We start from the raw sequence: 144,179 nt of genomic DNA, 5'->3' as shown, positions 1-144,179 counted from the left end.
GCCCTGGTGTTTGGATGCAGGAATTGCGATTTGCGACCTATTAGTGTCAAGTTCAGAACGAGGTGGGCAGCGTGTAAATTTGGTGCACCTATTTCATCTGCTTGATTGTAGTGTGTGTGGCTGAATGGTTCCCACACTGCTTCCTTCTTCTGCCCTTTGCTGGCTGACTCTGGACAGGAGACCGAGCAGCATTGTGCAGATACCATGTGGTTCAACCAGCCTTTTTTTTTAAAGATAGATGGCCCCTCTGAAACAGAAGCTGCACTGATTAATTTTAGACCTAGACTTAGAAAACTTTCTGTGTCTGGAGGCACATGAAGCAGACAAAACACCTGCTTATACCTGTTTTCCTTGGAACAGGTCACTAGCCTGTTGCTTCAGAGGCACCACTCCACATTAAGCATGGCTGCCCAGAGACTCTCCCACTTATGCTACATGCTATAGGTTTGTTGGAAGGATTTGCAAGTTGACAATCAACCTGTTTGGCTGTGTTCCAAATGCACCTTCCGTGGCCATCAGGCCCTGGAGCTGGACTCAAACCCGGAGCTTCTGGCTCAGTAGTAGGGATGCTGTGCTACAAGACCTTCCCCTGAATAATTTTTGTGCAATTTATTTCATGCAACTTCTAGACCATCCTCATCTAGCCACCTGGCATGATGAACAAGCTGCAGGTGATGTTGTCATGGACCTCTTGCTTTCCCCAGACTCTCTCTTCTCTCGCACATTCTCCTTCTGATTTCCTGGGTTCAGATGCCCATGAAATGCCACCTGTACAGCCAATCCAGCCCATGGAGGAAGAGACACTTATTTTCAGCCACCAGATCAGATACTGGCACTGCACCTACTTCCGATGCTCGTATAGAGTTGCTTTCAGTATGTGGTGAGTCACCTGGGAATAACTGGGCTGCAGCCACACCTGGGTAAAGGATAGTTCAGTTACATAGGAACACAGGACTTAGGAACAGGAGTAGGCCATTTGGCTCTTTGAACCTGCTCTGCCATTCGACAAGACCATAGTTGATCTGGTTGTAGTCTCGACTCCACTTTCCTGTCAGCCCCCCATAACCCTTGACTCCCTTGACTAAAATCTCTCTAACTCAGCCTTGAATACATTTAATGACCCAGCCTCCACTGCTTTCTGGGGAAGATAATTCCACACAACAGCAACCCTTTGGGAGAAAAAAAAACTCCTCATCTCCGTCTTAAAAGGGAGACCTTTAATTCTTAAACTGTGTCCCCTAGTTCTAGTCTCCTACACAAGAGGAAACACCCTTTGGTATTGACTCTATCAAGTCCCCTCAGGACCTCATATGTTTCAATAATATCACCTGTCATTCTTCTAAACTCCAGTTGGTTTTGGCCTGATCTATTCAACCTTTCTTCATAAGATGAGCCCTTCATCAGGAATGAGCAATGTGAGCCTTCTCTGAACTGCTTCTAATGCAAATATATCCTTTTTCAAATAAGGAGACCAATGCTGTACACAGTACTCCAGATGCTATCTCACCAAGGCCCTATATAGTTGCAGTAAAACTTCCCTACGTTTGGAACTATAGAACCATAGAAAAGTTGCAGCACAGAAACAGGCCATTCAGCCCATCATGTCTGCGCTGGCCAAAAAATAAAAAATAAAAGACTAGCTGCAATCTAATCCCACCTTCCAGCACCAGGTCTGTAACAAAACTATGCTGACTTTCCCTGATGAATCTGTTCCGTTCTAAGTGACAGTTTATCCTGTCTCTCAGAATTAATTCTAATAATTGTCCCATCACTGAAGTCAGACTGACCGGCCTTTAATTATTTGGCCTATCCCTCACACCCTTTATAAATAATGGTACAATGTTCTCAGACCTCCAGCCCCCTGGTACCTTGCCTGAATCTAGTGATGATTGGAAAATGGTCCCCAGAGCATCCATTATTTCCTCCCTGGCTTCCTTTAACAGCCTGGGATACAATCCATCCAGCCCTGGTGATTTATCCACTTTCAAAGATGCCAGTGCCTCCAGTACATCCTCTCTCACTATGCTTAAATGTCTAATATTTCACACTCCTCCTCTTTAACTAGAATATCTGCATCATCTCTCTCCTTAGTTTTATGACGTGGCAGATGATGTATGCAAGGCGAACTAAATCCACAAGGGAAGCTTGGGTGGTCTATCACAATGGTTTTGCAATCTGTATTTATTACGAGATGTGTGCATTGAATTCAGAAGTAATAAGTCCATCAAGACCTTTAGACGTTTTAAAAATTAAATTAAAATATTTATTAACAAAATATAAAAGATTTCAAGCACATGCATAAGACTACAATTACCTACTAATATAATAACTCCTAAAATTCTTAATTAACCTGACCCCCAGTTACACTCCATTTAAGGCAACAGTCCAGAATAGATTTTAGATTTAAAACAGAACCAGCAAGTTAACACAATACCCACTTGACAGTGGAATTCCAAATGGCTTTTCCTCAACTCCAGTTTCATTACATAGCAGACTTATGCACATATGCTGGAGGCTTCATTAAGGCAATTTCACACACTCCTGTTAGGTCTTACATGACTTTCTGACACATAGCCTTTCACTCTCCTTCATGTATGCTTCTCTTTTTAATATGTAAATTCTATTGTTCCATTTCTCTTTGAAACTGTGGGATTAATTTTATGTCCCATGGGCAGGCACGCGCCCAACCTGGTCAGGCATAAAATCGCGCAAGGTGACATCGGGTGAGCGTCCCAAAGTCATCCCATGCTCGCTTGATATTTTGCTTGGCAGGCACACGCAAAAGTCAGAAACGCGCCCTTCAACAACTTAGAGGGCAATTAAGACCATTAACGGAGCAGTTGTCTCCAATTTTCCGTGGCCTGTCCAACCTTACAGTTGGCAGATGGGCAAATCGGCCAGGTGGGTTTTGCATTTTTCATCAAACTTCATCCAAGAGCGGGATGAGGTTTCTGTTATTAAATAAAATGAAAAAATCTGTGGATAGCTTTTTTATCATCTATATGCTCAAGTGCCTGATTGTGATGCTTGGACAAATTTTTCCTGATTTTAAAAACTTTATTTCATGGTTTTTCGGGTCTGCAGCTCCCTGAGGCAGCTGTTTGCCTTCAGGGAGTTTTCTCTCAGCAGCCACCCACACCCATGGAAATGTCATCGCCCACCCTCCTCCCGCCCCCAACCCAGCAGTGCTGAGCATTTCAATGCACATTTCATGCTGGCTGGCTGTTAATTGGCCAGCCAGTGTGAAATCATGGTCAGGGCCTGAGCGCGGTGAATTGTCCATTTCCTGACCGTTCTTGGGCCCACCGATTGCGCCCGCCTGCCGCGCTAAAAATTCAGGCCTGTATCTTCCTCATGATATAAAAAATTTCATGTTGCCAATATTGTCAGTAAACTTTGGGAAAAATAAATACATTCCTTAGCCTTGCTCATCTAGCTAGTTATAAACAGACTAAGATCCCTTTGAAATCCAAATCCCTTCATTTAACTATAAATGCAAATTCACTTCACACCTTCCATGCTAAGCCAGCAACCATGTTTATTCATTAGCATTCCAAGCACCTAGCTTCATTTGATGATTTCAAACTTGCAGTCTGCTTGACTTCAAGTATAATTAAATCATACACAGACCCCCATAAATATACTTCACAATAAATCCGAAAAATATTATGAAAGTTATTACACTTTCATCACACCTCCATCTTATTTCTTTGTATCAACTGAGGTCATTTCAGTCCAGTGTCCTGGTTTTAAATGCCCAATTTCCCTTTCAGCTTTAAACTCTCGACAATGCACCTGTAATTAGATTTTCTCATCCAGCCACATGTATAATCGCTAAATTAAGTGGTTGCAATAATAAACTCCAACTGAATAGCCTTGCACTTTGGCCATGAAATCTGTCCAGAATTTTTTTTAAATTGTGGTCTGTATAAACAGTTGTTTCTGACAAATTGTTTGCAACATAAACCTCGAAATGCTGCAATGCTAACACCAGACCCAGAGTCTCCTTTTCGACTGTTGAATATTTTCTCTGTTGTACATTCAGCTTTCTTGAAAAATACCCTGTCGGTTTCTCAATTCGAGTTTCATCTTCTTGCAACAGTACAGCAACAATGCCTATATCACTTGTGTCAATGGCCAACTTTAATTGCTTGGCATAATTAGGTACTGCCAAAATTGGTGTCATAGTCAATACAGTTTTTAAACTGTCACCTGCCTTCTGACACTCCTGTGTCCATTGAAACTTCTTGTTATTTTTATTAGTTCAGTCAATGGAGCAATCACACTGCTAAAATTTGGTACAAATTTCCAGTAAAACCCACTCATGCCCAGAAATCTCAAAACTTCTCATTTTGTCATAGGCACAGGAAAATCCACAATGGCTTTGACTTTCGCATCTCTCAGAGCTACCTTACCATGTCCAATGGCATGGTCTAGATATGTAACTTATGCTTTTGCAAATTCACTTTTAACCTCATGTTCATCATCAAATTAGCTTCTTGCAATCGATTAAATAATTCTTTCAGATGGTGTAAATGCTCCTCCCACATTTGACTGAAAACTACCAAGTCATCAATATAAACAGCACAATTGCTCAGTCCTGCAATTACATTGTTTGCCAGTCTTTGAAATGTTGCTGGTGCATTTTTCATACCAAATAGCATGACTTTAAACTGATATAGTCCATCTGGCACCATAAAAGCTGATGTCTCCTTTGGTCTCTCCGATAACCGTACTTGCCATTATCCTTTCAGCAAGTCAATCTTTGTGATAAACTTTGATTGTCCCACTTTCTCGATGCAATCTTCCAATCGTGGTATAGGATGAGAATCCACTTTTGTCACTGCATTCACCTTTCAATAGTTCACACAGAGACTTTGTGTTCTATCTAGTTTTGTTGCCATCACAATAGTCGAACTCCAGTTACTACAACTAGACTCAATGATGTCATTTTGAAGCATGAATTCAATTTTTTTCTGTACTTGTGATAACTTTGCTGTGCTTAATCTACAAGAATGTTACCTTATCGAAGATGAATCCCCTACATTTACATCATGTGTAGCTAAATTTGTTCCCCTCAGCTTATTCCCACAAATAACTTTATGTGACTGCAATAGCCTCTTCAAATCACTTTGACACTTGTCTGGAAGTTAACTCAATATTATATTTAAATTTTTAAGTGCCCTCTCATTATCCAATTTGATTGGAGGAAAATCAATTTCAGAATCCTTCATTTCTACCTCTTTCTCCTTATCTACCACCACTAATACCTCCAGTAGCGCCTAGAGGACAATGCGAGAGGAGGACCTTGGGACAGACAGTCAGCAGCACCTAGGGGAGAGTGTGAGAGGGGGATCCCAAGCCAGGCAATCAGTGGCACCAAGAGGAGAGTGCAAGAGGAAGACATTGACCCAGGCAGTCAGCAGCACCTAGAGAGCAGCAGAGGAGCTATAATAAAAACATGAGAAGCAGCATGAGTTTGAGAGCAGAGGTAACTGAGGAAGTTGGGTGAAGAGGGAGGAGGTGCTCCTTTCCTTTTCTACTTTTCCTCAGAAAGAAGAGCAGCGGCCTTGGTAAGTAGGACATGGTGAGTAAATTAGAAAAGTGTAATATTTTTAAACAAGTAGCTATATTTGGAATTAACTGAGAAGCACCAGGAATAAGGGAAATTTAGGGCCAATATAATAAAGTAATATAAATAATCCAAAGTAGAAAAAAGTTAATGTAAGGGAAGTAGTGTTAAGACACGGCAGGGCAGCTCAGTCGAGTGGAATGCTGATCCTATAATATGTGTGAAGTCATGGATGCTTCCGGTGTCCTGGATGACCATATGTGCAGGAAGTGCTGCTCGATGCAGAAACTTGAGCTCCAGGTTTCAGAGCTCGAGCGGAGGCTGGAGTCACTGTGGTGCATCTGCGAGGCTGAGAGCTACATGGTAGAGCCATGACTCGCTGGGGATAGTGCACTGTAAAATCAAGCCCCACTGTTCCCCGAGCCATGACAAATGTGAAAAGTTTGATCAAATCACCAGATTGCCCCAATTCTACATAACTGTTTAATTTAGGCTAACAGAATACAAGCACCAGGTTTGTAAACTTAGTAAGTAAATAACTGTTATTAAACAAACTGTCATCAACCAGTGGCTAAAGAAAGAAATATGAGCTGCTAATTTCTAATTCTATAACATAAACTCCACCCCTTCTTAAATCCATATTTTTGCACGCACACACACACACACACACACACATACACACACACACACAGACACACGCGCACACACACATACACGACACATAAGACACACAATAACATGCATTTTAAGCTTGGGATAAAACAGTTCAATAGCACCAATTCCGGAGTACGGGATTTGATGGGTTGATTTTGATCGATGTCTTCCAAATTCCTTTCAGTTCTTGTTGATGACATGAAGTAGTCTTCCAGCACTTTCAGCACTTAGTTCATTGGTTGAGCACTTGCCTTTCAATGTCTCTAACAATGATTCTCCCATTTTCCTCTTCACAGAGATTTACAGAGAGAGGAGAAAAAAAACAGCTAGCTATTACTGTGGTATTAATGGAATCTTCCACACACACAGGAAAAAGAGGTTTTAGGTCTTGTTCCTTCTAGGTTAGGAGCTATTCCTGTTGCACTGCTCTCACACAAAATCTGGTCGCCTGGTCAGGAACCAATTAAAACGTTGTTGCCAGGACTCCTTTCCAGCACCATACTATCTTTCATGGCACACTCTGTTCCAGGACTGCAACATTGTATATATCTCTCATCCTGTTTCAGTGGGCACGTCTTTCAAACTGCAGCCATTGTATTTTAATCCACAGAAAATAAAAAGAAATGTTCTTTACAACAGATCAACGGAAATAAAAAATATGTTCTTTACAACAGTCCAATGGAAATAAAATGATATGTTTCTTACAGTGGATAGTATATTCAGAGAGGTGGTCACACCACAGCTTAAGGACCTGGAGACAGAGAAGGAATGGGTAACCACCAGGCAGTCCAAAAGAAGTATGAAGGTAGTGCAGGAGTCCCCTGGGGTCCTGCTCACAAACTGGCTTTCCAATTTGGAAGCTGGTAAGGGCACTAGTTCTTTAGAAGTGCAGTCAGAGCCAAGTTTGTGGCACCACAAGTGGCTCAACTGTACAGGAAGGGGGGAAGAAGAAAGGAAGAGCAATATGATAGGGGATTCATTGGTTAGGAGAGCAGACAGGCATTTCTGTAGACAGGACTCCAGGATGGTATGTTGCCTCCCTGATGCCAGGGTCAAGGATATCATAGAGCGGCTGTAAGACATTCTTCTGGGGCAGGGTGAACAGCCAGAGGTCGTGGTCCACATTGGTACCAATGATTTGGGTAGGAAGGGAAATGTGGTCCTGCAATCAGTATTTAGGAAGCTAGGTAGAAAATTAGCAAGCAGGCCTCAAATGTTGTAATGTCCAGATTACTCCCAGTACCATGTGCCAGTGAGTACAGAAATAGGAGGATAAGGCAGATGAATGCATGGCTGGAAAGATGGTGCAGGAGGGAGGGCTTTCGTTTCCTGGGACACTGGGACTGGTTCTGGAAAGATGGCAGTGGTACATGCCAGACAGGTTGCACCTGAACAGAGACCGGGTTGAGTTTCTTTCGGGTCGTTTTGCTAGTGCTGTTGTGAGGGCTTTAAACTACCTTAGCAGGGTTGTGGGAACCAGGAAAGAATATTAGAGAGGAATACCAGGCTGCACAAAATACTGGGAAAGACAAGTAACACTAGAATATAGAACAGAAGTTAATAGGTGGGGTCAGGGTGAGGGAGAAAGTAACAAAATATAAATCAGGGTTACTATGCATGTATGCGAATGCATGGAGTATAGTAAATAAGATTGGGGAGTTGATAATGCCATGTGGAAATATGATGTTGTGGCAATAACAGAGACCTGGCTCAAGGAAGGGCAGAACTGGGTATTAAATATTCATGGGCACAAGGTGTTCAGAAGAGTTAGGAAAGGAGGAGGGGTGGCAGTATTGATTAAGGAGAGCATTGCAGTGCTGGAGAAAGAGGATGTCCCATAGGGCTCAAGGGCAGAATCAATTTGGCTAGAGCTAAGGAACAAAAAGGAAGCATTTCTCAGTATAGCCTATAAACAGCCAACTATTCAGAAGGACGTAGAAGAACAAATCTGCAGGGAAATTGCAGAGAGATGCAAGCACTATAGAGTAGTTATAATGGGGGGCTTTAATTACCTAAATGTAGACTGGGACAGTGGTAGTTTAAAGGGTGGAGAGGGGTATAAATTCCTAGATTGTGTTCAGGAAAATTTTCCACAGCAGTATGTGTCCAGTCCGAGAAGTAAAGATGCACTGTTTGACCTGCTCCTTGAAAATGAGGTGGGACAAGTAGATCAAGTGTCAATGGGGGAACATTGAGGAGACGGTGATCATTGTATTGTACGTTTTAGGATTATGATAGAAAAGGACAATAGGCAATCCAGAGTAAAAATAATTAACTGGCGAGAGCCGACTTCAATGGGTCAAGAACGGAGCTGGGCCAGATAGATTGAAGCAAAAGGTTGGCGGGAAAAACTGTAGATAAACAATGGGCAACCTTCAAAAAAAGAATTGGTTCGGGCAAAGATAAAGTGCATTCTATTGAAGGGGAAAAGTAGGGCAAACAAGTCCAGAGCTCCCTGGGTGAAAAAGGAGATAGAAATTAAGTTAAAGAAGAAAAAGTGTGCTTATGACAGGTGTCAGGTAGAAAATACATTTGAGAACCAAGAGGAATACAGAAGGTTCAGAGGGGAGATGAAAAAGCGTATTAGAGAAGGTTGGGACTGTTCTCCTTGGAGGGAAGAAGGCTAAGAGGAGATTTTATAGAGATGTTCAAAATCATGGGAAGGCTAGACAGAGTAGTTAGGGAGAAGCTGTCCCTGCTCATAAAAGGATCAAGAACAAGTGGGCACAGATTTAGTGATTCGCAAAGGAAACGAATGTGACATCAGAAAAAACTTTTTCACAGAATGAATGGTTTGGGTCTTGATTGCACTGGCAGGTTCAATCAAGGCATTCAAAGGGCATTAGGTGATTGTTTCTATTCAAACAATGTGCAGGGGTACAGGGAAATGGCAAGGCAATGGCACTAGGTCATAATTCTCATTTGGAGAGCCAGTGCAGACATGATGGGCCAAATGGCCTCCTTCTGTGCCGTTAAAACTCTGGGAGTCTGTGGCCCTCTTCCTTGCCAAAGCACTTTTTAAGCATATTTACATGACAAACCCTCTGCTTCTTTCTTCTATCTAGAGTGTTTATTAAATAATTTACTTCACTCAGTTTCTTTTCAATCCTTTAAGGCCCACTAAACCTTGCCTTTAACGATTCACCCAGGACTGGTAACAAAACTAACACTCTTTTCCCAGTAACAAAACCACAAGCTATGGCTCTCCTATCTGCCTTCACTTTCATCACTTGCTGTGATATCTTTAAATGTTCCCTAGCCAACTCACTCTCACTTGCTCTGTTCAATCTTTCTCTGAAGTTTGATACATAATCCAGGAGAGCAGCTTTCCAATTTTTTACCCACCAATTTCTCATGAATTAACTTTAGTGGTCCCCTTACCTCATGACCATAGGTTAATTCAAAAGGACTAAATCCGGTTAATGCATTAGGAGCTTCCCTAATAGCAAATAATGAGAATGGAATTCCCCTAACCTAATCCTGTGGATAGACTTGACTATAGACCCTCATCATGGTTTTTAAAGTTCGATGCCATCTTTCTAAAGCCCCTCATGATTCAGGATGGTAAGCTATTGACTTAAGCTGTTTTATTCCCAAACTGTGTATTACTTCCTTAGATACTTGTGACATGAAAGTTGAACCTTGATCTGATTGTATTTCTTTTGGCAAACCATATCTTGTAAAAAAAATTAGTCAACTCTTCCACAATTCTCTTTGCTATAATATTTCGCAAAGGCATCACTTCCGGAAATCTTGTAGACATACCCATGATTGTCAGCAAGTACTGATTTCCACTTTTAGTCTCAGGGAGGGGTCCTACAGAATCATTCATGACCCTGGTAAAAGGTCCCTCAAATGCTTCAATTGGAATTAAAGGTACTGGCTTAATCATTGTTTGTGGTTTCCCTATCACCTGACGTGTGACACATTCTACAGAATTTGACTACATCTCTATACTATTCAAGCCAATAAAAATGTTTTCGTGTTTTCACCTGTGTATTTCTAAATCCTAAATGTCCCCCTATTGGAATTTCATGAACTACTCTTAGTACCTAATTTCCATATCCAGATGGTATAACAATCTGATGCACTTCCATTCATTTTTAATATGTTGAAACTTGATACAGTTGCCACTTCCTCATGAACACATTACCCTTAAGGTAGTAACATTCTGGGATACATTCTGCCTCTATTTCTGAGTAAGTTGTCTGATATAACTGCTTTATTCATTGATCCTTTTCTACCAACTCTACCAACTGCCTTGAGCTAAACACTTCAGCTACATTCTCTCCTCCTGAACAAGCTTACTAAAGACAGTATCAGCTAATTGAACTTCAATACCTTTTCTCTGTCTTTTAACTTCCTCTTCATCCTATTTCAATCTGTGAGCTTGTGGTCTCTTTATTACACAACCTGGAAACAATCCAGGATGCTCTTTCTGCAACACCTCTGTTGAATGCATTTCTACAGGCTACTCACCTACCATAGGCATCGCCCACATCTGTGACCCAGCTATATCATTACCTAAAATAAATTGAACCTCTACAATGGGCAATTTTTCCACTACTCCAACACTCACCTCACCTGTTTTCAACTTATTTTTTTTTTAATTTACCATCCACAATGGAATAGGTTTAGCATCTCCATGAGCCCCACTAATTATCACTTGTTCCTGCAATATTCCCTCTAAACAATGAATATCACTATCCCATAAGATTAAGGAATTACTAGCCCCTGTGTCTCTTAAAATTTTAATGTTTTTACCTGCTCCACCGGGTACATATGGAAATACTTCACCTTCACATACAAAATCTTTAACCATTTCTGCAAACTGCTCCTCAGAACTCCCTTGGGTGAATTGTGAACACATTCCCACTTCTTTATCTATCACTGATTCTTTCTGATTTACCTGTACACAAGCCAATGGTTTGTCCTGTGCCTGGACCTCAGAACCCACAGTTCCAGAACTTTCCTGTATTCTAATTACTGTAACAGATTTTCCCTGTAACTTCCAGCACATTGATTTTGTATGTCCAACCTTATTTCAATAAAAACTGCTCAATTTTTGAGTGTCACTTCTTCCCTCAGTACCTTCCTTTTTAGTCTGAGAATAAACTTGCTGGGAATTTCCACCTACTCCACCTCTTCCCTGACCACCTACCTTCCTTTCACATTCCCACTTTCTATCCTCTTCTGATTTAAAAGGGTGACAAAAAAGTTTTAGATCTATGAACTAACTCATAATCATCAGCTAATCTGCTGCTTGTCTTACCATTTTAACTCTCTGTTCCTCCACATGAGTTCTCACTACCGAAGAAATTGAATCTTTGAATTCTTCCAAAATAATTATTTCTCTAAGATCTGCATATGTTATCTCTACCTTTAATGCCCATATCCACCAGTCAAAATTACTTTGGTTTACTATCTCAAACTGAATATAAGTTTGCCCAGGCTGTTTCCTTATATTTCTAAATTTCTGCCTGTATCCCTCAGGAACCAAGTCATATGCACTCAAAATAGCCTTTTTTACTGCATCATAAACCACCGACGCTTCTTCTGACAGTGAAGCATAAACCTCATGAGCTCTACCCACTAACCTAGATTGTAAAAGCAATGTCCATATTTCTTCTGGCCATTTCATCTGCTTAGCTATCTTTTCAACTGAAGTGAGGAACGCTTGTACATCCCTTTCTTCAAACTTTAGAAGTGCTTGCACAAATTTAAACATATCCCCACTGGGTTTTAGGTTGAATGTTTTTTCATCATCAGAACCTTCCTCAGCATCCGAGGTCTCATTTTGAAAGTCCAGCTTTTTAAGCCAGTACTCTCTTTCTCTTTCCTTCTTTCTCTCCTCCATTGCTAACTTTTCCCTCTGAAGGTTGAGTTTTCACATTTCCATTTCTCTTTGAAATACTCTCTCTTTTTCTCCTTCTTTCTCTTTCGCTGCCCCTTTTCTGCTGCCTCTGGTTCAAGTTTATTTTAATTTCCACTGCTTGTTCAAATTCAAGCTTCTTCGTTTGTGACTGAAGTCTCACTATCTCCAGCTGTGACTCACTAGTGTCAGGTATCACTTCCAACTTCAAAAGCTATGGTTTCGTTTCAACTATGCTTTCTTTGCTCCTACAGGTAACTTCAACTGCAACTTATCTGCCAATTCTGTTAACTTAGATTTTTTTTGTAACCCAATCAGAGTTACGTCTTCTACTTCCAAAATGTTTTAGCCATGGATACAGCCATTTTTGCAGTCTCACCACTTTAAAATCCCTCACACCAATTCCTGAATTGGATGTGCTTCTTGTACTCATAGCCTTAAGATTCATTAACTCCAAACCAATCAAGGAATTTCAAATATCCCACAGAGAGCCCCCAATTTGTTATGATGTGGCAGATGATGTGTGCCAGGCAGACCAAATCCATGTGGGGAGCTTGGTCACGCTCTCACAACAGTTTTGCAATTTGTATTTATTATAATATGTGTGCACTGAATTCAGAAGTAATAAGTCCACCAAGACCTTTAAAGATTTTAAAAAATAAATTAAAATATTTATTATTTTTTAAAAATCTGTGACCCTCGCTGGAACTCTCACTCTGTCCTCAGGCCAGTTATTTTTTAATTCCCCAACTCTCACTGGAACTCTCGCTCTGCCCTCATGCTGGTTTATTTCAAATCCCTGATAGCAAATTCTAATTTGCTGTCCATGGCCTTTTTTTCTTGTATTTACCACTTTAAATGTGTTGCCGCTTTAAGGCAGTAACCTTTTATTTAACTCAGACCACAGTTGCTAGGGTACAGTTGACTTCCCTCTTTTTTTGAGTTCTTGTTACTGGGCAGATCTTTGAAAAAACTTCGCAGGTGTTGTATTTTGCAACAAATGTATCAATGCAGGTACAGAGTGTTTTTGTACTGACCTGCACTGCAGTGGGCTTGGAACTTGGTTATGCTTTGGTTTTAGTTTAGGAGAGGATCTGCTCTCCTTATTTTAAAATGAGAGTGTTTGAAGCTATTTCCCATTCAGTTTTCAGTGCTTATAAAACTCAGATTTCAGCATTTCCCAAATGCTTAGCAGGGTTACACTCACAGCCTGTGTTGCATTTTACTGGTACTGCTGTTTGTTAGTCTCTGGTCCTAAAGCTTCCTTTTTAAAAAACCTTTAAAACTGCAGCAATTTCTCCAGCAGTCTTGCAATGGAATTCTACTCATTCTGCTGGATTCCTCAACTTCCAAGTCTGTTTTGAAGCTTCTTCAACTTATGTTTCAAGTTTTCTTCTTAGTGCACATCCCTCTAGTTAGGCTTCAGTTCCTTTTAGTTTTTCATACCTAGGGATGCTGATTTAAGGCTTCTTCACAAAGCAGTTTTACAGAGTTTCCTGTCTCTCCACAGTCTCTATGTGACCTGCAGAGGCTTTTGCCTATAATTCTTCTGCCATTAAGAGAGGACACTATCCTGAGGTTGTTCCTGTCAGAAGAACACAATTATGTAAGGCCACTGGTCTGAAATCAGGTACATCCCACACACACACAGAGATCAGCACGAGAGCCCAGAACATCCCAATCACAGGAGCTAATCCTGAGAACTACTTGTGGATCCATTAGCTCCCTCTATATTCCATTCCGCTTGGAAAAGGTGCCAACATTCCATTTGCCTTCCTAGTCATTTGCTGTACCTGCATACTAATTTTTTGTGATTCATGTTCCAGGCTTTTCTATTCTTCCTGTCAAAGTAGACTAGTTTACATTTTCCCACATTATACTCCATCTGCCAAATTTTTGCCTGCTCATTTAACCTGTCTACATCCCTTTGCAGACTCTCCACCTCCTCTTGACAACTTACTTTCCTACCTATCTTGGTGTCATCGTGAAATTTAGTTACCATACGTTCAGTCCCTTCATCCAAGTCATTGATGTAGGTTGTAAATAGTTGAGGCCCCAGCACTGATTCCTGTGGCACTATATAAGTTACAGCTTGCCAACTCAAAAGAGACCCATTTATTCTTACTCTCTGCTTCCTGTTAGCTAACCAGTCATTTATCCAGGCTGTTGGTTACCCCGGACCATTTTGCCAGCTTACTGAAGGGTAAGGTTGCTGATGAGCTCTGCTGCAGAAGATTCAGATGAGGACCTCAAAGGGGCAGCATATAGGAAAATACTGATGGACATGCATACCGAGATGCTGAGTACTACCCAAGCAATCTCCTGAGACAACCTCCAAGAAGCATAGAGGAATCTGTACTCCAGATTGGCAGAGGGCATTGTGCAGAGCTTCCCCACTCCGCAACCTCTGCTCAATCTCCCTGTCGTGCAGCACACCCAGAGTCACCATCACTGCTGCCCCCATGACTCTTGCAGCCTTTGAGTGGACAGGTCACCTACTCCTCTGCCATTCCAGTGAGGGTTCAGCAATGTTCCCTTTTGAATCCAGGAGTCCACCTCAGCATCTCCAGAAACATACCAGAGCATTTCCGGGCTGTTTGCAGTAGCATAAATCCCCCAAAATGCCCTTATCTGCAATTTGTGTGCTTGCAGCCCTTTAAGGAAAACTAGTGCAGAGCTTCTCTGGCAGCTTCACACTAGCTGGTTGAAGAGTGACACGTACATTTGTGTGGACCTGTGGATTGCAAATTAGGTACTCTGGCATTAAATTAACTGATTGGACTTTGTGATGTCAGGATAGCCGCAGTCATGACCTTACCCCTACGTGCTGGGGATGTCCCTGGGTCCACCCTTCTCCTGAGGGATAGCCAAATGGAAAACATGAGCCAAGCACGGAGCACCTTGAGATGCCTTGCACCTCAACAAAATGGCAGTAGGCCAAGTGGCACAGTGACAATAAACTTCATGTACTCAATGTTCAAAATGATACATCAAAGCACAACATAAACTATCAAACAAAATTAGATTACAGGTGTGCCAAATGAGTACCACTTCTGTCTTGTATTTTACTCAGTGATAGGAACTGCATGGCCATTAATATTAATAGAGATCAGAACTTGCAAAACACAGTAATCATTTTTGTTTTGCGCTAGGGAGTCCAATTGATTAACGCCCATCGAGGGCAAATCACTTTGTACAAATGCAGTTACTATACACAATGAGAATGATACCTAAAATTAGCAAGCTGAATCCAACAAGCATGACTCTAAATGGATTATCAAGCAATTTAAAAGTAAAATAAAGAGGAAAAGTGACCTTTACAAATCTTACAGGAAGGAATGAGAAGGGGATGAATATAAGAAAATGCAGAAACAAGTTATAAAGGCTGATCAGAGTGGCAAAGAAAGACCTAGAAGAATGCATAATTACAAGGACATATCATTCCAGTAAAACATTAATTCAGTGCTACAATAGTGGGAGGGCTATAAAGTAAAGGGAAAGAAGGTTTAGGAAGGGAGATAACCAGACCCAAGATGGGATGGATTGTAGGGTAGAACACAGTCAGCAGGTGGGCACTTGTACATTAATCATGGGAGGCATACATGGAGTATCTGCACTGAAATTTCCTGGGGCCAAAGCTACTCACTGCATTTTCAGATTGCAATTATGCCAGATTTTACACCACTCCATATGAAAACAATATTAGCCAGAAAATATGTGTGCACTCCCTCTGCTGGTCAACAACATAACCTGCCAGCATAACAATGGGGCAATTGACAACAAGGGAGTCCAGGGCCATAGTTGCAATGGTGAGGTGTCCCCTAAATTGGCATTTAATGTTCTCCTCTTGCTTGTGGGTAGGGCTTAATATCATTCTGACGTTTAATTGGAGAGGCCAACTGAGTCAAATGTGACAAGAGAATGTTATAGCCCATTGAGTTACTAATACAGATAGGATTCATGCAATCTTCCAAGCTGCACAGAATTAGAAATAGCTCAGTAGCAGTTTCACTCCTCACAGAATCACAGAATTGTTAAGGCACAGAAGGAGGCCATTCAGCCCATCGTGTCTGCACCGGCTCTCCAAATGAGCATCATGACTTAGTGCCATTCTCCTGCTTTTATCCCATACCCTTGCACATTGTTTCTATTCAAGTAATCATCTATTGCCCTCTTTAATGCCTCAATTGAACCTGTCTTCACCACGCTTCCAGGCTGTGTATTCCAGACTCGAACCATTTGCTGTGTGAAAAAAGTTTTTTCTCACATCACATTTGCTTCTTTTGATAATCATTTTAAATCTGTGCCCTCTTGTTTTCACTCCCTTGACGAGTGGGAACAGTTTCTCCCTATCTACTCTAAATAGTCCTCTCATGCTTTTGAACACCTCCATCAAATATCCTCTTAGCCTTCTCCTCTCTAAGGAGAACAGTCCCAACTTCTCCATTTATCTTCATAATTCAAGTTTCTCATCCTTGGAACCATCCTTATAAACCTCTTCCGTACTCTCTCCCATGTGTTCACATCCTTCCTATAGTGTGGCACCCAGAACTTCACACAATATTTCACCTGAGGTCCAACCAGTGTCTTATATAAGCTCAGCATAACCTCCCTGCTCTTGTACTCTATGCCCTTATTAATAAAACCTAGGATACTGTGTGCTTTATTAACTGCTCTCTCCACCTGTCCTGCCACCTTCAATGATCTATGCACGTATACATCCAGGTCTCTCTGCTCCTGCATCCACTTATGAATTGTACCCCTTATTTTATATTGTCGCTCCATATTCTTCCTACCAAAATGAATCACCTTACACTTCTCCGCATTGAACTTCATCTGCCACCTATCTGCCCACTCCTGTGTTAGAAGGCTGTAGATTCAAGTGTTACTTCAGTGTATAGCCTAAACTGACACTTCAGTTCAATGCTGCATTGTTGGTGATGCCATCTTTTGGATGAGACATTAAACTAAGGCCTTGGATCTTGCATTGTGAAGTCTCTTATTAATTCTTGAGTTGATACATTTTACCATTATTGTGCCTCCAGGGGATCTACTAGCACCCGCTGTTGCAGAGTAGCTTCCCTATAGTTGCTGGAATAATGGTGATAATGCCTTGTTCAAGCCACCAATTAATTTGTTAGCCCATCAGCAACAGGAATTCTAGTATTCATTAATATAGAATTTATAAAGTGCTCATAATGACTGCACTAGTCCTCTGTAATGATTAATAACATTTTGCACATGGGGTTTACATCTAATGGAATGTTCACTATTACGCTGGCTCTACTCACATCAACGTTCACCACTGATTAGACAGCATTTCCAATCACATATAAAGTGTAGTTGAAAAATCCTCTAATAAACTATCCTAATTAAGTATAGATTCATTCACTGAAATCAATGCAAAACTCTTAGCATGACACTCAGAAAGCACAAGGATTAAAAGTACTGCATTTAAAATTTTAGATTTGAACAATATCCAAAGTTTCATTGAATATGGTTTTAGACAATGAAAAAGCTACATGCATAAGGATAAAAGAAAAAATGAAAAGACTAATTCTGGAGTCAGGATTCACAACCCCACTGCTCATAATGCACCCGTGCTATTTGAGCGGAAACTATAGGATCAAATTATTTGTAAATTATTCCAAATTATTTAGATCCTCCCTTTTCTCCCCAAAGCCCTTGGACATGTTGTCACCTCCCTAATTAATGCCCACCTTTCCCGCAATTCCATGTTTAAATTCCTCCAATGGTTTCCACCCATGCCACAACTCTGAAACCTCTCTTATCAAAGTCACAACTAACTTCATATAGGCCGAACTTTACTCTAAGAGACCCATATACATCGGGGAGGCCGGTAGTGGTTCAGGAAATGGTTTAGTTCAATAGCAGGCTTTGCCATGGCTCTGTAACTCAGCCAGGGCATTAGCATTTTACTTCTGGGTTTCCTGACAAATCAGCGAGGGCAGGCAGGATGATATGCTGAATTTGTCAAAGGAAGGATTTCCAGTGAAAGGGACCCCCAGCAAGTATCAGAATGACTGAGCTATACATTGGCCAGAATATTGCCATCGGTGTGCGGGGGCAAGCCCAACACGCCGACACACAAAACTGATGTGTGATGACGTTGGGCGTGCACCCCGACGTCATCGCACGTCATTTAGGCATTTCGCTCGGTGGGCATGTGCCGAGGCAGCTGCCCGCCCGCCAAACTGTCAAAGGCCTATTAAGGCCATTAGGAAAGTAATTTAGATAATTACAGCGCTGCCCGTCCAACCTTAAGGTTGGCGAGCAGGCCAAGAGCCCAAGCATCCTTTACATTTTTCAGGAAACCTCGTCTACGAGCTGGACGAGGTTTCCTGAAGGTTTAATAAAATCAATAAATTAATTTTGCTAAATTGATAAACATGTCCCAGCTCATGTGACACTGTCACATGAGGGGACATATCTAAATATTTTTTTTCTTTATTAAAAAATTTCAATATGCACTTAATGCAGCTCTGTGCCTCAGGCAGATTGCTGTGCATTTTTCGCCTACATGTGCAAAAGAGTGCAGGACCTGACCCTCCCTCCTCCCCCTGCCCGCACAGGTAGCACTGAGCGCTACAGAATGTGCTTTATGCTGGGCGGGCCTTAATTAGTCCACCCACATTAAATGGCGGCACGCAGCTGATCACAGGAGGCAATCGGCTCCGCCCGCGCCCGCCCGGCCCGCCCAACATAGCTAAGTTTCTGGCCATTAATTTCTGAGGGTTTAGCAGCCACAGAAATGGAAAGGAGGCCTGCGCATGCTGCCCCCCAGCTCACTGACTCTTACCAGGAGGTCATGCGGTGGGATCTGAGGTATATAGCAGTGAGGTGATGTTTCCAAAAGACAGGAGGAAGAACAAAATAGACATGATGCTCCATCACAAATGAGCCAGAGGGTCCTCATTGAGAAGCAGCAATGAAAAAAACCACAAATGTAGTGATGATCATGAGGGGATTTGACCCAGCTTGTTGGTATGGCACAGTGGAGTAAAAAGAAACATGTAGAGCTGTTCATTTTCAAACTGCAGGCCTGCTTTTAGTTGAAAGTCTTGTCAATCAGTTCTTGCTGACCAGTCTGACTGAAAATTCACCAGCAGAGGAGGGAGGCATTGGAGGAAGCCAAGCAGGCACCCATTAGGGAGGGGCAGTACTCATGGTCCAGATGGACTTCCCCATCATCCATACATAGGTATGCATAGCCTCTGATAACTCTGTCAAATGTTGCCTCACCTCCTGCAGGAACTGCAGCAAATGCTGTGTTACAGCCAACTCCAGAGGGACGCCATCAGCTTAGGGCTTTGCATGGGCCTGACCTCCCACAGTTGGAGAGTTGTCAGTGGCCTCGGCTGTCACAGCCTCCATTAGCTGCTCGGGTGTGTCCATCAGGTGCGCACCAGATTGTGACCCTGAATCTACTCATGGATGCATAGCCACTGATATGAGTGTATGCAATGGTGGAGGTTGTGGGGAATAATGCAACATTGCTCTTCAGAAGTAGGCAGCTAGCCCCAAGTCTCTCCACATCTTTTTGGCTTGGCTTGAGCCTGACCTGCAGAAGAAAACATAAACATGTAAGGGTTAACTGCTTCCAGGAACAGGCTCAAGGGGCCAAATGGCCTACTTCTGTTCCTATTTTGTATTTTGTTGTATTTCTGCATGCAAGCCATGCTTGCTGTAGAACTGCACATGGACACTCTGCCTTCTGTGGGTCACATGTACCCTTGAGCACCTGCACTTGTCAACTCACCTTCTTGACTTAACACCCCCTCTGGCTATCAGCAATAGCACATCTGCCCTGGTGGCCTCCCAAATCCAAGCCTCTTTTTCCAAGGAAATGAAGATCTGGAGGGACCTCCAGGACCATTCAGCTCCTGACCTCATTACAGTCTTGGTTTAAACATGGACAAAAGAGTTGAACTCCAGAGATGGGGTGAGAATGGCTTCCTTTGACATCAAGACAGCATTTAACCGAGTGTGGCATCACATTGCCCGAGCAAAACTTGAGTCAATGGGAATCAGTGGGAAAACTCTCCAATGGTTGGAGTCATACCTAGCACAAAGGAAGATGGTTGTCGTTGTTGAAGGTCAATCATCTCAGTTCCAGGACATCACTGCAGGAGTTCCTCAGGGTAGTGTCCTAGGCCGAACAACTTCAGCTACTTCATCAATGACCTTCCTTCCATCATAAGGTCAGAAGTGGGGATGTTCGCTGAGGATTGCACAATGTTCAGCATGATTTGTGACCCCTCCAACACTGAATCAGTCCATGTCCAAATGCAGCAAGACCTGGACAATGTCCAGGCTTGGGCTGACAAGTGGCAAGTAACATTCACACCACACAAGTACCAGGCAATGGCCTTCTCCAACAAGAGAGAATCTAACCATTATCTCTTAATGTTCAATAGCATTACTATCGCTGAACCCCCCACTATCAACATCCTGGGCATTACCATTGACTAGAAACTGAACTGGACTAGCCATATAAATACAGTGGCTACAAAAGCAGATCAGAGGCCAAGATTCCTGTGATGAGTAACTCATCCCCTGACTCCCAAAGCCTGTCCACCATCTATAAGGCACAAGTCAGGGCTGTGATGGAATATTCTCCACTTGCCTGGATAAGTGCATCTCCAACAACATTCAAGAAGCATGACAACATCCAGGACAAAGCAGCCCACTTGATTGGCACCGCATCCACAAACATTCAGTTCCTCCACCACCAACGAACAGTGGCAGCAGTGTGTACCATCTATAAGATGCACTGCAGGAACTCAACAAGGCTCCTCAGGTAGCATCTTCCAAACCCATGGCCACTACCATTTAGAAGGACAAGGGCAGCGGACTCATGGGAGCACCACCACCTGGACGTTCCCCTCCAAGCCACTCACCATCCTGACTTGGAAATATATCACCATTCCTTCACTGTCACTGGGTCAAAATCCTGGAACTCCCTCCCTAACATCACTGTGTGCGTACCTACACCACATGGGCTGTAGCGGTTCAAGAAGGCAGCTCACCATCACCTTCTCAAGGGCAATTAGGGATGGGCAATAAATGCTGGTCTAGCCAGCGATACCCACATCCCGTAAATGAATAAAAAAAATACTGTAACACACCACCATGACTCTTTTAATCACCATATTGAATGGGGAAGCCAGGTTAGCTGCTAAGTGAGGATTGTGGGAAGATGTGTTACGGCCCGAAGGGGCTCAAAAACGTAAAATTTTAAACCTTTTAAAATTTTACTTATGAGACTAGAGCCTTCCTGCACCCTTGGGGTGCGCAAAGGAAGTTTGACCTCCCTTGTCCCCAGAACCTTCTCCCTGCCACCACACCCTCCACCACCCCCCACCCTCTCCCCCCGCTTCACTTCTCTATTGTCTCAGCCGCTGCTCAAAATGACTGTTTTCAGAGATTTCTAAGAAGTTTACAAAGCACTCTACCAGGCCTGGAATATTTGACTTCCACCCAGTGCTGTCAGACCCATGCCCTCTCCTTCTGATCACTATAACAGACACCAGAAATCTATCAGGGACCTGAACCAACATTCCACTCCCAGTCTGACAATTCGCAGGTTTATTCTTTATTTAGATGTCTGACCAAACAATCACCCCCACTCACCCCTCCCCTACCCATGCTGTTAAGCTCAGAAGCCTCACTAGAGTGCTGACTATCATGCCCCAATATATTATGAGCTTTCAGTCAATACTTTAAAAACTGGGCGCAGAATATTAAAATGGCTGCTGCAAATCATGTAACCTTTCACATTTAAGCTACAGAGAGTCCTAAATCTCAAGTGAATACTAATTAAATATGGACATTCACAGTAATCCATCAACTACCCTGCTGGAATTCACACCTCTCTTTCTTTAAGGATAGACCAACAAACACAAGTGAATGGATCCTACCAACATCCCATTGTATTACGATGGTTTGTTTTGTAATTACAAAGATATTTATCTCATGACATTTTGCAATATTTACACAGGTCATGAAATTACAAATTCAGTCTTTCAGGTGGTTTCTTGATCCGTGTGGAATGTCATAGCACCACAGCTTCTGATTCTTTTGCAGGAAACACATTCACCGGAACCGCATTAACATCAGGTACTTCATTAGGCACATGCAGTTCAGTGTCTTCCACTTCGACAGAGACATCGGGTATGTCTATCCTTGGTTGAGCAACTTCAACAGGAACCACAAGTTCAGTAATGGTTACAGGTGGGACATTATTTTGTTGAGGTATCTCCCTTCTTCTTAAATGATCCACATGCTTACAGGTGAACCAGCCTTCCAATTTCACGTGGTATGACAATGGTCCAGTCACAGAGGTTACTTTATCAGGTAACCACTTCGGTCCTCCCCCAAAATTCCTTACGTATACCACTTCTCCAACAGTAAATTGTCACTCACGACTATGCAAATCATGGGTCGCTTTTTTGTTCCCTTGACTTTTCTCCACCTTCCCCTCCAAATTGGGAAGTATTAGGTTTAGTCTTGTTCAAAGACAGTGCCTCATCAGTAATTCTGCAGGGTTTGCACTTGTCATAGTGTTTTCTTTTGTGCTTTTAGCAGCTATTTGGCAAAGTCCAGATTAAGAATTACCTCTTCATATTTGCCTTCAGCATCCAGAATCCTTTCCAGATAAGGCCTTAGAAGTAACTTTTACCTCTTTGATTTTATCTTCAACATCATTATCCAGCAAGCCATTGTGAGGGACTGGAATTCTATCAAAGTAGGCACAGTTCAATAATTTGCTTATTGCCTCCTTCAAGTGTTTATAGGTGTTGCCAGCCACCATTTTATCAGCTCCTTCTAGCAGGTCCCACATTTGATTTGGCGCCAATTCTATTTGATCTTCAAGGGGCATCCTTTCATCCCTTTCAGGGCAAACAAGTTTGCAGAAGTCCTTGAGGTGGCTGATTTCATTCTGAGAAATAATAAATGCATCATTAATGCCATCTCTGAAGTTATTCTGAACATGCTCTTGTTTGAAGTTCTCCAGTACATATTTAATATGTAACACTGTACGAAGACATTGTTTGTCCATTTCTGTCCTCATAAGCTGTTCACATCATAGCATGGGGGGTTGTTCTGTAGTGAAATAGGAAACAAGCAAAGTTAGTTTCCTACGATTCACCTGTTAACTTTATCGTTTCCACCTTTTATTGTCTTTTCCGAACCTTCTTCTTTGTCTTCATCTTTCTACCAGAGTTTAGTCGCGGCCTTCTTTTTGACTTCACTGTCAGCCAGGCTTCTCTCAGATGCAATCTCAACTTGTCTTAGTTCAGTAGTTGAACTACCCATGACTTCATTATCTACTCGCATCTTGGAAAGTTCTATGACTTTTGTTTTCAAAGCCTCTTTAGCTTCATTCAGCTGATTCTTCAGCTCTTCTATCTCCTTGTATTTGTTGGCTTCCTCCTGGAACCTTGAACATTGCTACATCTTCTCTGCCAGCTAGTTCTTCAGTTTGTTCAGAGTGACATTGTGTTAATTATGGTTTTATGTAATGTGTAGTATACCTTTAAGAAGAATGCTATAAAGGGAGACCACATGATCTTGCGTAACCAATAGAGGAGTTTTGCGGGCTACCTCTGTAATCAGTAGTCTGTAGTTAGTTGTCAAAATTATGGAGATAGGATTTGAGTCGAAAGCACACTAGTTGTAGCTGCTGAGTACCTTTGTAAACAGAATGTGTTCCACGTAAGAAGTATCTGCTGATCAACTCTGTCTATTGTACCAACTCAGCCATCCCACAAGCATGCAACCAGGATCCATAAGTCCCAACAAACTGGTGACTCAGATCCAACAGACATTAAATTCTTCCTGTTTCTCTTTGTAATTTTCCAATGGTACAAAGTTTGACCTGAGGGATCCTTGTAGTGTGTGAAGGTCTTTCAACAGATTTTTCTTTTCTTTGTGAAGCTCACTCACTTCATCTTGAATTCTGTCACTCAGCAGAGCCTCCTTGAGTTTCTTCTGCTGTTTTTCCATGTCGTTGTTTAAACAGTCTTCATTTCTTCAGGTTGCTGAGTGTTAACATACTCCTTTTTCATCCAGTTGCGATCCTTCGACTCTCCAGGCTCTTTCTGAAGTACCTTACCTTGTTCCTTTTCCAACTCAGGAACTCTTCCTGCTTCCTTTTGAAATCTCACTGGCCAATCAAGGTTCATTTCCCTCAACCAATTTCGACCTAGAAGACTTGATCCTCTACCTTCCAATACCATCGCTGGTAGTTGTGCTGTTTGGTGTCTACAATGGACAGTTACTCTGGTGATACCTTTCATCTGGATTTATTTGCCTGTGTACGTTTTAAATTTGGCAGATGTTTGTTCCAAATTTAATTGTCAATCATCTTTATTTAAATACCTGAAAGTGTGTTCTCCTATTATAGTGGTAGAAGCACTTGTGTCTACTTTCATTTTTAAGGGTTTATCATTCACTTGCAATGTGACAGTAACTGGCTCTGTCTTCCCAACTTTCATGTTGAATAATGAATACACGTCAGAATTGGTTGTTTCTGGCTCTTCTACATTATATACTTAATTGGTTTCAATTGTTGCCTGGAAGCCTGTTTAAATCCCGCTTTGCAAAGTTTCATGATGTCCAATTCTGTGACAAAAATAACACTCCACCTTTTTAAATTGCCAATTATTAGGAGAATGATTGTTTCCACATTGATAAAAGTTAGTTTTCGATTTAGTTACTAAGCTGCGTCTTCTCATTTTTCGGTTAGCGGGGGCTGTTTCCCACTTCACAGCAGAGTCCCAGCTTTTCGCATCACTTCCGGTTGACTGTTCCTGCCCAACTAGGAGTACGGTGCCATTTTGTGCCCCTTGCATTGCTTGCGAATCCCTTCCAGTGCTTTCCATCACAAGTGCTATTTCTAACACTTTCTTAAAATCAAGATCTACTTCAGCCAGCAATCTTTGCTGAATAGAATCCTCCTGTACACCATACACCAAACGATCCCTGAGCATGGCATTCAGGGTTTCATCGAAATCACAACATTCTGTAGTTGCTTTAATTTTGCCACGTAGGTAGCAATGGTCTCTCCTGAGGCTCTATTCTGTGAATTGAACCTGAACCTCTGCTTTGTGACCGAGGACTTGGGTTGAAAATGTCCCTTAATGAGGTCTTTTAATTCACTAAAAGTCTTTAAATCTGTGGCATTGGGGAGGCCATCAAGCTTCAAAGTAAACTGTAGGTCTTGCTCCCATAAATACTCAGGAGAATTGCTCTCAATTTTTCCTCGCCTGTGATTTTGTTGGCTTGAAAGAAGAATGTAAGATGTTCTACATATTGAGACCAGTCATCTGTGGCTGGCTCAAAGGGATCGATTCTGCCAAACTGTGGCATCTCAGATGAGTATATCTTCTCTTCTTTTTAATGAACGTAGGTACTCATAATCGCTGGGCGAGGTACGGCAATGTATCTGATTTATCCTCATCACCAGTTTGTTATTGAGTTGATTTTCCAGGCAACTTTTTTAGTTGGACACTTTTAACTTTATTTATAAGACAGTAGCAGTAACTACATGTGTGCATCAAACTCTATAGCTAAAGAAGAACTCTTCCCTAGAGGTTCCCCACGCTGCTAACTCATTGGTTTACACAGAAAATGTGATCTTACAGCACAGAATTATTTTCAAAGCTACAGTCCTACGTTTATTAAAATTATAATTACTACCATTTGCCCCATCCAAACTAGACTAGATGAATCTCAAAGGTGTAAACAACAACACAGGGTGTTGAAATCAACATGCACATCACCTCTTTTTTGGAAAAGGACTTTGAACTTGTGAAAGTCACATGATGAGGGAGCCATGTTATTGTCTGCTTTAAAATCAGTTAGAAGCTGTTTGAGGACAGTCCCACCAATGCCATCAAACTAGCTACAAGTCATTCAAGCAGCCAAGGCAATTAGCAGTATCATCTTTTATGTCTGAATTACCAACAGAGAGAAGGACTCCCCCAACCTGTTCCAACTTCTAGTTCACCTGAGAAGCAATCTCCTGAAAATTTGACTAAAGGAAACCCCACAACCTGTTAAGAATTATTTGCTTTACAAGACCACACATCCCAAATTTAAATGCAACATCTCACACACTCTCACACACACAAAGATTAGATACTGGTGAAGATAATGTACTGTTACAGTTTATAATTATCTGTCTATGTTCTCCAGCTTCTGTGTGGCAGGCATGTAGTTTATTGGATGGTTTTAATGCCTTAAAGTTGAAATGTGTGAGCATAAATAACCTTTTTTATTTTAATACTCACTAAAGCTTGCTGCTGGAATTATTTAATTTGGGATACACACTCCAAGGGTAAAAAAAGACACACCTCTTACATACGACACAAACTGATCACGGGCAGTAAAGTGAACACATACATTCTGCCCATGTCATGACATACTCCAAGACTCCCTTCCCTGTATCTCCCAAAGCCCATGGCCATCCTCCAGTGCTATGGTAGCCTGGAACTATAGTTAGTGCTACCAAAACGTCCGCAGTGCTCTCAAAGCAGCTGAACACCATTCTTTCAAATCAGAACTGTTAAATACCAAGTTCCAAATATTTGTGATCCTGTTGAACCACTGTAACATTGACAGATGAGGACTCTCCAATCATTGACCAATGACACCCCTCGCCCTTTGGGAATTTCACAGGTCAGGCATTTCTATAAATTTGGTGGGTGCCTAGAAAGGATGGAGGGTGACAATGGCAGGCTGGGTGCAGTTTGAAATTGCAATATTATCCAGCCTGCACATTTATGGTTTTCACAGAATGATGATGTCCTGTGCAAAAATCCCAGAATGAGTACCATACAAAATAGAAGTGAAGTTATTAGATCTTACCTGGCAGTCAACCACCAGTCAATTCTCTTTCCATGAAATGTCTGGTGATTCCAAAATGCTACCAAATTAATTAGCACACATAACAATGACTTTCATAATGTCATGTTCCACCTCTAAATTGTTAGATTGGAAGCTTGTTCTGGGTGTGACACTCATGACAGATGCTTCTGAACATGTATGTGCAGCACATAATAGCCAGTGCATTAGGAACTGCTACAGTAACAATGAAGGTTTACCAATGTCAAGAGTGCTCTAAACATTGCAGTTACTTTCATTGGAATTTATATAAGCATAATCCTCCACATTTTCTTAATTCCTCACACATGTCATAAATTATTTACTTTTCAGATTTAAGGGCGGAGTCATCCCAGATTTGCACTAAGTGCGGTAGCGGGTGTGAAAATAACGTTTTACCCGCCTGCCGCAATGGCAGGTTTTTGCGCTGTATTGTTTGCTTCCCACCTCATTATGCAGCCACAGGAAACATTCATCTCGCTGGCGGGCAGCCTCTGAATCGCCCGCCACACCGTTACCTCATCATTTCCTCACTCCGGGTGCCATGTCTAAACTGTAGCTGCACGCACAATTCTCAATGCTTGCAGCCCAGGTCTGCTCCAGTGAAGACATGGTCCTGAAAGACAAGGAGAGTTCAGTGACTCATCACGGGCCCTTTGGAGGCCTGGCGTGATGTCCTCCACCCCCACCCTGGCTGCAGGAGCTCCACCAATCTCACTACTCAGGCTTGGGAGGTGGTGTCAGTGGCAATGCTGCACAGAAAAGGTTGACCATCCGGTGCAGAAAGAGAATGAACAATGGCGCCAGAGTAAGGCAACCATCTCATCACACTAATCTCACAAACTCACACATTCACTGGCATCTCACTCACTGCCAGCTCAAGGGACATCACCACTCACCCTCTCACACACGCCCTTACATGTCCATCTGGCCTCGTCTCTTCTTGAGACTGCCTTCTCAGCCTTCACCATCTTGAGGCCACTTGCACAGATCAACATGTGCGCCCACACACACCCTGGGAACCTCCCTTCTCCAGTACAGCCTTCACCCTGCAGCCCCTTCCCTCGCCTGAGGCCATTTCTTCCCCTTCCCCAAGCAAACCCTAGCCCTGCAACAGTTGAAAAGTAATCCCGCCCCCCCACCTCACAGCTGGTCTGGTAGGTAGAGACCTGCCTGTGGACCCTCCTAAAAGTGATGTGGTGCTGTCTGCAAAGCCTGGCGCTGATGACCACGATTACTGCCTGAAGCAAATAAACCTCGAAGTCCCGAGCAAAGTGCAGATCACCAGGCGGACGTCGCTTATGTGCAGTTGTGAAACACATCGGCGTGCCCAGGTAATCTAGTGTGGGGGGATGATTCTGGCAAGCAGGGCTTACAATGAAATGTTAAGAGTATTGGAACGATATGCGGCAGCAGGAAATGCAACCCACAAGTTGACAGGCGGAGCAGACGATTGCAAACTGGTTTCACGGCAGCATAAAACTGACTTTTGGCCTTCTCGCCATATTGTCCGCTCATGCCCGCCATGACGCCCACTGCAAACACGAGTGGAAAATTACAGCCTATATCTGTGATTTCAATGTATGTTTGCAAGCCCCAGGAATCCTGTCTTTCACACCAAGAGGGTTTAAGCACCTCCAATGTGAGATGAACAAAATCATTCTAGTATTGCCTTAAACTCCGTATAGTTATTTAAATAATTTGGAAACATTACATACAATTGTGTAGAAAGGGCAGGTTTCAAAACCAAGTCATTGGAAGCAGAATAATCACTCACTGTGCTGTGTGACAAAGAAGATCTTTTATATTCGGGCAAGTTGCTGTGTAATTCCTTCAAAAAGCAGCTGGCTAAACCTTTGATTAGGAATGCAGGTTGAAGGTTTTAAAAGTAAGTAAAGACAGTGATGATCAAATACAAGAGGTCTGGTGTTGCTTCAGCAGAAATGTCCCCAGAGCAAAGCACTGGGCTGGTTTCAACAATGAGGTCATAGATTTAGATATCATTGGGTTTTTCTCAATTCCCTTTGAGAATTTGAGGAAAAGTTTGCTGAATTTTTCCTCAGGTGATCACGTTTAGTTTGTAAACTTCATGAAAGGGAAAATTGTACCTGGTCAGTTAGAAACCAGTCTTGTAACAAATGCCTATTTCTGTTTCATTTATTTAAACATGGAAACACAAAGAAATTACTGTGTGCCATCCACACGTGATATATAGAATGTGGCGTACATCATAAGCTGGTGTGTGTCATAATCTGCATTTAAGTATGGCACAGAATGTACATTGTGCCAATATATTTGGATATAAATTTTAGCATCACTGTAACCTTAGGTCAACTGCATCAGAAGCCAAGAGCAGGCAATGAGGAGACTGCCACAGCGACCTTAATACCCTTTGCAAGAGAAAATAAAAGCAGCCTAACTTGGCTTATCAACGCGAGCTTTATTTTTTTCTTCTCCCATCTCCTTCAGCAATCTTTTTCCATACTCTTGTTTCTTGAAGGTGTTAACTCCTTGCAGAGCTAAAGTTCAATCAGTGGCAGTTGCCTCTGATATTAGCCCCAAGTGGCTGATGTTCATACATTAGTCCTGACAGTAATGTGTTAGCAGGTTGTCCAAGCATGAAGGTGAATTCTGCTCTCGCCCAGTACCCAACTTACATGGCTCCATCACAGGCCACTGAATAGCAATCAAGAGTAATTCAGGAGAAACTCATCAGATAAATTTGCTCAGGCAGGGGTAAACCCAACACTAGATTTTTAACCTATCTGGTGCCTCTTCTCTGGACAGGAATAAAATGACAGTGAAGAAATATAGCAAAGAATGAATGAGAAAAGAATAAACTAACACGGGTGAAATCCACCTGAGCAAATGAACTGAATGTGCATAGTAAAGTGTCAGTCTATAACAATAAAACCCAGCAGTAAAGCAGGGGCTGCAAAAATGGGCCTAGGCCCAGTTCCACACACCCTGACCATTTCCTACCTTTGCCTACCTCAGTTCAACCCAAAACTCAAACCTTTAGGACCCATTTTAACTCATGCTATAATTGGGTGGATGGTGGGGTGAAGGGGGAAGGAAATCTCCCACCCACCCCATAACATTACTGTCATGAGGTCAGGGCCATTTTAACTCCCGAGTCTCGTTAATATTTGAAGGTGGACTTCCATCCCAATTTTCCAGAGCTGGGAAGCCCATTCACACGGACTGGCCAATTCCTGGTATGTTTCCCAACTGAATTGAAAGCAGGATAGATACCTTCCTTCAGCTTGCTCAAAGTGATAGGTTTTAAGATGCATCTTAAAGGGAGAAAGTGGATTAGAGAAGTGAAGAGGTTTAGTGAGAGAATTCCCGAGCTTAGGGGCCAGGCACCTGAAGGCAATAGTGGAGCAGTTAAAACTGAAGATGCTTAAGAGGCTAGAATTGGATGAGTGCAGATAGCTCAGAGGGTTGTGGGGCCTCAGGACATTTCAGAGATAGGGAGAGATGAGACCATGGAGGGATTTGAAAACCAGGATGAGGATTTTAAAATCAAGATGTTGCTTGACCAGGACACACATTCACTAACTTTCACCTTTTCTTTCTGTGAGGAAAGAGTGTGTATAATGGCAGGAATACAATCAAGACAAGTGCAAAAGTCCCCACCAGCATCGTCACCACACAGCAGAATAAAAACCCTAGCCAAGTCATGAACATCAGGGAGGAAAGCTGGGTGGCATACCCAAGCCAAGAACATGGATTTAACTTCTAACCTGGCACTGATGCAGCAAGCTTAGCAATTTGTATTCTCAACACTGTCACGTGTTCTTGTGCAACTTCTCTCTATTGTCCTAACTCTTGTTCCATTTCCCTTCCAGGCCCTCCTGAAGAATAAGTCTCCTGGATGGGTGCTTATAACCAGGTCTGCTAGGGATTTCCTCATCCCCTAGCAGCGATCTGATCACGTTCCTCCTAGGGGCAAATAGAATGAGGATGGTAAAATGTCCGATAAAGATAGTATGGAAGTATCATCTCAGTTCCATCGGTACCCTCCATAGACCAGCATGTAGGTGATTGTACCTCTCTCTTAAGATCAAGAGTTACAACTGGCAGGATGCCACACTAAACCCAACACCTTTATTGAGAATTTTAAGCAAAACAGTTTCAATTAAATCATACAATTACCCCACAGATGGTCAAACTGAGAGGACTGTAGGTCACTTATAGTGATGTTTGACTGAGACCTTCCTGCTTTGTTCACCAGGACTTTTCCCGCTGATACATATACAGTTTAAAATTAAATCATACAGTTACCCCTCAGATGGTCAATCTGCGATGGCTGTAGGTCACTTAGGAGTAGTCTTTGACTGAGATCTTGCTGCTTGGTGTACTGGGATGCTTCCCATCGATAGGTATTTTCAGTCTTCTTTCTGCAGCCCCTCCATGTGGGCCTTTTTCAGGGGTTTATATAATACAATTTTTGAAAAACTAAGGCACAATCTCCTCTGTATTTGATTGGTTAGTTGGACACAAGCTATGCTGTTGGTTGGTTAGCATATTCCTAAATTCTTCTTCCACACTGATAGCCTGACAGTTGTGACTATACTTTAGTTTTTAATCTGCAGAATGTTTCAGTGAGTCTCTCCATCTTGAGGTGCGCTTTCAGTCCCCTACATGGATCCACAGCATCAACCTCTCTCTCGGTGGAGCTATCAGCAATCCTCAGTTTCAAGCCCTCTGATTGGACCTCCTGCCTTAGGAATCTGTCCGCCATCCTGAATTGATTGGCCACCTCCTTTGAAATTGTGTCACCGTGCGGCCATAGATGTCATCATTGGGGCTGGGATCCACTTTGGTCCTGACGGCAGGAAACTTTCAGAGATGTTAAGATTCTGCCCTCTGTATGCTGAGTGTGGCTTCCTGTGCACAACCCAATTCACCTGTTTTATTCTGAGAGGCTCGGGTGCTGGTGCTGTTGGTTGTCAGGGCTGCTGCTCTTCCTCAAAGTCTTGCTTCACCAGATACCCATAGTAAGCAGTGAAAGCTGTATAAAGTTGTATGGTAGCAAAAGTGAGTGAGTGCACAAAAGTGTAGAGGTGGAAACACTCCTGGCAATCCAGACAGTGAAGAATCCTGTGATCCAGTGAACTGCAACTGAGGACCCGCTTGATTCTGCTTCAGAAGCTCTCAAACACCAATGGTATTAAAAACATAAGAACATAAGAAATAGGAGCAGGAGTAGGCCATTCAGTCCCTCGAGCCTGCTCCGCCATTCAATGAGATCATGGCTGATCCCCTATTTCAACACCATTTTTCTCCACTGCCCCTGTATCCCTTGATGTTTTTAATATGTAGAAACCTATCAAGCTCAGTTTTGAACATACTCAATGACTCAACTCCACAGCCTTCAGGGGCAAAGAATTCCAAAGATTCACCACCGTCTGAGTGAAGAAATTCTTCCTCATCTCATTTCTAAATGGCCTGCCTCTTATTCTGTGTTTACAATTTTCTAGCTGGTCCAAAAGTGAGTGGGGGACAGCCATGATTTTGCATCAAAACAGACACGACTATGATTTCATTGGAGCGTGACTTTGATCTCTGAATTAGGGTCCTGCTTGACTGGTGTGGGCACCTGACATATAGCCAGAAACTGGTGGGTTAAAATGATGGGAAAGGCAGGATGCACTGAGGGGGGGAGGGCGTGGGGAGTACACAGGCACAATTTTAACTTTCTGCCCACCCTGTCTGCGCAGGATGGGCTTGGTTAAAATCATTGCTTAAATTTCTGCTACTGCATATCATGACCCACATTACCCTTGGATTTATTAGTCAGCCTGAACAGCTAGGCCTGAATTTTCAGCTCGGCAGGCGGGCGCGATCGGAGGGCCTGAGATTGGACAGGAAACGGACCGCTGACCGCGATTGGTCCCCGACCACGATTTCACACTGGCTGGCCAATTAACCACCAGCCAGCGTGAAGCGTACGCTAAAATGCTCAGCACTGCTGGGGTTGGGGCTGGAAGAGGGCACGTGATGACATCAACGCGGGCACAGACGAGTGCTCAGAGAAAGCTCCCTGAAGGCAGAGAGCTGCCTCAGGGAGCTGCAGACCCAAAAACCATGAAATAGAGTTTTGAAAATCAGGAAAAAAATGTCCAAGCATCACAATCAGGCACCTAAACACATAGATGATAAAAATGCTGTCCATAGATTTTTATTTAATAATGGAAACCTCATCGTGCCCTTGGATGAGGTTTGATGAAAAGTGCGAAGTCCGCTCGGCCGATTCGCCCGTCCGTCAAATGTAAGGTTGGACGGACCATGGGAAATGGTGACAATTGCGCCGTTAATGGGTTAATTGCCCTCTCAATTGTCGGCAGGCTCGTTTCCAACTTCTGCGCACGCCCACCGAGCGAAATATTGTGACAGCGCTGGATGACACCGAGACGCTAGCCCGACCTCTTCTTGTGCTATTTAACGCCTGATAGGGTCAGGCGCCCGCCCACCCGTGAGGTGTAAAATTCTGCCCCAAGATTCCCAAAAGAATTATTTTTGCTATCTTGTGGTTAATGGTATGATTATGACATATTTAGTGGATATGTCAGGGCAACAGTGAAATGTGATAAATATCTCCATAACTATATCAAACTGGATAATTCATGAGCAACAAAGCTTTGAGTGTTTGAATTATGGCCAACCTCGTATGCCAAGGTGCTTGTCATATCTCACTGCCAGACTGACATTTTCCATTTGTATCATGATTTAAATTGTGCTCTTAAATAATTTGTTTTTACATTATCTCACATCTATCTCCACAATTATCAGACAATTGTGATTTACATTAACAAAAGGGTCATAGTTTATTACTACTCCTTAAAAAAGATGAACAATTCTCATGTATGTGATTTAATTCTTCAGTTTAATAAAACATTATTTTTTTTTACTTATTTTATATTCAGACAAGTCTCACGTAATATTACTGACATATTAAAAGATCTAACTGAATGCACAAATAATGTACACTAATTGTGTGCCTATGTTAGATCTTAAATTAAATCTATGCAAATTAATTAGTTATTGTCACATAAAGAAAGTGTGCTACTCATACAACACACTTATGCATATAAATGAATTTGAGTTTTGTGGCACTTCTGTTAATGACCTGAAGTTGTTGAACTCAATGTTAAGTCCGGAAGGCTGTAAAGTGTCTAATCGGAAGATGAAGTGCTCCAGTTTGCGTTGAGCTTCACTGGAACATTGCAGCAGGCCAAGAACGGACTTGTGGGCATGAGAGCAGGGTGGTGTGTTGAAATGGCAAGCGACAGGAAGATCTGGGTCATGCTTGCGGACAGACTGAAGATGTTCTGTAAAGCGGTCACCCAGTCTGCGTTTGTTCTCTCCTATGTAAGGTAAGCATGCTAAGGATAAACAAGTAGGTGCAGCAGGCGATAAAGAAGGCAAATGGTATGTTGGCCTTCATAGCGAGAGGATTCGAGTGATAGGAGCAAGGATGTCTTGCTGCAGTTATACAGGGCCTTGGTGAGACCACATCTGGAATATTGTGTGCAGTTTTGGTCTCCTTATCTGAGAAAGGATGTACTTGCTATAGAGGGAGTGCAGCGAAGGTTTACCAGACTGATTGCTGGGATGGTGGGACGGACATATGAGGAGAGATTGAATTGGTTAGGATTATATTCGCTGGAGTTCAGAAGAATGAGGGGGGATCTCATAGAAACCTATACAATTCTAACAGGACTAGACAGTGTAGATGCAGGGAGGATGTCCCTGATGGTGGGGGAGTCCAGAACCAGGGATCACAGTCTGAGGACACGGGGTAGACAATTTAGGACTGAGATGAGGAGAAATTTCTTCACCCAGAGAGTGGTGAGCCTGTGGAATTCGTTACCACAGAAAGTAGTTGAGGACAAAACATTGTCAGTTTTCAAGAAGGAGTTAGATATAGCTCTTGGGGCAAAAGGGATCAAAGGATATAGGGAGAAAGCAGGAGCAGGCTATTGAGTTGGATGATCAGCCATGATCATAATGAATGATGGAGCAGGCTCGAAGGGCTGAATGGCCTACTCGTGCTCCTATTTTCTATGTTTCTATCTCTTTGCTTTCGCAGGCACATCTGGGAAGCAGCCGACGGGGTCCACGAGCCAGGCCCTCAACTCAAGCCCCGAAGGCACCTTGGAAGACCTGTCACAGCACTCAGCTACACCCTCCACCAGTGCAGAGACACACACCTCGGTGGGACCTAGTTCTAGAGTAGCCTCGGGATCACAGTCTGGTGAGCACATCGCACTGCCTGATCCACAGCAGGCGGTGGCAGGGACTTCCCAGGTTTCTGGCACTCAGAGGGCTGTTGAAGGCCAGATATTTGCTGAGTCCAAGTCAGATGAGGAGCCTCTGGACTCGGTGATTTCACAGTTGCTGGACTTGCAAAGGCAAGCCCGGGAACATCAGGAAGGGATGTCCACTGCACTCCTCAGATTGCAAGGCCCGATGGAGGAGTCCGTCCACCTTCAGGCTGAGGTAATAGTGCCAGCATGCCAATGCACCAAGGTCAACACTGGTAGGATGGCCGCCGCCATGGAGACCTTGGTCCAGGACATTGGTCCTGCACTGCTGCACGAGCTGAACTCCATTGCTGGCCTCCAACAGTGTTAATGCGAGGGGGTGCCGGGCAGCTCGATCTCACTCCAGCTTCCCCTTCTCCACAAGGAATCAGCCAAGGGCCCTTGGGCACCCATAGGGAGTAGGATTAGCAGGTGCACACCCCATAGCCATCCATCCAGGTGACTCTGTGCATGTCCGGCCCATCCAAATCTCCTCTTCTTGTGACACCAGCAGCTTCAGCTCCACAGGCCGAACAGGGTGCCACTGGCACACAGCAGGACACTGAAATCAGGCCAGGGCCCTCTAGGTCTCAGTCCTCCAGAGGACACCCGCCAAGGCCATCGCAGACAGGGCATAGCATCAGCAGGCTGCCTCCACCTCCACTGTGGACATCGGGGAGCACCAAGATGCAGCAGCAGAGTTGGGAAAGCTAAGAAGGTGTACTTGCACAAACTGGGCATGGGTGTTAATCACGTGTACATAATTTTCACTATTGTAAATAAACTCCCAAGAATGTCTTCCTGCATATGGGTCCTTGTTATGATGAGCTGTGCTCATGTCACTCAGATGTTAAACCTTGGTTCCTGCACAAGATAAAGGCAGGTGTCTCAATCCAGGGCCTCTTCCATGTGCCTTATGCAGTTCCAGACCAAAGTGATGATCCGGCCTCACACTCCCTGGACACATTACTGATGCCTGCACCTCAATGGTGCTGGTCATTGCTGCCAGAATGTCGTGGGCAGGCACCATAAAGTTCTGTCATTCTCTCTGTGTGCTCTCAGCACCTTTAAGTTGGGGCTGGCCCCCATCTCTTCAGCATCTGTGACCGGTGATGCTGTGCTCCTGAAGGGGTCAGGTGTTGAAGGCAGACAAAGGATCAGGTGCATTTAAAGTTTCATGGCTGCGTCTCCATGCTATGACCCTGATCACAGAGCGCAAGTGAGCTGCCCTCAGCCAGACAGGAGTCAGACATTCACAGAGGCTATGTGAAGATCTATGGCGTGTCCTCACTGCATGTTGTCATCATCCTCTTGGAATCTTGTGGCTATTCGGGCCTCCACTGCATCTCCATGACATGAACCTGAGCACTGAGGGTATGTGTGCTGCCATCAGCCACATGGGAGTCAAACATTCACAGATGCAAGGTGAGGATGTCAGGACTATACTTACTGCCTCTCCTCATCATTCTCCACGACTCCTGCAGCTATGAGGACCTCCCAAGTGCGCCTGCCTCATCTGGCCAGTGAGATGGCCTCATCGCTGGCATTCTCGCCTTAGAGGATCTCATCATCATCATCCCCTTTGACAACCTCCTCATCAGACGAGATGTGCAGCTCTTTCATCTCCCCCTCAGCCATTCCTTCCCTTGTTGCAGCACCAGCTTGTGGAGTACGCAACTAGTAACGATGATGCACAACACCCTCGGTGCCTTGCATTGCAATGCTCCACCAGACCTGTTGAGCCACCGGAACCTCATTTTCAATATGCCTATCATTTGCTCCACCAAAGTTTGGGTCGCGGCATGAGCCTCGTTATACTGTCGTTCTGCTGCAATCTGGGGTCGTCGCACAGGCATCATCAGCCAGATCCTCTGCAGGTAGCGCTTGTCCCCGAGGAGCCGACCCTGCAGCGTCTGTGGACCCTGGAAGATGTCAGTGATCTAAGACCTGCTAAGGATGTAGAAGTAGTGAACGCTCCCTGGGAATCGTGTGCAGACCTGTAGGATGGGTTTGTGGTGGTTGCACACCAGCTAGACATTCAGCGAGTGGAAGCCCTAGTTGACTGCTTGTTGCCACGGAGATCTAAGTGCCATGTGAGTGCAGCTGATGACACCCTGCACCTGTGGAAAACCTGAGATCTACGCAAATCCCAGCACTCTTGCTTCCTGGCTTTCCTGATCCCAGGCGAAATGCACAAAATTATGTGCCTTCGCAAAGATGGCGTTTGTGGCCTCCTGGATACACTTGTGCATAGAGGTTTGCGAGATCCTGCACAGGTCACCTGTGGAGCCCTGGAAGAGCCACTGGAGTAAACATTGAACGCCGCATTCACTTTCACGGCCACTGGCAGTGGATGCCCTCCATCTCCCTGTGGCGCCAAATCCTACAGCAGGTGGTATATGTGACCAACCAGTTCCCTAGAAAGGCACAGCCTTCAGTGTCACTAGCTCTTAGTCATCTCCAGGAATAACGGGCGCCATCTATAGATCCTGGGTCTAGTGAGGCGCCTACGAGCAATGGCTCTCTGTGGATCTTCAGCTGCGCGCGCAGCAGGCCCTGCTGCCCCTTCATCTTGAGGGAGATGCTCCTCCCTTTGCTGAGCCAGGTACCTATGCCGCACTCTTACCCTTCTCTACTCCCCGTAAGCCACGAGGCATACCATTAAATCACCAGGCTCCGTGATCCTGATGTACTCCTCCTGCAGGATCAAAGAGAGACATGTGGGGTAGCATATGTGTCCTAAGGACGTCTCTTGGTTAAGTCTGAAGGCCCCTTCACGCATGCAAGAGAGTGCTGGCCACCAGTTGAATGGCCAGTGTGTAGTACACTCATTGGCTGTCTGAAACCCCACCCACCTCCGTCCCACTCCACCCGACCGATTGACGGCAGCTTCACCCACTGGACTGCATGCTGTGCTCTCACCTCAGACACAGGCATTCTCCTAACCCACACTGCAAGGCTGCACTGTTAGCTTGAGCCATAATGGGCACTGGTCTAAACCTTAATAAAGATGTTGCAAGAGGCTGTGAGCTCCTCCACCAGTGACTGCACCATCGCCACCTTTTGCAAGGGTGTTGTATAACTTGCCCAGTCGACCAATTGTTCTGTTGCCCCCTAAAACACGCATTAATTTGCAGTCTGCACCTGAGGGGTGAAAAGTTCTGGAGCATTTGATGGCACTTTTATGCATTTGTGTTGCTTGAGTGGGCAGAAAAGCATCAGAGGCCCAATTCCAAACCTGTCAATGGAGACCATAAGATATAGGAGCAGAAATTAGGCCATTCGGCCCATTGAGTCTGCTCCACCATTCAATCATGGCTGATAAGTTTCTCAACCCCATTCTCCCGCCTTCTCCCCATAACCTTTGATCCCCTTACCAATCAATAACCTATCTATCTCGGTCTTAAATACACTCAATGACCTGGCCTCCACAGCCTTCTGTGGCAATGAATTCCATAGATTCACCACTCTCTGGCTAAAGAAGTTTCTCCTCATCTCTGTTCTAAAAGGTCTTCCCTTTACTCTGAGGCTGTGCCCTCGGGTCCTAGTCTCTCCTACTAATGGAAACATCTTCCCCACGTCCACTCTATCCAGGCCTTTCAGTTCTCTGTACATTTCAATCAGATCCTCCCTCATCCTTCTAAATTCCATCGGGTATAGACCCAGAGTCCTCAAACGTTCCTCATATATTAAGCCTTTCATTCCTGGGATCGTTCTCGTGAACCTCCTCGGGACCCTCTCCAGGGCCAGCACATCCTTCCTGAGATACGGGGCCCAAAATTGCTCACAATATTCTAAATGTGGTCTGACCAGAGCTTTATAAAGCCTCAGCAGTACATCCCTGCTTTTATATTCTAGTCCTCTTGAAATAAATGCCAACATTGCATTTGCCTTCCTAACTACCGACTCAACCTGCAAGCTAACCTTAAGAAAATCCTGGACTAGGACTCCCAAGTCCCTTTGCACTCCAGATTTCTGAATTCTCTCCCCATTTAGAAAATAGTCTATGCCTCTATTCTTCCTACCAAAGTGCATGACCTCACACTTGCCCACATTGTATTCCATCTGCCACTTCTTTGCCCATTCTCCTAACCTGTCCAAATCCTTCTGCAGCCTCCCCGCCTCCTCAATACTACCTGTCCCTCCACCTATCTTTGTATCATCTGCAAACTTAGCCAGGATGCCCTCAGTTCCTTCATCTAGATCATTAATGTATAAAGTGAAAAGTTGTGGTCCCAACACTGACCCGTGCGAAACTCCACTAGTCACCGGCCGCCATCCTGAGAAGGACCCCCTTATCCCCACTCTCTGCCTCCTGCCAGACAGCCAATCTTCTATCCATGCTAGTTCCTTGCCTCTAACACCATGGGCTCTTATCTTACTGAGCAGCCTCCTGTGCGGCACCTTGTCAAAGGCCTTTTGGAAGTCCAAGTAGAGCTGCAGCTGAACAGTCTCAGCTGCGGAAGAATGCTCATTTTTGACAAGCTTTTCCAAGTGCCTGGCCGCTTCCCTCACCCCCCCTCCCCCCTCCCTCCACTGCCCCGGTATGTGCTTGTGTACTTCCTTGCACCCCACCTGCACACCCTCCCAGTCTGACCCACACTGAAATCCTTGCCCCGGCACCGCACTGAAAGCCAGCTGGGAAAATCTGACTTGCCTGTGCCCCCTGCGAATGCACGGTGCCTCTTCCCTGATGCCCTATGGGCGATACCTGCGAGCGTGCGCAAGAATGTGTGCACTTACCCCTGAGCTCCTCTCGAAGTTCAGCTCACTGGGTGCACGCCTTTTAAAGGCAGTTGTGAAGCACACTCGTTCTGAAGTCACACCAACATGGGCGGTAAGTTTGACATGGGGGGATGATTCCAGCGAGCGGGGCTTGTAACGAGATGTTAGGTTCCCGAAGCGCAGTGACAGCAAATGTGACCCGCCAGTGACGGGTGGAGCGAGCGATCGCAAACTCGTTTCACAACGACGTAAAACTGATTTTTGGCCTTTTTGCCATATTGTCGTCCAATCGCACCCCCCCACCACCACCCCCACCACCACCCCCACCTGCCATGATGACCGACGCCAATGGGAGCAGAAAATTCCGGCCTAAGTCTGATGGCAGGTAGGAAAGTCAGTGAGGTTACTGTTGGGTGGCAGAGCAGCTGAACACGTGCAATCTTCCACTTCTAAGTTCATTAATCATGCATTCCCGAGGAGCTCGGTGAATCTGGTGGGAGGTCAGGCAGGAAGTAGCCTGCCCTGCCGTTAGCTCATGGGGTCGAAGCTCTGGCGCCATATTTAAATGGCACCCGGAAAGACCTTACCTCATTGCAGCCCAGGAGCTCTGCATTACGCCTCCAGAGTCCTTGCAGCTGCAGCTCTTACAGGAAAAGCTGATGGATGTAAGTACCCACATCGCGGGACATATGAATGTGCCCCTGGGATTGCTTTTTGCTTATCTCTAGATAAGACCACCACCTGTAATAGACCCATGGCCAAGCCAATGCTCGCCATTGCAGTGGTCCATGTTTACCAGTCCTTTGACTTCCCGAGGCACCACTGCCTCTTACTGCTCCGGCCCTTGATCCTCCTGGCCCTGTGCCAACTGGCGATGAGCCCTCCTTCTCCTCATCTGGATGAGAGCCATTATTAAGGCAGGGTTGCTGGCAGCTTGCATCATCAATGTCTCAGTGGATGTGTGAACAAATACAAGTGATACATTTATAGGTTTCCCTCCATCTCAAAGCCAGTAGGCCAGTGCTAAGCCCATTGCCTGGCCTCTGTCTAGACATGGCATCCCCATCCCGCCCCTTCCAGGTAAAGGGTATCCTGGACGAACAGAGATGGGTGTTCCTCCCGGTTGTACATGAATACATATTGCACTTTGCCCAGGGTGATGGGAGTCATGTACAAGAAGCCTTTCCTCTTGTCCCCACTACCCTCAAGACTCTATAGAGAGAACATTGCCTTGGCAGCATAGAAAGACTAACCACATGATCCCTTGTCAGCCATGACCACTCACCTGGGAGGATGGAGTTTGGAGTTACAAGTTTGCTGCCATCCATCAGCCCACCTCCCTCCCATCATCCCCGTCTCTGACTACATCCAATGGCAAACAGCACAGAATGAATGCACTCCACACCTTGCTGGGATCTTGATGTTATGAGACCCAAGAATCGGGAACAAACCTGCTGCCATGTGGTCTTTACCATAGAGAGAAGAACACACTGAGCATGGTTGACATTCAGTTGCCTCATAATTATTGGGGTGTCCCTTTATTCAGCTGCTTGTGTTGAACTTGAACTCTACCAACCTGAAAAGACCCTCTTCCCACCTCGAAGGATCTCACTGACTGACTAACTGCACGGCCAAGGTCAGATTTGAGAAATGGTGCATGCCACTTTCCATACCGGTTCACCACCTTCTACCTACCCCCACCTCCGTCACCAATTAACTTCATCCCATCATCCTTGACACACCCAATATCACCATTCCTCTCCCCTCTGTCACCCTTGAACCTCTCTATGTTACCCTGGATCCGATTATGATCCACCTCCACTTGTTCTCTCTCCCCTTAGAGCCGAGACCCATTCTCATCCCCATGCCTACCCTGACCCTACCCCCTCCTATTATCTGAGCCACCTGTCTAGTGCCCCCACCGTGACTGCCCCTCCCCCCACCTGATGAGACCTTCACCTACCAGATTCTGAACCTGGATCTTACACCCTACCACATCTCACTCCCCACTCTGACTGTGACTGTTCCCTCCTATCACCAGTCCCCTGAATTGACCACCCCTCCACGACGCCACCATTGACACTGCCGACCCCATCCCTTAAGACACTCCTCCGCTTCCCCGGAAACTATCCTCCCCCTTCCCCACACACTCTCCCCCATCCTTCCCCTGTAAGCCTGCCTTCCCTGTCCTTTGCTCCATCCTACCAATGCCGCCCCCCCCCCCACCAACATCTGTTGCCTGCCAGCTGTGTCCAGCCTTGGTGCAACATTTGCGAATGGCACTTGAGTGAATTTATGCGAAGTCCCCAATAAGGTGAAAGCAACATCAACCGAGCTCAAAGCCATGGAAGAGGTAAAGCTCAGCAGGAGCGCGCCACTTATATACAGTCGTAAAACTGAACGTTCCAAATTCTCACTGGCAGAGAACTTAATTTGGAGGATGGACTTAATCCCAGTGAGGTAGCCTTTTAATGAGCATGCATCAGATGCTTCTGATTGAAAAAGGGGTTCCTGACATTATTTGCCGGGAAGCTCGACCCACCTTGAAATGGGGAGAACAAAATTCACAGTTTATTCCACCGTCAGGAATCAAATTTTTTGTCTCCCACTAAATTAAGTGCCCCACCCACTGCAAATCCCGCCACTGGCGGGAGTGGAAAATTCCACCCCTGGTTGGAACAGAAATTCCCTCTGCCCCAAATGTATCTGCTGGTATCAGAGTAGGTGGGACTATGCCAGAAAGCTCAGCCCTTCTCATGCCCAATTGAACACTGGAGTGTACTCATTTTAAGGTTTACCAGAGCAATGGGCATAGGTTTCACCTCCAAGCCCAGGACTGCATTGTAACTTGGATCTCTTCATTGAAATGATGGTAGTGACATATGACTTTTTCCAAGCTATTGGAAGGCTGGCCAGCTTTGCTTTCCCTGATCTCCCCAACAAGCAATGTTGACACTCGCATAGTTACAGGCACTTGTACAAAATCTACAAGAAACGTTTTCCCTTTTGACCAGTAGGGTGAAAGTAGGTGTCACCAGGGTTATTGAATATATTCAAGGCTGAGTTAGACAGGTTTTTGATAGACAAGAGAGTCGAGGGTTATGGGGGCAGACAGGAACCTGGAGTTGAGGCCACAATCAGATCAGCCATGATCTTATCAAATGGCAGAGGAGGCTCGAAGGGCCAAATGGCCTACTCCTGACCCTAAATGTTATGTTCCTATGTTTATGCACATTCAAGTCTACTCTTAAAGTCATCACTGCAAGAAATGGACCTCGCTGCAGCAAAAATGAGGCCTGTTTGAATTCAGCGCAGAGTTCAAATGGCCCCGCTCGATATGGGTTTCCCCCATGTATGAAACACATTCCACCCCCATTCCCATTCGCTCTGCTACCTGTCAGCTGGTGGATTGTGACTGAGCGTTTTTGGGCCCTCAAAATTAACTTTCTAAAATTTACACTAGTTTATTTAATCACCAATTAAAGCAGCAACAAATGTGTAATGAGTGAACCGTATCCTTTTTCTCCTCCGCTCTCTGGCCAGAATTATGCAATCCCCCACCCCCCTCCTCGATGCACAATAACAGATGGGAGGGGGGACTTAAAATTGGGCATCATGCCAGTGATGCTTTGCCCACCTGCCCATGCCCCACAGGTATTTTACCCACAGGAGTGAAGTGCCAGACAGCTCCCCCTCACCCCTGGACCAATTGAGGCCATTAAATTAGGGTCTCCTTCTGACAGTGCTATGATTTTTCCCTGGTGGGAGAGGCCCACACCAGTGCCCAGGTTTTCGCAAAATCATGGAGACTCTGTGCCTCGGCCAAAATGTCACTGGGACTCTGGATCTGGAATTACCGTCCACATTTCTGACAGATCCTATTTTTGTCAGGGGGTGGGAATGGGGGTGGAATGTGTTTCATACATGGGGGAAACCCATATCGAGTGGGGTCATTTGAACTCTGCGCTGAATTCAAACAGGCCTCATTTTTGCTGGAGTGAGGACCATTTCTTGCAGTGATGGCTTATGATTTTTAAGAGTAGACTTGAATGTGCATAAACATAGGAACATAACATTTAGGGTCAGGTGTAGGTCATTTGGCCCTTCGAGCCTCCTCTGCTATTTGATAAGATCATGGCTGATCTGGTCGTGGCCTCAACTCCATGTTCCTGTCTGCCCCCATAACCCTCGACTCTCTTGTCTATCAAAAATCTGCCTAACTCAGCCTTGAATATATTCAATAACCCTGCCTCCAGTGCTTTCTGGAAAAGAGGATTTCACAGACTAATCACCCTCTGAGAGAATAAAATTCTCCTCATGGATATTTAAAATGGGAGACCACTTTTTCTGAACCTGTGTCACCTTGTTCTAGTCTCCCCCACAAGAGGAAACACCCGCACGGTATCTACCCTATCAAGTCCCCTCAGGATCTTATATGTTTCAATTGGATCACCTCTAAACTCCAATGGGTAAAGGCCCAAAACATGGAAAAGTTATATGGAACTGTCAAGCTGTCAAGTTATTTAGATATCCTGATTGTTAAGTTTTGAAAAAAAAACAGCCTGCTGAGTCTTTGGGCGGGATCATCCAAGATTTGTACTTAGCAAGTAAAGGTGGGAAAAAGGATGTTTTACCCACCGGCCACAATGGCGGCTTTTCACACCAATATCATCCCAATCCCGCCTCATTAATCATGCATTCCCAGGAAACTCCTGTTTCGATTATGGGCGGGCTCCGATTCGCCTGCCACGCCGTCTTCTCGCCGTTTCATCACGGCGGGCGCACATTTAAAGCGTAGCCACGTGCACATCTCTCAGTGCTTCCAGCCCAGGGCTGCTGCAATGAAGACATGGCCCCAGAAGGCAGGAAGGCTGCAGGCCCCCGGTTTAGTTAAGCACCCCTCGAGCACCTTTTGGAAGCCATGGAGACCCACTGTGATGTCCTCTACCCCTGCTCTGGCCGCAGGAGGGGCAGCAACATCACCACTCTGGCTTGGTAGACAATGGCAGTGGTGACCAGAGTCAATGCTGCACAGAAGAGGTTGGTCATCCAATGCAGATAGAGGATGATTGATCTCATCCGTGCAGCCAGGGTAAGGCAGCCATCTCGTCACTCTAACTCACACACTCAAGCCCATCACACATTTACTGGCACCTCACTCAATGCCAGGTCAAGGGACATCACCACTAATTCTCTCAAATACATACTCACATGTCCATCTGGCTTCATCTCCTCTGGAGACTGCCACCTCAGCCTTCACCATCTTGAGACCACTTGCACAGATCAACATGCGCCCCCACACACACCCTGGGATACCCCCTTCCCCTGTACAGCCCTGCAGCCTCTTCCCTTGCTTGAGGCCACTTCTCCCCTTCCCCAAGCAAGCCTTAGCCCTGCAGCCATTGAGAAGCCACCCCCATCTTCTGGTTTGTCTGGTAGGTAGAGACCTGCCAGTGAGGGCCCATAAAAGTGCTGTGTGCTGTCTTTGAAGCTTGGCGCTGATAACTACGAACGCTGCCTGAAGCAAGGCAGGCAAACAAATTCCAAAGTCCCAAATGAGGTGCAGATCACCAGCTGCACGTCGCCTATGTACAGTTGTGAGACACGTCGGCGTGTAATCGCGCCAATGTGCTCAGGTGATCCAGCGTGGGGTGATGATTCCGGTGAGCTGAGCTATGCAGATGTATTAAAATGAGGTTCCCGACGTCCGACGTTGGGAAATGCGGCCTGCCATTGACTAGTAGAGCAGGCGATTGCAAATAAGTTGCACGACATCTGAAACCAATTTTTGGCCTTCACGCATTACTATCTGCTCATGCTGCCAAACATGCCCAATGCCAGCAGGCACGGAAAATTCCACCCTCTGAGTTGAAAAAAAACAGCACTTGCAATTTTAATATTTGTTCGTTAACATAAGCCTGATGGCTATCATTATAGTATTATGAATGCTTCCACAACTTAGCATTAACACAGTGGAGGAGCCTATAAGTTCACAATTTGACTGACAGCTCCAAGAGATTATTAAAGCTTTAGCTGTCTTTGATGTGGGGCTATGAATATAAATATTTGTTTTTATATGGTATTAAGTACTTGGCGGGTTGAAATGTATTGAATGGGCTTTTATCAATGAGAGTGTTTTTTTATATAGTGAAGTCTGTAATAGATACTTTGAAATTTAATTTATTTCATTTCAGCATGGCTTCTGAGGTCTACCCATGGTGGATACTGGGTGGGTTGGCATGAAGGGGGTAAGGGCAAAGATGATGGCTGGAGGACATGGGCTGGCATAAGTTAACACTGAGTTGGAATAGGGGCTATAAGGGACAATGGGGATAGGTGGGAGGTCATGGGTTGGCATGAGCTGGCACTAAGTTGACATAGAGGTATTAAGGTGCCATGAGGGTGGATAGAGGGGCATAGGTTGGCAAGAAGGGTGTAAGGGGCCATGGGGGTTGTTGGGGGCATGAGTTGGCATGGGTGGAGAAGAAGGAGGGATGGGGGTGTAAGGGATGAGGGCTGGAGGGCCAAACTACTTTCATTGCATCTAGGATGAAGTCCTGGAGCAATGATGCTTTTAAACAGCCTGTCCCTGCTGCCTCGACACTGTATCCAGGGGTGGCAGGCCTAGCCCTCCCTAAATGAAAATCCGGCCAGTCAGAATTTTCTTGGCTCTGCGCACCCGCCTGAGGAATGAAAATCTGGGCCCAGGCCAAAGGTCTGCCCAACAAGGGCTGTCAGCCTCGTGGATGGGCTGGGGGGGGGCTTTGCCTCCTGGTCAAGCACCTTTGTGATTGATCCCCACAAGGTGTTAACTTCACCCTACATTTCTACCCTTCTTGGCCTGTCACCTCCTGCACCGCCCGCCTGCCCCCCCTCCCCCGACACCCCTCTCATCCACCTCACTGCCTGTCAGCCTGGGCCCGGTGAGACACAAACTCAACTCACAGTCTGGGCTCCTTGGCTGATTTCCTCAGGGACCGTTGCAGCCCCAGCAGTGGCCATCAGTCCTGATTGTGTTGCTAGGACAAGAGAGCTGCCAGCCATTTGATTGGCCAGCAGCTCTCTGAGGTGGGGCTTCCTCTTGGAAGGGGGCAGAAATCCCGCCTCGAGCCAATTAAAGAACTGACAACTGTCAAGTGGCTGTGGGGCAGCAACTGAGCTTTACTTCAATGGACAGGGGCCTTGTCCCCGGCATAACATTCAACTCTCTCTCTCTCTTTCTCTCACACGCACGCACAAACAGCCTCACTGTATAAAAAAGAACAGTATAAATTTTGCCTGAGAAAACTATTGGAATTTATCCTCTAGATTTTTAAATACTTCTGAAACCAAACACATATATTTTATCAGAACTGGGAAAACTGGGAGAAAAGTCTGGGAGCTTTTCTCAGTTCTGATGAAAGGTCATTGACCTGAAACATTGGATGGAATTTTCCGCTCCAGAGACTAAGTGCGGTGGCAAGTGGGAAAGTCAGCTCGGAACCCATCGGCTGTCGTGGCAGCTTTCTGCGCCAATTTGCCTGCTTTTCAGCTCATTATATATACATGAGCGTGAAGCACATCGTATCTTGTGGCAGGAGGGGCTGGGATTCGTCTGCCCTGGCGTTACCTCATCAGCTCTTATTTCCAGGTGCCATATTTAAAGCGCATGCGCGCGCACATCACTCTCTGCAGCCCAGAACTTGTTGTGCCAACCAGTAGAATGGCCCCTGAGGGAACCAAGCACGCTGCTCCGAAGTTTAGCAACATCGCATTGGGGTCACTCCTCCAGGCAGTGGAGGAATAGCGGGACATACTTTCCTGCGCAATGGGAGCCGGAGGACCACCAACCTCATCACCAAGGCTTTGGGAGTAGGTCACCAGTGCAGTCAATGCCAATGCACCCCAGAGGAGAACCGCCATCTAGTGCAGGAAGAGGATGAATGACCTGACTCACCCCACCAGGCTAAATCCACCTTCTCCTCACTCTTAACTCACACTCTCACAAGCCCATCCGGCATTCGCAGCATTACAGCCTACAGGGATCTCACACACTACCAAGGGACATCACCACTAATTCTCTACACACACTGTGACATCTTCATCTCTTGTCACATCCTGTACAGCTCACGTCCTCAGTCCTTACATAGGTCCACTCAGCATCCACAGAAGGCAGGCATGCTTAACATCTGCTGTGGCTCACAGTCCTGCTCACAGTCTGTCCGTATGTTTTGATACAGGAGGAGATCACCCACAACAACACGGAGAGATCCCAGACGATGAGGTGAGATACCTGAGCACTGGTCACTCACAATATTTGAAGAGCAGGCGGCAGAGCTGGCCAGCGAGGACTGGGACCGTGACTGCGCCAAGGATGAGATCAGTGTCTGCCAAGCCAGTGAGGACCCATTAGCAGCTCCTCGGAAACTGTGAGTGCTTTGTAAAACAAAAACAGAATTACCTGGAAAAACTCAGCAGGTCTGGCAGCATCGGTGGAGAAGAAAAGAGCTGACGTTTCGGGTCCACATGACCCTTCAACAGAACTGAGTATAGTTAGGAGAGGGGTGAAATATAAGCTGGTTTAAGGTGGGGGGGCGGGGGGAGAGAAGTTGAGGGTGGGGTGGTTGTAGGGACAAGCAAGCAGTAATAGGAGCAGATAATCAAAAGATGTCACAGACAAAAGGACCAAAGAGGTGTTGAAGGTGGTGATATTATCTAAGAAAATGTGCTAATTAAGAATGGATGGCAGGACACTCAAGGTACAGCTCTAGTGGGGGTGGGGTGGAAAGACTGACAAGGTATTAGTTGTAGATTTAAAAATAATGGAAATAGGTGGGAAAAGAAAAATCTATATAAATTATTGAAAAAAAAGGGAGGGGGAGGAAACGGGGTGGGGATGGGGGGAGGGGGAGTTTAAGATCTAAAGTTGTTGAATTCAATATTTAGTCCGGAAGGCTGTAAAGTGCCTAGTCGGAAGATGAGGTGCTGTTCCTCCAGTTTGCGTTGAGCTTCACTGGAACAATGCAGCAAGCCAAGGACAGATATGTGGGCAAGAGAGCAGGGTGGAGTATTAAAATGGCAAGCGACAGGGAGGTTTGGGTCTTTCTTGCGGACAGACCGCAGGTGTTCTGCAAAGCGGTCGCCCAGTTTGCGTTTGGTCTCTCCAATGTAGAGGAGACCGCATTGGGAGCAACGAATGCAGTAGACTAAGTTAGGGGAAATGCAAGTGAAATGCTGCTTCACTTGAAAGGACTGTTTGGGCCCTTGGACGGTGAGGAGAGAGGAAGTGAAGGAGCAGGTGTTGCATCTTCTGCGTTGGCATGGGGAGGTGCCATAGGTGGGGGTTGAGGAGTAGGGGGTGATGGAGGAGTGGACCAGGGTGTCCCGGAGGGAACGATCCCTGTGGAATGCCACCGGGGGGGGTGAAGGGAAGATGTGTTTGGTGGTGGCATCGTGCTGGAGTTGGCGGAAATGGCGGAGGATGATCCTTTGAATGCGGAGGCTGGTGGGGTGATAAGTGAGGACAAGGGGGACCCTATCATGTTTCTGGGAGGGAGGAGAAGGCGTGAGGGTGGATGTGCGGGAGATGGGCCGGATACGGTTGAGGGCCCTGTCAACGACCGTGGGTGGAAAACCTCGGTTAAGGAAGAAGGAGGACATGTCAGAGGAACTGTTTTTGAAGGTAGCGTCATCAGAACAGATGCGACAGAGGCGAAGGAACTGAGAGAATGGGATGGAGTCCTTACAGGAAGCGGGGTGTGAGGAGCTGTAGTCGAGGTAGCTGTGGGAGTCGGTAGGCATGTAATGGATATTGGTGGACGGTCTATCATCAGAAATTGAGACAGAGAGGTCAAGGAAGGGAAGAGAAGTGTCAGAGACGGACCATGTGAAAATAATGGAGGGGTGGAGATTGGAAGCAAAATTAATAAAATTTTTCCAGGTCCCGACAAGAGCATGAAGCAGCACCGAAGTAATCATCGATGTACCGGAGAAAGAGTCGTGGGAAGGGGCCGGAGTAGGACTGAAACAAGGAATGTTCCACATACCCCATAAAGAGACAGGCATAGCTGGGGCCCATGCGGGTACCCATAGCCACACCTTTCATTTGGAGGAAGTGAGAGGAGTTAAAGGAGAAATTGTTCAGTGTGAGAACAAGTTCAGCCAGACGGAGGAGAGTAGTGGTGGATGGGGATTGTTCGGGCCTCTGTTCAATGTAATGTTGGTCACTATGCACCAATGACTCATTATCTCTACTTTCTTTAACAGACAAGAGCAAGAAGAGGAAGAGGACCATCGACAGTCAGCCCATTAGCTCCAGCCCCCAGAGCACCTCAGATGAGGATTCTGGGGACCCACTAGATGTGCAGCCATCATAGCATTCACTCGCATCCTCCACCAACGCAGAGACACACACCTCGATGGGACCAAGTTTTAGAACCGGCTTGGGGGTCACCATCTAGTGAGGACAGCACAGATTCGGGTCTACAGCAGGCAGAGGTAGGGACATTCAAGGTCACCAGGACTTGGAGGCCTGCTGGAGGCAAGGATTCTGCCTCCAAATGACAAGCCTCCGGACTTGGTCCTAACAGAGATGTTGGAGCTGCAAAGACAGACACAGGGACATTGGATAGGGTTGGTAGAGGCCATCACCAGCTTAGAGCTGAGGATAGAGGAGTCCATCCACATTTTGCCTGAAGTTGTTTTACCGACATGTCAACACACCAAGATAAAAGCAAAAAACTGCGGATGCTGGAAATCCAAAACAAAAACAAAAATACCTGGAAAAACTCAGCAGGTCTGGCAGCACCTGCGGAGAGGAGCACAGTTAATGTTTCGAGTCCCAATGACCCTTCAACAGAACTAAGTAAAAATAGATGAGAGGTAAAATATAAGCTTATATTTCACCTCTCGTCTATTTTTACTTAGTTTTGTTGAAGGGTCATTCGGACTCGATACATTAACTGTGCTCCTCTCCGCAGGTGCTGCCAGACCTGCTGAGTTTTTCCAGGTATTTTTGTTTTTGTTTTGCCAGCACACCAAGGTCAACATTGGTAGGTTGGCGACCGTCATGGAGACCTTGGTCCAGGACTTTGCGCCTGATGTCTGCCAGGCCCTGTACTCCATCGCTCCATCAGCAATCCGTCAGTAACTAGGCGAGAGGGGGATGGGGCACTTTGACCTCACTCCAGGTGCCCCTCCTCTTCAAGGAGTCAGGCAGGGGCCCTCAGACACCCATGGGGAGGAGGACCATCAGCTGGTCACCCTGAGGCCATCTAGCCAGGTTACTCCAGGAATGTCCAATCCCCTCTGCTGTGACCCCCGTCAGCTCCAGCTCCATAGGCTGAGAAAGGTGCATCTGCCTCTCAGCGGGAGACCCAAAGCAGGCTGGAGCCCTCCAGAGGACAGCAGCCGAGGTCATCACAGACAACAGGGTGTAGCAGTCAGCAGGCTGCCTCCACCTCCGCTGTGGATGTCGGGGATGCACTAAGACATAATTGTAGGGTAAGAAAAATTAAGAAATACTAAGAGCAGAAAGGTAGCACAGGTGTCCACAATCCGTATAGAATTTCCACATGTGTAAATAGAATTTGTTACTGTTAACTTCTCATTTAGTGTATGCCTCTTCTGTCTGATGATATGCTCCATGGTCAGTCAAGTGGCGCAGATGCCTCCCCTTGTCCCAGATGTTCCATTATCTGCCTCAGGTCTATGGTGTCTCGAACCATCTCATTAAGTGCCTGACCGTACTCTGCACAGTAGCAACATGAGTGAAGCCTCTGGCTCTAAGAACTTGGTGGTTGGCCAAGGCATCTCAGAGACCTGCTTCAGAGGTTTATATAATGTTGCCTCGTGAGTTTAGAAGCTGCAGGCTGGTTTAGTCTCTGATGCTTCTGCACTGATGAGTACTCAATGTGGATCTTAGAGGATTGAACGGAGATGCACATTGTATTTATTCACAGTCAGTGCATCTTTTATTAGCCTCCATGCAATATCCATCACCTTTGAGTGTACTTTACATATCCACCAAAACTCAGGGCTGTCATGAGCACCTGGCAGCCTGCAGCATTTTCTCATGTCCATCTGTACACCTAAACACCACCCCAATATTAGACCACACTTTTCCACCTGCATGATGCAAAGCTGTGAACCTCGCTAACATATGATGAGCCTTGCAATTCCTGCTAGAGGGCTGAAACTATGCAAGAAAGGAGGTGAGCGTAAAGGCCACAAATGCCAAACTTTGACATGGAAGATGCTGCGCTGAGGCAGAAGGTCTGGCTAGCGTCTCTTGACAATAACTTTGTGTCAGCTCTCAGATGGTCAGTCGACATGGTTGTGTGCTGGTTATGATGGCATTGGTGTGTCTGATTTCCATGTGGATATGTCAGAACTGGAATGAAAACCTGGAGGCCTCAAATGGGATCAGAGTGAAACTCCAGTACATCCGATGTGTTTACTTTATTATCAAAGCTTGGTGTATTCAAAACCTAAATGGAGTGTGAACATTTTCAGGCCCACAGATGCCAAGGCTAGGCTCTACAGTAACTTGGGAGACTCCAAACAGATATTTGCAAAACAAATTAAAGATGGGGCAAACCGAGACCCAGCCTTATCCAAAGTGAGAAATCAATTCCTCATGGTTGGTCACAAAGACAAGAATCTGATGAAATGAAACTGTATTTCCGGAAAAGATACAAGATAATCAGCCAAGAAAGTATTTTATTGTGGGGGGCTCGTATGATTGTTCCTCTAAAAGGACGGAAGCCCCATTGTTATCTGAACTTCACAGTGCACCTCACACAGAGAAATAGAAAACTTAGTGAGAAGTTGTGTATAGTGTCAACAAGTACAAAAATTACCTGCAACAGCCCTGTTACACCCCTGGGAATGGCCAGAAAGACTATGGATATGAGTACACATCGACTACATGGGGCCCTTTATGGGAACAATGTTTCTACTTATCATCGACGCTCATTCAAAATGGATGGACACATACGAAGTGAGGTCACCCACATCTTCTGGTACAATAGACAAGATATGACAAAGTTTCACAATTAATGGACTACCTGAAATGCTAGTATCAGATAATGGAACAGTACTCATGAGTGCTGAATTTAAACGATTTACAAGCCTCAATGGTATTGTTCATGTGAAAACATCTCCATACCACCCTTCTTCAAATGGACTAGACAAGGGAGCAGTTCAGACGTTCAAATCTGGTATGAAGAAATTATCTGGAGATTTGTTAGTGACTAAATTAGTACACTTCTTTTCCATTATAGAACGACCCCTCATTCGACAACAGGTGTTACACCTGCGGAATTGTTGATGAAGCGCCTTCTCCGATCGAGAGTGAGCCTAATTATGCCAAACGTGGGGGGAAGGTAGAAAGAAGGCAGGAAAGTCAGAAAATTGGACATGATTGTCACAGTCGGGACAGAACATTTAATGTAGGAGAGAAAGTATTTGTGAAGAGTTTTAGAGAAGGACAAATATGGTTGTTTGGTGAAATAAATGAAGTAACAGGGCCTCTTTCCTACCACATGAAAGCCAAAAATCAAGTAATAAGGAGACATGAGGATCACATATGAAGAGGAGAAACCAAATACCCAGAAATGATTCCACCAGTGTTCGAGACTGAATCAACATCTCCTGTTGAAAGAACTCAACCTAGTACAAATGTGTTTGAAGGGCTGGCTATACCTGAAAGAGTCGAAGAAACAGATTTACAAGTATCTACTGAAGAACTAGATGCTCAGACAACTCCAGTAAAGGAGGTTCCAAATCAAACTTCAGAAGCTGTAGAGCTGAGACGTTCTACACACATAAGAAAACCCGCAGAGAGCCTGACTTTGTAAATTATTGAACTAAGTAAATAACTTGATATATTGAAAAAATTGTAAAATATATTTTTCAGTAAAGGGGGAGGGATGTAGTAATCTGATGTGTAATATACCTTTAAGACAAGTGTTGTAATGTAAGATCACATGATCCTAATACCCAATAGCACAGCAGCGCGGGCTACCTCTGTGAGAGAGTCTTGAGTTAGACACTGAAGAGTGAAGACATAGTTTTGAGTTATGAGCACACAAGTGTAGCTACTGAGTTTAGTTTGTAAATAAACAGCAGATGTTTATTCTAACAATGATCTACTGATGTTCTCTGTCTCTGTACCATCTCAGTCACCCCGAAACAAGCGTGCAACCCGGATCCTTTAGCCCAAACAAACCAAGGACACTGGATCCAACAGGTCCCCAGTGTAGCCCTGGAATAAGCCATTTGCAATCAGAGTGTGGTTATTTTGAGAGCCACTGGCAATGCATGGCCTTCCAGTCCCTTTGGCATCAGCTTCTCCCAGAGAATGTGGCAGATGTGAGCTACCACATGCATCCCTTGACAAGCGAAAACATCTACAGCACTGACTGTTGCTCATCTGTAACTGAGAAGTAGCTTTAGTACACCCTTGGTCATGCCAAATGCCTCCATTGAATGGGCCTATCAATTTCAGGGTCATGAGGCTGCCCCGCTGCCACTTGTTCATCAGGGTGAGGCTCTTCTCTTTGCCCAGCCTGATGGCAATGGGCCCTTCTCCTCCTCCTCCTCAGTTGCCTGGTTGCCAGGAGAAACACAATGTTGGCTGCTCCAACCGATATACACTCGTGCTCGTCTATGCGGAAACATTGGACAGATACATGAATGCACATAGGGCTTCAATGGTCACCTTCCAGTTGCAAGCTACGGAGTCATTATGAGGCCCAAGGGTTGCATTCATGCCAGCCATTCCATCCCCACTTCGCCCCCTACAGTAGCTTCACTGCCTTAAGGATCACCGGCAGGGCACCCCACCACCAAGCCCCCTCACATATACTACAGGCATGACAGAGCCTTTATTCATAGGCTTGGATCTGATTGAGTGTTGCCAGGCAATAGAAGCCTCAGAAAGGGCAATGCCAGACTGCACCCGATGGATCACACGGTAGTCCCAACTTGCACTAATGTTTTGACAGTATTCGGGTGTTGATGGGGGTGGGGGTACATGCAAAGCCTGAACCTGGTAGCTGTAAGGTCTAGAGGTTTTTGGGCCATTAGGCATATGTGCTTTGGTCATTTTCCTTTTACAGTTGGTTCTTTCTGACACGTGTGATTTCCTAAGAGAGGGTCAAAGGGTCTTTGGAAGTCAATCCAAAAATGGCCCCAATCAGGTTTCTCCTCTCACAAGAATGTACAACGTGAGTTAAATTGGCACAATCCTTTAATGGGCATTTGACTGTTTCAAACATTTCTCAGCTGTGTCTTCCTCTCCTTTTGGAAAAGCGGAAAATAGTAGGGTACCTCTTCAACTGACTCACAAGTGCACTAGTCGACTCCTCCCGCAAGCCCTGAGTACCCTTCCCGGCGATTGTTTTCATTCCTTGTTTTACAACTGTGTCTTTGGATCAGCTTGAGAAATGGTGGTGCTGAGGTTTTATCATGAGACCAGATTCCAGCCCCCACCATCAACCCCGCCGTGACCATTGCAGTCCCTCCCATTGAGCTGGATATACAGGTTTCCCTCCTTCCAATCATTTTCAGTCTTCCTCCTTTAATCTTTGAACCTATGGTAATTGTTGTTGATATCCCTGTCCTCTCCACTGAGCCATTTGATGTTGATTTGCTGATAAGCTATCTAGGCCTCACTGCTCCCCAACTTGAGGCCCATTGCACTGTCTTACCTAAATCATTCCCCCGCCATGAGACCATCGCGTGCCCCCTCCCACCTGCCCCCGCCACTACATTACCTGTTCCCCATCTATAGGCTGCAGATGCCTCCCCTAACTGTGACTGTGCCACCTGCAAGAACCAAACCCCTGGACCGACGTGTGTGTCAGACTGACCACGCCCTGTACACCATACTGGGCACTATTGACACAAAACTGACAGACCCTTCCCCTCCCGGGACTGGGATCAGGACAGGCGTGCCAAGCACAGTCCTAAAATTGTGGTACAAATCCCTAGGGCTGACTATGCTTCCTGGCCCTGACTTATTTCACCTCTCCTCCAGCCACCCCCCAGTCATGTGTCTCTTTGATCTCTTCTTCAGTCACCTTGCCCCTCCCCAGTCATCCAGTCATGTGCCGCCCTACACTTTTTAACCTGGGCTCCATTGCCACACACCTCCATCCCCAGCAGCTAAGCGTTTGCCGACAGCCCCTTCCCATGCCTCCGTCTGGTGTCACTTCCCCCGCAAGTCAAGCCTTTGCCTTCCAACAACCCCACCCCTTGCCTCCCCACTGGTCTCGCATGAGAAGTCTCGGTTCTGAGCACCCCAGCTTGCCTACCCGCTGGTCTTGCCTGAGCAGCCTTGGCATGAAGTTGGAGCAGCAGTGACTGCAGCGCAGTGAAAGGGAGGCGGACACGGCACACACACATCTCGAGGTCACAAGTGAAGTGCAGTTTGCCAGGTACACATCGCTTATGTGTGGTTGTGAATCACGTCGGTCTAATAAGCCATTTGGCACAGCCATTTGATATGGATTGGGGTTGTGATTTCTGCGAGCTGGGATTTTAGTGAGTATTCATGAGATTCAAACGCATGCAAATGCGGTTCCCGACATGACGTGGCAACCTGACCCGCCATGAAAGTCGGGGGCGTAAAATTTCAAACATTTTTTATACTAGTGGGAAACTTACTTTTGACCGCGCTCTGAATTTTCTGGTTCCCTCCCGCCATGATGCCCACTGCTAGCGCAACTGGAAAATCCTGCAGTAGCCTGCTGAGTAATCCCAGCATTTTCTGTTTGTGTTTCAGATTTCCAGAATTCACAGTATTCTGTTTATATGACACATATTTAATGACTCAGTGTAGCATGCTATCACATGGCTAACACAAACACATTTTAGGAATTTGTGCACACTGCACACACTCAGACTCTAGGACCTGCCTTCAGCTCGGCACACAGGTACCAGGGTAAATGTTCATGTTGCTTCCGGCTGTCCATCCAGAAGGCATAGCATACATGCACATCCGATATGAAAGAGATTCCCTGACTCTTCTATCCTGAGCCAGGTGCATGGTTCATGGGCATTCCCAATGCAGGTTTAGTGAGCCTGTCATTATTGCTTTAAGAGAAAATATGTTAAATAGTGAGTAGTCAGGATGTAAACCATGTGACCAGCAGACATTGTTAGAAGAGCTTTGAGTTTAGCTAGCAGCATGTATGTGAAGGAATTACTGCTGTACTTGCCTGTTAACAATAGCTGTTCAATCTTCAAAGTAAATCTGTCTGCTGAGCAATCCTGTACTACATCTTCAAATAAACTGAACCTATGTTTAGTTTACCAGTCCCGTGTGAGATTGGTAAATTTGTATTAAGCAAACATAGAAACACAAGTTATCAAAAAGAAGGGCATGACCCTAAGAGGCCTTCATCTGCACTCCTGGTGAGTGGCACTGGGACGTTCTGGTTGCTGCTAGAGATTGGGGGCCACAGTTGAAAGGAAGAAGTTGGTTTTCCAGCTCCTTCCTCTGGACATGTGCTGCTCCAGCTGTACACCAATTGTTGACAGTGCTGAGGGAATCCCAGCGTAATGTATTCGGGGAGAAGTCCTAACATACCCAATCTTGGTCCCTTTCCTTACCACACTGTGTCTAGGAAATGAGAAATCTCAAGGTACAATGAAGAGAAAAGTCCATCTTATGAAACCCAAGCTTAGGCTTTCCAATGAGGTTCAGACCTTCAAGGACAAACTTTAGTGACGTTATTAAAACATGTAAAAATAATTGAATGGATACAATTAATCATGTCTGAAAAAACATCTAATTTTAAAAAATTTTGTTTTAATTAATTTTCTTTCAGTATTTTGATTGATTTGATTGGTTCAGGAACAGATCATGAGAGTATAATGCTCACAAATGATTTTTGCAACATTTTTACATAAATGTTCATTGATGGAATCTCAGTAGAAAAACTTACATCATAAATGTTGACAAAAAGTGTCACAAGGACTAACATCTTTGGACAGGAAGTGCATACCAAATGCAAGATTTTTTTAATATTTATATGCCATTCTTGCGTTTATAAATGATCAAATTGTGAGTCTCAAACACAATACTGCACCAGTAAAATCAAATGCAAGAGTGCAATAATGAAGGGTCTTGAATGCAGTGAATTTTTAAAATAACTTTCAGATGGTGAGTTTCAGAGGAAACAGATCACAGTACTCTTGTGAGAAGCTCTTCATTTTGTTCTACCATGCACCAACAAAACACAACAATACTGAATGGTACTGAATCGCCTAATCAGATTGGAATGATATGGATGATCAATGTACTAAAGCAGAATAAGGTCATATGATCACTGAACTAGAGTCACATTTTAGTATTTTTATTCATAATTCATCTCATAAGGATCACTGGGCGCAATTTTTGTCTGCTAGTTTTGTTCCAGGATGTTGATATTTTTCTATTGTTCTAGTTGCCTGTGGGTACAAACCATATGTGAAATTCTTTGACCAGACAAGTACATTTTTATGCTCAAGAACTAGGACCAAGATGAATAATCAAATGATCTATTACTTAATGAAAAGATGGATTTTTTTTTCTCTGTTTAGATATCACGCTGAAGGAACAAGGCCCATAATTAAAAAGAGGGAAGATAAAATGAATCAGGAAAAAGGGATTCACTGTGCATCCTACATTGGGAAACTAGAAAAGACAGGTTAATGTTTCAGTTCTACACCTTACAGGACCTTGAAAACATTGCTCACTAAAGAACTGGAGGATTGCAGCTGAAGTTCACCTCTTCCCAGGAGTTAAAGGGGTGATTGAAAGGGCAGCTGGTAGTGGGTGTGATTCCCTGAACAGGGAACAGTTTGGGAAGAACATGCTGTGGTTATTTACAATTAACCCTGCTGAAAAGGCAGAGAAGAGACCTCTTTTAACCCTAAAGCAATGGAGACTATTGATGATGTGCCCAGCAGGGAGCTACCAGCGCATTAACTTTCCCAGCTGTTTGAAAAATCAGTATGAAAGTAAAATGGAATGATTTGCCAAAACTGAGAAATACTCTCCTGTGTTTCCTAACTTCCTGAAAACAATATTGTTTGGGGATTCCACGGCTCTGAAGAACACATTCTAGGAGCTATTGATATCCTGATTCTGTACTACTATGGCATTCCTTTGTGAAAATATACCTGTTTGTACCCTGAGTGTGCTACCATTCACTGTCAGACCAGACAATCACCATTCGGCAACAGTTGGAATTTCATGGTGCCATAAAGATTTTATATTATTTTACTAATTTACAGATCAGACAGTTGCATAGGATTACATAAGATATACGCCTTGTATAATGTTACCTTTGGCAGTAGAGGAGGGAATAAAGTCTCTAAACTGGAGGAACAGCACCTCATCTTCCGATTAGGCACTTTACAGCCTTCCAGACTTAACATTGAGTTCAACAACTTCAGATCATGAACTCTCTCCTCCATCTCCAAGCCCTTTCCAATCCCCCTTTTTTCTAATAATTTATATACTTTTTTAACATATTTTTCTTTTCCCACCTATTTCTATTATTATTTTGAAAATTACTTCCATCCATTGTTTTATCTCCACTCTTTAGCCCATTTCGATCCTTTCCCTCTACCCCACCCCCGCTAGGGCTATCTGTCACTTGCTCATCCTGCTTTCCACCCTTAATGTCACCATTAGCACATCCTTTAGCTAATATCTCCACTGTCAACACCCTTTTGTCCTTTTGTCTATGACATCTTTGGTAATCTTTTCTTTGCCTCCACCTATCACTGGCCCTCTATCCAGCTGCACCTGTCCCATCCCCCTCTAACAGCTTATATTTCACCTCATTTCTATTTTTCTTTAGTTCTGATGAAGAGTCTTATGGGCTCGAACCGTTAACTCTGTCTTCCTCTCCGCAGATGCTGTCAGATATGCTGAGTTTTTCCAGCTATTTTTGTTTTTGTTTTTGTTCCAGATTTCCAGCATCTGCAATATTTTGCTTTTATAATAAAGTATCTTTAACTCCCTATCATTCACTGACTGAACAGCTTATCCTCTAGATTTTTCTTCCCACGACTTTAACCTGCAATTATTTTGGAGCCGTCAGATCATCAATTATTGGATTTAAAATGAAACCTGTTAGCAAATTATTTCATAGTTACAATGCTTTCAGGACATGCTCTGAAATATTTTTAAAATCTCATAGCAAATGTGTTAGGACTCAATCCTACTTGCAAGGCTGCTTTGAAGATGGTCATTGCAAAATTTATTGATTTCAGCTCAGTAAATTCTGAATTTTTAAAATATAATGATAATAACTGAATTGTCTAAATGTTATGTAAAAGAAGTTTTGTTTATAGTGTCTTTAATGATCTCAGGATATCCCAAAATGCTTAACAACCAATGAAGTATTTTTGAAGTATAGGTACAGTTGCAATGTAAGCATACAATTAAGATTGCATTCACATGCCTGAGATCAATATCTGTAGAGAGTCAAATTTAACCCATACCGTCAAATGTACCTCACACAAAATCCAACAATGGAGGAAATCTGCCCATTGGGGGACTTTTTTTGTCATTTGTGATAGGTTTAGCCATTGGAACAACAGAGGGTTAATTTTAAACAAGGAATACACAAGCAAAATACTGCAACTGATGGCAATCTGAAATAAAAACGGAAAGTGCTGGAAATGCAGGTCTGGCAGCACCTGTGGAGAAACAGAGTTAATGGGCAGAATCATCCCAGATTTCCACAAAGTGCGGCACCGGGCGAGTAAAACGACGTTTTACCCGCCAGCCGCAATGGCGGCTTTTCACACTGCATCGTCCCAAACCCGCCTCATTAATTATACATTCACAGGAAACACGCTGTTTCCATGGCTGGCGGCCTCTCATTTACCCACAAGCCATCACCTCACCGCTTCAGCATGCCAGGCGCCATATTTAAAGTCCAGCCGTGCACACACACCTCTCAGTGTTTCCAGCCCACGACTACTGCATGAAGACATGGCCCTGAAAGGCAAGAAGACTGCAGCCCCCAGGTTCAATGACATGTCCCTTTAGCACCTTTTGGACGCAGTGGAGGCCCGCTGTGATATCCTCTACCCCCGCTCTGGCAGGCATCCTGCTGACACTCTCCATTTCTATTCATGCAGGACAAGCTGGCACACAACAAGAGGGAGAGGTCGCAGTCTAGTGGAGGAATGCCCGAAATCAAGGTACTCACGGACTTTGGAAACAGAGCCATCCAGCTGGCCGGCAAGGATCTGGACTGGTCCTGTGCTGACGGTGAGGTCGGCAATGGTCTACCGAGTGACAATTCAGCAGTGCAACATTCATCAGACAACCATGCTGTGAGTGATGTGTCCTGTTTCACAGGCCACTGCCATGTACTAATTATCTCCCCTTGCTTTCACAGGCATATCTGCCAAACAGCCGACGGAGCCCATGACCCAGGACATCCAATCAAGCCCCGAGGGAACCTCTGAAGAGGAATCTGAAGGCACCCTCCTTGAAGTCCTGTCACAGTGCTCACCCACACACTCCACCAGCGCAGAGACACACACCTCGGCAGGCCCTAGCTTTAGAATAGCCTTGGGATCAGAATCTGGTGAGCACATCCATAACAGGCGGCGGCAGGGACTTCCCAGGTCCCGGCACTCGGAGGACTGCTGGAGGTCAAAGATTTGCTGAGTCCCAGTCAGATGATGAGCCTCTGGACTCGGTGATTTCACAGTTGCTGGAGCTGCAAAGGCAAGCTCGGGAACATCAGGAAGGGATGTCCGCTGTACTCCTCAGATTGCAAAGCATGATGGAGGAGTCAATCGTCTTCAGGCTGCGGTATTGGCGCCGGCATGCCCATGCACTGAGATCAACACTAGTTGGATAGCGACCGCCATGGAGACCTTGATCTAGGACATCACCCCTGCACCACTGCACGGGCTAAACTCCATCACTGACGCCATAGTTAGCCTCCAACAATGTGTATGCGAGAGGGGTGGGGGCAGCTCGGTCTCACTCCAGCTACTGCTTCTCCCCAAGGAATCGGCTAGGGGCCCATGGGGACCCATAGGGAGGAGGATCAGCACGTGTAACCCTAGGGGCCATCCACCCAACCTGACTCAGGGAGTATCTGGCCCATCCTAATCCCCTCTTCCTGTGACCCCAGCAGCTCCAACTCCACAGGTCAAAGAGGGCGCCACTGCCACACAGCAGTTCCCTGAAAGTAGGCCAGGGCCCTCCAGGTCTCGGTCCTCCGGAGGTCACCCACCAAGGTCATCACAGACAGGGCGTCACAGTCAGCAGGCTGCCTCTACCTCCACTGTAGGTGTCCGGGGAGCAGCACAATGTAGCAGCAGGGTTAAGACAGTTAAGGAGAATTAGTTGCACAGTTAATCACTTGTACATACTGTTTACTATTGTCAATAAACTCCCAAGAATGTCTCCCTGCCTTTGGCTCCTTGTTCTGATGAGCAGTGTTCGTGTCACTCAGATGTGAAACCTTTCTGCACAAGATAAAGGCAGGTGTCTCAGTCCAGGACCTCTTTCCTGTGCTCTGTGCAGCCTTCAGACCAAAGTGATGGCCATGCCCCACACTCTCTGGACACATTACTGATGCCTGCACCTCGACGGTGCTGGTCATTGCTGCCAGAATGTTGTGGGCAGGCGCCATGGATTTCTCTCATTTTCTCGATGTGTTCTCAGCACCTTTAAGGTGGGGCTGGCCCCACCCCTTCAGCATACGTGACCAATTGCGCTATGCTCCCGAATGGGTCAGGTGCTGAAGGCGGACAAAGGATCAGGAGCTTTTAAAGTTTCATGACTGCGTCTCTATGATATGACGCTGATTACAGAGCGCAAGTGAGCTGCTCTTGGCCAGACAGGAGTCTGACATTTTCAGATGCTATGTGAAGATTTATGGAGTGTCCTCACTGCATGTCGGCATCATCCTCCTCAAATCTGGCAGCTATGAGGGCTTCCTGAGTATGCCTGCCTCGTCTGGCCAGTGCGAGGGTCTCATCCACATCATCATTGCCTTCGAGGACTTCCTCACCCTCATTCCCATTGACATCCTCCTCACTGGAGGAGACCTCCAGCTCCCCGATCTCTTCCTGAGGGTGCTGCTTTTCCCTCTGCCCAGCCAGGCACCACAGTTGCTCTCTTCTCAGTCATCTTCGTTCTCTCTAAGCCATGAGGCATACAGCTAGGTCACCAGGCTCCTTGATACTGATATATTCCTCCTGCAGGAAGGAAGGGAGAGACATGTGGGTTGGCATGGGGGTACTAAGAACCTGTCTTGGCAAAGTCTGAAGGCCCCTTAACATAACCTGGAGATATTAATGCGCAGCATGGCTGCCTGAAATCGCATCCACTTCCGCCCCATTCCACCTGACCGATTGGTGGCAGCTTTGCCCACTGGACTGCATGCTGTGCTCTCAGCTCAGGCACAGGCATTCTCCTAACCCACACTGCAAGGCTGCACTGTTAACGTGAACCATGGGGGAGACTGGTCCAAACCGGGATGATGACATCACAAGGGGCTGTGAGCGCCTCCACCAGTGACTGCCCCATGGCCAGCTTTAGCAAGGAGATTGTACAACGTGCCTAGTCATCCAACTGGTCTGCGGGCACCAAAACGCTCATTAGTTTGCAGTCTGTGCTAGGGGAGTGAAAAGCTCTGGAGCACTTGGTAGCAATTTGATGCCTCTGTGTTCCTTGAGTGGCCAGATAAGCTAGAGGCCTGACTCCAATCATATCAATGTGGCTGCGCCTGAACAGCCTCAGCTGCAGAGGAACGGTCACTTTATACAAGGTGTCCCTAATGCATGGCCGCATCCCTCCCCCCACCAAACCCTCCACACGTGCTTGTACACTACCTTCAACCGCAGTGCAGCCCTTACCACCCCACCACCAATGTGCCTCAACCACGGGGCAGTCCTTACCACCACCACCCCCAACGCACCTCAGCCGCAGGGCAGCCCTTGGCCCTGCCTCCCCACCCGCCAACATGCCTCATCCTTGATGTCCAAGAGGCAATCCGGTCAAGCGCTCTGCAATGTTACTTTATGCTCACCTCCGAGTTCCCCTCAAAATGCAGCCCATCAAGTCCACACCTTTTATATACTGTTGTGAAACGCGTTGGTGTGTGGGCAGACGGTCCAGCGGGGTGGGGGAGGGTCGATTCCGGCGGACTGGCCTTATGATGATATGCTGATGTATTACAATCAGATTCCCGATGTCCAATGGCAGGAAACACAGCCCACCATCGGCTGGTAGAGCGGACAACTGCAAACTGGTTTCATGATGTCGTGAAATCGATTTTTGGCCTTCTCGCCATGTACATGCCACCAAACACGCCCAACGCCAGCGGGCATGGATGATTACACCCAAAATTTCCAGTCTGTGACATTTCATTGGAACTGTGAAAAGTTAGAAATGTAATAGGTTTTAAGCAAGTGAAGGGTGGGGGTAGGTGGGGTAAAGAACAAAAGGGAAGGTCTGTGATAGTGTGGAGGGAAGGAGAGATTACATAACAAATGTTTCATGGTGCAAAGCCAAAAGGAATGGGACAAGTAAAGAAACGAAAGATGCTGACCACATCGTGAGCAGCAAATATGTTATATTAAATTGAAAGAAATACAAGTAAATCAGTGCTTCAGCTGGAAGGAGCGTTTGGGATCTTGGACGGTGAGAAGGGAGGAGATTGAAAGGCAGGTGCTGCATTTCTTGTGCTTATTTGGAAAGGTGTGATAGGAAAGGGAGGGGCATTGGGGGTGATTGAAGAGTGGACCAGGGTATCGCAGAGGGAACGGTTCCTTCAGAATTAGGAGAGGGAAGAGGAAGATGTGTTTGGTGGTCTCCTTTGCATTGTTGTAACCAAACCCAGACTGGAACACCTCTGTTCAGCCTGCGAGCAGGACACCAAGCTTCCAGTCGCCCGTCATTTTAATTCTCCACCTCGCTCCCACTCTGACCTTTTTGTTTTGGTCTGCTGTCGCATTCTAATGATGCTCAATGGGCAGAATTTTACGCTTCACGGGTGGCCGTGTGCCCGACCTGATTGGGCATGAAATCGCGCGAGATGACATTGGGCAAACATCCCGACGTCATTGTGTACTCGCACGATATTTCGCTCGGCAGGCACGCGTAAAAGTCGGAAGCATGCCCGATGACAAGTAAGAGGGCAATTAAGCCCATTAACAGCGCAATTGTCTGCAATTTTTTCATGGCCCATCCAACCTTACGTTTGGCGGATGGCTGAATCGGCATTTTTCATCAAACCTCATTCAAGAGCGGGATGAAATCTCTGTTAGGAAATAAAATAAAAATAAATATCTGGGGACAGCATTTTTATGAGGTATGCTTTCAGGTATTTGTGATGCATGGGCCTTTTTGTGCAGCCTTTTACAGCTTTATTTCATTGTTTGCAGGTCTGCAGCTCCCTGAGGCAGCTGTATCGCAGCGCTCACCTGCGCCCACGGTGATGTCATTGCCCGCTCTCTTCCTGCCCCCAGCCTGGCATCGCTGAGCTTTTCAGTGCGTGTTTCACGCTGGCTGGCTGTTAATTTGCCAGCAAGCGTGAAATCGCGTCCGGGGCTAATCGCGGTCGGTAGCCCATTTCCCAGCCGCTCCTGGGCCTGCCGATCGCCCGTGCCTGCCAAGGGTAAAATTCAGGCCAATGCGTCTCACGGAACAGAACTCATCTTTTGACTGGGCTCTTTCCAGACTTCTGGACTCAACATTGAGTTCAACAAGTTTAGATCATAATCTCTGCTCCTGTTTCGTTTCACGTTTATTTGCTGGTTTGTTCTTTTCCTCTTGCTTTTTTCTTATCTCCTTTAATTTACATTTGGATGGCAACGATCCAGCCATTTACACCTCCTATATTCAGATCTTTTGATACTTTTTGAATGAAACTTGCCAAGTTTGAATGTTGTCCAGCTCTTACTGTGAGCATGGATTGCTTCACCACCTGAGGAGTTGCAAATGGAACTGATCATTATGTAAATATTAATGATCTTCCCCACTACTGGCCTTATGATTTAGGAATGGTCAGTGCTGAAGCGGCTGGAGATGGTTGGGCCTAGGACACTACCCTGAGGAACTCCTGCAGCAATGTCTTGGAGTTGAGATAATTGTTCTCCAGCAACCATAACCATATTCTTTTCTGTTAGATAGGAATCCAGCCAGTGGATAGCTTTCTCCCTAATTCTCATTGACTAAAATGTTAGGAGAGTTTCTTGATGCCACACACAGTCAAATGGTGTCTTGATGTGAAGGGCAATCACTCTCACCTCACTTTAATCTCACCTGCACTTGTGCTTTGAATGCTTGGTTGTTGATGTGGAGTTCTTGTATGTGCAGTTGAGGGTCTCTGGGACCCTCATTGCCTACTGTGTTTCTCCTAATTTGCCATCCAGGAAGGGCTATGGTTTGACATGGCAGAACAGTAGATGCTGGCTCCAGAAGAGCCTCCCTTCTGGTGGCATGACTGACATTCCTGGGCTGAACAGGAAGACCCCCCAATCTTCAATCTCATCCAGGAGGGCTTGGAGCTCTTCTACGTCCTTCTCCTGGAGGGATCCCTGTCTTGCTGCCAGCTGATCAGAGACAGCTTTTGACTGGTCATCACACTGCCAAAATGTAATCAAGATACTGGTGAGATGTGCATTGAGACAGACTGAGAGAGAACAATGAAAGAAAGCAACATACCTTCTTTTTCCCAGGAATGCTGAACAGCACATTTAAAGGGGTGTGTGGAAATCTTTTGGAGGCTTGTGTTACATGGATTTTAGACCCTTGCTTACGCCAGTTGATATTCAAATGTTCAGACGCAGAAAACCTCAATGTATCTTCCTCCAGAGATCAGTGGCAGATACATGAAAATAAATGTTGAAGGTGCAACAGTGATGTAAATCACAGCAAGTAGCTTCTAGGCATGTGAGTTTAATCAGATTCATGCACAGAGCGCTGGCCCTCAGCAACTTCATTCTTAATGTTAGAAGAAAGTGAATGAAGAGTTTGCTTCCAATGACATTATAGTACAATCAGCATGAACTCAAACACCCATGAGGCTACCTGCTGGCAATGGTTTCAAGTCAGATCACTGACCTGTCTCTTAAGTTACATTGCTGTTTTCAAAACGTTTTTGCATCATATAGTCAGATTGACTTCAATTACTTCAAAAATGATTCGATAGAGTTAAACATTAGTTCAGAAGATATGTAGATTTAGATCCTGGTGAAGCATATTAAATTATTTGGTTAATATAATCAAATAAAGTTGTAAAATTCAGTAAACTCAATGTTCCATAGTTTCCCAAAAGTTATTCATGTGCCAAATTAAATCATTGTCATTTTGATGATAATGAACTCAATAAAAAAACAAATAATGTAAATTCGTTATTTTGTGGAATAATGGATTATTTACCCTAGCCTGATATAGAGGAAATGTTGATGCCCTTGTGAATTATGTGTAATTCTCAAAAGGGTTCACTTTGCTTAACAGAGCTCACAGTGCCCTCAGGTGTCTGTTAAGCAAAACTACTAACAGTACATGCACCACACAATCCGTTTGAATAATTTATTTGAAAAATATAATCATGGGCTAAGCCCAAAAAATAACCCTTATAATTCAAATTATAAATTTATTATAGTATTATCCAAGAATTTTAAGACTGTTACAGTACTTCTACCCTTGTCTTTAATAACACGCTATTGTTATTATTATTGACTATCCCTCGCGAGTGAGAATGATTATCTTCCATGAGTATGAAGATGGCTGATGAGGCCAATTTGGGATCCGCACACTTTTGGCACATAGGGTATTTGTTGTCATGTGGGATATTGTTGTAGGGTGGCCGAGTTGTGCCATTAATGATAAAATTGATCTGCAGGCACTTGGGTGGAAACATTAAATTTATTTACAATATACTCAGCAGCAACTACACGTATGCTTTCAACTCCAACTCTATTTCTACACTGTCTGCTGAGGTAGCCTGCGCTACTCTCCTATTAGTTATAACAGGTCATGTGATCTTCCTAATAAGCATTATTTTTAAAGGTACATTACACATTAAATGAAGCCATGGGCAGAATTTTCTGCCTGTCGGGCGAGAGGAGCTGGAGTGGGCGCGGACCTGATCGGCGCCGGCGATCGGGTCCGCGTTGCCATTTTATGTGTGCGGGCCAATTAAGACCTGTCCAGTGTATTTGCTGACTCCCATGGATAGTGTGAGTGTGCGGGCGGTGGCGGGCGTGCACAGACCACCGGGTCCAATGGCGACCCGGCAGTCTGTTTAAAGGAAGGCCTGGCAGCCCCCTGTAGGCTGGTGAGAATAGCCAATTCGAGGTCACACCACAGGGGTTCGGCTGAGCAGGCCAGGCTGGAGGGAAGGGCAGAGGAGCAGGCCAGGCTGCAGGGTCTGCCACAGGAGCAGGGCAGGCTGCAGGGTAGGCCACAGGAGCAGGGCAGGCTGCAGGGTCTGCCACAGGAGCAGGCCAGGCTGCAGGGTCTGCCACAAGAGCAGGGCAGGCTGCAGGGTAGGCCACAGGAGCAGGCCAGGCTGCAGGGTCTGCCACAAGAGCAGGGCAGGCTGCAGGGTAGGCCACAGGAGCAGGCCAGGCTGCAGGGTAGGCCACAGGAGCAGGGCAGGCTGCAGGGTAGGCCACAGGAGCAGGGCAGGCTGCAGGGTAGGCCACAGGAGCAGGCCAGGCTGCAGGGTAGGCCACAAGAGCAGGGCAGGCTGCAGGGTAGGCCACAGGGGCAAGGCAGGCTGCAGGGTCTGCCACAAGAGCAGGGCAGGCTGCAGGGTAGGCCACAGGAGCAGGCCAGGCTGCAGGGTCTGCCACAAGAGCAGGGCAGGCTGCAGGGTAGGCCACAGGAGCAGGCCAGGCTGCAGGGTCTGCCACAAGAGCAGGCCAGGCTGCAGGGTAGGCCAGCGGGGGGCCAATGTACCCCTCGCTTTTCAGATGAATGCCTTGCTGCCCTCCTCGAGGAGGTTGCAGCACAGCAGGAGGTGTTGGTCCCCCAGGATGGGAAGAGGAGGCCCCCCACATGACCAAATGTGCCTGGGGGGAGGTGGGGAGGTGGTGAGCTCCGGCAACGTGGTGCACCTGGATCCAGTGCCTTAAGCATTGGAAGGGAGAGTACTATGTTGTCATTGGGCATTTAACCCAGCAGGTAGCCTGAGCCTTTGAGCACCTCCCCCCCCACCAAGTCTTACTGTCATGGCTGCATTGAATCATGTTGGGCATTTTTACTACGCTGGGTGGCCAAGCAGATAGTGCCCATGCTTAGATCAGCCTGAGTGGTTCATGAGGCGATGAGTTCTCCCCCGGACCATGTGTTGCTCTTAGTTGCACATGACTAGTCTGGAGGCAACCTGCAGAAGATGCAGCTTGGCACATACTCAGAACTCCAACACATGTCCTAGTCACGGTGATGAGATGGTGGAAGGGGAGCCTCAAGGTGTCGTGGCAAAGAACCACCTGCTGCCCTCTACGCTGCACATAGTTGCGCATTCTTGCTATGGGAGCAAATACTGTGTGGTTCCTAAAATGATGTATGCAGCATATGTCCAAGTTGGGGGGGGTGGGGAGCAGGCATACTCTCTTTGTGTGAATGATCAGCATTAGTGGGGAGAGGAGGCACTGGAGGCCTGATATGGCCCACTGTAGTTGGGGTGCGGCGTCTACTAATCCCATTTCCCACCACTATGCCCATAGCCTTGTATGCCATGGCATTCCAAATATTTATTACATGTTAGGAGGGTTTCTGCATCTACAACCATTTCAGGCAGTGCGTTCCAGATTCCCACCACCCTCTGTGTGCATAAGTTGCTCATCACATCCCCTGTAAACCTCATGCCCCTTACCTTAAATCTATGCCCCCTGGTTACTGATCCCTCCGCCAATGGGAAAAGTTCCTTTCTGTTGACCCTTTCTATGCCCCTCATAAGTTTATACACCTCAATCGTGTCACCCCTCAATCTCCTCTGCTCCACAGGAAATAATCCCAATCTATGCTATCTCTCCTCATAAATCAAGCTCTCCAGGCCAGCCAGCATCCTGGTCAACAACCTCTGCACTCTCTCCACTCCTATCTCATCCCTCTTGTGAAGCGCATTTCAGAACTGCACGGAGAACTATAGCTGTGGCCTAAGCAGCGTTTTCTGCAGTTGGAACATTACCTCCCTGCTCCTATATTCTATGCCTCGGCTAATAAAGGCAAGAATGGCATTTTCCTTCTTAAACGCCCTATGTATCTGTCCTGCTACCTTAAGGGACCAGTCGACATGCACACTAAGGTCCCTCTGATCCTTGGTCCAACCATTCATCGTGTACTCCTGTGCCTTGTTTGTCCTGCCCAAGTGCATCACCTCACACTTATTCACATTATATTCCATTTGGCATTCATCAGCCCATCTGATCAGCCCATCTGACCAGCCCATCTATATCTGCCTCTAATGTAAGGCTATCCTCTTCACTATTTACCGCCCCACCAATATTCGTGTCCATTGGTTCTGGAATGCTGAGCACATAATGAGCCGGGGGAAAGGGATGACGTCTGTCACTTTGTGCACGCTAACTGATCCAATGTCCTTGTTCATTTCAGCTTCATCAGACCATGGCCAGCAGGAGGAGCTGCAGATGCCCCCTCTCACACCTGAGGGCCCTCAAGTGTCATCTGTGTCACACCATTTCTGCGAGGCAGCCAGCGCAGATACCAGCACCTCGGTGGGCATTGGAACATTGGCTAGTGTCCCAGGGCACAGTGGAGAGGGCACTTCACATTCGCTGGAGGAGCTGGCAGAGACAGAGAGTGCCGATGGCACCAGCAGTCGGAGGACTGCAGGGGACCAGGCACATGCTCACTCGGTGCGTGATGATGTGCCTCTGGAGTTGTCCGCGACGCAGCAACTGCAGGAAATGCGGCCGGGTGTGCGGGAGTATCTAGGTGTGATACATGAGGCTGTGCTTCGCTTGGTGTCCGTGGTGGAGGAGGCCACACGGAGCATCACTGATGCAGTGAGCCTCATGGCAGAGCATCATGCTTCGTCCATGGAGAGAATGGCTACTCTCGTGGAGAGGTGCTTCCAGGAGACCAATCAGGTTCTCCTGGGTTTATGATCGGACCTGCAAGCCCTCACAGCAGCAGCAGCCACAGCTGGTCAGTGCCAGTGTGGGAGATGGTGTGGGCTTCAAGCTTCCCAGCATGTTGGCCATCCATCCACGGTGAGCAGGGAGGTCTGAGGCGACCTCACATCGGCGCAGCAGCTGCCTGTTATATCTGCGGGCTCCTCTCAGGGAGAACCAGATGAGAGCAGCAGCTCCTCCGCCCCTCTCCCAGTGACCGTAGCATCTGGTGAGGCTGCGACGACTGGGGAGATGCCAGCTGTGGAACTGGCAGCTCCCTCCCAGGCGGAGCCAGCACAGGCTCCACGGGCCAGAGGACGACCGCCAAGGTCATCGAGGCCAACAGGACAGCAGAGTGAGCAGGCTGTCTCAGATGCCACTCCCAGAGAGGGGGCAGCACCAAGGCATAGCACCTATAAACGAAAGCATAAGGAACCTTAGGCACACCACGGGGTTATCACAGGTGCTTTTGTGTTGGCCCGAGATTAGGTCCTTGTAATTTTTTTTTGCTTGCTTAATGTTTTGTTTTGGAATTGTGAGAACATCTGATGTTTAAAATAAAATTCAGATGTGTGACCATGGCTGAGGGTGGTTCCTTTGTTCTGCATGTGCATATTTAAGAGAAATGCCATAACTGTTTGTTTGGACATTCAAGTTTATGTCCAAAGCCCTTAGTTCCTGCTGATGACCTGGCAGATTTTGCACTTAGGTGCCGAGTATGGATGCGCCAGGCGAGGCCGGTCCTGCTGATCCATTTGTATTATGCTAGCTGAAGGTTCGTTGGATTAAAACCTCCTGGGTGTCCCTGCCTCCTTGGTGTAGTCCCGGGTCAGCGTCTACTCCCTCTGCATTCCCCTGTGCATGCTCACCCTCAGAATTAGTGTTGGACTCATCGTGTGCAGCCACAGACACTGCGTTGATGTCTTCATCGTCCACTGCGTACCCCTTTTCCAGCGCAAGATTGTGGAGAGCGCAGCATGCAACCACTATCACCGACACACGGTCTGGGGGTACTGGAGTGTGCCCCCTGAGCGGCCCAGGCGTCGGAAGCACATCTTGAGAAGACTGATGGTTCTCTCCACCACAGCCCTTGTGGAGGTGTGGCTCCTATTGTACCGCTGCTCAGCTTCTGTTCTTGGATGGCGGAGAGGCATCATGAGCCACCTTCTGAGGGGATAACCCTTGTCACCCAGCAGCCATCCATCAAGCCGGGCTGGAGCACTGAAGAGCCCTGGCACCTGGGAGTGTCTCAGGATGTAGGTAACGTGGGAGCTGCCTGGGTACCTTGCACAGACTTGCAGAATCAGCATCCTGTGATCACACTATCTGCACGTTCATGGAGTGGAAGCCCTTCCTGTTGACTAAGGCACCGGGCTCACCTGCTGGCACCTTGATGGCCACATGTGTACAGTCTATTGCACCCTGGACATGGGGAAGCCAGCAATGGCCGCGAAGCCTCTGGCTCGCTGTGTCTGGCTTGCCTGGTCCCAGCAGAAGTGGATGAAGGTCAATGCACGCCTGAACAGAGCATCTGTGACCTGCTTGACACAAGTGTGGACAACTGATTGGGAGACACCACAAAGATCACCCATCGACCCCTGGAAGGAGCCAGAGGCATAGAAGTTGAGGGCAACTGTGACCTTTAGAGCCACTGGCATGGGGTGTCCACCCACACAGTTAGCGGAGATCTCAGGGCCTATCATCTGACAGATGTAGTTGACTGTCTCCCTTGACAGTCGGAGCCTCCTTCGGCACTGCACCTTAGTCATATTGAGGTAGCTGCTTCGCCGCCTGTAAACCCTGGCAGTAGGATAGTGGCGTCTTCTGCGGACCCTTCTACCTTGGGCTACCTCTTGGCCCTGCGCCCCTTGTGCCTGCGCCTATCATCCCAAAGGTGGCTCCCCTGGAGGCTGAATGTGCACTCCTGGCCTCCTCCTCATTCTAGCCCTCCCTGCCTCCTCAAAGGAGCTGCCTCCAGTGGACATGTCAGAACCCATACCCAGGCTAAGGGGAGGCCTCCGGAAAGCTGCAGGCCCGCTAAAGATTCCTGACTGCAGGGTGCTGACCTGAAGGTTCAAAGTACACAGAAAGCTGCTGGAATGCGTTCTGAACTGCTGCAGATCACACAGACAAGTTTAAAATGCTCTCTCCAATAAATACTCCACAAAGCAGATTGACGACCCCACTGAGCCCTCTTATCCTGCCCCTGGATGAGGTTCATAGAAAAGTCTCTTACCCACCTGCCCGTTGTGCCCATGTGCCGACCCGAAGATCGCACTGGTGCCTAAAAAGCGCCATCGATTGATGAATTAAGGGCCTTAACTGGTCCATTAATTAATGGCGGGCGCGCGTTGAACTTCATCGCGCATCCGCCCAGCGAAATATCGTGATGGCACGCAGTGACATCGGGACACTCGCCCGATATCACGGCGCGTCGTTTTATGCGCTGACATGCGGGGCGCGTCTCCCACACGTCAACCTGAAAATTCTGCCCCATAATTACCACATTCCTCCCCCTTTAACTCAGTTATACATATATTTACAAGTGCATATTTTTCAAGACAACATAATATTTACACTGGGTAAGGGATTTACAAGTTCAGTCTTTCAGGTGGTTTCTCGGCAAGTGTGGAATGTCGCAGCTCCACAACTTCAGATTCTTTGTCAGGAACCTCCTCTTCCGGAGTTGCCTGAACATCAGGTGCTTCGGTGGGCACTTGTAGTTCTGTATCCCCAACTCTTACGGGAACATCAAACATGTCAGTCCAGGGCTGAGTATTCTCAACAGGAAAAGCAGACCTGGTCCTGATCACTGGTGGAACCAAATCTTGGTGATTTGTCCACCTGTTTATGAAAGATCCGGCCTTCCACCTCCACGTGGTAAGATAGAGGTCCAGTCACTGCACTTATATCATCCAATAACCACTTTGGTCCTTCCCTGAAATTTTGCACGTATACCGTCTCTCCCATGGTAAATTTCCCCTCACAACTATGCCAGTCATGTCTAGTTTTCTGGCTTCCCTGACTCCTTTCCACATTGCCCTCTAAATTCAGTGTTATTAAGCTCAATCTCGTCCTAAGACGGTGTTTCAACAATAACTCTGCAGGTGTGGCACCTGTCGTTGTGTGAGGGGTAGTCCTGTAATGAAAAAGAAAGTGTGCTAGCTTGGTTGCCAAGGAATTGCCAGTTAGCTTTCTCATACCTGCCTTGAATGTTTGAACCGCCCTTTCAGCCAGTCTATTTGAGGAAGGGTGATACAGCGCAGTTTTCAGATGAGTGATACTGTTAAGGCTGATAAACCGTTGAAACTCAGCTCTTGTGAATGCCATTGGGTTTAAGAATGGGGACTATGGGCGCAGCCCATTCTGAGAACTGAACAGGTTGCATAACACCCAGTTTCTCTCGTCTGTTCAGTTCAATGTTAACTTTTTCTTGTTGGGTATATGGTACTGGTCTCACCTTCATGAAGCAAGGGGTTGCTTCTGGATCCACATGAATCTTGGCCTGCGGCCCTGGATTTTCCCCAGCTCGTCCTTAAAGATGGTGCCGTACTTTCTGAGTAGCTCTGGTAGCCCATTTGGTCTTAACTGGAAAATTTCAGCCTATTCTAATTTAATCTCCTTTGACCAATTTCGCCCCTTCTGCCACCACCCTCAAAGGTAGATTTGCCGATTGGTTTCCATAATGGACAGTTATTCTGCTGGTGCCTTTTACTTGACTATCTTCGCCAGTATATGTTTTTAGTTTGGCGTCTGTTTCTTCTAAACTTAATTGATGTTCACCATTATTCAAATATCTGAAGATATGCTCCCCAATTACTGTGTTGGAAGCTCCCATGTCCACTCCCATTCTAACAGGCTTGTCATTTACTTTCACTGTGACAAATATTGGTTCTGTCTTTCCAACTTTCAGATTAAACAATGAGTAAATGTCTGCTTTGTTGTTTCAGGCTCCTTCACATTGTGGATTTCATTGGACTTCTTCTTTAAGCCTGCTTGAGTTTTTCATTGCACTGCCTCATCATATGTCCATTTCTGTGACAATAGTAGCATTTGATTTTTTTAAACTGCCAATCGTTAAAAGACTGATTGTTTCCACCTCTATTGAAATTATTCTTCAATTTCACTGCTAAGTTATTTTTCTTTATTCTTCGCCTAGCCCCCCGCTATTTCCTGCTTCTCGACAGAGTCTCGTTTTTTGCACTACCTTCAGCTGATGTGGAGGACAGTGCCAGTTGGCGCACCCTGTATTGCTTTTGAATCTCTTACTGTGCTTTCATGGTCAATGTTATCTCTAGCGCCTTCTTGAAATCTAGATTCACTTTGGACAATAATCTTTTCTGAGTGGTGTACTCTTTCACACCACACACTAAACAATCTCTGAGCATGTCGTCCAGAGTCGTATGAACTCACAATGTTCCATTAGCTGCTTCAGATTTGCCACGTAGCATGCAGTTGTCTCACCCGGGGCTCTATTTCATGAATTAAATCTGAACCTCTGCACCATGACTGAGGGCTCAGGTTGAAAGTGACCCTTCACAAGGTCCACCAATTCATTGAAGTTCTTTGAATCTGGGGCACTGGATGCCGTCAAACTTCGAATCAAGCTGTAGATTTTGCTCCCACAAGCACTCAAGAGGATTGCTTGCCTCTTCTCTTCCCCTGTAATATTGTTCGCTTAAAAAAATAACGTAAAAAAGGACTATGCATTGAGACCAATTGTCTGTGGCATGTTCAAAGGATCAATTCTCCCAAATATTGGCATTTTTAGAAAGGATAACCTCTTCAATTCTAATGGAGCTTGCTACTTACAATCACTGGGCAAGGTATAGTGCCTATTTCTTTTTAACTTGATTTCTTCTGTTCAATCCTGTTTTATCCTCATCACCAGTTTGTTGTAGGGTGGCCAAGTTGTGTGATTTTTGATACAATTGATCTGCAGACAATTCTTGGTGGAAACATTACGTTTATTAACAATATACTCAGCAGCAACTACATGTGTGCTTTCAACTCCAACTCTATTTCTGCACTGACTGCTAAGGTAGCCCGAGCTCCTCTCCTATTGGTTTCTACAGGTCATGTAATCTTACTAACAAGCATTATTCTTAAAGGTAAATTACGCACTAAATAAAACTGTAGTTACTACAAATGTCTGGTTGTGTATTATTAGTTTGGGTCATACTGTGTGTATTATTTAGATTAGTTTTCCCTCCCTCCTGTCAATCAACCGTAGGTCAATGCTATGTGAAATGCTTCTGGTAGAGAGATAGCAACAAGAGTGTAAACATCGTAACATGTATCCTCAATAAAAATTAAGTTTTCCTGCACTAAACCGGCTCCTCCCTCAAGTTATTACAGTTGGCAACGAGGATAAAACCGACTTACACTGTATACTTCGCCCTGGTTGCTGTGGGTAACACTAAGTTGCAGAGGATTGGAGTCAGTATGTCAGGAGGCTTGGTTCCTATTTCATTCCGAATGAAATTACTGATGAAGATCAAAGTAGAGCTATCCTGCTGAGTGTATGTGGAAGCAAAACACACAGTCTTATCAGAAACCTGACTTCCCCGAATGTGTCCAGCGCTAAGTCGTACAACGAATTAGTTGAGCTTGTGAAGTCGCAGTTTCAACCAAAACCGTCTGTAATTATGTAGCGCTTCAATTTCAACACGAGAGTTCATGCTTCAGGGGAATCTATTGCTACATTTGTGATGAACCTGAAACAGCTGACCAAGCACTGAAAGTTCGGGGATGCCTCGAATGATATGCTGCAGGGCTGACTTGTATGTGGGGTGAATGACAATGCCATACAGCGCTGTTTGATTGCTAAATCAGATATTGATTTCAAGCGCGCTCTGGAGCTTTCTCTCGCTATGGAGAGTGCCGCAAAAGATTCACAGGATTTGCAGCAAGTGAATAATGGAGCAGTGCACCATGTTAGACAGAAGCCTGTTGCTGAGCATAGCGCAAAATGTGGCACAGCAGATTTTCAGCGTGATTTCCTGTCTACCGAATGATGAGTCAGGAAGCCTAATTACAACGTGTCAGATGACAAGGTACACATTTGCTATAGGTGTGCTGGGAATCATGGAGCAGACATGTGCAGATTTAGAGGGGCAGAGGCAACTATTGCCACAAGAAAGGATACCTGGCTAGGCAGTGCAGAACAAAATATAAACAAACAGCAAAGCAGAGAATGAATCTGATTGAGTCAACAGACACTGCAGAAGCTGATTCTGCTGATGTATACTCTCTGTATCATGTGACTGCTGTTAGAACATAAGACATAGGAGCAGAAATTAGGCCAATCGGCCCATCAAGTCTGCTCCGCCATTCAATCATGGCTGATAAGTTTCTCAACCCCATTCTCCCACCTTGTTCCTGTAACTTTTGATCCCCTTACCAATCAAGAACCTAACTATCTCGGTCTTAAATACACTCAATGACCTGGCCTCCACAGCCTTCTGTGGCAATGAATTCCATAGATTCACCACTCTCTGGCTAAAGAAGTTTCTCCTCATTTCTGTTCTAAAAGGTCTTCCCTTTACTCTGAGGCTGTGCCCTCGGGTCCTAGTCTCTCTTACTAATGGAAACATCTTCCCCACGTCCACTCTATCCAGGCCTTTCAGTATTCTGTAAGTTTCAATCAGATCCCCCCTCATCCTTCTAAACTCCATCGTGTATAGACCCAGAGTCCTCAAACGTTCCTCATATGTTAAGCCTTTCATTCCTGGGATCATTCTCGTGAACCTCCTCTGGACCCTCTCCAGGGTCAGCACATCCTGAGATACGGGGCCCAAAATTGCTCACAATATTCTAAATGTGGTCTGACCAGAGCTTTATAAAGCCTCAGCAGCACATCCCTGCTTTTATATTCTAGTCCTCTCGAAATAAATGCCAACATTGCATTTGCCTTCCTAACTACCGACTCAACCTGCAAGTTAACCTGCAAGAGAATCCTGGACTAGGACTCCCAAGTCCCTTTGCACTCCAGATTTCTGAATTCTCTCCCCATTTAGAAAATAGTCCATGCCTCTATTCTTCCTACCAAAGTGCATGACCTCACACTTCCCCACATTGTATTCCATCTGCCACTTCTTTGCCCATTCTCCTAACCTGTCCAAATCCTTCTGCAGCCTCCCCGCCTCCTCAATACTACCTGTCCCTCCACCTATCATTGTATCACCTACAAACTTAGCCAGGATGCCCTCAGTTCCTTCATCTAGATCACTAATGTATAAAGTGAAAAGTTGTGGTCCCCACACTGACCCCTGCGGAACTCCACTAGTCACCAGCCGCCATCCTGAGAAGGACCCCCTTATCCCCACTCTCTGCCTCCTGCCAGACAGCCAATCTTCTATCCATGCTAATACCTTGCCTCTAATGCCATGGGCTCTTATCTTACTGAGCAGCCTCCTGTGCGGCACCTTGTCAAAGGCCTTCTGGAAGTCCAAGTAGATAATATCCATTGGCTCTCCTTTGTCTAACCTACTTGTTACCTCCTCAAAGAATTCTAACAGATTTGTCAGGCATGACCTCCCCTTGATGAAACCATGCTGACTTTGCCCGATTTTACCATGCACTTCCAAGTATTCTGAAATCTCATCCTTAATAATGGACTCTAAAATCTTACCAACGACCGACGACAGGCTAATCGGCCTGTAATTTCCCATCTTTTGCCTCACTCCCTTCTTAAACAGGGGAGTTACATTAGCGATTTTCCAGTCCTCTGGGACCCTCCCTGACTCCAGTGATTCCTGAAAGATCACCACTAACGCCTCCACTATCTCTTCAGCTATCTCCTTCAGAACTCTGGGGTGTAATCCATCTGGTCCAGGTGATTTATCCACCTTCAGACCTTTCAATTTTCCAAGCACCTTCTCCTTGGTAATGGCCACCATACTCACCTCTGGGCCTCGACTCTCTTGAACTTTGGGGAATGTCACTTATGTCTTCCACTGTGAAGACTGAAGCAAAGTACCTATTCAGTTCCTCCACCATTTCTTTGTTCCCCACTACTACTTCTCCAGCGTCATTTTCAAGCGGCCCAATGTCCACTTTTGTCTCTCTCTTACCCTTTATATATCTAAAAAAACTCTTGCAATCTTCTTTTATATTACTGGCTAGTTTACCTTCATATTTAATCTTCTTCCTCCTAAATCTAAGCCCAATACAGTCACAGTGCTGGTGAATGGCAAGCAGCTGCAGATGGAGGTGGACACCGTGCTTCAGCTACTGTTGTTGGGGAGTACACGTTCAAGTACCTCAGTGAAGGGAGTCAGCCATTGACACTGGAATGAATGTCCACCAAACTGAGAACCCATTCATGTCAAACGCATTGCTGCTGTTCCAGTCTGCTACAAACAGCAGACAGCCCAGCTTCCTGTGATGGCCGTAGAGTGGGAGAGGTATTTTGGGTCTAGATAGGCTGCAAAAAATAAAACTAGACTGGCCAGAAATGTTCCATTGGAAGTCCGATTGAATTCCAGAGCTCTTGAAGAAATATGAAACTGTTTTTCAAGATGAATTGGGAAAACTGAAGGGCATGCAAGCTAAAACTGACGTCAATCCTCACAACACCACGTTTCTTCAAGGCCAGACCAGTGCCTTGCTCACTAAAAGAAATCGTGGAAGCAGAGTTGTGCAGGTTGGAAAACCTGGGAGTAATTCAGCCTGTCCAGTTTTCTCAGTGGGCCACACTCATAGTCCCAGTTTTCAAGCCAGAGCAGACCATATGTCTATGCAGTGACTACAAACTGACAGTCAACAAAGCAGCAAAGTTAGACAAATACCACATTCCTAAATCGATGACCTGTACGTCAAGTCAGCAGGAGGCAAGTCACATACAAAACTAGACATGAGTCATGCCTATCAGCAATTGGAATTGGACAACACATCAAGAGGGAATGTAACAATCAATACTCACAAAAGCCTCTACCAGTACACCCGATTACCTTTTGGAGTTTCATCCACATGCGTCGTTTTTCAGTGAACCATGGAGAGTCTCCTGCAGAGACTTTCATGTGTGGTCGTGTACTTAGATGACGTCCGTGCCACTGGACTGACCAAATCTGAACATTTAGCTGACCTTGAGGAAGTGCTGAGAAGATTTATGGAAGCAGGTGTGCACTTGAAGTGAGAAAAATGCACATTCCAGGCATTGGAGATAACCTACATGGGTCACAGAGTGGATGCTACGGTGTTGCATCCTGTTGAAGGCAAGGTTCAAGTCATTAAAGGTGCACCATCACACTGTAATGTGCCTGAGCTTAAGTCATTCCTAGGGATGGTAAATTACTATAGCCGTTCCTTACCTAATCTGTCCACTGTGCTTGCATCACTCCACTTGTTGCTGAGGAAGAACCACCGCTGGTCATGGGGTTCACAGCAAGAAAAACCTTTGCAGCAGCGAAGAAACTGCTTCATTCATCATTTTTGGTGGTATATTATGACCCAGCTAAAGAGCTAGTGCTGACGTGTGATGCTTCTCCCTATGGCACATGTCACATCAAGTGGAGAATGGGTCAGAAAGGCCCATCAGCTGAAAAGGGCTACACCCAGCTGGAGAAGGAAGGGCTGTTAGTTGTATTTGGTGTCAAGAGGTTTCACCAATACCTACATGGGCGACATTTTGCAATATTGTCTGACCATAAGCCGCTGACAGGCTTGTTCAACAAAGACAAAGCTACCACGCCTATAGCTTCAGCAAGAATCCAGCATTGGACCCTGATGCCTTCAGCTTATGAGTACACATTCATGTACAACCCTGGCTCACATATAGCCAATGCAGAAGCATTTGGTCAGCTCCTGTTACAGGGCAGCCCTGCTAACACACCTGTTCTACAAGAGTTAGCGTTGTTGTTAAATTTCTTGGATTCATTATCTGTATGCACTAAACAGATCAAGAATTGGATGACTAGAGAGTACTGTCAAAAGTTAAAGACTTCATTTTACAAGGCTGGCCAAGTACCTTTGTGTCTGATGACCTGTGTCCCTTTTATTCCACAAACACTGAACTGAGCTGCCAGGATGGAATCTTGCTTCCAGAGTCATGGCCCCTTCCCAGGGCAAAGAGTCGCTCTTGGCAGAGCTCCACAGAGCACACCCAGGCATGTCAAGGATGAAGATGTTGGCTCGTAGTTATATAGACAGTGACATCGAGAGCATGGTTAAACACTGTCCCATTTGCCAGCAACACCAGAAGCTACCTGTTTCAGCTCCTCTTCACCCATGGGAATGGCCTGGCTATCCTTGGGTCAGACTGTCTATTGACTATGTGGGACCGTTTCTAGGCACCATGTCCCTGTCACTCATCGATGTATATTTGAAGTGGCTTGATTTCTATGAGATAAAATCACCAATTTCACTGCAACTATTGAGAAGCTGCATCACCCCTTTAGTATACGTGGTTTGCCTGAGATTATTGTCTCTGACAATGGAACAGCTTTCACCAGTGTAGAATTTCAATGGTTCTCAGACCTGAATGGCACCCAGCACATAACAGCACCCAGTCTCCTCTGTCAAATTGTTTTGCCGAAAGAATTGTCCAGACCTTTAAAGCAGGTATGAAGAGGTTGTCTGGAGGTACTTTGGAGACTCGTCTTTACAGATTCCTTTTGAGTTACCGCACAACACCACAGACTACGACGGGCTCCACACCATCAGAGCTGCTGATGGAGCACTGCTTGCACACGTGTCTGGATGTGGTGTTTCCCTATTTGGAGGGGTAGGTGAGGTAGAAACAAACCACTCAGAAAGTGAACCACGGCCTGCACAGCGGTGCTCGCACAGTCAAGTGACCCTGTGTATGTGGGTAACTTTGGAAGTGGACCATGCTGGACTCCAGGACCCATCATTTCAGAAACTGGTCCAATGTCAATTCGAGTTCAAGTTGAGAACAAAGTAGTGTGAAAACATGTAGATCACATTCAAGCAAGAGAAACATCTCAATGAAGGCAAGATCAACCTGTGATTGATGTTTCACTGCCGACCTCTGAAGTGTGTGGTCACACTACAGCCGCTTTTCCTGACACATTCAATGAGCTGTTGAATATAGAACCACCCAGTTTCAGTGACGCAACCTCATGTGCAGCCCCCGATCCCATTGTTCGTGTTCTGGAACCTCCCCTCAGAAGGGCTGCGTCGCTCTGACTGTTCCCACAGAACACCTCAGAGACTCAATTTGTAGTTATGGTCTAGATGTGCTTGCCAAGGACACTAAGAGGTAGAATAATCCCCTAGCGATCACTTGGAGTTTGGGCAGTCTACTCCAAATCACCTAGATTTAGATTTGTTTAAAAAAAAAGAATGTTCTGTTTTTTGTTTACAAGGCAAGTTAAAGACAAGAGACATTACAAATGTTATGCTAGTTTTCAGACATGTTGCTGTAGTGAATATATAAGGAACCTAAGGGGAAGGAAATGTAGTAATTAGATTAGTTGTCCCTTCCTCTTGTCAATCAACCATAGGCCAATGCTATGGGAGGTGCTTCTGGTGGAGAGATGGCAGCAAGCATGTAAGCATCATAACATATGTCCTCAATAAAAGTTAAATACATCTGCACTAAACCCGCTCCTCCCTCAAGTTATTACAACATGTTATTTTCACCGCTCTCACTTTTCTTCTTTATTTTGTCACCATTGGATCTCAAAATGCTGCGATCCTTCCAACATAATCTGCCACCATCTGGTTTGGTCCAGGGTGATTGTGTCTCAGGGGTTGATGTTAATGTTGCCTTCCTTCATGTTGGCTTTCAGCACATCCTTGAAACGCTCCTTCTGTCCTCCTCTGGTGTGTCTGCTCTGACAGCTGGGAGAAGAAGTCTGCAGAGTAAGGGGTTAACTCTAATGATAGCTACTGAGCATGTGCATAAGGAGCTATGTCACAGTGATGTCACTTACCGAGAGGAGATGAGTGTGAAGCATCTCAGATAGTAGCTCCAGCTGTGTTTTGGTCTTATTTAATCTTAGTAAATAGTTGGCATGTAAATAAAAATTTTTGAACAAAAGACCATTGCCTCCAGCAGGATCTCTTCTAGAGCAGGAAGCCAATGAATCCCAAGAAAAACCCACAATAACAGAACGACCTGCTTGGGAACCTGGTATCTGACAATTGAACTGTATGGCCAACCCAATGAAGCTGATGGTGGAAGATCAAAACTTTGATACTTCTGGTGCCTGCTTGTGAGAGGACACTGATATTGGTGCATCTGCCCTCCCACTTAATATGCAAGATCTTCTGTGGACAACATTGATGGTAAGACCATGAGGCCATAAAGCGTAGGAGCAGAAGTAGGCCATTTGGCCCATCGAGTCTCTCCACCGTTCAATGAGATCATGACTGATCTGATAATCCTCACCTCCACTTTCCTGCCTTTTCCCCATAGCCTTTGATTCCCTTACTAATTAAAAATCTGTCTATCTCATCCTTGAATATACCTAACAACCCAGCCTCTGCAGCCATATACGGTAAAGAATTCTATAGGTTTACTAACTTCTGAGAGAAGGCTTTCCTCCTCATCTCTGTTATAGGCGGGCAACCCCTTACTCTGAGATTATTCCCTCTGGTGCTAGACTCTCCCACAAGGGGAAACAACCTCTCAGCATCTACCCAGTCAAGCCGCCTAAGAATCTTATATGTTTCAATAAGGTCGCCTCTCATTCTTCTAAACTCCAATGAGTACAGGCCCAGCCTACTCAACCTCCCCTCATTAGAAAATCCCCCCATACCCAGGATCAACCTAGTGAACCTTCTCTGGACTGCCTCCAATGCCAGTATATCTTTCTTTAGATAAGGGGACCAAAATTGTTCACAGTATTCTAGGTTTGGTCTAACTAGTGCCTTGAATAGTTTTAGCAAAACTTCCCTATTTTTATGTTCCATTCCCTTTGAAATAAAGGCCAACATTCCATTTGCCTTCCCTATTAACTTGTATGTTAGCCTTTGGGGATTCATGCACAAGGACTCCCAAATCACTCTGTGTTTCAGCCTTCTGCAATCTTTCTCCATTTAAATAATATTCAGCTCCTCTATTCTTCCTGCCAACATGCAAAACTTCACATTTTCCCACGTTATATTCCATCTTCCAAGTTTTTACTCACTCAGTTAACCTGTCTATATCCTCCTGTAGATGCCTTGTGCCATCCTCACCATTTGCCTTCCCACCTATTTTTGTGTCATCCGCAAACTTGGCGATAGTACATTCACTTCCCTCATCTAAGTCATTAATACATATTGTAAATAATTGAGGCCCCAGCACTGATCCCTATTCAGGTTGCCATCCGGAAAATACCCCCCTTATCCCAACTCTTTGGGCAGAATTTTCTGCCTGCTGGGCAAGCGGGCCCGACCCAATCTCCATTGGGCAGGGAGACGATCCATGCCGGAGAAGCGAGCCCCGCCGCCATTTTACCTGGGCAGGCCAATTAAGGCCCGCCCAGCTTGATGCCCGGCGGGAAGCGCTATGCGCTCCCTGTGCGGGCGGGGAGTGGATTCCCCAACTGCGAGAGTGTGCTCTTTCACACATGTGCATGAAAGAACGCACATCTCCCTGAGGCTAAGTGCTGCCCCAGGGAGATCACTGACTGTTTTAAAAACGTCAAAAATAGAAAACAAAAAACCCCTAACATGTTCCCCTCATGTCACATGAGATGGGACATGTTCATAATTAACATAATAACTTTATTAAAAAGTTTAAAATCCTGCATGAAACCTCATCCCGCCGGTGGATGAGGTTTCATGTTTTATCTGTTTGCCGCCCGGGCTCCTGGCCTGCCCGCCAACCTTAAGGTTGGACAGGCAGGTACACTAAGTACCTTAATTGATCTGTCAATGGCCTCAATTGGCCATTGACAGGTCAACGGGCCAGCAGCTGATTTTGCTGCACCCCGCCTTCCTGAAAATTTAAATGGGGGGGGGTGATGTTGGGGGTTCCGCTCAACGTCATCCCAATTCATTTTACGCATCGGCAAGCAGGCCCCGCCCCCTGCTCACCAACAGCAAAATTCTGCCCTCTGTCTTCTATTAGTTAACCAATCCCCTATCCATGCTAATATACTACCCCCAACCATGGACTCTTTTAAGCAGCATTAAGTGTGGTACCTTATCAAATGCCTTTTGGAAATCCAAATGTATCACATCTACTGGTTCCCCTTTATCTGTCCTGCTTGTTACCGCCTCAAAGAATTCTAATAAATTTATTAGGCATGACTTCCCTTCCATTAAGCCATTCTGACTCTGCTTGATTAGATTATGTATTTCTAAATGCTCTGTTATTGGAGGCCTACAACTGGCAATCGCTAATTTTTGTAATTTTATTTCTGCTTCACTTTATATTTTTAAATGAACGTTTAATGCATGTAGACATTGATTTAAACCTAAGTGTAGTAATTATGGTTTTGTTAAATGTTGGACTGTACCTTTAAGAATAGTCCAGTGCTGTAAGATCACATGATCAATGTAAACCAATGTGTTAGCAGCACGGGCTACCTCCACAGTCAGTGTAGAGATAGAGATGGAGTTGAAAGCACACGTGCAGTTGCTGCTGGCTGAATTGTAAATAAACCTAACGTTTCCACTTGAAAAGTTGTCTGCATATCAACTCTATTATAAAAAGGTGACTAGGCCACACTGTAACTAACTGGCAATGAGGATAAATCAAGATAAATCAGAATCGGTACTGCACCTCACCCAGCGATTGTGAGTGTCAACATCCATTTAAAATAACAGAAGATATACTCACCTAAATTGCCACAATTTGGTAGAATTGATGCCTTTGAGCCAGCCACAGACGATTGGTCTCAGTATATGGAACGCCTCATGTTCTTCTTTCAAGTGAACAAAATCACGGGAAAAGAGAAGAGGCAAGCGATCCTCTTGAGTACTAGTGGGAGCAAAACCTAGGCCAGAATTTTTCCGTAGGCGAATTGGGGGCGGGGCCCGCTCGCCAACGCAAAAATGACGCGGGATGATGTTGGGCGGAACCCCTGACGTCATCCCGCACCATTTAAATATTCAGGAAGGGGAGACGGACAGCGAAATCAGCTGTCCACCCGCTGATCTGTCAATGGCCAATTGAAGCCATTAACAGGATAAGTAAGACAATTAAAGACCCTGCCCATCCAACCTTAAGGCTGGTGGGCAGGCCAGGAGCCCCAGTGGGCTTCTGAAAAAACATGAAACCTCATCCACTGGTGGGATGAGGTTTCATGTCTGTTTTTAAAAAGTTTATTAAAGTTTAAGTCATATTTATTAACATGTCCCATCTCATGTGACATTGTCACATGAGGGGGACATGTTAATAATTTTTTTACTATTCTATTTTTAAACTTTGAAGCATTGTCAGTGATCTCCCTGAGACAGCACTTAGTCTCAGGGAGATGTGCGCTCTTTCGCGCGCATGCACGAAAGGGCGGACTTTGACAGTTGGGGAATTCCCCCCCGCTCCACGCACAGGAAGCGCATAGCGCTTCCCATTGGGCAACCTGTGGGGCTGGCCTTAATTGGCCCGCCCACTTAAGATGGCAGCAGGGCCCGCTTCGGCGGCGATGATCGGCTGCCTGCCCGCTGCCGAGCTGGTGGGGCCCGCCCGCCCAGCAAGGGCAAAATTCTGCCCCTACAGTTTGATTTGAAGTTTAATGGCACCCAATGCCCCAGATTTGAAGAATTTTGGAGAATTGGTGGACCTCGTGAAGGGACATTTTCAACCCAAGCCCACAGTCACGACGGGAAATAGAACCCCAGGTGAGACAATTGCTAGCTACATGGCAAATTTGAAGCAACTATCGGAACATTGTGAGTTCAGTACAACTGTAAATGACATTCTCAGAGATTGTTTAGCGTGTGGTGTAAAAGGAGAGACTATTCAGAGAAGATGACTGGCTGAAGTGAATCTGGATTCTAAGAAGGCGTTAGAAATAGCGCTGGCCATGGAAAGCATGGTCAAAGATTCACAAGCAATACAAGGGGCACAAAATGACGCCATGCGCCAATTCGGGCTGGAACAGTCAGCTAACAGTAGCGCAAGAAAGTGAGACTCCGCTGTAAAGTGGGAAACAGGCCCTGCTAACTAAATAAGAAGAAATAATTTAGCAACTAAATTGAAGAACAACTTCAATCGATGTGGAAACAATTAGTCTTTCAGCAGTTGGCAGTTTAAAAAGGTAGAATGTTACTTTTGTTACAAAAGTGGACATATAATGAGACTGTGCAAAGAGAGATTTAAACAAGCTTGCAAACAACAGAAGAAGCCCAGTGAAACCTACAGTGTAGAAGAGCCTGAAACAACATGTTCTGATATTTATTCATTGTTTAATATGAAAGTTGGGAAAATAGTGCCAATATTTGTTACAGTACAAGTGAATGGTAAACCATTAAAAATGGAGGTAGACACGGGAGCTTCCACTGCTGTAATTGGAGAACACACTTTCAGATATTTAAATAATGATGAACACCATTTAAATTTGAAACAAACATCCCCCGAGTTGACAAGGTACACAGGCAAAGAAATCCAAGCTAAAGGTATCAGCAGAGTAACCAATTGGCATGGCTACCCGTGATGGTGGTAGTAGGTGAAGGGCCAAGCCTTCTTGGTGAAACTGGTTAAAGGAAATCAACCTTGATTGACCAGTGAGCTTTCAAAAGGAAGCTGGAAGAGTTCATGTCTTGAAAAAGGAACAAGGCAAAGTACGAAAGAAAGAGCCTGGAGAGTTCAAGGACTACAACAGGATGAAAAAGGAGTGTGTAAGGACTCAACAACGTGAAGAAATGCAGTCTATCTCTAACAAAAACATGGAAGAACTGTAGAAGAAACTCAAGGAGACCCTGCTGAATGGCAGAGTTCAAGATGAAATGAGTAACCTTCGAAAGGAAAAGGGAAACCTGTAGAAAAACCTTCATACACGACAAGATTCCCCCAGGTCCAAGTTTGTGCCTCTGGAACAGTACAAAGAGAAACAGAAATAATTCAGCATCTCTCTGAACAAACTGAAGAACCAATTGGCAGTGAAGGCATATCAATATTCAAGTTTCCAGGATGCAGCCAAATACAAAAAAGAGACAGAAGAGCTGAAGAATCAGCTAAACAAAGTCAAAGAAGCTTTGAAATCAAAAATCGGAGAGCTTTCCAAGAGGCAAGCAGATAATGAAGTTTTGAAAGACTCAGCTACTGAACTAAGGCAAGTTGAGGTTTCACCTGAGAGAAATCTGGTCAAAAGTGAAGTCAAAATGAAGGATGAGACTAAACTCTGTGGTAGAAAGAAGAAGATAAAAAGGAAGAAGTTTCCGAAAAAACAATAAAATAGTGGCTGGTCGCACCTATAAACACTCAAAGGAGGCAATAAACAAATTACCAAACTGTGCCTACTTTGATATTATTCCAGTCCCTCATAATAGTTTGCTGGATGATGATGCTGAAGATAAAATCAAAGAGGAACAATTTACCTCCAAGGCCTTATCTGGAAAGAATTCTAGATGTGGTAGACAAATATGAAGAAGTTAACAGGTGATTTGTTGGAGACCAAGTTAGATGCTTTGTTCTTCGTTACATGACAACCCACCATACGGCCACAGGAGCAACACCTGCAGAATTGTTGATGAGATGCCGTCTTAGGACAAGACTGAGCCTAATATTTCCAAATTTGGAGGGGAAGGTGGAGAAGAGTCAAGGAAATCAAAAAAGCAATGCATGACTTGCATAGTCGTGAGAGACAACTTACTGTTGGAGAAGCAGTATATGCGAAGAATTTCAGTGGAGGACCAAAGTGGTTACCGGGTAAAGTAAGTTCAGTGACCTGACCATTATCATACCATGTGGAGGTGGAAGGCCAAATCACCTGTAAGCATGTGGACCATTAAAGAAAAAGAGATACCACAACAAGATGTCGTTCCACCTGTAACCATTACTTAACCAGTGTTTCCTGTTGAAGATGCTCAACCACGGACTAACATGTCTGATGTTTCTATCAGAATGGGAGGCACTGGACTGCAAGTGCCCACCGAGGTACTTGATGTTCATGCAGTTCCAGAGAATGTAGTTCCTAAAAAAGAATCTGAAGTCATGGAGCTGTGACGTTCCACATTAATCAGGAAACCACCTAAAAGACGGAACTTGTAAATTTCATGACCTGTGTAAATATTATGATGTTATGAAATAAATATACTTATAAATACAATATGTACAGCAAAATTAAAGGGGGAGGAATGTAGTAATTATGGTTTTTGTTAAATATTGGACTGTACCTTTAAGAATAGTCCTGTGATGTTAGATCACGTGATCAATGTAAACCAATGTATTAGCAGTGTGGGCTACCTCCACAGGCAGTGCAGAGCTAGAGATGGAGTTGAAAGCACATGTGTAGTTGTTGCTGGTTGTATTGCAAATAAACCTAATGTTTCCACTTAGAAAGTTGTCTGCAGATCAACTCTATTAAAAATAGATGACTGCAACACTAAGTATGATTGTGAAACAAAAACAAAAACAAAAAATGCTGAAAAAACTCAGCAGGTCTGACAGCATCTGTGGATAGAAAGACAGAGTTAACATTTCAAGTCTGTATGACTCTTCTTCAGAACTAAAGGGAAGTAGAAATGTGGTGAAATATATACTGTTTAAGGAGGGGGTGGAACAAGTAAAGCTGGATAGAGGGCCAGCGATAGGTGGAGGCAAAGGAGAAATTGCAAAAGATGTCATAAACAAAAGGTCAAAGGGGTGTTAATGGTGGTGGTGCTGGCTGAAGGAGATGCTAATGGTGACATTAAGAGAAGAAAGCAGAATGTGATAATGGCCAGACCAGAGTAAGCACTCTGGAAAGAACAAGTAAGCAAGTGACAGATGGCCCCAGTGGGGGACTGGGGGAGGGAGGGCACGAGGGGACGATGGTGGGAAAAATAACGAAAATAGGCTGGAAGCTGAGGATAAAACAATGAATAAAAATGGAAATAAATTTTAAAAATAATAATAATAAAAATAAGTGGAAAAAAAGAAATAAATAAAAATAAAAAAAATAAAAATGAATATTGAAAAAAGGGGATCAGAAAAGGGTGAGGATAGAGGAGAGAGTTCATGATCTGAAGTTGTTGAACTCAATGTTAAGTCCGGGAGGCTGTAGAGTGCCTAATCGTAAGATGAGGTGCTGTTCCTCCAGTTTGCATTGCACCTTCAATGCCACTGGCAGGGGATACCCTCCAACTCCATGTTGGGTCAGGTCTTCACAAAGAATGTAGCATATGTGATGTACCCGAGCTCGGGACAAGCGCAGGTGTGCACGGCATTGCCTCTCACTTATTTGTAAAAAGGAGACATTTCAACAATAGCCCTAGGTCTGGTGAGTCTCCTATTTACAAATAAATCCTCCTGACCCAACTGTTCATGCTTTGGCTCCACATGACCATGTCCCTCCTGCTGGAGCTGCGCGTGGAGTCACCTCTCCCACCTTCACCTCCTCAATTGCATTAAGACCCTGACAAAGGCACATTGAGCCCTGAATCCATACCTGCTTTTGCCTTCTCTCTGAAAGGAAATTTTGAAGCCATTAATGATTCAAGGGTCAAGAAAGTAAAGGTCAGAAGATGACATGTTTGTAATTATCCATGGTTTTTCCTGCCCTATTTGCATGGTGGCTGATGCCGCCTTGTCTTCGAGATACTAGCACACACATCGAGGTGACTAAGATGGCATCGCAGATATGTAACATCTTGAGCCCTGCGTGGGATGCTAAAGTTTAAGTGAGATGAGTGACCCAACCCAACTCTGTGCTCCAGTCTCTGATATGGCATATTAATGACCAATCAGTTGCTCATGGTCAATGAGTATATGCCCTTTAGCCTGTTAGGAGTGTCAAATCTGGTGAACATATGACTGGCCTTCATTGATTGTATGCCATATATGATACAGCTGTGTCTCCTTCACTATTGCCTATTTCCCAAATTCAACATTCCAATGTGTTACTTTTGAGATACAGCGACTGTGATGAGAAGCTACTGAGTTCTGAGTAGCCCTTTAATAATGCTAATTAAACCATTGGCTTTCGGTGGCTTTCATTGCAAGGAAGTCTTCCTCCTTTCTTCCTAAGCAGATTCCTGCTCACTGCTGCAACAACAAGAGTTTAGGGGGCAACCCCAGAACCTCCTGTTCGCCCTTTCCTGACTGCCATTCCACAGCCTTCCCTCTGCATTTTTCCCCTCCTGTTCATCAACCCCACCCTCGCCTCACAGCTCACCCCTGGTTGAAGTGCTAGTTTCTGAAATTGGAGGCCTGCATGAGTACCACAGCACAGTGGTGTTCTTCGGGCAAAGAGCAGGAGCAGACCAACCCTACAGCCTCGGCAATGTGGCGTTCATCACCACAAGACCAGCATAGCGCCATGCCAGGTAGGCTATGTATGTTCCACTCACTTCGAAATTAATAGTGAACTGGCACGCCACCCCTTTTCAAATGGATTTGAGGCTGACGTAATTTTCTGCTGGTGTGACTTAAGATTGGAAGGCCTGACAAGATTCCGGCGAGCAGCTGTTTTAATGAGCATTCATCAGATGTTAATGAATGCAAATGGCGTTCATGCCACGAGTCAACAGGATAACCAACCTGCCATAACCACACCATCAGGAGAATTGCAACCTGTTTTTACAACAGCGGATTTGCGACTTTTTGCCTGCCGCTGGATTCTTCGCTCCCGCCCACAATGAAACCCATTGCGGGCAGGATGGGAAAATTCCACACCTTGTTTCTCATACTGGCCATTCACAGCTGGTATTTGGACTACATCTTTGTTTTCACTTTTCAAGCTAAATAAAATAAAAGTTGTCTTTTATTCATCAGAAATCCTTTTCTTCCTGTATTCGTTGGCCCTTGAACTACATACTAGGCCAATGAATAGGCTTACACATGGGGCGGTTAACTATGGTGTGGAATCAGGAGGATGGAGGTTGATAGATGGACATACAATCTAATTGTTGGCAGATGGGATGCGACCATCAACAAATGCCTAAATAGCTTGAATATTGTGAAGCCTTGCAGTGCCTGTGAGAAGAATTTGATAAGGACTCAAGTTTCCCTGATTCTTGTTTTGAGAAAGCCTCGAAAGCCTGGAAAGGAGCCAGAAATTTGACTTAAAGGGACATAGCTTCCAGGATTTGCTGCTGTAGCCAGAGTGGAATAATCAACTACTCGAGACTATGGGAGGAAGTGTCGGGAGCGGAGTGACTGGCTGAAGGGCCCACCCATGTAAGGTTAATCAGGGATACATGAATCAAGGGAAATTTTACCAATTTGGTGTTAACATTTGTAATATAGTATATATTTTTAATATAGTATGTATTGTATGTAAGTAAAGTTGTCTTCTTCCTTTCTTTTAATATATAAAGTTATCTTTCAATAATGTTTCTTTCTTTCTTTTTATTTTTTTCTCTTTATATTATCAATTATAATTGTTATATCCCTATTATTATAATTATCATTATTTAATATTCAATAAAAGTGTTGCTTTAACACATTACTTGGAATTGTTGCTCATTTCACAGCTCCGAACATAAGTGAGACTCTATAAGGGACTCTCATGCCCTTACAGTATGACCCCAGAGCTTTGAGGTGCCTCCTGTATGTTGCCTTATGTTTCAGCCCTATACAGTAAGGTAGGGATCGTGGCCACATAGTAGACCATGAGCTTGGTTTTAGTTTTGATGTTGCAATCTTCAAACACTCATTTCCCCAGGTGGCCAAAGGCTGCACCAGCAGATTTCAGGTGCTGCTGAATTTCTTTTTGTATGTCAGCCTTCTGTGAGAGATATCTTCCAAGGTACTGGAAGTGTTTCACGTTTTCCAGGCACTCATCATGAATCCTAATCTATGGGGCTAGGGTGTTTTGTAGGTTTTAAAAGGATTTTCTTTTCATAAATTAGGATAGTTTTAATTTAGCTGTTTAAGGCCTAATTTCTGGAACCCAATTTGCCCTTTTAAACTGTTTGAGTTCGACAGAGATATAACCATTAGGCAAAGACTCAGACACCGAATTAGCAAATAATATCAAAGTTTATTGATTATAAGGAAATTTTAAACAACAATACAATCATCAATCAATCAAAAATGTATCAATCAACCAAAGGATAAATAATTAACTTACTGATTGAACTAAAACTTATCAACTGTCTAATAGAGGAAGAATATAGGTAAAGTATACTTATCAATGAAATTGTATCAACTCTTTCAAATGGGTGATCAATCCAAAAGAAGCAGAACCACAATTTCAACTCCTCGCACCGGCAGGGAAACCGTCACAGGCCCCGAGAAGCATTACACCTTCCTGGGATTTCACCTGGCAGGGAAGCTGTCACCGAACCAGTCCCAGTACTAACAACACTCAACACTCAACTGCCCCCAAGTTTGTTGGAAATGACCTTTGCGCTGATAGGAGGTGCTCAATTACCCCCAAAGATCTAAACCAGTTCTTCCACATTTGATGTACATAAAGATGGTTTCCATAACCTCTTTTTAATACTCAAAAGAGTAATACTCAGCCAAGTTGTTGGAAATAGCTAATTGGTCTATAATTTGCCAATAATGTCATGTGTTAACTCCATTGGTTCTAGCTAATTGTGCACATTGTCTTAAACTTAGAACAATGTCTTCCTTTAAGCATTGTCTATTCTCTTAGTGTCATTACAAGAATCCCATCATTAAGACAGACTCAACGGTCAAGGACAGTGTGTGTTCCCGATGGGGAGGGAGTCCCATGCTTATGCTATTTCTTTTCCAGCTGGTGCAGCACTTTAATTCTCTCATAAGAAATGTTAATGGAGAAATACAGAAATAACATGAAGTGACTCCTAATTAAACTACTGATTATTAATTACTTATACTTCAATTACCAGGGTGATTGACTTACTTCCTTCTAATGAAATCATCTGTTGCTAGTCAGTGACTACTTTGTAATACTGTTTTGGGTTAGCTTGCTGTAAAATGTAAACAACATCAACATGGCTTCTTTTCTGTTCACATGTTAGTCTAAAAAAGCCAAGTTAAGCAAGCACACTAAATCCTACTAAAATAAAATCTAAAACCTAGGCCAGCTTACAGTGTGCATTTGGAGCTTACTGATGGAGGACTTTGGTCTTCTGAATGTTGAATGTAAGTCCCAACTTCTCGTATGCCTCAGTAAATATGTTAACGATTCTCTGGGGATCTGTGGATCTGTTTCCAACACAGCACTTACTGCAGTATCATCAGCGTATTGGAACTCAATGGCCGAGGTCATGTAGTCTTAGTTTTTAATTGAATCACCTGAGATTAGTTTACCGTCCATTCGATATCTAAGCTGCACCACAGAAGGTAACTTGTCTCTAGTCAGATAGAGCAAGGAAGATCAAAAAAAGAGTTGGGGTGATGACACAACCTTCTTTTACTCCTGTCTTAACCAAAAAGAGACTGTAATGGTTGCATTGTTAAGGATCACCACTCACATTTCATCATGAAACAGGCAAAGGATGGTAATGAATTTTGGAGGGCATCCATACTTCAGCAGGATCTTCCAGAGTGCCTCATGATTTACGGAGTTGAAGCTTTTTGTCAAGTCAGAAAACGCTATGTGGAGAAGTTTTTGATGTTTGTGACATTTTTCTTGAAGCCGGCAAGCTGTAAAATCCATGTTGACTGTGCCTTTTGGTGGCCTAAACCCACATTGAGATTTGAGGAGTGCTCTTCAGCAAGTCTAATAAATCGATTTAGAAGGGTTCTCCTAATGATCTTGCCTGCAATGGAAAGCACGGAGATGCCTCTGTAATTTCCACAGTTGGATTTGTCCCTTTTCTTGAAGAATGTCATAATCATGGTATCCTTGAGATCATTTGGGACTTTCTCTTTGTTCCAGATCTGCAGGATAAGGGCATGGAGCTGGAATATTAATTCCTCTTCTCCATGTTTAAAGATTTCAGTGGGGATTTCATCACCTCCTGCTGTTTTGATGTTCTTCATTTGTGTGATGGCTTTCATCACCTCCATAGGCGTAGACAGAGTCCCGAGCTCGTCTGACTGGATGTTGTGGGATGGAATTGAAAATACTCTCATTAAGAATTGATTGTCGATTGAAAAGGTCTTCAAAATGCTTCCTCCAATGGGCATTGACAGCGTCCCTTTCCTTGATCTGATTTATTGGGCCATAAATGGTCTTTATGGCAGTGAAGAAGCCATGGATATCATTCGTGTCAGCAAGATGTTGAATTTCCTTTGTTTTGCCTGAACACCACTTGTCCTTCATGTCACAAGTGCACCTTTGTATCTTGGCCTTTGCTTGTTAGTAAGCCACTTTATTTTGCCTTGAGTTTGGGCAATTCTGCCAGGCACAGAAAGTCTTGTGCTTGTTTCAATCAGTTCATTGATATCGTGGTCATTTTTATCAAACCAATCCTGATGTTTCCTGACAGAAAATGTCAGTGTCTCTTTGCAGGCATTGATGATATTGGCCTTGAGGACATTCCCACCACTGTGGATACTCTCCTTCTGTTCTTGATTTAAGTTGGAAAGTTTTTCCCTATGGCATTATTGGAATCAGTCTCTTTTGATTGGATCCTTCAAAGCTTCAACGTTGATTTTTCATGAACATCTCTTCCGTTGCACCTGTCATTTGGGAGCCAGTTTGATGGATATAATTCAACAAATAAGTCAGCGTTTGGTCCAGTAGTCATTAGCCCCTGTCATCGCCCTGGTGGTGTGGACATCTTTGCGATTCCGGTCACTGATGATGATGTAATCAATCAGGTGCCAATGTTTGGACCATGGGTGTTGCCATGAAGTTTTGTACTTGTTCTTCTGGATGTTTTCCCTTTCCAAAAGAAAGTATAGCTGTCTCGGAGTTCCTTGAGCTGCCCCTCTCCAGCTCGCCAGGTGTCCCTCAGAGTGACAAGGTCATATCGTTGGAGTTCTCGGGTAACAAACACAGTGCAACGTTCTGGGTGTTCACACGCAAGTATGTCCATGAGGGTCCTGATATTCCAGGTCCAAAACTTTACTACTGTGTTTTTTGTGTGTTCCGACCACAGAAGGTGATTCCTCTGGATGCAGCTATCCAGTCTGGAGAAGTGAGACAGACTATGTTTAGGACTATGTCTAGCCCTCTCCCCAATAAAGGGTGCACAGAGTGGATCCTAAAGAGGGCTGCTCAGACACGCTTACAGCTGCTGAAAGGCACACAAGCCTCATTTGAGTGCTAGACAACTATCTGGTAATTGCCATCTCTGTGCCTGATCATGACTAGAAGCTAGACCTGTCACCATTTGCTGATTGCCAGATGGCTTGGGAGATGTGTTCAGAAAGAAAGATGCCTGTGTGTGTCATCTTTTAGAATGGAGAAACTGTTGCACACCAGCTTCCACACGTCTTGACAGATTGAAAGCTTGATCCAACAGCAAAGAAGCCAAGGTGATTGGAGGTTTCATTCTGCTGCATCCTTCATCCGCCAGAACAGCTGTTAAGATATTCCAGATAGCACTTCTTCCTCCGCCTGTTCTGCCATTGAGGACTTGTTTGCCAGAGCCCAATCTGCTGAGTATTTCTAGGGTTGCTAACAGGCCTTTATGTCAACTGAAGTGGCCCAGGACATAGGGAGTCCCACCATGCTTCACCCTGTTTTAATCAATCCATTCTTACTCATTGCCCAGGCTCCATGGTGAGGATGAGGGGGTGGACTCTGGAACCTTAATAATAATAAATACATACCCTCATTATGAATATTCTTATATAACAATTCTATTTTGAATTATTTCTTGAATTGTACATTGCTTTAATTCTGTTGTTATTACTCTTAATTAGCATCATTGTGTTTAATACTTTAGTATGGGTTCTATTGTTGTTATGGCTGAGGGACCAACTTTAAAATTAAGTATGCAAGCTTGTAGTGGAGGATAATCACTTATCTTTTTTAAACTGTTTTTTTTATCAGAAAGAGATAGTTCTGTGCAATTTGCTCATTTTACATCTCTAGTAACCAGTAATAAAAAGTTACATTTTTCATACAACAGGAACTGAATGTAAGGTATGCTATTTGAGGGTTGCTCAGATGTAGTCTACTTTTGAATTAATCCATGCATTAGAAGATTATCATTGGATTGGTTAGATAGAGAATGCCATTTAATAATAACTTTTATTCTTTTTCCCTGTAACTTGCACTCTCCAACCAATCAAATAGCAACTATCCAAGGTATGGGCCTACCGTTACATTTTACACTGTTGTTAAAGATAGTGAAATTTAAATGTGACTAAATTGATGAACAAAGTCAATTCCAGGACTGTATTCTATTTATGATTCCATTCACAATGTTTAGACCCTAAAATGAATGCAAAGAGGGCAAGAAGAAAATCAGAAAAATAAACTTTGTTAATGTCTTGTTAATTAAGAGCTTGGCAAATATTTGTTAAGAGACATATAGAGGGAAAGGGAGTATGGACAAAAACAATGCTGCTTGCTCCCATTCAGAATTGGAATACAAAATATACCAATGTATTAAATTTATGTCACTGTCTGAGGATTGTAAGAAGGGTATCATCTTCTATGTGATTTAATTACGGTGAATAGCATTGCAACTCATTCTGGAGCAGTGCGTTTACCTGATGTTGGACAAGGTCACGTGTCCACCTCCAGATGCTTCTTTACAATTTGATAACCTACAATTGATACACCTGCTTCTTGCTACTAATAGGGTCCTACTGTGAAAAATAGTAATATAGTGCCTTCACAGATATACTCTTCACAAACTCATGCCAGGTGTGACTGGAGGGAAGCAATTGCCATTTCAAACGTATTTTTCTCTGGCAAAAGCTGCATATGTGCTTTTCCATCTAACATCAGTAGTCACTAATAAGGTTTTATTGCCATCACTGGTTTTATTATTTGCCTTTCTGCACCTTACCCACAGCGAGAATGCTCAGAAAGATGGAAATTATGATGTTAGGAGTAAATTTATGAAGATGAGCAACAATTCTCTCCAAAACAAAAACAGAATTACCTGGAAAAACTCAGCAGGTCTGGCAGCATCGGTGGAGAAGAAAACAGTTGACGTTTCGAGTCCTCATGACCCTTCGACAGAACTGAAGTATATTTAGGAGAGAGGTGAAATATAAGCTTGTCTAAGGTGGAGCCCCCGCCCCCCACCCCACCTTAGACCAGCTTATATATCACCTCTCTCCTAACTATACTTCAGTTCTGTCGAAGGGTCATGTGGACTCGAAACGTCAACTGTTTTCTTCTCCACCGATGCTGCCAGACCTGCTGAGTTTTTCCAGGTAATTCTGTTTTTGTTTTGGATTTCCAGCATCTGCAGTAGCTTTTAGCTTTTTGTTTTTAACAATTCTCTCCAGTTCACTTACGTTTCTAATTTTGTTGCACTTCAGTCCATGAGGTAAATGCACACATTGCAACCTTATCATGGAACCTTTTGTGCACTTCCTGCCAAGCTACCCTCATATTAGAGCTGGAGTTCACCAGTTCAATGAAATGTTTCTATGTTTGGTGCCTCTGTTGCTTTTTTGTTGCACCAAATAGATGATCTCATTTGGAAAATTCATTGTAGACAATTAACACTAAATATGACTTGTGAATTCTTGTTTGAGCCATAGCTAATGTGTATTCCTTTCCACAATCCATAGCTGTTTCAACAAACGTTTTTTATTTAAAGGAAATGTATGAGATGCTTTAGAAACAGACTGCCAACATGCCAAACAGATGTGAACCCATTTGCCAACATTTTTTCTTTCATGGGTGTGAACGTCACTGGCTAGGCCAGCAATTATTGCCCATCCCTAATTACCCTTGAGAAGTTGGTGGTGAGCCACCACCTCGAACTGCTGCAATTCAACTAGTCTAGGCACGGCCTACACCAAAAAGACCAAAAAGACCCCGATAAAATCTTCAAACTCATCGAATCAACTAAAGGTCCAAGTTAACTTTAGAATTCACTGGCTAGAGCTCATGTCTTACTGACAGCAGCCAAGCAAAAACATCGATCAATTTATAAACAGATACCGGCACAAAGGAGCTGAATGTGACTTCAATGCCGATGAGCTTGCGGAGAGCTTGATGGAGCTTGTCATCACTTCAATGCCCATCACGTCTTTCAGGAAAGTCTACTAGACAAAGCCAAAGGTTACTCAACAGATGCACTACTGGACGAAGTTAGTGGCATTAGTGTCTGGCGAACAGCACCTTCAAGCCCTCGATCACAAATCTACCATTGCTGCGAGAAACAAAATATTGAAGGCACCCAAAACTTGCATGCAGCGTGGTCTTACACACTTACCCAGGCAATGTCCAGCATTTTTCAACATGTGCAAAATATGCTTCAGCAGGGGCATTGGGCAAAAATGTGTCGCAAACGCAACAAACCAGACATCCTTAAAGTGAAAAACTCACAACAAAGAAGGCTCCTACAACAATCTGACACCAATGACAGCTCCAGGGCTCGTCCCGCAAAATGTAAACATGTCAATGAAGTGCAAGACATCCCCAATACACCACAGTGTACAGATCCAAGCCGAACTGTACATATTGTCAACATCACTCACCATGTGGATGGAGTCAGATGAGCTGAAGCATTTGCCACTGTAAACATTAAATATTCACAACATTATGGACAGTATACCACTTGTGCTAAAATCGATACCAGTGCAAGTGCCAACATCTTACAGTTGTATGTGCAGAACACCACATACACGGGACAATGGCATGGTGTTGTTCAGTCAAAATGTGACAAGCTTACTGCTGACAATGGGTCTGACATCCCATGCATTGGCGCTATAACAATACAATGCCAATATAGAAGATCCAGGTGGACACTGGAGATTTTTTATGTTGTGGAAACCAGTGGCCCGGCAATCATTGATCTGCCAGCATGCAGTGACATGCACAGAGTTATTATCCATGATGTGGCAGAGACCACTATCACCACATAGAAAAGCACCAAAGGAAGAATTGACTCTATAAAGGACCTTACATCCATGTACTCAGATTGCTTTGACACCATCGGAGACTTCAGGGGTGATGCAGTGCTGCACCTAAAGGACGATGTTCAACCCAGCATCGACCCACCTCAGAAGTGCAGCATCCATATCAGGACAAACTGAAGGCAGAATTAGACACAATGGTCTGCAATAAAATCATCTGGAAAGTCGAGCACCATGCGGACTGGTGCAATTGCGTTACCTGCGTACTGAAGAAGGATGGTTCACTATGTTTATGCCTGGACCTGAGACAGCTCAACATGGCACTAAAGCAATGTCCTCACAAAATACCCACACTTGAGGAACTGAATCCCAAGTTTGCAGGAGCCTGATACTTCTCGAAATTGGACGTCAAGAATGGCTACCTGGCACCAGCATCACAAGAGCTCACCACTTTCCGTACCCCTTTTGGAAGGTATTCTTACACTTGCCATTTGGGCTCTTGGTGAGTCAAGACGTCTTTCAACAACACATACTGCATCATAGAAGACATGCCTGGGTGCCTGCGCATTGCCGACAACATAGCAGTCCTTGGTAAGATTAAAGCAGAACATGACAACAACTGCACATGCTCATGGAGGCAGCCAGAAAGCATGACCTTGTTTTTAATAGTGACAAATGCCAAATCAATGCAAACCAGATCATTTTCTTCGCTCCATCAATTGCCCTCCAGGCATTTAGATGGAACCAGCAAAAATAGAAGACGTACAAAAGATGCCCACCCCCCAACACAAAGACAACCTGAAAAGGTGTCTTGGGTTTTTTAACTTTCTATTTCCATACATCTCGGGCTTTGCAGCCAAAGTTGCCCCACTCAGGAACCTCCTCAAGAAGGATACACCATACATATGATAAGAGGACAACCAGCACAATTTTTCAGAGTCTGAAGCACACCCTGTCTTCGAGCTCATGTGTCTTGCAATACTATGACCCATCCAAACACATTGTACTCCAGGTGGATGCCTGCCTGCTAAGGACGACAAACCTGTAGCTTTTGCCTCAAAGGCTTTCACCTCTGCACAAGCCAATTACTCTAACATTAAATGCGAAACTTTTGCGTTAGTGTTTGACATCCAATGCTTTCAAACATATCTGTTTGGAAAACACTTCATAGTCCAAACAGACCATAAGCCACCAGAGATGATTTCTCAAAAGCCAGTACACACTATGACTTTGATGTTCAATATAAATCAGGCTCTAAAAAGGTAAACTCTGACTAAGAGTCAGTTACCCAAACCAAACAATAACAAAAATGTGCCTCCACATGGATAATATCGAACATGAGGTGAAAGACAACCTCCATGTGAACTTGGTCCATTTTGGACAAGGTCAAGCTGAAATGATACAACAGGCCACTTACGAAGACCCACACCATCAACAGCTGAAACAAGTAATTATCACAGGTTGGCTCTATCACATCATGAATGTTCACAAAAGTATTTGATCATTTTGGAACTACAGAGATGAACTGGGCATCTCCAGAACCATCATAATCAAGGGCAAGCAAGCCCTCATACCTCAGGCAATGCATCAAACCCACTAAAGTCACCTACACGTCGGACACATCAGCACAGAATGAAAAAAAACGCCTTGCCAGAGAATCAGTTTATTGGCCAGGTACTAACAAGGATATGCCATACCTGTCAGATGCAGCAACCACAGCAGGGCAGAGAACCATTGTTACTGCATGAAATCCCCTTTGTCTCGTGGTCAGATTTATTCTATCTAGACGGCGAAGACTATGGGCAGAATTTTCCAAGCTCGCTGGCTGCGGGCATGATAGGTGGGGTGCATTGAAAATATCATGTGACCTGCTTCACGGCATGAAGGAAGGTCGTGATCTTCCTCTCAGTCGCCGATGGCAGGCCGCGTTTCCCGCCATCAGTCAGCGGGGAGCTAATTGGCATACATCAGTATATATTTAAAAGACCATCCCGCCTTGCTGTTGGAACCCCGCCGTATCGTCCATCCACGTTGGTGGGAAAGCAAGGCAGCACTTAACGGCCTTCACTTTGGGGAAACTGAGGTGACTGAGCAGCAGGTTTGTCCACAGCTCACCTGTTGTTCACAGGCCTCAGGGGCACTGGTGGGGACGGGGGCAACTGATGCCTGGCCCCAAAGGCGACTGCTGTTGGAGGGGCAGTGCGAGGGGGTGTCCGGGGGCAAGTGCTGGCTAGCCTTGGAGGCAACTGCTGATGGGGGAGGGGGCGGCGGGGACAAGTGCTGACCAGCCCTGGAAGCAACTGTTGTCAGTGGATGGGTTTGGCGGTGGGGGGGGGTGGTCAAGTGCAGCCCTGGTGCTGCATCTGGCACACAGGCAATCGAGGTGGGGGGCACGGTAAGCGAAGGGAGGGGCCACGCATTAGGGACACCTGTATAAACTGACCATGCCTCTGCAACTGAGACAGATCAGGCACAGCCACAGTCATATGATTGGGGTCGGGGCTCCTAGCCTGTCCACCCATGCAAGCAACACAGAGGCACCAAAGGACTACCAAGCGCTCTATACCCTACCCCTCCCCAACCCTCCAACCCCACCCTGGTACAGACTTCAAGTCCACCGCCACTTTATTGGACCGCGGAGCAGTTGGGTGCACACGTTGTACAATCTCCTCGCCAACGCTGGCCATGTAGCATTCACTGCTGGAGGTGCTCACAGCCCCTTGCAATCTCAGCATCCCGGTTTGGACCAGTCTTCCCATGTCGCAGGCTGACAGGGCAGCCATGCAGCGCACTCATCTCTGGCCATCCGAGGGGTGACCAGCACTCTCCGGGAAGCATTAAGGGGCGGTCACACAGGGTCAGGAAAGGTGCTAAGTACAGCCATGATAACCACATCTCTCTCTCTTTCATGCTGCAGGAGGATCACGTCAGGATCATGGAGCCTGGTGACCTAGCTGTATGCCTGATGGCCTACAGAGACCGTAGAAGACGAAGGAGAGAGTGACTGAGGCACCTGGCTGCACAATGGCAGGAGCAGCAACCTCATGAAGAAGGGGCAGCAGGGGCTCCCGCACATACTGTCCAGGAGCGACAGCGAGCGTGGCTTGTCAGTGCCTAGCGACACCCGGGGTCTATAGACACCGCCTTGCATTCCTGCAGAAGACAGAGAACCAGTGTCGCCGACGATTGCACATGTCTAGGGACCTGGTGGCTCACATCTGCCAATTATTGCAGGACTTGGCACCAAGGGGACATGGGAGGGCATCCACTGCCAGTTGCTGGGAAAGTGACCCCGGCGCTCAATTTTTATGCCAGTGGCTCTTTCAGGGCTCCACAGGTCACCTCTGTGGGATTTCACAATCAGCCAACTACAAATGCATCCATGAGGTTACGGATGCCATCTTCTCCATGGTGCTCAGCTTTGTGTATTTTGCCTGGGACCAGTACAGCCAGGATGCAAGGGGCATTGGATTCACCCTGGTCTCAGGATTCCCACTGGCGCAGGGTGCGATTGACTGTGTTCATGTGGCACTCAGTTCTCCGTTGCTACACTCAGTGACTTCATCAAACGTAAGGGCTCCCACTCACTGAACATGCAGCTGGTATCCGACCACCAGAAAGGCATACTGCAGGTGTGCACCCGGTTTGCAGGGAGTGTTCACAACGCCTACATCCTGAATCGCTCGCAGATCCCTGCAGTCTTCCAGGCTCCACAGAGGCTGCAGGGTTGGCTCCTTGGGGACAAGGGCTACCCACACAGGCTGTGGCTGATGACACCCGTGCAGCAGCCTCAGACTGCAGCAGCCTCAGACTGCAGCAGAGCGACGTTATAATGAGACTCATGCTGCAGCTCGCAACTTGGTGAAGCAGACCATTGGGATGCTGAAGATGCAGTTCCGGTGCCTGGACCGGTCTGATGGAGCCATGCAATACAGTCCGCAGAAGGTGTCATGCATCGTCGCTGTCTGCTGCATCCTTTACAACCTGGCCCTCCAACAGGGAGACAAGCTGGTTGAGGAGGAGATGGAGGAGCTGGAGGTCACCTCGGATAAGGAGGATGCTGACGGGGATGAGAGTGAGGAGGTCCTTGGTGATGACGATGATGGGAATGAGGCTCTCGCACTGGCTAGATGAGGCAGGTGCGCTCGGGATGCCCTTATAGCTGCCAGATTTGTGGAGGATGATGACGCCATGCAGTGAGATGTCCTCACAGAGCCTCACATCGCAGTTGTGAACATTTGACTCCAGCCTGGCTTATGGCAGCGCCAATACCCTCTATGAGAATGCCCCTGTCATGGAGATGCAGTGGAGGCCCTAATAGTCACTCGATCGCAGGAGGATGATGACAACATGCAGTGAGGACACTCCAAAGATCTTCACATAGTATCTGAAAATGTCTGACTCCTGTCTGGCTGAGGGCAGCTCTCTTGCGCTCCGTGATCAGGGTCATATCAGAGACGTAGCCATGAAACTTTAGATGCATCTGATGCTGTGTCCACCTTCAGCACCTCAGTCCTTCAGGAGCTGGTGCACAGCATCACTGGTCACAGATGCTGGTGTGATGGGGGCCAGCCCCATCTTTAAGGTACTGAGAGCACACAGAGAGTATGAGAGAACTCTGTGGCGTCTGCCCACTACATTCTGGCAGCAATGACCAGCACCGCCGAAGTGCAGGCATCAGTAATGTTTCCAGTGTGTGTGAGCCTGGACCATCACTGTGGTCTGAAGGCTGCACAGAGCATAGGGAAGAGGCCCTGGATTGAGACACCTGCCTTTTATCTTGTGCAGAAAGGTTTCACATCTGTATGACAAGAACACTGCTCATCAGAACAAGGAGCCATAGGCAGGGAGACATTCTTAGGAGTTTATTGACAATAGTGAACAGTATGTACAAGTGAGCAATACCCATGGGAGGCTGTGCAACTACTTTTACCTAACTTTCCCAACACTGCCACTATGTCTTGGTGCTCCCCGGGCATCCACAGAGGAGGTGGAGGCAGCCTGCTGACTCTGGCACCTTGTCTGTGATGACTTTGTTGGGTGTCTTCTGGAGGGCAGAGACTTGGTGGGCCCCGGCTTGCTTTCGGGGTCCTGCTGTGTGGTAGTGGCACCCTCCTCGGCCTGTGAAGCTGGAGCTGCGGACATCAAGGAAGAGGGTGTTCAGATGGGCCGATCACTCCCAGAGTCACCTGGGTGGGTGGCCCCGGGGTGTGCACCTGCTGATCCTCCTCCCTATGGGTTCCCGAGGGCCCCTGGCTGACTCTATGAGCAGAAGTGGTAGCTGGAGTGAGGTCAAGCTACCCACCACCCTCTTGCATACACACTGTTGGAGGCCAGCTATGGCATTAGCAATGGAGTTCAGCCCACGCAGCAGTGCAGGAGTAACGTCCTGGACCAAGGTCTCCATGGTGGCCACCATCCTGCCAGTTTTGACCTCGGTGCATTGCAATGCCAGCGCTATCACCTCAGTCTGAAGATGGACGGGCTCCTCCATCATGCCTTGCAATCTGAGGAGTGCAGCGGACATCCATTCCTGATGTTCCCTAGCTTGCCTTTGCAGCTCCAGCAACTGTGACATGACCAAGTCCAGAGGCTGGTCATGTGCCTTGGACTCAGAAACGTTCTGGCCTCCAGCAGTCCTCCCAGTGCCAGGACCTGAGAAGTCCCTGCCTCCGCCTGCTGTGGATCAGAAAGTGCGATATGCTCACCAGATTGTGAGGTTCCACCAAGGTGTGTGTCTCTGCGCTGGTGCAGGGTGTGGGTGAGCGCTGTGCTGCAACTTCAGGGAGGGGGCCTTCAGATTCCTCTTCAGAGGTTTCTTCAGGGCTTGATTGGAGGCCCTGGTTCATGGACCCTGTTGGCTGTTTGGCAGATGTGCCTGCAGATGTAAGGGGAGATAGTTAGTACATGGCAGTGGCCTGTGAAAGAGGACACATCGCTCTCAGCATGGTTGTCTGTTTGATGTTACACTACTGGATCCTTACTTGGTAGAGCAGCACTGACCTCACCATCAGCACAGGGCCGGTCCCTGTCATCACTGGCTAGCTGGATGGCTCTGTTTTCGAATTCGGTCTATTGTGTACCAATTTGTCTTGCATGGACAGAGATGGGGAGAGTGTATCAGGACGCCTGCCGGGCAGATGATAAGTATGCCTTTCTTGCGTGGGTGGTGAGTGGTCCCATGGACGGGATGAGGACAATGACGGTGTGCATGAAAGAGTGAATGGTGATGTCCCTTGCACTGGCAATGAGTGAGGGCCCCATGGATGTGTGATGGGTTTGTGACTGTGTGGGTTGGGAGTGATGAAAAGAGTGATTTACCCTGGCTGAATGGAAGAGATCATTCATCCTCTTGCGGCACTGGGTGGCTGTCCTCCTCTGAAGGGCATTTGCGCTGACCACCACTGCCACTGCCTCCCAAGCCGGGTTGGTGACTTTGCTGCCCGTCCTGCAGCCAGAGCAGGGCTAGAGCACATCCCGTGGCATCCAGCAGTTGCTCGAGGGACCCGTCTTTGAAGCGGGGGGTTATAACCTTCTTTCCTTTAATCGCCATGTCTCCCAGGCAGCGGTGGTGAGCCGGTGGTGATGAGCCGGGAGTGATGAGCCTTTTAAACATGGCAGCCGGCATGGGGTCATAGTGGGCAGGAGAATGAGAGCCCGCCCGCCATGGAAATGGCATGTTTCGCAGGAGTGAATTAATACTGAGGCGGGCTCGAGATGATACGGCATGAAAACCCAGCATTCTCGTCGGCAGGTAGGACTCCATTTTACCTGCCCTCTACTGGACTTAGTGCAAATCTAAGAAAATTCCACCCTATACCTTGGTAATGGGCTATTTTGCCAAATTCCCATTCATTTGCCAGATCAAGGACACGACCAGCTTTACAGTTGTTGACACACACACTGCGATTTTCAATGTGTTTTATGTGCCTGAAACCATCGTCTCGGACAATAGTCCCCAATATACAGGACAACCTCTCCAGAACATGTGCACAAAATTGAGTATGAAAATATCACATCTTCCCTGCAGGACTCTCAGTCCAACGGATTAGCAGAACGGACTATCAGAACGGTCAAAGCAACATTTATAAAGTGTAAGGCAACCAAGCAAGATTTCCGAATCACCACGCTCAATCTTGGTGCCACGCCACAGGGAGAAGGCCTACCCTCACTCGCCAATTTGGTGTTTGGGAGGCAAGTCCGTACCACTCCCCCAACCCATCTACTCCCAATCCAGATGGCAGCTCATGATAGTCTACTCGAACGGAGAGAGAGGACGTCCCAACAGCACGACCAGAACAAAACCATTAACATAGTTGAATGTCGGTCAAAGTGTGTGCATACCGGATCACCAGACAAAGATATGAGTACAAGGAAAGGTACTGCAAAAGTGCACACAGCCATGGTCAAATGAGGTTGAGGTGCCAAATGGACAGATCCTCAGGAGCAATTGTCGGCCCCTTCACATCGTGCATGTTAAACCTCAGACGGATCAGACTGACAATGACTCAGACACTGGGGCCTGAATTTTTGCCTCGTTGGGAGCGTGCAATCGGTGGGCCCGGGAGCAGCCGGTTAATGGACCCCTGACTGCGATTGGCCCTCGACTGCAATTTCGCGCTGGCTGGCCAATTAATGGTCAGCCATCATGAAATGCATGCTGAAAAGCTCAGCGCTGTTGGGGTGGGGGTAGAAGAGGGTGGGTGACAATGTCACTGCGGGTGCAAGTGAGCGCTGTGAAAGAGCTGCCTGAAGGCAGCCAGCTGCCTCATGGAGCTGCAGACCTGCAAATAATAAAGCTCTAAAAAGCTGCAAATAAATGTCCATACATAACAATCAAGCACCCGAAAGCATACCTCATAAAAATACTGTCCCCAGATATTTCTTTTTATTTTATTTCCTAACGGAGATTTCATCTCACCCTTGGGTGAGGTTTCATCGAAAATGTGAAGGCCACCTGGCCGACTCGTCCATTTGCCAACTGTAAGGCTGAATGGGCCACGAAAAGTCACAGACAATTGTGCCGTTAATGGACTTAATTTCCCGCTTAATTGTTGGCTGGCACGCTTCCCACTTTTGCGCATGGCCGCCGAACGAAATATCGTGCAAGTGCGCGATGATGTCGGGACACTTGCCCGATGTCATCTCGCACAATTTTACGCCCGATCGGGTCAGGCACACGCCCGCTCATGGGACGTAAAATTCTGTCCGGGGAGTGTTATTCAGTCGCAGAGGACCACACAAGTACCGACACTGTAATACAAGATAATCCCACAGTGAACAACCAAGAAATACAACCACAAGACACAACACCACATCCTGAAACCCAGTGAGAACAAGATACGGTCGCATCATACCACCACCAAAACTTTAACTTCATGGCTAAAGACTATACCGTGACCCAATCTTGTTATGCCTCATTTTCACTGTTAAATACGCTCTCACAATGTTTTCCTTTTTATCAAACTGGAAAAGGGCGATGTAGTGATATTGTATGCAAGCCAATGCAGACAACGACATGTACCTCTAAGAAACTGCATAGTGACAAGAGTATGACATCACCATGTGTAAGGCTGGAGGATAAAAGGTACAGCCTCCATGTCAGATGTTCACTATTGCCTATGATCTCCACTGCAGATGTTCACTACTGTCTGTGACTCTGTATCAGTAAGACTTTACATATGCCTTATGAGTCAGGCATATAGTCAAGTAATCAGCCTATGCAACTGTTAGGACCCAGGCTAGATCAACGCCTGTGCAGAGCTGTATATAATTGTTGTTAGTAATAAACCTAATGAAATTGTGTTTGACCCAAACTCTCATCAGTCTCAATATTTTGCTTAGCATGTACAGCGTAGCTCTTGATCCCTTGAGGTCTACATTGAGACCCTCAACATATATGGTGGCAGCAGAGCATAAGAAACCACACTCCTGACTTCTACAAAAGCAAAATACCAATACCTGAAGTAAAAACAGAAAATGCTGGAAATACTCACTAGGTCAGGAGGAAATGTGGAGAGAAACAGATTTAATGTTTCGGGCCACTTGTGCCTTCTAAATGGTGGACAGGCTTCGGAGAGTCAGGAGGTGAGTTACCTGCTGCAGAATTTCCAGCTTCTGACATGCACTTGTAGCCACAGTCTTTAAGGTTTTTTAAAAATTCATTCACGGGATGTGGGCTTCACTGACTGAGCCAGCATTTATTGCCCACCCCTAGTTGCCCTTGAGACGGTGGTGGCGAGCTGCCTTCTTGAACCGCTGCAGTCCATGTGGTGTGGGTACACCCACAGTGCTGTTAGGAAGTTAAGAGTTCCAGGATTTTGACCCAGCGACAGTGAAGGAATAGCGATATAATTCCAGATCAGGATGGTGAGTGACTTGGCGGGAAACTTCTAGTTGGAGATGTTCCCATCTATCTGCTGCCCTTATCCTTCTAGATGGTGGTGGCCGTGGGTTTGGAAGGTGCTGTCTAAGGATCCTTGGTGAATTCCTGTAGTGCATCTTGTAGTTGGTACACACTGCTGTTACTGTGCGTCTGTGGTGGAGAGAGTGAATGTTTGTGGATGTGTTGCCAATCAAGTGGGCTGCTTTGTCCTGGATGGTTTCAAGCTTCTTGAGTGCTGTGGGAGCTGCACTCATCCAGGCAAGTGGGGAGTATTCCATCACACTCCTGACTTGTGCTTTGAGTTACTTGTCACACTATTCCTACCCTCTGCCCTGCTCTTGTAGCCACAGTATTTATATGGCTAGTCCAGTTCAGTTTCTGGTCCAGGGTAACCCCTAGGATGTTGGTAATGCAGGATTCATTGATGGTAATGCTATTGAACATCAAGGGACGATGGTTGGATTCTCTCTTATTGGAGATGATCATTGCCTGACACTTGTGTGGCACGAATGTTATTTGCCACTTGTCAGCCCAAGCCTGAACGTTGAGCAGGTCTTGCTGCATAAGAATACGGACCACTTTAGTATCTGAGAAGTAACAAATTGCACTGAACACTGCAATCATCACCAAACATCCCCCTTTCTGGTTGGAGAGAAGATAGTTGATGAAGCAGCTGAAGATGGTTGGGCCTTGGACACTACCCTGAGGAACTCCTGTAGCAATGTCCTGGGGCTCAGCTGATTGATGGCCAGTCATCTTTCTTTGTGCTAGATAGGGCACCAACCAATTGTTCCCCCTGGTTCCCATTGACTCCAGTTTTGCAAGGGTTCCTTGATGCCATACTTGGTTATTGCTACCTTGATGTCATGGTCAGTCAATCTCACCCCACCTTTGGAGCTCAGCTCTTTTGTCCATGTTTGAACCAAGGCTGTAATGAGGTCAGGAGCTGAGTGGACCTGGTGGAACCCAATCTGAGCATCATTGAGCAGGTTATTGCTGCATAAGTGCCACTTGATAGCATTGTTGACGTTACTTTCCATTACTTTGCTGATGATCGTGTGTGGACAGGTGGGGTGATCTTGGCCGGATTTGATTTGTTTACTTTTTGTGGGCAGGACATACCTGGGCAATTTTCCACATTGTCGGGTTGTAGCTGTAATTGAACAGCTTGGAGTATAGGTAGTCGGTACTATTGCAGGGTATAGTCAGGGTCCATAGCCTTTACAGTATCCAGTGTCTTCAGCAGTTTCTTAATATCACATAGAATTAATCAAATTAGCTGAAAACTGGAAGTTGTGATGCTGAGGGCCTCAGGAGGAGGCCGAGATTGATGATCCACTCAGCATTTCTGGGTGAAGATGGTTGCAAATACCTCATCATTGTTTTTTGTACTGATGTGCTGGGCTCCCCTGTCATTGAGGATGGACATACTTGTGGAGCTTCCTCCACCAGTTGGTCCTTTAATTGCCCACCACCATTCACAACTGGACGTGGCAGGATTGCAGAGCTTTTGATCTGACCTGTTGGTTGTGGGATCTCTCAATGCTGTTTATTAACATGTTGCTTCTGCTTTTTGGAACACATGTATTGCAATTTCACCAGGTTGGTTCCTCATTTTTAGGTATGCCCAGTGCTGCTCCTGGCATGCCCTCCTTCACTCTTCATTGAACCCATGTTGACTCCTAGGCCTGATGGTAATGGCAGAGTGGGCGGATATGCTGGGCCAAGAGGCTATAGGCTGTAGGCGAATACAATCCTCCTGCTGATGCCACACAGCACTTCTGAGATGCCCAGTTTTAAACTGCTATATCTGTTCTGAACCTATTCCATTTAGCACAGTGGTAATGCCACACAACACAAAGAATGCAATCCTTAGTATCAGGAGGACTTTGTCTCCACAAAGACAGTGTGACAGTGTGGTGGTCACTTCTATCAATACTGTCATGGACAAATGTATCTGTGATAGGTAGATTGGTGAAGATGAGTTCAAGTTAGTTTCTCCTCTTGTTGGTTCTCTTGCCACCTGCCACAGACCCAGTCTGGCATATATGTCCTTCATGTCTCACCTACTTTGGTCAGTAATGGTATTACTGAGGCAGTCTTGATGAAGAGCATTGAAGTCCCCATCCAGAGTCCATTCTGCGGCTTTGCTTCTCTCAGAGCTTCTTCAAAATTGTGCTCAACATGGAGCACTGATTCATCAGATGGGTGGTGGTGGGTGGGTGGTGCAGTGGGAGCAGTGGTAGTTAGTAATCAGCAGGAGGTTCCCTTGCCCATTTTTGACCTGATGCCATGAGATTTCATGGGGCCTAGAATCAATGTTGAAGACTCCTAAGGCCACTCCCTCTTGTTACAATTATGCGGTTTATAACATGATTATATTTTAGGACTGTAGCTTTAAATTTAAGCTAAATGAAAGGGGTCATCTGACCTGTTCTGTAGTCTGCCTGACAGTAAGCTTGGGTGTTTTGACTGTTAGAGATAAAAGGAAGGCTTGGATTGTTTACTGAGAACAAAGTACAAGGTATTTACTCTTGGAGACAATGGCACCAGTCCCAGGGTTTGCAGTGAGTAGGCTCTGGGTCAACCAAAGTCCCAGAGATGTATTATAGGCATTAGGTTGTATATAGTTGTGCTATAACTTATCCATTTGCTTCTAAGATGAAAGGGAGTTGAGATCAAAGATAGCAAATTAGCACTTGCAAGATTAATGTATTTCATTATTGCCATGGGGAAAAAGGCAAAGGAGGAGATCAAGCTACAGGCTTCCCTACAAATCAATGAATATCACAGGTGAGGACAGTTCTGTGTGGTCAGCAGAGAGAAAAGGCTACTGGGCTTTGAAAGCTACTATAGCTAGAGGTGGGTGGCACATAACCACTAGTCAAATAGATGCATCCTGGAGCCTTCTACAGATTCTGGGAAATTTGTTCTAGCATGGCCAGGAGAAGAATAATAATCAGAACAGGTTTTAGTGCTGGTAGTGGATGGAAGGAACTCTCCAAAAGCTGAAGAAAGCACCTGGAGATGGTCAGTTAAAGTTACTACTTGGTGAAGTGGGAATATGGGAACCCTTTAGAAGCTTGGAGCAACTGTGTACTGTTTGTTATAAGGACTGTAGTTCCATGAAGATTGCAACATGTAGTAAATATTAAAGGGGAATGTTCCTCTCTGTAGTTTAAGGCATAAGTTGCCTACAAAAATAAAATCATGTTTAGTAATTAGCGCTTTCAGTCATTTGTTATAGTAAAAGCTTTAAAATGTGAAATCTTGTTGTGTCATTCTTTCAGCTATCAACTGGAAGTTCAAATCTTTTTTAAAAAGTTATAGGCCTCTATGGGGATCGTAACGCTCTCAACATCATAACCACTGTGCTGCCACCTCTGGTGGGAAAGGGCATACTGACTGCAAGGTATGAATCTGTGAGTATCACTATGTCAGACTGTTGCTTGGCTAGTCTGTGTGACAGCTCTCCTAATTTTGGCATGAGCTCCCAAGTGTTAGCCAGGAGGGATTTGCATTTCAACGGGCAGATGTGCCATTGTCATTTCCCGTGCCTAGATTGATCGTGTGCGGCCCATCGGATTTCATTCCATTTTGGATTTTCTGTCGCAGTTTGGTAGACCTGAGTGGCTTGCTAGGCCATTTCAGAAGGCAAGTTAAGAGTCAACCATACTACTGTGTGTCTGGAAAAACATGTAAGCCAGACCAGGTAAAGGTGACAGGTTTCCTTCCCGAAAGAACATCAATGAAGCAGATAGGAATTTATGACAATCTGATAGTCTTGCGGTCACCATTATTGAAACTAGCTTTTAATTCCAGATTTATTCATTAAATGGGGGAGGCGATGATGTAGTGGTATTGTTGCTGGACTAGTAATCCAGAGACCCAGGGTAATGCTCTGGGGACCAGGGTTTGAATCTCGCCACGGCAAATGGTGGAATTTGAATTCAATAAAAATCTGGAATTTAAAGTCTGATGATGACCATGCAACCAATGTCGATTGTTGTAAAAACCCATCTGGTTCACTAATGTCCTTTAGGGAAGGAAATCTGTTGTCCTTACCTGCTCTGGCCATGTGACTCCAGATCCGCAATAATGTGGTTGACTCTTAAATGCCCTCTGAAATGGCCTAGCAAGCTACTCAGCTGTATCAAACTGCTACAAAGTCCCCAAAAAAGAATGAAACTGGATGGACCACCCGGCATCAACCTAGAAATTGGAAACGACAATGGCAAACTCAGCCCTGTCGTGCTTGCAAACATCTGGAGGCTAATGCCAAAATTGAGAGAGCTGTCTCACAGACTAGTCAAGCAACAGCCTGACATAGTCACCCTCACAGACATCGCCATCACCAGCATACATAGCCCTGGGAGACCTCAACATTGACTGTGGACCCCATAAAATTTCATACCATCGGGTCAAACATGGGCAAGGAAACCTCCTGCTGATTATCACATACCACCCTCCCTCAGCAGATGAACCAGTGCTCCTCCATGTTGAATGCCACTTGGAGGAAGCAGTGAGGGTGGCAAGGGCGTAGAATGTGCTATGTGTGGGGGACTTCAATGTCCATCACCAAGAGTGGCTCAGTAGCACCACTACTGAGCAAGCTGGCTGAATCCTAAAGGACATAGCTGCTAGACTGGATCTGCAGCAGGTGGTGAGGGAACCAACAAGGGGGAGAAACATACTTGACCTCATCCTCACCAGCCTGCCTGCCTGCCGCAGATGCATCGGCCCATGAAAGGATCAGTAGGAGTGACCACCGCACAGTCGTTGTGGAGACAAAGTCCCGCCTTCACATTGAGGATACCCTCTATTGTGTTGTGTGGCACCACCACCATGCTAAATGGGATAGATTTCAAACAGATCTAGCAACTCAAGACTGGCAATCCATGAGGCCCTGTGGACCATTAGCAGCAGCAGAATTGTACTCTAACACAATCTGTAGCCTCATGGCCCAGCATATCCCGCACTCTACCATTTCCATCAAGCCAGGGGATCAACCCTAGTTCAATGAAGAGTGCAGGAGGGCATGCCAGGAGCAGCACCAGGCATATCTAAAAATGAGGCGTCAACCTGGTGAAGCTATAAAACAGGAATCCTTGTGTGCCAAACAGCATAAGCAGCAAGTGATAGACAGAGCTAAGCGATCCCACAACCAACGGATGAGATCTAAGCTCTGCAGTCCTGCCACAGTGGCAAGTAACATTCACGCCACACAAGTGCCAGGCAATGACCATCTCCAACAAGAGAGAATCCAACCATCGCACCTTGATGTTCAATGGCATTACTATCACTGAATCTACCACTATCAACAACCTGGGGGTTGCCATTGATCAGAAACTGAACTGGGCTAGCCATATAAATGCTGTGGTTGCAAGAGCAGGTCAGAGGCTAGGAATCCTGTGATGAGTAACTCACCTCCTGACTCCCCAAAGCCTGTCCACCATCTACAAGGCACAAGTCAGGAGTGTGATGGAATAATCCCCACTTTTCTGGATGAGTGCCGCTCCTACAACACTCAGGAAGCTTGACACTTTCCAGGACAAAGCAGCCCACTTGATTGGCACCACATCTACAAACATTCACTCCCTCCACCATCGACGCACAGTGGCAGCAGTGTGTACCATCTACAAGATGCACTGCAGGAATTCACCAAGGCTCCTTTGATAGCACTTTCGAACCCCACAACCATTACCATCTAGAAGGGCAAGAGCAGCAGATAGTTGGGAACACCACCACCGGGAAGTACCCCTCCAAGTCACTCACCATCCTGACTTGGAAATATATCGCCGTTCCTTCACTGTCGCTGGGTCAAAATCCTGGACTTCCCTTCCTAACAGCACAGTGGGTGTACCTACACTACATGGACTGCAGCGGTTCAAGAAGGCAGCTCACCACCACCACCATCTCAAGGGCAACTAGAGATGAGCAATAAATGCTGGCCCAGTCAGCGAACCCCACATCCCGTGAATGAATAAAAAAAAGTTTAATTTAAATTCCACCAGCTGCCATGGAGGGATTTAACCTTGTGTCCCCCGAGCATTAGCCTGGACCTCTGCATTACTCATTCTGTAACATTACCACAATGGCATCATCCCCAGTAATATTAGAAAATTCACAAATCACCCAGGATAAAAATATAAAGCAAGCAAATTGGCTGAATGTCAGGAGGCAGAGGGCGGAATCATCCCAGATTTGCGCTGTGTGGTAGCGGGCGGGTAAAATGACGTTTTACCCGCCGGCCGCGATGGTGGTGTTTCACACCGCATCATTGCAAACCCATCACTTTTTTAATGCATTCCCAAACAACATGCCGTTTCCATGACAGGCGGGGTCTCATTCTCTTGTCTGCCTCGCCGCTTCATCATGCCGGGCGCCATATTTAAACTCCAGCTGCGTGCACACATCTCAGTGCTTCCAGCCCACAACTGCTGCAGGGAAGATGTCCACGGAAGGCAAGAAGACTGCAGCCCCAGGTTTAGCGATGCATCACTGGAATGCCTTATGGATGCCATTGAGGCCTGCAGTGATGTCCTCTACCCCCACTCTGGCCAGAGGATGGGCAGCAACATGACCAACCAGGCATGGGAGGCGGTGGTCAGCGCCAACGCCCTGCAAAAGAAGACAGCCATCCAATGCCGAAAGAGGATGAATGGTCTCATCCGTTCCGCCAGAGTAAGTCACTCTTCTCATCACTATCAGCTCACACACTCACAAACCCATCACACATCCACTGGGGCCTCACACCTCAAGGGCCAACACCACTAACTCTCACCCACACCCTCACATCTCTATCAGGCTCATATCCTCTGGAGCTCACGTCCTCATTCCTGTCCATGGCTCCGCTCACCACACAAACATTCCATGCAGTGCCATGCATCCTGCTCACACTCTCACCATCTGTTTTCATGCAGGAGAAGCTGGCTCAAATGAGCAGGGAGGGGTCCCAGACCGGGGGTGATATTAGACCGAAAACAGACCCCACACTCACTCTGAGGAGCCTGCCATCGCGGTGACTGATGAGGATGTGGACCGTGCCTGCGGCGACAGTGAGGTCAGCGATGAACACCCACCTGAAGACCCCGCACCACATCATCCCTCCCTCAATGGAACTGTGAGTGCTCTCTCTCCTGCTTTTGACTCTGCTGCCATGCACTAATTATGTCTACGTCGCTTCACAGGGAGCTCTGCCAAGGGACCGACACCCTCAGCCAGCCAATCCCTCAGCTCCATCCATGTCCTCATCTGCAGCCAAGAGGACTTCTTCTCCAGTGAAGAGGTAGAGATAAACAGCTTGGAAGGCTCATCACTGTAGAGGGAGCAGCCGGCCTATGAGTGATTCTGGAGGGAAAAGTATATGTGTGACAGGGCCTTTCGGAACATCGTGCAATCACTCTCACACACACACGGATCCTTCACGTTTCACACTCATCTCCATGTCCTGAGTATTTTCAATGCTGCCTGCTGGGGTTCACTTTCAGTTGTCCATCTGAGCTGACCTGCATCTCCACCCACCCACTGATCATACTCCCATGCAGCACCTGATCTCGCCCACCATGATTCTCATTTCACTTTCGATTTGGACAGCATGGTACTAATTCGGTTTTACTTTCGCTACTCCATCCTTTACGCTCCCCCATCACAATTGACCCCCTGGCATCACCTTCCACCTCTCCTCTGTTACCTATCAGCCACAGCCCTTTTCTTTGGGGATGTCCAGGTGAACGTGCACATTCCCTTCCTTCCTGAAAATCCCACCCCCATCCACATTCACCTCCTCGACCACCTCCTTCCCGCCCCCAGGGTCCGTGCCTGCCTCTGATTCCCCACCAACCACCTTCGCCGCCCCTTCTATTGCTACTGTCGAACCCTCCCACCCTACCACCTCACTCTCCCCTCAATCATTCTTACCCTTCCTCCATACCTCGCCCACACTCAGCTTGCTCCCCAGGAGGCAGACATGGACCCATAAGACCCATCCCATGCAATTTCACCTGTACAAGCCCCCCTCTGCACCCCATTCCCCGCAAAATCCCTTCTGCCCCATAACCCCTTCCCCCTGGAATCCCTCCCCCCAAAGTCCTCCCCCACCGAGACTCCCCTCCCACTTAGCCCTTCCCCATTCCTGACTCCTTCCTCCGCCCTTACCTCTTCCACCACCCTTAATCCCTCCCCCCTCCCAACTCCTTCCTCCAGCCTTACCTCTTTCTCCAGCCTCACTTCTTCCTCCAGCCTCACTTCTTCCTGCAACCTTACTCCTTCCCTGTTCCTGACTCCTTCCCCTACTCTTACTTCTTCCTCAACCCTTACTCCCTCCCCTCTCCACACCCCTACCTACCCCTGGACACCCTCTACTCTCTGCACTCCTTCACAGGCACCTTCCGCAGCCCCCCTTAAACCTACCTCCCCAGCTGCGGTCTCCTCTTCCATTACCCACTCCTCCCCCCACTCTCCCTCCCCCCCTCCCAACCTTCCCCCTGAACCTTCAATCCCCCCTCCCAACCTCTCCCCACCCTGACGCCTTCATTCTCCCCCCAAACCTCCCCACAGCCTGACACCTTAATTCCCCCTATCAGCCTCCCTCCATCCTGACACCTTCATTACCACCCTCCCAACCTCACCCCCTCAACACTTTTCCTCTCCTAGCCAATCCTGGCCCTTCCTCTCCTACCCCTTGACAATCACCCTCTGTGAGCATCAACGGTGACTTCCCACCTTCTCTGAGCCTCTTCACATCAGAGCCATGTCCATGAGAATCCACCCAGCATGCTATGGAAGTTCCTCCAGTGTGCCGCTGGTGTTGGGCTCCAGCATCTTGTGCTCCTGGGATGTCTGCGATGTGAGCAAAGCACTGCTGGGTAATTCCCGACTTCTGCATGTCACACTTGTCAAAATGTGTTCTACACCGGCGTGTTTTCCTGCTGATGGGTTTTTTAAATAATTTTTATAATGATCAACCTAAACAGAGTTGGTGTACTTTGTGACCGCTTTGGTGCCTTCGGAGACGGCGTGTTTGGCTAGTTCACCTGGCAGCATGAGGCGAACGGCGCTCTGGATATCCCTGGCCAAGATGGTCTGGCGCTTGTTGTAGCGAATGAGGTGCGAAGCCTCGGAGGTAATGTGTTCAAAAATGTCAACAACGGAGGAATTCATAACACTCATGGCCGAGATCCTGTTGGAAGGGTGGACCTGGGTCAGCACCCTGTACATGTAAGTGGGATAGCTCTGCTTGCGAGATTTCCTCCACTTCTTGGGTGGCTTCTTGGTGACTTTAGTCAGCGACTGCTTTGACGCTTTATGGGACGCACTGCTCTTCGCCACAGCCACCACCTTAGGCATTCCACTCGACTTGGACCAACTCAAGTCAGCGGACGATGCAGCGTAGGGAGGGCCGATTCTGGCAAGCAAGCCTAATAATAATATGTTGATATATTACAATGAGGTTCCCGACGTTTGATGGCGGAAAACGCAGCCTGCCATTGGCATGCTGAGTGGGTAATCATGAACTGGTTTTAGGCCATTGTGGAACCACTCGCACCATATTGTACGCTCACACCACCGAACACACCCGACACCGGCGAGCACGGAAAATCCTGTCCTCAGATGATAGCAGGTCATGGTATCAAGCTAGTGACTGTCCTCAAGAAAGTCAAAAGCAGATGATACAGACTCCAAGCAATCTGGAAATGTAACTTGTGCTGCATGAGGGAGGTGGCAGTGGCACCGAGGGTCAACCCCTTCATCCTGAAGGCTGCAGAACAGTGTCTCAAAAAGATTAGCCATCTCACCAAAGCTGGTAACATAGATCTCTTCCTTCCTCATCCTCAGCAAATTCTTCATCTTTTTAAAGCGTAACTAAACTTACACGCTGTACTCTGCTAAGATTGGCTCTAACTCCCTATTCTGGCTACAAACTTCCATAACACCAATATTTTGTATGAACACCCTGAAAGCTCCTTCCTCCAATTTAATAGCCTCATACCCCCCCACATCTGTTGTTTCACTTCCCTTCTTGGCACAAACTCAACTGATAGCCTTACCCTCGCTCACTTGGTCTTCTTGCAGAACAAATGATCACACAATGCCTGCAAAGATGGACCACTGGAGAGGGCACCCCCACCTTTACACTTTTCATTTCCTTTGCAGACAAAGTCATGCTGCTCTGAGAGACTCAGTCAGCTCTTGCCAGAGGAGATGATGATGATGTTGTGGCATCTTGCTGGCTGCAGGTTAGGAACTGAGCATCTACACTGGTTCCCTAGCAAATCAGTGAAGCTACATGCAGTCATAATTTTACAAAGCTTCCCTGATTTCTTAATCTTAAAGGGGTAATGCTCAAACATTTTTACCATCTACATTTGTTTCCTGTTAAACAGAGAGCGACAAGGGAGAAAGTTCCTGATGATGAAAATAATGATTAGGAGGAGGAAGAGCAGTGGAGGTATTTCTCCCAGATCACATATGACAATGAAGTATGAAAATGAGGACACCAATACCCAATCGCTTCCAGCTATTTAGTTGGCACCTGTGGCACTTCCTTCCTCATTCACAGACATCAACTCAGGTGTTTTCACTGAGGGGGAATTAAATAGCGGCAGTGACAATATGGCACAGTATGTTTCACAAAGTGCACAGAGGAATATCATACTCACATACATTCTGTTATTCATTCTTAGGCTGTGGGCAGCACTAGCAAGTCTGGCATTTATTGTCCATCCCTAATAAAACTGATGAACCATTGCAGTCCTTATGGTGAAAGTGCCTCCACAGTGCTGTTTGGTAGTGATTTCAAGATTTTGACACAGTGACAATGAAGGGACAGCACTTTATGTCCTAGTCACAATCATGTGTAACTTAGAGGGGAACTTTAAGGTGACATACCTTCATATGTACCTGCTGCCTGTATTCTTTTAGTTTGTGAGAGTTGCAGGTTTAGGAGGTGCTGCAGTGCATTCTGTAGATAGGACAGACTACAGATACAGTGTATCAGTGCTGGGGGTGGTGAATGTATAAGGCTATTGGAATAGCAGACTGCCTTGTTCTGAATGGTATTGACCTTCTTGAGTGTTGCTGAGACTATTTGAGGATTTGGAGGCACTGGAGAAGGTGCAATAAAGATTTATAAAGATGAAACCAGATCTGAGATGCAATAACTATCAAGAATGACGAAACAGACTGGTCTTTTCCTTTTGCCATGAAACTAACATAGTTTTTTAATTATATTATTGTGGTTTATTGTAAATTAAGTTTATGGGTGTGAGTGTAGATGGTCCTGCCTGTGTGATTTAATTGAATTAGGGTCAGATAGACTGCAAGCTTGAAATTATTAAAAGAAGTTAGGGGTAAAAGACATTTGAAATGATAATGAGTAAACATGTTTCAGGGCTTAGCATGTAGGTTATGAAGGAAATTTGCATTTTTAGATACGTGAAGGGGTTGTTTAGGTTTCAAAGGGATGATAGGATGTTTACAACTAACAAGATAAGCAAAATCAAGCAGTGTTTTTCCCAAAGATACTGAACATATTGGCAACATGAAAGATTTTTATATTGTGGGAAAAGTAAATTTCCAAAGGCATATAGAACAATGGAATTTACAGATTAAAGAGAGAGAAACATATATAAAAATAATGGAAGGCTATGTTGTGGGGCTATGTAAAATCTAAGAGGACCGTGTTAAACAGCCTTGGGAAAGCCTCAAGCAACTTTAGCAGAAGTCTGCTGTGTCCAGTAACCAAAGGTGGAGGAAAGCCTTTGGAATTCCACTGTCAAGTAGGTGCTGTGGTAAACTTGATGGCTTGCTATTTAAATGTAAAATCTACTTTGGATTGTTACCTTAAAGGAAATGTGTATTTGGGAGTCAGGTTAATTAGGAATTTTGAGATTTGTTATAGTATTAAGTAACTGTAACCTTACGTATGTGCTTGAAATCTTTTCTTTTGTTACTAAATGTTTTAATTTAGTTTTTAAAATCTCTAATTGTGTTAGTGGACTCATTACTTCTGAAATCAGTGCACAAAACTTCTCATGATAAATACAAATTGCAAAACTATTGTGATAGTGTGACCAGGTTTCCCTTGTGGATTTGGCCCATCTGGCACACGTCACCTGCCACGTCATAACACTTTACATAAGAAGAAGGTTGAGGGGTAACCAAATAGAGGTCTTAAAAATTAGAAAGGGGTTTGATAAGGTAGACATAAAGAAGATATTACCATTTGTGGGGTAGGCCAAAACTAGGGGCCATAAATCCAGTAAAGAATTCAGGAGAAACGTATTTATCCAGTGAATGGTTAGAATGTGAAACTTAACAATGGATTAGCTGAAGTGAATAGATGCCTTTAAGGGGAAGCTAAGTAAGTGCATGAGGAAGAAATGACTGGAAGGATATTCAGATAGCTTGAGTAAGGTGGGTAGAGGCTCATGTGGAGGCATAGACCAGCTGGGCAGAGTGCCTGTTTCTATAATGTGAAATTATTTAATTCTATATAATTCCATCACACTCTTATCTTATGCTTTGTAGGTGGCGACACTTTGGGGAGTTAGGAGATAAGTCATTCACCACAGAATATCAATGATCTCCTTTCCATCATAAGATCAGAAATAGGTTCTGATAGCTATGGCATTTATATGGTTGGTCCAGTTCAGTTTCTGGTCAATGGTGATCCTCAGTGTGTTGCTTGTTGGGGGTTTCATGATGGTAATTGGATTTTGGACAGTAATTTTGGATTGGAAGGCAGCAAATATAACACAGCTATTCAAGAAAGGAGGGAGAGATAGAATAGGGAGCTCCAGGCCAGTTAGCCCGACATTTGTCGGCAGAATGCCGGAATCAGTTATTAAGAAAATGTTAACAAGGCACTCAGAAAATCATAATATAATTAGGCAGAGTCAATGTGGCTTTATAAAAGGGAAATCATTTCTGACAAATTCGTTAAAGCTTTTTGAGGATACCAGTGGATGTAGTGTATCTGGATTTCCAAAAAGCATTTGATAAGGTGACACACAAAAGGTTATCAGACAAGATAAGGGCTCATGGGGTTGGGGATAATATACTACCATAGAGGGTCAGAAAGCAGAGAATAGGGATAAAGGGGGAATTTTCAAGTTGGCAGACTGTAATTAGAGAGGTGCTACAAGGATCAGGGCTGGGAGCTCAGCTATTACTGACAGTAATGTATCCAAGTTTACTGACAATACAAAGCTAGGTTTGACAATAACCTTTGAGGAGGATAAAGGGAATATAGACACATTAAATGAGTGGACAGAAAGGTGGAAAATAGAGCATATTGTGGGGAAATGTGAGGTTATTCACTTTGGTAGGAGGAATAGAAATGCAGATTATTTTTTAAATGGTGAGGAACTTTGAAGTGTTGATGTTCAGTAGGATTTGGATGTCCTTGTACAAGAAGTACAGAAATTTTGCATGCATGTACAGCCAGTGTAGCAGTTTCTGTGTGCACGGCCTTAATAAAATTGAAGTAATTGGGGATCAGGAGAAAACTCTCCAGTGCCGAGAGACATACCACAAAGAAAAATGATTCTAGTTGTGGGGGGCCAATCATTTTAGCTCCAGGACATCTCTGAAGGTGTTCCTCAGGGTAGTATCCTAGGTCCAATTATTTTCAGCTGTTTCACCAATGATCTCCCTTTCAATATGCCTGATTTTTAACCCACTCAAAAGCCATTCACCTACACAGAGATAAAATCGGGCCCCTTAGAAATAGGTTGGTTAATGGTTACACGGAGGTCAGCTGTATTTCAAGTTCCTCAGACAATGAATGCAACAAGAACGGGACAACACTCAGGCTTAAAATAATATGTGGAAAATAACAAGTTTCAGAAAATAACCATCTCCAACAACTCTATTCATCCACATGGTCATACTATCTGTTGGAGGATACCCCTGAGAATGGTGATCAACACTGCACCTAATAGATATTTGTACTTAACATCGATTGACTTCCAGGGGTGTGCCATCTTCTTATAGGTAATTGGATCCAATTATGTATTGAAAATTCTGCTAAAATATAATTTTGTGGTAGACTGACCTCTATTTAAATTAATAAAAAAGCTACTATATTTTTAACAGCTTACAAATGATAATTTACCATCACTCTTCATTGCATGAATACACATTATAGAACAAAAATGTATTTTGCTTAAAAATAAATCAATGTACTTTGGGAATTGATTGAAAAATAAAATTATTAATCTGAAACTGAAAATCTCTTCAGCGGGAAACCTAGGTGATAAATTACAATATAAGTCTCAAGTAATGGATAACACTGTCTTTGAAAACAGTACTATTTAGGCTTAATGTTTACAACTGTATGGAAAGATTACCAAATAAAATAGTTGCACTGTTTCAACTATTAAACCAAAATTAACAAAGCACTGAATGCTAACCACCAAAATAACTTTGGCCAAAGCTTGGAGCATTTATCCAGCCAGGCCAGTGTCACTAATGGTATAGTACAATAACCTGTGCAGGATACAATTCATGTGAGGGCCAGGAGGGCCTCCAGATAAACTTAGTGAAGGCAGTGGGACTGGATAGCTGTGGTGGCCAATGTCAGGACTGTAGGCCTAGGGACTTGGAATCAGTGCTGCAAGAAGTTCAATTACCTCACACAAGCTCAGTTAATGTATATTCAAATGCCATATCCCACCAAGTGCTCCACTAGCCTCGTGCACTATTGAATGCACCACATGTCCATCATTCAATACCAACAACCTCTATTAATCACAACTCATACCTCACAATCATAGCTTCACCTCATCTTTACACAGTTAGCATTGCTTCAAGCCTCACAACTACAACTGACAACTTGCATACACTGCTAGCTATTCAACTATTCAACCAATGTGGAATCACGTCACTGAAAAAGATTACACCACACTAACTGAAAATACTTACTTCTCTTTTGCAGAACAGGATAGCTAAAGGCAGCAACGCCTAACTGGCGGGGGCAGGAATGGCTGCAAGTCCTTATGTACATAGAGGGGATAGTGCTCAAATTCATTGGAGCAACCATGATTGAGGCCGTGGCCAGCAGCAGGGCTGAATCCTTTGAAAATTATAGTATCCTCATACCTAATCCAACTCCTCACATCCCACTTCACTCTCATCGCATAATCTCTTCTGATTTCTAATTTAGAAGCGTGCATCCCTTACTCTATCTGTCCCCTCACTATAACCCTAAGCATGTGCCTTTCTCCTTTCAGGTATTCAAGAACTACAGCATGACTAGGCAGAGGTCGAAGAGCAAGAATTGGAAGAGTAGGAATTCTGTGATAAAGATGAAATACTGCACTCACTCTCACACTCACAACCTCCAACTCAGCATCACTGCACATACTTTAGAGAATAATTCAGGGTGAGATTTGCACATAGTGAGGCAACAGGCACCCAGGACAGGGTAGCATGGGTGCCAGGTCGCTGGAAGGCAATATGCACAGAGGTTCTGCTGCAGAGGATAAGGACTTTGATGGGTGGTCCACAGAGAACAGGATGAAAATGCAGAATGAGATGCTTGGTAGGTCTGTCAGAAAGCCTGTTGTCAATGTCAAACAGCAAGGAGGAGTCCAGCACCAACTTGGCACAGGGTTTTACAGAGAGCCTGGAGCCCATTTTTCCAGTGTTGAAATGGTAGCCAGCTCCATTATCAAATGTGTGGAGCCAACAATGTCTAATGGCTGATGTCTCAGCTTCCATTGCAACAGAAGCCACCCAAGTCTGGGTGCTACAGTGGAAACTCAGACTAAAGTCCCACAAGCTCAGCTTGCTGCCTCACAAGCTCAGATTTTCACTATCATAGCAGAGGATAGCAGTTTTCAAAATGGCTTTTGGGGTCTCACAGCAGTCCAGCAATTGTTGCTCCAGTACATTGCTAGGAACCCCGGGGAAGTGGCAGTGGCTCTGTGCAGTTTGAACCTGCTATCTTCTCTCAGGATGATAGCATTTGTATTCTACCAGTGTCATTCTGCCACTGCGCCTGCTGCTGCCTTTCAGCCAGCCAGGCCAAACTGCTGCCATCCACACCAAGAAGATGCAGGCCAAAACTGGGCCTTCTTGGACCAGACCTGCACCAGGTCATCCTGCAAAACCATTTGCGGTCTCCTCCATTGAATTTCAACAAGTTTCCACCAGCCATCCTGCAGCCGCTTGGTAGCACTGTGTCGTACACTAGGATAGGCAAAGGCAGGCACTAAGAGAATGCACAAGAATGATTAGTTAGCCTTCATTTGCAACATTCCATGGTTTGACTTTTGAATTTGTTTTGGAATACTTATTTTGTGGTGGCTTGGTGGCTTTTATTTTTGCATTGTGGCCAAGCGAATACTGTATTGGAAAGAGAAGGGATTGCTAGTGAATGGTAACTTGGGGTTACGGTTATTGCTATTGCCGTCAGATGTGTTAATCACAGACAGCCCGGACAGAAAGCGACTGTGTTGGTTGCCTCCTCTCTTCCTCCTCCTCCTCCTTTTCCTGCTCCTCTCCCTCCTTTTCCTCCTCAGCAGACCACCACAAATCTTGATGTTTACTCTGCCAAGCACTGCATGATGCTTTTTGATCTGTCCAAGAAGTGGCAGCATTATTTAAGCGTTCCTATTTTGTGTGGTAGCATGGCGCCCAGTAGACACCCTCTGATTTGTCATGATAGTTCAAATGCAGATAGTACAGCAGACTCTCACAGAATGAAAGGCATCATGACTGTTGCTATTGAGCTGCACGAGTAGCTGCATATGATAGCACCCTAGCTGGGCTTTGAGGGAACAGAATCCCTATTTATTATGGTATATCTCAGAGTTGATGTGGGGCACCCAGAAAGAAACAGTCAATATTACCCTGCACCATAGGGAAGCCTGCAATCCTCTTCTAGTCATGCACTCGCTCTACCTGCTTCTGTCTAACAAAAGAGAATGAAATGTAAAAAGCTATCTTGGAATGCAGAAACTCAGAGGATGACAACTGGAAAATATTGCAAATATTACCTACCTGATGCTGGAAGAATGTGTAAAAGTTCATGACCACAGTCACCTTTGCAGCTACTGGCAAAGCTGTCCTAGTCCTGCTCTGATGCTTTTTTATCTTTTATTAATTTAGGGAATGTAGGTGTCTCCGGCTAGGCCAGCATTTATTGCCCTTTATCCCTAACTGCCCTTGAGAACAGCGATATAGTTCCAAATCAGGATGGCGTGTAACTTGGAGGGGAACTTGCAGCTGGTGATGTTCCCAGGCATCTGCTGCCCTTGTCCTCCTAAGTGATGCAGGCCATGGGTTTGGAAGATGCTGTCAAAAGAGATTTGGCAAGTTGCTGCTGTGCTTCTTGTAGATGGTACACACTGCTGCCATTGTCCGTTGCTTGTGAAGAGAGTGAATGCTTAAGGTGGTGGATGGGGTGCCAGTAAAGTGGGCTGCTTTGGCCTGGATGGTGTTGAGCTTCTTATGTTTTTTAGCGTTCACTCCATCCAAACAAGTGGAGGGTATTTTATCATATTGCTGATTTGTGCCTTGTAAATGGTGGACAGGATTTGAGGAGTCAGGAGGTGAGTTACTCTCCACAGAATTACCAGCCTCTTACCTGCTCATGTAGCCACAGTATTTATATGGCTGGTGCAGTTCAATTTCTGGTCAATGGTAACCCTAAGGATGTTAATACTGGGAGAGCTAGTAATAGCATTACCATTGAATGTCAAGGGGAAATGCTTAGATTTATTTATTCATTCATGGAATGTGGACTTCGCTGGCTTGGCCAGCATTTATTTCCCATCCCTAGTTGCTCTTGAGAAGGTGGTGGTGAGCTGCCTTCTTGAATCACTGCAGTCTATGTGGTTTAGGTACACCCGCAGTCCTGTTAGGAAGTGAGCTCCAGGATTTTGACCCAGTGACAATGAAGGAACAGCGATATATTTCCAAGTCAGGATGGTGAGTAACTTGAGGGGAACTTCCAGGTGGTGGTGTTCCCATCTATCTGCTGCCCTTGTCCTTCCAGATGGTAATGGTCGTGGGTTTGGGAGGTACTGCTGAAGGAGCCTTGATGAATTCCTGCAGTACATCTCGTAGATGGTACACACTGCTGCTACTGTGCGTCGGCGGTGGAGGGAGTGAATATTTGTGGATGTGGGGCCAATCAAGCGGGCTGCTTTGTCCTGGACGTGTCAAGCTTCTTGAGTGTTGTGGAAGCTGCACTTATCCAGGCAAGTGGGGAATATTTCATCACACTCCTGACTTGTGCCTTGTAGTTGGTGGACAGGCTTTGGGGAGTCAGGAGGTGAGTTATTCGTCGCACGATTCCTAGCCTCTGACCTGCTCTTTTAGTCACAGTATTTATATGGCTTGTCCAGTTCAGTTTCTGGTCAAAGTAATCCCCAGGGTGTTGATAGTGGGGGATTCAGTGATGGTAATGCCATTGAATGTCAAGGGGCGATGGTTATATGCTCTCTTGTTGAAGGTGGTCATTGCCTGGTGCTTGTGTGGTGCTATCGTTACTTTCCATTTATCAGTCCAAGCCTGAATGTTGTCCAAATCTTGCTGCATATGGACATGGACTGTTCTGAGGAGTCATGAATGGTGCTGAACATTGTGTAATTATCCACAAACATCCTCACTTCTGACCTTATGATGGAAGGAAGGTCATTGATGAAACAGCTGAAGATGGTTGGGCCTAGGACAATACCTTGAGGAACTTCTGCAGTGATGTCCTGGAGCTGAGATGACTGACCTCCAACAACCACAACCATATTCCTTTGTGCTAGGTATGATTCCAACCAATGGAGAATTTCCCCCTGATTCTCATTGACTTTAGTTTTGCTCGGGCTCCTTGATGCCACACTCAGTCAAATGCTGCCTTGATGTCAAGGGCAGTCACTCTCACCTTACCTCTTCAGTTAGCTCCTACTGCTGAACAGATGTTCTGCTGTGTGTATTTAAGAGATTACATTTGTTGGCGTGTTGAGTTTCAAAATGGCGGCGGCTGAGTCAAATCAATTTCACATTGATTCCCTAACTAAAATAGCATTTGGTACTGTTAGCATGAGAAATGTACCCACATGATGCCAATGTCATTTTGGAAGCAAAACAGTGCCTATAGTGCCAAATAAAAGGCCAATGCAGAGCTGAATTTTGTGGCCCAGGTGTTTCAGAGCAATAAAAAAGTTCTGATGAAATGTCATCGACCTAAAATGTTAACTCTGTATTTCTCTCCACAGATCTGCCAGGCCTGCTGAATATTTCCAGCATCCTCTGTTTTTATCTTAGAACAGTAAATACAGGTTATGGTAATGAAAATTTCAGCTTTAAAATTCCTCGAGGATTCCGCACACCTCCTGCAGTAACCTCAGGAAAAGACAATTGGACACCACCAGAGGCTGATGTATACAAAGTCGCAACGGATCTCTGGCATTTCCTCTTTCCCTTTTAAGGTGATGGAGCTATGCCCATTATAAGACAAATGATGGCTAGGGATGGAGTCAAAGGTGGGGAGTGCCTTCATTGCGTGTTCCCACTCCTTAGGCTCCACAGCATTTCAGTGATGGACAATATGTTTAGCTAGTGGAAGTGCAGTGGCCTGCTCCAGGGCCAAAAAAGTAGGGTGAGGCCCTTGCTTAAGAAATGGAGGACTCTGTGGGATAGTCTGGGGGCTGGTGGGGAGGAATTGAGAAAGCCCCACATGAACACCACAATTTCCAATCAACATGGGAAGTTGACAACAAAGCTACAGCTGATGGTGCACATCCATCCATTTGGCCCACAATGAACAGATACCTCCCATTAGTTAATTGACTCCCTGCAGGGTCAGGACTAGAAGGCACCAAGGGATGTGGTCCTGGTGCATCTGCCAGGACAGCGATCATGGATCATTGGAAATTAGTGTATAAGAAACAAATGAGCCAAATATCTAGATCAAGATTTTTTTTCTAAGGTTTTGCTATGAACTTTTGTACCAATGACAATGGTAATAAAGATGTGTACGATCTACAGTCTCATTTCGCAGTGTGATATGAAATGATAAATTACTAAATGGATTTTTAATATTTTAATTTAAATACATCTCCACTTCCACTGCCATAACTGTGTTCAGTTTATTTATAGTGGCAGTTCCCCTGCCAAGATTCTCTATATGAAAAATACTAAAATTCGATGCTTGCTGTTCAGTACTGTTGGTCATTCTGAGAAAATATGAGGGATGATTTTAAGTTCAACTTGCCCATTGTTGGAGCATTCCGAACAATTTCCAAATCTGGCAGCAAAGAGGCTGCCCCAATTATGGGGCCTTATTTGAATTTGATAGGCCAGTTGCGGAAGCCAGATGGATGTTACAATTCAGCTCCTCCCATTTTGCCTCAGGTACATCGGCAGAGGTCTGAAGGTAGGCCCTTGGGGCAGGGTGTAGTGTAGGGAGACAAGACTGAGAGGGGCCAAGGGCAGGACAACAGTAGTCCACTTAATTTTCATGGAGCCAGGGGAATCACTACATCTCCTTCTTACTCCAAATAAAATTCTTGATAATTTTATGACTTTTTCCAAATAGCAACATCTGTGGTAAAGTGGAGTGCCATGTATCTTGAAGAGAATGTAGTTAATTGACCATGTAACTGTATTGACCAATTGCTAAGTGCGGGCTACTTTGGTAACTGTAAGTCTAGAGCTGGAGGTGATTGAAGAAGCACACATGGTGTTAGTGCTCTGTTCTTAGTTCCAATAAACCACCAATATTTGTTCAGTTAATTGGTCTTTCTGCCTATATTGTTTCAAGCACCAAATAACGTGTTACTATCAAGGGCACAGATAGGATGAAGCAAACCTGATAACCAAAAGCGCATACCTGGCGATGAGGATAAACCAGATCCATTGACAGTAATCAAGAAAGCCATGGTAAGTCAGCTCATTCCTTTGCCACAGCCTACTTAGTCATCGAGTATGCCACAGTTTGGGCATCTTGAACCATTCGACCTCGACATGTTGAGAGACCGTTTGATATGCGAAACTGGGGGCGATGTTATTCAAAAGTGATTGCTATCTGAAACTAATCTAGACTTCAGTAAGGCATTAGAATTGGCCACAGCCATGGACCGCGCTGTTAGAGACTCAGAGGCAATAAAAGATACACAAAATGGCGCCGTCCATCTTGTGACAGGTAACAAAAGGCGCAAAAATGTAGGACTCCACAGAAAGGTGGGGAATGCCCGCTATGTACAAACCATTGAACAACAGTACCACAGTGAAAACCCACAACATTAATGAGAGAAATGCATCCAAGCAGCCTGCAGGCAATCGACAGTTCAGAAATATTGAATGTTTTTTCTGCCACCACAATGGTCACATAACGTGGCACTGTAAAGATAGGCTGAGAGAACATTTTAATAACAAAGGTAGAAACTGTGGAATCTGTCTCGTTGAAAAACCAAAGGAAGCAGAATCTGACATCTATTCATTATACAACCTGAAACTGGGTAAAACTGAGCCAATCCAGGTAGTCATTAGAGTCAATGAACAAATCTTCAAGATGGAGGTCGATACAGGGGCATCAATGTCTGTCATAGAAGAACATACATTCAGGCACTTAAATGAAGGAGTCCATCCTTTAAGTTTAAAAGAATTGGACACTAAATTAAAAAACATATACGGGTGAAGAAATAAGAGTGAAAGGGATATGTCAAGCCCTGGTGCAGTATGGGGATCAGTCTGCAAATGTACCCCTTATAATAGTAGCTGGGGCGGGCCCCAGTTTAATTGGTCACAACTGGCTCAAAAAGATTAAATTGCAATGAGCGGAGATTTTTCAAATCGGAACTGATTGTTTCTGAACTGTTACAAAATATGCTTCCATTTTCAGTGACGAGTCTGGAAGGATTCATGGGCTGCAAGCCAAAATCCACAAAGGCTGCAATGCAACCCCCAGGTTTATCAGAGCCAGAATTTATTTAACCCCCAGAATTTATCAGAGCCTTATGCTTTACAGGACAAGGTTGAGACCAAAATAAACAAGCTAGAAAAGTTGGGTATCTTACAACTGGTGCAATTTTCCAAGTGGGCAGCACCCACGGTACCCGTACTGAAAGCCAGGCCAAAGTTTTCGCTTATGCGGTGACTATAAGTTAGCTATAACAGAGTGGCCAAACTTGATAGACACCCGATACTGAAGATTGACAAATTATATTCGAAATTGGCATGGGGCATCACATATTCAAAACTCAACATGAGCCAAGCCTACCAGCAGGTAGAGTTGGAAGAAAGCTCTAGGGAATTCGTGACCACTAATACCCATTGAGGATTGTATGAATATATTCGACTACCCTTTGGGGTCTCATCGGCGTGTGCTATTTTCCAGCGACCATGGAAAATCTGCTTCAGGGACTGCCCCATGTCTTTGTTTATCTGGATGATGTCTAAGTCACTGGACGAACTGATGAACACTTAACTAATTTGGAGGAGGTGCTGAAACGCTTCTCACAAGCAGAGGTATGCTTGAAGTGAGAAAAATGTCTTTTCCAAGCCAAAGAGGTAGTTTACTTGGGTCATAAGGTCGACTCGCAGGGCCTGCGTCCCGTGGAAAAAAAAGTCAAGCCTATTCGCGAGGCACCTGCAACGAGAAACACCACAGAACTAAAGGCCTTCTTAGGTATGAAAAACTACTATGGGTGATTTCTCCAAAATCTATCAATCATATTGGCTCTGTTATTATCATTGCTTAAGAAAAACCATAAATGGGTTTGACAAGCTCCACACCAGGATCTGTTTCTGAAGGTAAAGCAATTGTTAAGATCATCGGCCCTACTGGTCCACTTTGACCCAAAGAAAGAATTGGTTTTAACTTGCGACGCGTCCCCTTATGGAGTAGGAGCTGTACTTTCACATCGGATGGCTTCGAGCAACCCATCGGTTATGCACTTCACATGCACAGTGCTGCAGAGTGACAATATTCTCAAATTGAGAAAGAGGGCATGACAGTTGTGCCTAGTGTTCAAAAATTCCATCAATACCTCCATGATCACCATTTTCACATTATATCTAACTGCAAGCCTCTGCTGGGATTATTTGGGGAGGATAAGACGATACCCCACCCCCCTCATCGCATCTGCTCGCACCCAGAGGTGGGCACTGATATTGGCTGCTTACGAATACACTTTTATTCACCGATCGGGAAGCCAGATTGCACATGCTGACGCGCTGAGCTGCCTCCCCCTGCCAGATAACAAAGTGAAAGATCCAATTCCCCAGAAACTTGTCTTAGTACTAAATTTTTTGGATTCCTCCCCTGTCCAAGCCTAGCAAATCTGTGAGTGGACAAGCCGAGATCTACTTTCATCTCACGTCCGGGAGCAGGTCTTGAATGGATGGTCAGGCGAGCCAAAGTCTGATGACATGAAGCCCTGTTTCAATCGGAGATATGGGCTTACCTGCCAGGACGGCATATTGCTCTGGGGAGCAAGGGTGATCATACCCCAGAGAGGTCGAAGGTCATTACTGGCTGAATTATAGAGCGCTCACCCTGGCATTAGTAGGATGAAGATGTTCGTGTGCAGCTACTTGTGGTGGCCAGGGATGGATGCAGACATTGAAACCCTAGTCAAAAATTATCTTCAATGCCAGCAGGTACAAAAGCTACCGCCCTTAGCTCCATTGCACCCCTGGGAATGGCCAGGGCAGCCTTGGGTACATCTCCACGTCAACTACGTGGGGCCCTTCTTGTTCCTTTTACTAATAGACACCCACTCCAAGTGGATGGATATCTACGAAGTCCGGTCACCCACGTCTGCTGCCACCATAGACCATTTGCGACAGAGGTTTGCAGAGCATGGGTCACCTGAGGTGCTCATGTCAGACAACAGGACTGCATTTACCAGTGGGGAGTTCAACAGGTTTACAACCCTCAGTGGAATAACTCATATCAAAACCTTGCCTTACCCACCCCGCCTCTAATGGCTTGGCTGAGCGGGCGGTCCAAACTTTTAAGTCCAGGATGAAAAAGCTGGACGGGGATTCCATCAACACCAGATTGTCAGGGTTCCTGTTCACATACCGGACGGCACCACATGCGACCACTGGTGTTACCCTCCCCCCCCACCCCTGAATTACTAATGAAGAGATGTCTCTGCACCCATCTAACTCTTATCAGGCTGAATTTAGGGGGGAGGTTGGAGAGAAGCCAAGAGTCCCAGAAGGCTAGACATGACGGCCATAATCATGAAAGAAATTTCATGGTGGGAGAGAAAGTTCTCACGAAGAACTTTGGAGATGGGCCCAATTGGCTATTAGGTGAAGTGAGTGCCATGACAGGACCTCTCTCCCATGATGTATCAGTAAATGGCTGAATAATTAGATGACACGTGGATCATCACCAGAGAAGAGCGACAGTCCCACAAGAAGGAATGCCGTCATCATTTGCATTTGAGTCTGCGCCGCATGTGGAAGAAATGTCACACGATTTGGAAGTGCCGGTGGGGCCTGTTGGACCCGAGGGTGTCGAAACACAAACTTGCCCACTTCCACCAAACAGCCTGGTGGACAGTTGACCCCTGCGAAAGGGGTCTCAGAAAAACCAGCCAAGGCCGTTGAGCTATGATGCTCGACACATCCGAGGAAGCCTCCTGAGAGACTTGACTTGTAAATAGTTATTCATGTAAATATTTGGGATGTTGTGAAGCTTGTCATTTGTACTTTCAAGTAAAGGGTGGGGGATGCGGTAAAGTGGAGTGCTATGTACCTTTAAGAGAATGTAGTTAATTGACCATGTGACTGTATTGACCAATCGCTATGCACTGCTGGCTACTTTGGTAACTGTAAGTCTAGAGCTGGAGGTGATTCAAGAAGCACATATGGTGTTAGTTTCTCTGTTCTTAGTTCCAATAAACCACCAGTGTTGTTCAGTTAATCGGTCTCTCTGCCTATATTGTTTCAAGCGCCAACTAATGTGTTAATATCAAGGGTGCAGCTAGCGTTTGCCGGGCAAAGCGAACCTGATAACCAAAAACATTAAAAAAGTCGGTACCCATCGATTCAATGTGTGTGTCACAAGCTCTGCCTGTGTGACCCTTACGATTGTATTTCCGCTCCTAACTACATCGTTAGGACCCCGATTCCCATGGATGGAGGCCAGCTGGTTGTTCCTGGCAGGCATTTTCAGTTCTGGGTCCCTTGCAAAGGTCACTGCAGGTTGATCATTGGGGTTAATGGGTCAGTAATGCTACCATTCCTATGTTTAGGCTCTTACCAGCTCAATTAATGCTGATTCTCCCACATGAAAACTGTCACTCCTAAAGTGCATTTTTAAGTCCACTAATATTTCAAATGCTGACATATTACATACTTTCTGCCATTCCACCTTGGCAATGCTGGGTGCAAATGATTCTGGTGTGTCCCGGGCATTTAGAATTGCCGTGGTGAATAAAGTGGATTTAAAAATTAGATTATCCATCCAGGTTTCTGAGTAACACTTTGCAGTTCCACAAGCAATAAAGTTTAATTTTTTTAACAAGTTGGCCCTCCTCTTTGGGCTCAGCGGTAGAGAATTTGGATAAGGCAGTCTGCTTGTCCTGCTTTACACTAGCTTTCAACCAAAGGAAGAAATCATATCCCCCTGACAGGCACCAGCCCAGGAGGTGCAGACACCCTGTAAGGGTGACTCTAGTAGCTGTCACCACATAATTTTAAAAAGGACCTGCCTGTCAGTGCTAAAACTGATATCATTTGAAATGGGGTGGGAGTTCAGATGGGATGCATCACCACAGTTGCCTTGGAAGTTATTTCCCAAATCTCTGCTACTCCAATCCACCTATTTTAGAAAGGAAATCAACATCTTAATTTCTCAGATTACTGCAAGATTCGCTAAACCCAGTGCAATATTTTTGAAAGATGAATCTGCTGCAAGCTATCAACAATCTCGTCACAGTCCCACGGCACCTTTCTCTGCTCTTATTTCTACCAGCTTCAGAATCCCAGGTACATTGTAAAGCCACAGAGCCCAAAGAAAATTGAGTCATTTTGAATATATTAATGGAGCCAGGTTCAATCTATCAAATACTACCATTCAAACTCCCCCCTCAAGGTATTTCAAATTCAAATATTGTTGAGTTTTTGCTGCTATGTGCTGAATAGGAGCAGAAAAATAAAGCAGACATTTGTCAATCAAGCTGCTATTAACCCCATTACTGATTTGTGCTCCATGCTGCATTTTTTTAAACATACGCGGGGTGGTGGGGAATACATTTGTCATTGGTTAAAATAGAGAAACTAACACACAGTTTTCACCCAACTAAGCTAATGTTCTACAATAAAAGCAAAATACTGCTGGAAATCTGAAACAAGAATAAAAATTGCTGGAAAAGCTCAACAGGTCTGACAGCATCTTTGGAGAGAAGGACAGAGTTAACGTTTCGAGTCTGTGTCACTCTTCTTCAGAACTAAAGAGAAGTAAAAATGTGTTGAAATATATACTGTTTCAGGGGGGTGGGACAGGTGAAGCTGGATAGAAGGCCAGCGATAGGTGAAGGCAAAGGAGAGATTGTGAAAGATGTCATAAACAAAAGGTCGAAGGTGTGTTGATAGTGGTGATACTGGCTAAAGGAGGTGCTAATGTTGACATTAATAAGCTAATGTTGTTCCTTCCAAGTTAGAGAGAGCAATGAATATACGCATGAAGTCACTATCTTGCTGTACAAATACTGTAAGTGAGACTCACAATGCTGTACCCAAACGTCAATTGATTGCAAAGAGCCTGTTGCTAATAACATAGTGATGGACCAACTTGAGGAAAAACACTGACATTTCTTGACATAGGCCAGACCTACATGCACCCCCTCCCCAAATTAGAATGCAAGCTTGTTTCTCACTTTGATACAATTTATTCTTTCTTTCACCATGTATTACCTTGCATTTTTCCATCTTGAGCTTCATCTGTCATTGTTATTTCCTTGACTGTCTTGCTGCTCTCTCCGTCCCCCACCCAGCATTGTATTATATTTGAAATTTACCAACTAACATTTTCTTTCCGAATCATATTACAGATTTGTAGAACAATAAGGATTTCCACACTGATTCTTGGAGTATCTCATCCAGTGCATTTGCCCAACCTAACAACACTTCCTTTTATTTTATTATTGCACGGGACATGGGGTTCGCTGGCTGGGCCAGCATTTATTGCCCTTGAGAAGCTGGTGATGAGCTGCTTTCTTGAACCGCTGCAGTCCATGTGGTATAGGTACACCCACAGTGCTGTTAGGAAGGGAATTCCAGGATTTTGGCCCAGCAAGAGTGAAGGAACAGTGATATATTTCCAAGTCAGGATGGTGAGTGACTTGGAGAGGAACTTGCAGGTGGTGGTGTTCCCATGCATCTGCTGCCCTTGTCCTTCTAGGTGATAGAGGTCACGGGTTTGGACGGTGCTATCGAAGAAGCCTTGGTGAGTTTCTGCAGTGCATCTTTGTAGATGGCATACACTGCTGCTACTGTGCGTCGGTGGTGGAGGAAATGAATATTTGTGGATGGGGTGCCAATCAAGCAGGCTACTTTGTCCTGGATGGTGTCAAGCTTCTTGAGTGTTGTTGGGGCTGCACTCATCCAGGCAAGTGGGGAGTATTCCATCACACTCCTGACTTGTGCCTTGTAGATAGTGGACAGGCTTTGGGGAGTCAGGAGGTGAGCTACTCATCACAGGATTCCTAGCCTCTGGCCTGCTAATATAGCCACAGTATTTTATATGGCTAGTCCAGTTCAGTTTCTGGTCAATGGTAACCCCAGGATATATGTGGGATTCAGTGATGGTAATGCAATTAAGTGTCAAGGGGTGATGGTTGGATTCTCTCTTGCTGGAGATGATCATTGCCTTGCACTTGTGTGGCATGCATGTTAATTGCCAATTGTCAGCCCAAGCCTGAATGTTGTCCAGGTCTTGCTGCATATGGGCGTGGACTGCTTCAGTATCTGAGTATGGTGCTGAACATTGTGCAATCATTAGCGAACATCCCACTTCTGACCTTATGATGGAAGGAAGGTCATTGATGAAGCAGCTGAAGATGGTTGGGCCCAGGTCACTACCCTGAGGAACTCCTGCAGCAATGTCCTGGAACTGAGATGATTGACCTTCAACAGTCACAACCATCTTCCTTTGTGCTAGGTATGACTCCAAACAATGGAGAGTTTTCCCCCAATTCCCATTGACTCCAGTTCTGCTAAGGCTCCTTGATGCCACACTCGGTCAAATGCTGCCTTGATGTCAAGGGTAGTCACTATCACCTCACCTCTGGAGTTCAACTCTTTTGTCCATGTTTGGACCAAGTCTGTAATGAGGTCAGGAGCTGAGAACCTGGCAGAACCCAAATTGAGCATCAGTGAGCAGGTTATTGTTGAGCAAGTGCCACTTGATAGCACTGTCAATGACACCTTCCATCACTATGCTGATGATTGACAGCAGACTGATAGGGCGGTAATTGGCTGCGTTGGATTTGTCCTGCTTTTTGTGGCCAGGACATATGTGGACAATTTTCGACATTGCTGGGTAGATGCCAGTGATGTAGCTGTACTGGAACAGCTTGGCTAAGGTCGTAGCTAGTTCTGGAGCACAAGTCTTCAGTACTATTGCCAGGATATTGTCAGGGCCCATAGCCTTTGCAGTAACCAATGCCCTCAGTCATTTCTTGATATCATGTGGAAAGAATCAAATTGGCTGAAGACTGGCACCTGTGATGCTTGGGACCTCCAGGGGAGGCCAAGATGGATCATTCACTTGGCACTTCTGGCTGAAGATTGTTGCAAATGCTTCAGCCTTATCTTTTGCACTGATGTGCTGGGCTCACTCATCATTGAGGATGGGGTTATTTGTGGAGCCTCCTCCTCCATTGAGTTGTTTAATTGTCCACCATCATTCACGACTGGATGTGGCAGGGTTGCAGAGCTGAGATTTGATCTGTTGATTGTGGGCTCACTTAGCTCTATCGCATGCTGTTTCCAATGTTTGGCATGCAAGTAGCCCTGTGTTATAGCTTCACCAGGTTGACATCTCACTTTTAGGTGTGCCTGGTGCGGCTCCTGGCATGCCCTCCTGCACTCTTCATTGAATACAGTGCCTGTTCTTAAACTACCTACTTCCTAAACTAGTACCTGGTGTTCCCTCTTTTTCAGCCAATTCATTCATAACCACAAAGGTTTTATCATGAAAGTGCATTGCCTAAATCCTTGTCTTCCATTCACAGCTCCAAGATGCTTATAATCACTAGGTTGACTTGATCCGACCACTTGCCCGTTTTTCAAGCTATAATTCATGTATGGGGGGTTCTTGAACAGCAACATGCAATGTCCATCGTTTTGATTGATACCTTCCTTCACTCGTGGGCACTGAATGATATGACTGTTTGTTTCCACTGACATTGCTATTATGATTTAATTGGCTATTCAATTCATTTTTGTTTAAAATAAGTTTTGGTAGGCCAAATCATTCAGGGTAAAAAGAAAATTCAAGGGGAGGTATTTGTTTATGATGCTTTGGAGTTAGCTCTGCCTGAGCTACTTTAAGTAGGACCCACTGCCATAAGTTTTTGCAGCAGCGTTTCAGACATAACTGTCTGTAGGAAAAGGAAGACTATATCATAGAGCCTTCTCGTGTTAGTGAGTTCTCAACTCCTCAAGAAAATTTAAATGGTGAGAAATTCAGTTGTGTGGCACCAAATGGTGCTATGAAGGTCTACCTTCTTTCAAGGGGGCAGGTTGCACCAGAGGCCATGACTTATGTGGCCTACCAGGTTTTTTCAGTGATAGGGGTCCATGCAGCTGCAGCCCTAAGTGTACCCGAATATGCTGAATTTGTACTATGCGGACATGTTACAGCTCAATCAGCTGATACCTGCATTGTCTACTCTTGAAAAAGCATAAAACAGTGAGATGGGCCCAACAGTAGTATTATTTAAAGGGCAAAGCACCCTGATAGTAGGTAAGTTAAATATGTGTAACTTTTTCTATTGCAGAGTGGCTGGAAGTACTCTGGAGTGCTTTTTAAAATGTTTTGGTGAATCCCTGAATTTTCCAGAGAATGTTGCTGCATCCTCAAAGGGATGGCAGAGGAATCGATGACCTGTCCATTCAGAGGCTACAACAGGTATGACAGTGCCAGTGCCTCTGGGTCTGTAGCATGGCAGAAAGATGGAGCAGAATTTGTGGAAAGGACAAGGTCTGCATAGTGACCTCTGCTAAGTTGGAGCCGGATTTTTCTGTGCTCCTTGACAATGACAGGAGGCTGCCTGGCAGGCCAGCCAATGCACCCAGCATCTCAGAGTGAATGCTTTCACAATGAGGTGACTTGTGCATGAGTGATATCAATCTGAAACCTCAACAGCTGATCAAACATACAATGAACTGTTTAAAAAGGACTTTTTAAAAGCAAGACACTGACTTAAGATGGCTGCCACCAGTCACCTGACATCTGGTATTGCAAGTTGACCAGTTTCTATAAAGTTCTAATGTGGTGGTGGCATAGTGCTATTATTACTAGTCTAGTAATCCAGAGATCTGGGGACCTGGGTTCAAATCCTACCATGGCAGATGGCGAAATTTGAATCCAATAAAACATCTGGAATTAGAAAGTCCAAAAAACCCAGCTATTTCACTAATGCCCTTTGGAGAAGAAAATCTGCCATTCTTACCTGGCCTGGCCTACATATGACTCCAGGCAATGTCTGTCTGCCCATCTCTTACCTGGTCTGTGGTTGAGTCTTAAATATCCTTTCTCAGGAGCAATGGGCTGAGCCATTGATGTCCCCATCCAATGTATGAATAAAAAAAATTAAATGGCACCCTTCTATGGACTTTGAAAAGGTTTACTGAAACTGCACTGGACCTCAAATTTGCACTTCTATAAGGCTACCTCTCAAGTGGAGACAGAAAGTCTACTAAGGCAATAGATAGAAAGGTGTTTTTTCTATCTCATCAAGGTGGATAATGAATCATTCAGAAGCTAAAGCTGGGATATTGTAGGCCATGTTGGTTCAGACATCAGCTAAGGAAATGCCTTCTGAAATCATTATATGCGACTAGAGTAACAAGTTTTGAAATCTCTTTTAATGCATGCAAGCTGCTAAAACAATAGTAGTCTTGAAAAGCTACCAATGTAGCAATAATGAGTTCCCTTCTCTTCTTTCCCAGCCCAACAAAATCCAGCACAGCAATAGTGAATTTCCATTGAAAGGAACCTGAGGTGTACAAATCATCAACTTCTGGAAAAGACAGGTTATGAATTAAAAATAAATTCTCTCTGGAAATTGCAGTTTTACATGGGCTTGAGTTCAAGACCATCATGGAGAAAAATCTGCTGCAGCCACAGATATCAACAAAGGACTCATAAACAGTGAACTCTCTATTTTTTTTCTTTTTGCATTGAACTTGAACTTGGCAAGGCAAGTAACCTCCTACTGTATAACTTGCCATTCTGCATGCGTTTGTGTGTGCATTTGTGTGCATGTGTGTGTGTGTAGTTGCGTGTGTTGCAAAGGTCAGACATGGGTTTATCTTTTTAAATGTTTTTACATCTTCATCTTGGTTTTTAACTCAATAAAAACTAACCTGTTTTTGTTTCAAATTTAAGAAAGCCTGCCAGACTAGCTTCTTTACAAACAACACTTAAATGGTTTAGTGCAGACATTGAGTAAATACTTTCATCCTTACAAATTCACAAAAAACCCTGTTACATTCACACTTGGAGTGGTATGACAGAATCACATCACAGAATCACAGTGCAGAAGAGGCCCTTCGGCCCATCGAGTCTGCACCGACACATGAGAAACACCTGACCTACCTACCTAATCCCATTTACCAGCACTTGGCCCATAGCCTTGAATGTTATGATGTGCCAAGTGCTCACCCAGGTACTTTTTAAAGGATGTGAGGCAACCCGCCTCCACCACCCTCCCAGGCAGTGCATTCCAGACCGTCACCACCCTCTGGGTAAAAAAGTTTTTCTTCACATCCCCCCTAAACCTCCTGCCCCTCACCTTGAACTTATGCCCCCTCATGACTGACCCTTCAACTAAGGGGAACAGCTGCTCCCTATCCACCCTGTCCATGCCCCTCATAATCTTGTACACCTCGATCAGGTCGCCCCTCAGTCTTCTCTGCTCCAACGAGGACAACCCAAGGCTATCCAACCTCTCTTCATAACTTAAATGTTTCATACCAGGCAACATCCTGGTAAATCTCCTCTGCACCCCCTCCAGTACAATCACATCCTTCCTATAATGTGGCGACCAGAACTGCACACAGTACTCCAGCTGTGGCCTCACTAAGGTTCTATACAACTTCAACATGACCTCCCTACTTTTGTAATCTATGCCTCGATTGATAAAGGCAAGTGTCCCATATGCCTTTTTCACCACCCCACTAACATGCACCTCTGCCTTCAGAGATCTATGGACACACACACCAAGGTCCCTTTGTTCCTCAGAACTTCCTAGTGTCATGCCGTTCATTGAATACTTCCTTGTCAAATTACTCCTTCCAAAGTGTATCACCTCACACTTTTCAGGGTTAAATTCCATCTGCCACTTATCTGCCCATTTGACCATCCCGTCTATATCTTCCTGTAGCCCAAGACACTCAACCTCACTGTTAACCACCCAGCCAATCTTTGTGTCATCCAGAGGAGTCATTTTTACCCCACCTCATGTGGTCATAACAATGCCCATCAGCAATGTCCTGTGTGTCACATCAGCAAGATCCTCTTCTGAATCCTCAGTGCCCGTCTACCCCCTCACCATCCTGTGAGCCAACCCATCCTTTCACTCTGGCCTGTTTGCAATCCACTCCTGCCTGGTGACTCACATGTATTCATTCCAATTGTATACTAGCCTCAAAGATACATGCAGTGCCAATATATGACCTTGACTGCAATTCTCAATCATGTGATGGGTCCTCGTGCTGCTGTGCTCTTGCTCTTTTTCTTATTTCTGTGGGTCCTGTGGCTGCACAGGCAACAGTTCTTGGGTGTCTGAAAGGTGAAGGTTGATGGGAGGGTTGGGAAGTGGGATGGAAAGCAGGAGGCGGGATGCATTTATTCTCCTAGTTTGTTTCTGGTAATTAATTCCATCATTTTGCCAATTTATAATGGAAGACCAGTGATGTGTTTTGTCTGTTTTTTTAAAGATAGACATCACACAGCTTACATCCCAAACAACTGATTGGCTCCCTTAATCCATTTGCACTAACGTTATATATAAATCCAGAATTGCATAAATCAGTCTCTCATTACAGGCTTTATAAGCGAAGGTCTGAAATAAGTTTTAGAACAGCAGAACAAGCCTGGGGAAAAACTTGCTATTGAAATGATTTATTCTCCCAAAGAAGCACAGATATGTGGAGTAGGCTTCAGGCAGGAATTGTTAATACTATGTTGGTTAACACTTCAAAGAGAGTGAATAATGTTCATAATTGAGGATTATAAGGGTAAATCCAATTACCGATAATGGTGTGTGGCATAGAATATACATATTTCTGAGTTGTTGTAACCACAGAAATCTGATTTTAAGGAAGGCAATTTGTGCACGATGAAAGGTTGGATAGTAAAAATAGGCAGAATCCTTCTGGGATAAAGGTACAGAAATCAACATTAATGGGCAGGATTATCTCCTCGTTGGGCAAGCGCAGCGGGCAGGCCTGGGAGCCACCGCGAAACTGTCTGCCGCCCGTGATTGGGCCCCAACCAGGATTTCACACTGGCTGGCCAATTAATGGCCAGCCAGCGTGAAATGCACGCGCGCGCGCTAGGAGCCTCAGCGTTGCGGGGATGGGGGCAGGAGAAGCGCGAGAGCTGATGTTTGTGCATGTGCAGGGGTGCGCTCACTGAAAGCTCCCTGAAGGCACAGCGCTGTGCCTTCAGGGAGCTGAAGATTTTTAAAATGAGAAATGAAGATTTCAAAAATAATATAAAAATGTCCCCCGCATGTGACTCAGCCACATGAAGAAGGACATTTAAAAAATAAGTTTAAAAATGTTATTTTTTTTAATTCTGTTATGACCCAGCAGTTGGTAAAGCTGAGTTTTTTTTTAAGAGGGAAACTTGAAATAACTGCCATAACCTATATTTTTACTGGTATGTTTGAGATGTAGCTCTAAATTCAGGAATCAGACTACCATTTCTTGAGAGGTTTTTATATTAAACTAAATGAAACATTTTATTAAGTTACAACACATTAAACACATACACATGGCTACAAATTACTACTATCATAACTTTTAACAAATTCACAGACTAATCTCCATTAAGGCAACAACAACCCATAGACTCAACCAGACACCAGGCAAAGCATTTTCACCTTACAAAATGAGGCTCCTTTCACTATGGTTCCTGTGGAGGCAGTTGTAAGTGTACAACTGCTTTGATTTTACATTGCCTCTGCTCTTCACACACGAAACTGCTATCCTTATACCTAGTACATTTCATTGTATGTAAATTCTTATTGTATCACCAGCCCCTTTGAACTCCACCTCTTCTAACAACAAAACCCCTTTCATAGTACCAATTTTATTAATAATATAAACATATTGCTTGGTCTCTGCTAGCTAGGTGCCAGAGTTCACTTGTCTTCTTGAATGCTAGATTCAACAAAATGCAAATGTACCTCTACCTCTCTTACTCAGAACTAGTGCACATCAAAGCACATAGTATAGCTGTCTTTAATCCAATTAAGACACACCCACAGACTAAACCTCTATTTTTAAAA

Source organism: Cetorhinus maximus, chromosome 14, assembly GCF_964194155.1.
Source record: "Cetorhinus maximus chromosome 14, sCetMax3.hap1.1, whole genome shotgun sequence".
In the NCBI taxonomy this organism is placed as follows: domain Eukaryota; kingdom Metazoa; phylum Chordata; class Chondrichthyes; order Lamniformes; family Cetorhinidae; genus Cetorhinus; species Cetorhinus maximus.
Note: the sequence above shows the minus strand (reverse complement) of the source record.